The sequence below is a fragment of the Rana temporaria genome, chromosome 2 (genome assembly GCF_905171775.1).
Source record: "Rana temporaria chromosome 2, aRanTem1.1, whole genome shotgun sequence".
NCBI classification, from domain to species: Eukaryota; Metazoa; Chordata; class Amphibia; order Anura; family Ranidae; genus Rana; species Rana temporaria.
Genome location: NC_053490.1, coordinates 484,757,812 through 484,901,990, shown reverse-complemented (window position 1 = coordinate 484,901,990; position 144,179 = coordinate 484,757,812). Strand labels below are relative to the sequence as shown.

Genomic DNA, 144,179 nt, shown 5'->3' with positions numbered 1-144,179 from the left:
GCTGGATGGACAGAAATTAATTTGATTTTAAAGTTTTAAGTTTAGCCAATTTGGCCTTTTGTAATTTAATTTATTTATTGAGAAAATTTTTGTAACCCCGCCCCCACATTTTATGGATGACACCGTGGCCAATTTTACCAAAGTTAAATAAAAATGTTGTATCAAATTGTTGTCTGGTCTCCTTATTCAATACCTCTGTACTAGCCCATGTGAGGCTACGGCAGTATGCTGAGCCTGCATGGGATGGAGCAGAGGGAGAAGTGGGCTGCCGCGCTCTGGGGTAGTAACAGCCTCTGATTGGTCAGCTGCGGCAGCCCCCTTCTCTGATAGGTCCGTTCGCGTGAGGTAAAACCTGCACTGGACGAGCCTATATAAGGGAGAGGCTGAGGCGATTTGCTCAGTCACATCTCCTGACAAGCAGCATCGCCCGCCCGCCCACCCTTACCTGTCAGTTTGTCATAATAAGTCATGGGGTCGTCTGTATGGGGGGAGTAGTCGTCCAGCTTTTGCTGGATGGACAGAAATTAATTTGATTTTAAAGTTTTAAGTTTAGCCAATTTGGCCTTTTGTAATTTAATTTATTTATTGAGAACATTTTTGTAACCCCGCCCCCACATTTTATGGATGACACCGTGGCCAATTTTACCAAAGTTAAATAAAAATGTTGTATCAAATTGTTGTCTGGTCTCCTTATTCAATACCTCTGTACTAGCCCAAGTCAGATAACAGAAGCTTAAAAAAAAGGAATTTGGGGATTTGAAGGAGGCTAAGAGCAATAGAAGGGATTTTTTTAAGTTAAGACAACATATTTGAATATGATTTTCTTTAAAAAGCAAAAAAGCAGAGTTCATTGTCACTTTAACTTTTTTTATTTAGTTTTAGCAATAATATACACACATCTCCAGACTTCACAACATAATATAACATGGACAGTATGTATAAGCAAGTAATACACCAGGATATGCAAAAACGGTATAAGTGTCACTTTAACTTGAGGGAAACAGTGTAGGGATTATGGCAACCCAGAGACCAGCCTCCCTTGATTTCTGAGAATATCGGAAGGAAACTAGATGAATAAAACACAAAGGTCATGAAGTTTTAATATGAACACTTACGGGCCAATTAGCAATGAGTGATTTCCAGCTTTAGTACTGTTTATGCTTTCACAAGAGGCCATAGTAAAACTGGCCAGTTGAGATTCAAGGCTCCAAACAACAATACATAGTTCACTAATGTGTAATATATTGTGTGCCTTTTTTATTATTATTTTGTAATTAACTTATGTATTACCAAAACGCGCTCAACTGCATGCGACCAATCCCAGCCTCAGAATAGTCAACCTGTAAATCTAGGGATTTCTCTATGTTCCTACACCATGACCACAACTCCTGCCAAAACAGTTTTTTTTAGCTTTGTCTAGAGTGGAGAAGAGTTAGAACCCTTGTAAAATGTTTCTTGCCATTTCTGTAGCCATTCACAAGATTTTGGCTTTTGGTGTGGTTACCAAGTTAGGAAAGTAGAAAAATCTGTCCAAGAGGGACACAGGCAGTAATAAAATATTTTTCTAAAGTACGGTGGAGAAGGTCCAGAACCTCTGTCAGGTTTTAATTATTGTCCCACAGATGTAAACATTTTTTGTTTGGCTACCATTACAAAAAGTGAGGTGAAGACATAAAAAACAGTCACCAATTTTACCCCTTCCAATGGATAACCAAAACAACAAAAAAAGCTTTTGGCTGGAGCTGGGCTCTAAACCCCGGTAACTCTTGCAGAAGAATTGGAGGGGCAAGAGGCAGGAAGTTTGAAGATGCAGACACAGAGGTCAAGGTAAGGAAGGCTTATTATCAGGTTACAGGGAAAGTTAATGTGAGGGTTGTTGGGATGGTTACAGGGTGAGTTGTTTTGAGGGTTTGGTTTACAGAGAGGGTTAGTTTTATAGAGAATTGGTGTTAGGAATACGGGAAAGGTTTTTGTTAGAGATAAAGTCTAATTACAGCCATAAAATAGCAAGATACAACTGATTAGCATATTACAATATATAATAACAAAAACAGAAATATTCATAATTAATGCAGAGACATCCCCTGCAGTCCTTTTTTGTCTGCAGCTGGATGTCCTCAGTCTGATGGTCAGCATTATTCAACCCACTTGCTCAGAGCCTAGACCATACAGAACCCACCTCACCCTATGACTAGAGCAGCATTTCTCAACCTTTTTAACACAGAGGAACCCTAAGGCCCCGTACACACGAGGAGACATGTCCGATGAAAATGGTCCGCGGACCGTTTTCATCGGACATGTCTCCTGGGAGCTTTTGGTCTGATGTGTGTACACACCATCAGACCAAAATCCCCGCGGACAGAGAATGCAGTGACATACAGGACACCGACGTTCTCAAACACGGAAGTGCAATGCTTCCACGCATGCGCGGGATTTCGGGACACTGGTTACACATCATAACCAGCGGACATGTCCGATTAGGTGTACTAACCATCGGACATGTCCGACGGACATGTTTCCAGCAGACAAGTTTCTTAGCTTGCTAAGAAACTTTTGTCCGCTGGAAACCTGTCCGCTAGGCCGTACACACGGTCGGACATGTCCGCGGAAACTCTTAAAATAACTTGATGCTGTAATTAACAGCCAGTGAGCCAATCAGGAGGTGGAGGGGCCGAGCCACCACTTCATGTGTGAATGAATACACAGAGCCACGGCCCGGGAGCTCGCCTGCTTGGGTGCCCCCAGGGCAAGCTGCTTGCTGTAGGGGCACCCAGCAGGAGGGAGGAGCCAGAAGTGCCACGTGGGACCCGAGAAGAGGAGGACCCGGGCTGCTCTGTACAAAACCAGTGCACAGAGCAGGTAAGTATGACATGTTTGTTATTTAAAAAAAATATTAATTTAAAATGATTATGCTATCAAAATTGTGCTGTAAATTGCCTCCAGCATTACTCATGTTTCTGCTTGCTGGAGTCTGCCATTTGCTAAAGCCCCTGAGCAGCAGCAAATCTTTAGGCTGTCAGCAGATTGGCTTCCAGTGGCTCTGATTTTTAGCAAAATGCCAAAAATAGAGCGCAACTAAGCAGAGCAGCAGGATGAGACAATGTATTACTGGATTTTAAACAGTATAGGCACTTATTTTTAATGTTTTCCATAGATATACAGTAAAACCTTGGACTGCGAGCATAATTCATTACAGAAACATGCTTGTAATCCAAAGCACTTGTATATCAAAGGAAATTTCCCCATAGGAAATAATGGAAACTCAAATGATTCGTTCCAAAACCATTTATTCATAGGTCCTTCAGTTTATAGTCCATATAAAAAGATTATAGCAATGTGATAGGTTGTGTAACCATAAAATATCCATCCACAAATGGCAGCCTTCACAAGGGGATTAGAAACAAAATTCAGGAGCTACAGAGTATAAAAGAGAAGAGAGATGCCTCTAAAGCCCTGTACATGCGATCGGTCCATCCGATGAGAACGGTCTGGTGGACCGTTTTCATCGATTAACCGATGAAGCTGACTGATGGTCAGTCGTGCCTACACACCATCGGTTGAAAAACCGTTTGTGTCAGAACGCGGTGACGTAAAACACAACAACGTGCTGAAAAAAAATGAAGTTCAATGCTTTCAAGCATGCGTCGACTTGATTCTGAGCATGTGTGGATTTTTAACCGATGGACGTGCCTACAAACGATCATTTTTTTTCTATCGGTTAGGAATCCATAGGTTAAATTTAAAACAAGATTGCTTTTTTTTAACCTATGGATAAATAACTGATGGGGCCCACACACGATTGGTTTGGTCCGATGAAAACGGTCCATCAGACCGTTCTCATTGGTTTGACCGATCGTGTGTACGCGGCATAAGTGTAGCGATATGTTGCTAACTGTTGTACCTTCATTAAATGTAACCACATTGCTACACCTAGAGGCGCCTCTCTTCTTTATACTCAGTTGTGACATGACGCTACTTGTATATCAAGACATCGCTTGTATATCAAGTCAAGATTTATTAAAACATTTTGCTTGTCTTGCAAAACGCTCTCGAATCAAGTTACTCTCAAACCAAGGTTTTACTGTATCTGCAAAAGGGTCCAGCCTGAAGTAATCTAGCAGGACTTAATTTTCTGGCTAAAGTTCTACTTCAACAATGAAAGTTTGTGTGAGTGGGCTTTTGGCATTGCTCTCTGTCTCAATAGCTCTGTGCTGAAAACTAAATTTAGCAAACTGACATGTTCCTATTTGTCCTGCTTGCTGTACTTCAGTAGACATCCCAATTATATCTTGGCATTCCAAGCAGACATTTGTCTCCAATAGCACTTTCTTGTTTTAATTGTGTGATAATGATCAAATAATATTTTAGGTGTCTAAAGGAATGAAATCAGTATGAAAGGGCATCATTATTTATGAGTGCCTGGGGCAGCTTGATCACTAAATACAGCCCTGCACCAAAGAGATGTATAGTCCATCAATGACTTGAACACTACGCGAAGAGGCGCTCTGCAGATCCCGGGTACCGCACTAGACACCTGCGAAAAACATAAAATCAGGATTGAAGATGCCATAATGGCAAAGTTTTGTCTATAAACTTGTCTTTAGCTGCAGCATAAAGCCTCTCTGAAAGCCTAGATTCAGCATGAAATAAAAAAGAAGCCTTTAAATAAACTGCATTATGTTAAACACGGTCACAAATTATATGATTATAAGAAGAAGAAAAAAAAACTTGCGATTTGTTCACTTCTTCATAGCTCATTAAGAACTATTCACTGCAAGTGATTAAGATGATTTGAACAGTACATGACTACCTAAAAAAATCACACAAAATGTTATCTCGCTTCGGAAGGCGGCTCCGAAAATAAAAATAAAATAATTTGTTTTAATTACCAAGATAAATGGCTTTCAACTGTTCTAATTACAATATTTCTTCATAACAAGCAAAAGTGTACCAACAATTATTTTTAAAAGCAATTAATTTTCAGTGCAGCATTAAACCTTAGAAAGCAAATAATGTGTTCGCTTTTGTCATTTAATGAAGTGCAAGGCTTTTAAAAGGAGCAAATGGGAAACCCTTTCTACATAAAATGCAATGTTGCCACAAGGAATTGTATCACTCAAGTGTTATCTGATAATATAGAAATATCCATTGTATAGTTATATATAGTATTTTTGGTGGAAGGTTTCCCATGGAGTGGAAAGTCAATACAAAAAAAATGATCTGCTTCATTCTAAAACATTCTATTAATTTTTATTTTCTCAATAAAGAAGTGAGGACAAAAGCCTTCATCCCTGAAGGCAAACACAACCAATTTGCCTGTTACTGGCAGGGACAGTTTTCAGTGGTCTAAGGGCCAGATTCTCAGTCAGCGGCGTATCTTTGCCCGGGCGTAACGTATCCGATTTACGTTACGCCCCCGCAACTTAGACGGGCAAGTGCTGTATTCTTGCTACGTAAGTTACGGCGGCGTAGCATAAATCGGCCAGCGTAAGCCCGCCTATTTCAAATTTGGATCTGGGGGGCGTGTTTTATGTAAAACTACTGTGACCCGACGTGATTGACGTTTTTGCGGAACGGCGCATGCGGCGTTCGTGGAATTTCCCAGTGTGCATTGCTCCAAAGTACGCCGCAAAGGACGTCATTGGTTTCGACGTGAACGTAAATGACGTCCAGCCCCATTCACGGACGACCTACGGAAACGATGTAACTTTTTCATATTTCGACGCGGGAACGACGGCCATACTTAACATTGGTACGCTGCATTTATGCCTCATATAGCAGGGGCAACTTTACGCCGGGAAAAGCCTAACGTAAACGTCGTAACTTTACTGCATCGGCCGCGCGTACGTTCGGGAATTCGCGTATCTAGCTAATTTGCATACTCGACGAGGATTTTGACGGAAGTGCCACCTAGCGGTCAACAAAAAAATGCAGTTAAGAATGGATCTAATGGATATCTATGCCTAACTGATTCTAAGAATCTGGCGCATAGATACGACGGGTCGGATTAGGACTTACGACGGCGTACATGGCGCTACATGGCCGTCGTAAGTCCTTTCAGAATCTGTCCCTAAAAGTGCACAGCACAAAATGTGGCCCAGTGAAAAGTGGGTGTTGCCTTAAAGCGGAACTACACTGCATCTGCGTACCACAAGTAAAAGCACTATATAATTAATTTTTAATATTCAGAACAAACTCCCCCCATCCATCTGTGTCTTCATGCATTATTTTGTTGAGAAGTCACTTCCAAAAACACCCTCCTAGCATTTTTGGCCATGGCCATCTTGAGTAAGGGCAGCTCATTCATGTAGCATTTACTTCCTGGAATTCATCTGCCCTTAGCTCAGGCATGTAGGCAGGAGGGTGTGCTTAGCTGAGAAGATCCTCCTCCCTAGTGAAGACTCCTGGGTTGTATGACCTCATTCACCAAGGCCAGAACCCAAGAAGGAACTGAAGAAATGTAAAAAAAACCTTACAAATTAGTAACCTTACCTTATAAGTTAGTGCAAAGTCTGTAGAATAGTGTTCACAAATCCACCTTTGGTACCTTGACTGGGTAATCAACAAAGGGGAGCCCTCAAATTGTTGTTATAGAGTTACATGTGGCTGCAATCCCCCTTGTAAATCATCCATCAAAGAGCCCAGCTAGGTTGCCTCCCCTTGTATTTTAAGACTACTATAAGCTGGCAGAGCCATTAATATCCAGGAGTTGGCAGCATTAAAGGGTCAGTAAAGGAATTTTTTTTTTAGCTAAATAGCTTCCTTTACCTTACTGCAGTCCTGGTTTTATGTCCTTATTGTTCGTTTTTGCCCTGATGTTGCTGTAAATCTTCTCTGTTCTGGACACTTCCTGGTTGTCTGTTGCCTGATGACCACAGTACTGGGAGATTTCTCACGGTGGTGACTAATCAAGAAGGTGTGATTACTGTGTGTAAAACGAAACTGGATTGGTGCTGAGGAGTTTTAGACAAAGTATCACTGCTCTCTATTGGCTGACTGCCCTCTAGTGGCTCTCTGAACATCAGAAAACCAGCAAACAACAGCAAAAACTAAACTAAACTGCAGGCACATTATATGATTGGTTTTTATCTATTTTTAATCATTTTTAAAAGGAATCAGTTAACTATTATGTCTCTATACCCTGTAAACAGTCATTTCAGCTAAACAATTTTTTTCCTTTAGTGACCCTTTAACTCCTTCCTAACCTTCTGGCAGCCAAAATACTAAAAACAAATTTTTATATTTTACTTGGTATAAGACGTGCAGAATTCTAACATGAAGTAGAACCTGGTGAAGTATATACCCCCAAGTAGGCACTTGCTTACAACCAGGCAACAACTATGGTGTCTAGTTAGATAGAATCAGCAAAACAGTGCAGTCCTTACCTAATGAACTGAAGGTTTGATGAAGGTTCATAGTAGAAGTGGAAGTGTCAGGAAGTGTCAGTCCCGCCTCCCGTTCTCTCTGTTAACAGGTATTGACTAAGAGCAGAATGAGTCAATGGCTCTCAACCAAGTCTGTGAGAGTATTGAGTATTTAGGGGGGCTGCAGGGAAGCTACATGTAAACGTTTTTTTACCTTAACTACTTGCTGACCATAGGATGTCCATGGGTGTCCTTGGTTTGTAGTGGTTATACCAGGATGATGTCTGCAAGCAGGCATCATCTCACTATGAAATTTTTCAGGTGGTGATTCCCTGTAATGAACAGCCACTCGGTCACTTCTGCGTGTGTAACGGAAGGGAGTCCCACCCCCCCTCCCGCCTATGACTTTGCTGGGCTCTGTCATCTGATCACGATGCGACTGGTGGTGACGGCTGCACAGAACAGAGAGACAGGAATTGACGTTCTTCCTCCCTCTCTGTGACCCCAGAAACAGGAAGTGATGAATATGTCGTCACTTCTGGTTCCGCCTCTCCGTTTACCTGGCCGTTAGTGGCTGATCAGCTGCATTGGAGGCCAGAGGAAAGATTTGGGATAGACCCCAGACCCCAGATCTCTCCATAACGAAGACCTGGCATGGCTCATGCTGTCACAAGGGATGTTGTTCATCTACCCCTCTCTCCTCATTGGCTCACTGAATGTAATTGACAGTAGCGGGAGCCAATTGCTAACACTGCTGTCTAAACCAATGAGGAGGAAGAAACCCAGGAGAGCCGCTGCTCTCACGCACATCACTGGATCAAGATGGGGCTTGGGTAAGTATTAGGAGGAGCTGGGAGGGATGCTGCACACAGAAGGTTTTTTACATTCATGCATAGAATGTATGAAGGTAAAACAATTAATCCTTAACAACCACATTAATGCAAGGAATGCATTAAGGTATGAAAACGTTCACCTTTACAACCACTTAAAAGTGGTATTAAACCCAAAAGCAAACATTTTATATTGCAGCTTACCCATTCTTAGATGTGATTGTTGCATTAGTTTCCTTTTTTTGGCTTTCTTTACTTTATTTTCACCTGGTGATCTGGACAGTAAGTCTGTTTACCACCGACAGAGGTGCTTACAATGATTAGCTTTTATTTATTTATGTAATGACTGGCGGACCCTATCATAACGCCTGTGTGAGGAGGGCATTAGGTTTCTTTTATTCAGGCATCATCAGTTCAGTCATGTTTATTGGTAAGAAAAATTTGAGGAAAACGGATTCAGATTTACATATCCACTTACAGTTCAGTTCAGTTTACATCAATTTACACATCCATCTTCAGTTCAGTTCAGTTTACAGCCGCTTAAATTCGTATTTGCATCTGTTTTTTTTTCAGTTGTTATAGAAACCAATCGTAGGTGACAAAAATATAAGCAAAAAAATGTTATTGTCAAAAAACGGACATACTGCAAATGAAACAGTTGTAAATGATTCAAGAATCATTTTTTTTCTTAACATAGTGTAATAAATAAATTGTTAAATCAAATAAATAATGATATATATATATATATATATATATATATATATATATATATATATATATATATATAAATACAATAGACATATAAAAGGTATCCCTAAAAAAAAAAAAAGTAGGGATATAGCAAACAAATATAGCTGGATTCACGTAGGGCGGCGTATGTTTTGGCCGGCGTAGCGTAGCGTATTTACGCTATGCCGCCGTAAGATAGAGAGGCAAGTGCTGTATTCACAAAGCACTTGCGTCCTAAGTTACGGCGGCGTAGCGTAAATGTGCTGGTCTAAGAGCGGCTAATTCAAATTGTGATTGGGTGGGCGTGTTTTATGCAAATGATTCGTGACCCGACGTGATTGACGTTTTTTACGAACGGCGCATGTGCCGTCCGTGGACATATCCCAGTGCACATGCTCCAAATTACGCCGCAAAGACTTATTGTTTCGACGTGAACGTAAATTACGCCCAGCCCCATTCACGAACGACGTAAAAATTTCAAAATTCGACGCGGGACCGACGTCCATACTTAACATTGGCTAGGCCAGCTTTTTGTTGGACTAACTTTACGCCTGAAAATGCCTTACGTAAACGGCGTATCTTTACTGCGACGGGCAAGCGTACGTTCGTGAATAGGCGTATCTCGCTGATTCACGCATTCTAGGCGTAAATCAGAGTACATGCCCCTAGCGGCCGGCGTAAATAGTCAGCTAAGATACAACGGTGACCGCCGTCGTATCTTAGCTACATTTAAGTGTATCTCAATTTGAGAATACACTTAAATGTACGCTGGAGTAGATAGAGTTACGACGGCGTATCTACTGATACGCCGGCGTAACTCTCTCTGAATCTACCTAATAAGATACAAATAATTAATTAAGATGCTTAACAAAATGAATAATAATAATAATAATAATAATACATTTAATAATTAATTCTTATTTTATAGTACGTATTATTGTAATGATTTACTAAACAAATAAAAAGTGTTTTTAAAGATATTCATGTCAAAAGAAATATATGTAATAATAAAAAAAATTAAAAAAGGAATACAGAAGAAGAATGTGGGTAAGATAAGGGCATTTATTAAGGGTTATATTTCACAAATCGTTAGCACGCAAAGAAGAGTAATGTAACCAAGTTTGCCATGTATTTTCAAAAGTAGTCAGGTGTTTATTCAAAATGCAAGTAAATTTATCGTTGATCATAACCCAGTTCAACTTTTGTATAACATATTCAAATGTTATGCCAGGTTGATGCCAACAACATGCAATGGATATTCTAGCAGCTAAGATTATATAATAAATGTATCGTTTGGTGTGTTTAGGTAAACTCATATCACATTTTTGAAAAAGAGCAATGTCAGGGGATTTTATAATAATTTATCTTGGTAAGTCAAATATTTTTATCCGAAATGTACATATTTTAGGACATCGCCACCAGACGTGTACCATAGAGAAACGGTTGTAAATGGATGGCATCCATTATATTAGTTTGGTTCCGTCTAAACAGAAAAGGACACAGATGTGTTTTATTTAACAAAACAGACCTGAACGGGCTAGTTACCCGTTTACATGTCCCGCCTCTAGACATACATTGTGGTTCAGTCAGGATCCGTCTGAAAAATTGACAGACAGATGTAGATTGAATGCCCACGTGAATACAGAGGGGGAATTTCTCCAGACATCAATAAAAAAGCTGAAAGAGGATCAAACTCTTCCACACTCTGCCCAAAGCTTAAACCGGTTTTAGCTATACATACACATTAAAGCCCTATACAAGGTTTCCTTACTTACACATTCTTTTTTTTAATTTTTTGCTTTGTGGAATCATTTAATATTCCAGCCTATTTCAGCAATATCTTCTGTCTAGATGATATATCAGATGAGAAAAAGAAAGTCATGTCCCTTCGGGCTGCAGACTCGGAATATATCTTTCTCCCTGTGTGATTTACCATGCCAATAATTTTACTGGTAATCGTTTAGTAATTTGATTTTTTACTTTGCTGAGGTGGTAAATAAGCAGCATGTCACAGCTTTAATTATGATGAATAGGTACATTTAAAAAAGATGCCAGTGCACTATTAAAGTGATTTGACTGCTAGAGTATCTGCCAGAACATCTATCCCATACATGTACAGTGATAAGTATCTTAGTAAAACCTTTTCCTGCCTTTTCTTATAAATAAAATAAATTATTTAATTTTATATTGGTTTCTAGGGGAGTTTACGGCTGAACTTGCTGGGTCCTTTAAATCCAACATTGGCCTTACATTATTACTACATTTCTCATGAATTACTGGGTACGGTTTTACGTGGGTATACACTCCTCCGAGCTTTAACATGTACATGCATATGGACGTACACTCCTCAATGCAGACAGTCTGCATTGAGGGGCATACATTCGTATGTATACGTATGTTTATTTTTCTCAGCTGTGCATATCGGTGTGCAGCCATATCAATTTATACAGGTGGCTGTATGCAACACATATGGCCAGGGCTGGACTGGCACAAAAATGTTGCCCTGGACTTCAACCAGACCGGCCCACTTTAATTTTGCAAGCACACACAAAAACAATATATAAACTATACACAATTGCACCAAAAAAAATAATTAAAACATTCCACTATTGGGCATTGGACAGGGCATAACCACACCAGTGCCCATTAATGTAGCCACACCAGTGCCCATTAATGCAGCCTGATCAGTACCCATCAGCGCAGCCACACCAATGCCCATTCATGCAGCCTGATCAGTGCCCATCATTGCAGCCACACCAGTGCCCATTAATGCAGCCACACCAGTGCCAAATAATGCAGCCTGATCAGTGCCCATCAGCGCAGCCTCATAAGTGCCCATCAATGTTAGTCGCCCCCAGTACCTAGTCTGCACAGCTGCACAGCTTCTTTTACCTAGGTCCCGGGTGCAGGTGGTTCCTCTGGAGCTGGGAGCCCGGGACCAGCTGTACACTGCTCGAATATCTGGAATATCTGGTCCTCCCCCTTCCTCCTGGGCACCACAGAGCTGGGTAACTAGGGCTGGAGGAAACTGGAGGGGGGGTGGGGACACCCAAATCCTGTCCACCAATCAGCTAATCTCCCGACTCCAAATGTGTAGCTGTTTAGAAAAAAAAAACTGTGTTCAGTGGGGGCTGGGGGACAGAAAGTGGACTATTTCATCACTTTTGGCTTTTTAGGTGGATTAATCCCAGCCGGCTCCAGTGTACTAATATAGCACAGGCTGGCCTATAACTGTGTAGTGCACTGCTGTGGATTCATCTGCCCAAAGCCGAAAGTGATGAAATAGTCTGCTTTCTGTCCCCCCGGCCCCCACTGAACACAGGGGGCCCTTAGAAGTTTTTTTCTAAACAGCTGCACAGCAGGAGATTAGCTTATTGGTGGACAGGGTTTGGGAGTCCCCGCCAAGTCTACCTCTGCTGTCACTGAAACCAGCCCACTGAGTCATCGGCCCACCGGGAAACTCCAGGTAGTCCCGATGGCCTGGAGTACATGCCTGCATATGGCTCTTGGTACCAGAGTATGCCATATTTACATTATCTGCACCAATATGCCTGTGTGCATGAGGCCTCGAAAAATACCTTCTTCCTGCTGTACAGCATTTTTCTGACTTTGGTACAAGTCTCCCTATGGCAGTACTGGTTCAGCTTCACATGCCCTTATTTTACACTACCATATTTGCCGGCGTATAAGGCAGCTGGGCACATAAGATGACCCCCTAATATTCAGTTTAAAACGGTTGTTTTGTGCTCTACTCACCGTATAAGACAACCCCCTTGTGCGGTAATACCGTTCAAAAACGAAGAGGCGGGTGCTCTGTAAAGCTGTATGTAATTCAGTATATGCGCCTCTCAGCCAATCCCGGTGGGTGATGCAATCTGTTGATGACTAGAGCCTGCTAAGCCTGCTCGGATTGGAGTAACAACCTCTACATAATGTAGCCTGCTCGGATTGGCAGAAGTTGTTACTCTTATACTCCAGCTGCTTCACCCGGCGTATAAGATGACCCCCGGTTTTTGGCTCTGTAATTCCGATGTAAAAGGTTGTCTTATACACTGAAAATATGTTAGTTTGCCTGTTAATCCTAACAATGATCAGAATTAAATAACCTGATTTGCCCCAATAGACTTTGATGGAATTTTCAGCTAAATTCAGTTTTAAAGAATTACAAACAGGATTCACCAAAACCTTGCCGACTCCAACCCAGGCAGATTCATCCATCCCAACTGATTGTTTGCTTTACAGGGAGACCTTTCTTCATTTTGTTTAAATAACAACAGGATAGCTTTAAGGAATAGTGTTGAGCAGAATACGCCATATTCGATTTCGCGATATATCACGAATATATAGCCGAATATTCGAGAAATATTCGCTAAATTCGAATATTCGTGATATTTTATCGAAATGAAATGTTTGCGAAATTTCGCTATTGCGAATGCGAAAATAATTGCGAAATTTTGACAACTGCGGTAGGAGCACTCTGATTGGCTCAGAATATTCGTGATATTTTATCGAAATTTCGCAAAATGCGAATGCGATATTTATTGCGGAATTTCGACAACTGCGGTAGGAGCCCTCTGATTGGCTCAGAATATTCGTGATATTTTATCGAAATTTCGCAAAATGCGAATGCGATATTTATTGCGGAATTTCGACAACTGTGGTAGGAGAACTCTGATGCAAAAGAAGGGCGGAGAAAATAATCGCGCGATATTACGATTGCCGAATAATCGCATTGCGATTTTTCGGCAAGATAAAATGATCGCTTCAGCTACTCGGCCCAAGGTCTCTAATCATACCAGCAATGCTTTTAGACGTTGATGGAGATCTCTAGGATGTGATCTGTTCTAAAAATAAAATTGAAAAAATTTGAATATTCGGAATAGCGAATATTCACCGCGAAATTCGAAATATATCGCGAATACTCGAATATGCCATATTCGAGCCGAATATTCGCAATACGAATATTCGTGAGCAACACTATTAAGGAACAACTTAATCTTTAGTAAAGTTGTCCTTTACTTAATCACCACACCCCCTCCTGAGAGCAGCCCAATTTGAATACCTATTTTCCCCTAACCAATGACCTTTCCCTTGACAAGACCTTGGCTATCTCTTCTTATTACTGTGTTCATTTTTAGGGGTGAGCCATATTTTGAGGGACCATTGGAGGCTGCCATAGGAATGAATTGGGTCACAATGACGATGTGTAGTATGAAGAAGAGCTGGCCAGAATAATTTTGGAGGAAAGATAAGAAGGGGGAAGTAATTATTATTCCAGATGGGCTGCACTCATTGGGGCAAATGATTTATTTAACTTTGCTAAAGGTTTTTTAAAATCAAAAACATGTATCCATGGAGAATGCTTAGCCTGCTTCTTTTTCATTTTTAGGTAAGTGGCTTTACATCTGCTTAGAATCAAAGTCCTTTTTCACCGTCCAATGCTGCTGCATCAAATACAACAACAGTAAGTTAATTTTACTGGCAAACTCTCTTGGAAAGCATAACTACGTTGTTTGAAAATATGCCACACATACCACATTAAGAACAGAAATGTAATTTGATATTAATTTATATCTCCATCTGTCCACGTTCTCCTTGTCAGCTAAAAGCCAGCCATGTTTGACTGATGAAGATGTTTATGAGTCCAGAAAGCATTCCTAGTCAGTATCTTTCAATTACTGAGCATTGTTAATACCTGAGATTTTGAATTTGAGGGGAAAAAAAAAACAATACTGTCCATCTGCTACCTTCCTTTATGAAAGATGCCTTAATAAACATTTTCTAACCTGTAAAGAAATGATTTAAGCTCTATACAGTTGCTCACAATTAGAAGTCTATAAACTTGCAAAACAGCTAAGGGGTGAGATTCATATTTATAAAGTTTATGCATCAATTAGTCTTGAATTGTTTCTGGTATCAGGTGAAAACAATCATCATTATCCTCGTCATTTCGTTTGAAGACACAGAAGGAAATGATTGGAAATCTCTTCATCATAGATTGTTGTCACCCAAACAGGTGTCCCCATTGGAAGAATTGCCTTAAACATGTGTCCAAGTGACAAAGGTAATTCCCCATTATTTTCTGCCATGATAACAATGGTCACACTGACTAATGCAGATTTGAACCTCCACAATAGGAATGCAAACAAAAAAATGAAACATAACAGGGTTTTTTATTCTTTCCCATGATGACCATACCATCCATAGAAATTAGCATAGTACATGTTATACTGTATAAGTGAGCCTTAACTATATTCATTCAGATATTTGTCATATCTATTACCAATATACGCGTATGAAGAGTCTACTTTATCATCAAACAGAACAAAAGTTGATATATTTAATGCAATCCAGTATAGTTGAATCAAGTAGATAAGATGTCATTGTATATTATCCATGAAGCATTCATTGGAACTTTTTTAAATAACTTTCAAAAATAAACTAAAGGCAAGTTAAGTGGTCCTATAATTGGTGATGTTCAAAGTTAGTACATGCAGTTCCCGAGTTACGAACACCCTAGTTACGAATGACTCCAACTTATGAACAGGCCTCAATGCTGGCCGCTTGTGCTCCACGCTGGTCCTGGATACCTCTGAGCAGCTGTCTTGCAGCTCCGGACATTTCCCACACTGCAGTACTATATGTACTGCATGGCCAGAAGAGCCCCAGATAACATAAGTGAAGGCCCAGACGTGCCTGGAACATATCACATCCCCGCACAGGCTGAAGTTACACTTAGAAATGCACTGCTCCTACAGTCCCCATTGTATTTGTAACTCTGGGACTGCCTGTAAAGAAAGGGGAAGAAGGATAGGATGATGCTAAATATTAGGGAAGTAGAGTACAGGGTGTCTTGTAAGAGTATGGAGAAAAAGAGAAGAGATAGAACAATTATAAAAAAAGGCCACTGGGGGGTTAACTAATATCAGTGAAATAGGAGGGTTGTGTCAGTTGCTGCAATAGGCAATTCCTGCTTATTCTGTTCCAGCTACCAAATGTCTCCGTTCCTCTGAGTTTAGGGCATTCTCAGGAAATGTGAAGGAGAGATCTTTTTTCCCTTCCACATCACCAACAGTGTTTTGGTAAAGACAGTGTAAACTTGTGAAGCTGCGATTAAGTTCTGTACAACCTTGTTAGTATCTTATATTTGTATTTTTGGATCCTAGTACAGATTGATGATTTTAAGGTAGATATTGTTTCTGAATTTGTTTTGTTGTAAAGGTAGTGTTTAGGTTAATTTCCTATGTAGTAATTAATAATGGGTGACAATCTAGTTTCAAAATGATGAGGGGACTATATAAGTGATAGGGAGTGTCTGCACAATGTCTCAAATGCTGCTTACTGTACTAGTGGCGAAATGTGTTGGGTGGTTGTAAGGTAATCAGGAAGTGATGGATTTGGAGGGCATTAAAAAAGGTAAACAAAAAAGACCTCCATTGGACATCAGTTGATGATGGCCAGGTCATCCCTTCAGTAAATTAGCAGTGCAGGAAATACCCTCCTCCCTAAGTTTTAAGAAATTAGCATCAGAATTGCTTTTACAAAAAATATGGGTTTCCAAAAATGAAAAGAAGGGGTGATGGATATGGTGCTAGGGCATTTTTTGCAAAAGCTTTTTGGCAAGCAGTTGATGACTGGGTCATCCAAACATAGTTTCATCAACATAGAGTATTTACATCATGGCAAACCTTTTAAAGAGACCCTTGACACCCATTCAAGGTGTACCAATGCCTTATAGTCACCATGTCTGTGCCAATCAATTCGACATACTAGATAGCAGAAATTATGATACAAAGCTATACCAGGCATTGCAATTCCACCTGAAAGTTTTAGGTACTTGGGGCCAGATTCAGGTACATTTACGTTACGCTGCGGCGGCGTTACGCATCCCATTTACGTTACACCGCCGCAGGTTTACAGCGTAAGTGCCTGATTCACAAAGCTCTTACCTGTAAACTTGCGGCGCATGCTCCGTTAGGAAATTTCCCAACGTGCTTTGCGCGAAATTACGGCGCCCCAACGTTTTTTTTTGAACGGCGACGTGCGTTACAGCGTTTCTTATTCCCGGACGTCTTACGCAAAAAAATTTTTTTTAAATTCGACGCGGGAACGACGGCCATACTTTAACATGGCTGTTCTAAACATAAGCCATGTTAAAGCAGGCCTAACTTTGCGACGGGAAAAAACGACTAGCGACGACGTAAGAGATTGCGACGAACACGCGTATCTTCGTTGATCACGGTAAGTAGTCATTTGCATATTCTACGCCGACCGCAATGGAATCGCCACCTAGCGGCCGGCCTAGAATTGCATCTTAAGATCCGACGATGTAAGTCAATTACACCTGTCGGATCTTACGGCTATCTATGCGTAACTGATTCTATGAATCAGCCGCATAGTTAGGACGGGCGGATCACAGAGATACAACGGTGTATCAGGAGATACGCCGTCGTATCTCTTTTGTGAATCTGGCCCCTGGTGTTTTAGTTTGGGGCACCTGTGTCTCAGATAAACTGGGTAAAAAGTTTCAAGGCTGAACGAAAGTAGGATGGAGGGATGTGATCGTGTATGTTCGTCAGAAGAGGGACTAATTAAAGGGGTCAAGAAAATCCAATTCATGCCTGTGCTCAAAGAAATGTGCATGCGCACAGAACGGCCTGTGCTCAAAGAAATGTGCATGCGCACAGAACGGTCCACAGAATTGAGCACAGTTAGGGCCGTGCGCTTGTATACAAGCACATATATGTCCTTTTTTAAAGCACTGCAAGACTCAGAATCATTGTAGGGCCATGCATTTTGCTCCCCATATTGCTTTTAATACTTATGAATTGTGATCACCTTTTTTTAAAAATATTATATTTTATTATGTATATTGTTTTTTTCATTAAAACCTCTTTATGACCTACACCATTGGAGCCCCCATTGTTTTCTTCTCTTTACATGAATTTGTGGAAGATAAGGTTTTTCTGAGCCTTCTCCAGTTGGTTTCCAGTACCCATGCCAGGGTTCTCACTTACCTGAACCAGATTGTGCTTGGATGCTTGGAGGATCTTTTATGATTGCCATACCCAAGGTTTACTAGGATCTTTAGTATTGGAGTAGTCGGTGGCCGATGAACATCTGGTCTTCCTGCCCTTTCCTGGGTTGACGACATCTGACTACCTATGAGGTAGACTCCATTTCCTTCTGGACTTCCGGTGACATCTCTGTGGGACATTCCAAGCTCGATTGATCCACTGTCGTACGACATTTGGGTCAAACAGTTGCGGTAAGTGCATATGTATTCCACCTCATATTTGAAGATTTCTGTTGTGAAGTTCCTCACCATCTCATGACATCTTCATCGTTTTATTGTTTATGGACACTACATTACATTGTTGTTTATATTGATTTTAATTTCACATTTTGTTGTGGTGCAATTTTTACCATTACATCCTTTGTGTCACAATATATGGTCACACCCCATTAGGTGTATACAGCCATTGCTTTTTGGCTCACACGTAGCGCTACATTACCATCCACATTTGTCTGAGTTTTGTCACATTCCTGTGTAGCGGCTTCACTCCCGTTCAGGGTTCATTCTTTGTTACACTTATGTTTGTTTTTGGGTAGCGCACATATTTTTTCCCTTTACATTGTTGAATGGCCATCAGCTTCTGACCTGATCCTGTATTTATGTCTGTGTTCTGAACCGGCCTATTTGACTCCGCTTGCTCCTGTAACTCTGTTGCTGACAATGGCTTGCGACCTAACCTTGCCTCCTGCTGTTTCGGTACCTTTTTTGCTTGCTCAATACTGACCTTGTATTGTACAAACAATTGTAGCGCTATTGTGCAGCTCCCAACACACTTGCCAATCAGCAAATAAAGTGCAAATGTCCTCCTTAAGGTACATATCAAAACAAGTCCATAAAGTGTCAAGTCCAAAAAGTCCCCCAAAAGACAAAAAAGGGAGAAAAAGTCACTCACCAAAAAAACTAAAAAGACTCCTTGAATCAGTTCTACTGAGGATAACTGTGTGGGTCTCCAGAATAAGTGTTCTAATGATGATGAGTGCGTGCTTCTCTCTCTCTCTCCCCCATAGAATGAAAAAAATCTAATTGAAAACTCATAGTGTAGTGATTGGCAGGTGTGTTGGGAGCTGCACAAAGCGCTGCAATTTTTTTGTATATTTAATTTGAGGTTGTGTTTTCGTTTATTGCTTATTTTTGTTAACTTGCGCTGATCGTTTCTCTTTGTTTATTCAATACTGACCTTGGTCTGGCTTTTACTCTACTCCTGGTTCCTGATTATGTACATCTGCCGCCCGTTTTTTGCCAACTTTTGCCTGACCATGTGTCTGAGATCCTGTACCTGCCAGGTTGCCTGCTGCACAGTCCTCAGCTCCGCATCTCCTACAAGATCTCCTGGTCTAGATCTCATGCAGGCACCCTTGCCGCCTGTTTCCTGTTATACCCTGTCATCATCCCCAGGGGAAACGGGACAAGAGGCCAAGCCCTCTCGTCAGCTTGGCCTTAACCAGGTACATGACATAAGGTGTAGGTCTCTTGGAGGTTTTGGCATAAGGAGGGGATAGAGATTTGAGAGCACAAAAATCCCACGTGAATTTAAAGTTTAAGCGCAATATTCTGTTTTACCATCTTAATTTTGTGTTTTTGTAATCTCAACTCATAGCTTAGCCTGCTTCAGCTTTAAATATCCACATTCTGTCTTTGGTACTATTAGTCATTGCTCGGACAACCTGCCTTTGGTCTTTCTACCATTATAGCCTGTTTGTCTGTTGTCAATGCAGGGTCCACTGAAATTTGTTATAGTTTTTTCAGACCATTGACCCTGCTGATACTTAATTTCCTGACTCTTTGCAATCTCTGATTTGACAGCTCATGGAGCTACAGTGTTCCCTTAAATCCAATTTTCCTAGTAAATGGAAACTCTGTCTGCCCACCTGGGCCAGCCTATGCTGGGGGCTATTATAGGATCTGCTTCATGTGTTTCAGGGGTGCCTGATCTATCTCTCATAGCAAAAAAACTACTGTGGAAAACTGGTCTCTGATTTCCCCCACATTCATGCTTTAACGGAAATCCAAAATCGTGTTGGGAATTACTGAATCAGTGCCAAATCCAAATAGTACTCCAGCCTGGACTTTTTTCTTCTGTCCAAACTTAGTTAACCAAACAAAATTAACGTATGCTATTTCCCTGTTTGTTGGTGAAACTTTTTCAAAAAGAATAAACCATCTGTCTGATCTGCCTGATTTCTTGGGAAGTTTTGGAAAGTTCTTAATGAACCTGGTTGAGTCTTCTCTGCTTCTTTAGGGATGCTACAGTTGTGTCAAGGATTCGGTGGGTTTCCACACATTACCTTTAAAACCTACATGCAGTGATATTGCATTTGTAGCTAACTTCTTCCGGGCCAGTGGAGGAAGGCTAACGCTATTTTTCTATTGGAGGGCTGAATGGAAGAGCGCTATCTTCTGGTAGGAAGCACAGGTCGCTTTCATAACTACATGCCTGCTTTTTATATTTTACATGTGAGTGCACCCTTACACTATTTAAAATAAACCTTTGTTTAATGGGATGTCTGCGCAATGAGCTGTGTTTTTGTTTTCATTTCCTACACATGTGTTTATGCTATTGGAGCCTATTGGGTTATATGCCTTGCTTATCTCGAAGCTCACTTTGAAATTACTAGACAAGTGCATTAGTTTTCCTCCGAATGCATTTTCGTCCGAATTTCAGGTATTTTCGTTATTGTTTTAACAAACGATAACGAAAGCACAGAAACCGAAAACCGAAATATCCGACATAAACAAATGCTTTATTTTAATTTTCGTTGCGGTCGAATGTGCCTAACCTTAACTCTGTTAGTCCAATATTATTCTACATAAAGAGAAAAGATTCGACATAGAGAGAAAAGGTTAGACATTATAGAGACATGAAGAAGAGTCGACATAGAGAGAAAAGATTGGACATAGAGAGACATGAAGATTCGACATAGAGAGACATGAAGATTCGACATAGAGAGACATGAAGAGTCAAATTCTTTTTTATTTTTTTTAAAGATTCTGTTGAATCTTTTCTTTTTTTCTTCTTAGAACATTCGACAGACACCATAAGCCTTCAATGACAGATTCGACCTTAATTGTGCCTAACCTTAACTCTATTAGTCCAATATTATTCTACATATAGAGAAAAGATTCGACATAGAGAGAAAAGATTCGACATAGAGAGAAAAGATTCGACACAGAGAGACATGAAGATTCGACAAAGAGAGACATAAGAAGTCAAATATTTTATTTTTATTTTATTTCTGTCAAATTTTTTTTCTTCTTCTTCTTCTTCTTCTTCTTCTTCTTCTTCTTCTTCTTCTTAGAACATTCGACAGACACCATAAGCCTTCAATGACAGATTCAACCTTAATTTGGATTTTCGGACTAATGCATTTTTTTTTACGAAAAACAAAATAAATAAAAACGAATTTCGGGAGTAACTAAATAAATGTATTTTTCGGACGAAAACTAAATTACGAAACAAAATATCTCAGTGGCACATGTCTAGAAATTACAAGTCCATAGAAGGAGGAGTGGTGGATGTTTTTTCTTTGAATGATCTATTATCCTGTGAATCAAGAGTTCCATCTATTCCTTGGGTTGGAATATCCTACATGTGCATTTTATATGTACTGACGGTAAGGGTCAGTGTGTTTGGGTGTTGATGGAGGCTCGGCTATTATCCTTGCACTTGATTCCTCCTCTCTTCTGGATTTCTTTTGGATTGGATCCATATTTCAGATTGTCATCTATTGGAGTGATACATATGAACTTTGGATTGGATCCACATTCCAATTGTCATTTATTGGAATGTTACATATGAACTTTTTATTATTATTTTAGTGCTACACCACAACTTTCATTATCTTCTCCCAAGGCCTGTTGGAATGCAAGGTAATTTAACTTGGCATGGTATTATTTCTCTTCATGTTCCTATGCATTCAAGTAAACATTAATTCATCTGCAAACGAAAATCCTGTTTTTCAAATTTTCTTTTCACATGACAGGGCATTCTATTCAATTTTCGCCAAGCCTCACCTCATTTAGTTAGCTAAGTGAACATGCTTTAACTCATTTTGTAAACCCATTACATTTTTTTATTTTGATGCACTCTGAAATGAAGGATTCCATTTTATAAACAGTTTCAATTATTATTATTATTTTTTATCATTATACAGGATTTATATAGCGCCAACAGTTTGCGCAACGCTTAACAAAATGAAGGCAGACATTACAGTTACATTACAATTTGGTACAAGAGGAATCAGAGGGCCCTGCTCATTAGAGCTTACAATCTAAAAGGGAGGGTCAATTGATACAAAAGGTAATAGCTGTGGGGGATGAGCTGATGGATGATTCAATTGATCTCATATGCATAAAAAAAGCAAAAGAAATGACTATATAGTTTCCCTTGAAGCATTCAGGAATTATAGTGCAAACCGATGTCAGAATTAGTTGCTTCTTATTATCCATACTGCATAATTTTGATACAATTTCCCTTTAAAATGCATCTTACTTTATATGGTACTCACTCCCTGGATACATAATGGTGCTGTTTATATTTTTCTATAGTATTTCTTCTTCAGGTAAAATAATGCACAAGAAACACATTTTGATGGTGAATGTGTGAGCGTTTTAATAATTTAATATATAAATTGCCTTCTTTAAATTGTCCATATTAGAAGTCATTTGACATATGTGTTTGCATCACAGCACTAAGCAATCCCTCTCATTCCTTCTCTCTCTCACTCTCCTTCCGAAGCCAATATGGCTTTAGAAAATCGAAACCGTTAAAATAAAAAACGGAATGTGAAATTGGGCCATTTTTACTTCACACAGAGCAGATTTGCCAACAGCTGCCTGGCAGCAAATGAAATATTGACTGAATTATTATGTCATTTCATTTGTAATGATTTAAAAAATACTTCTAAAGTGCTAGATAGGAAATGTGATTCTATGCTATTTATTGTAGACTGGGAAAACAAGACAAATTGTGACACAGCTAACATGGAAAGGTTAATACACTCTTTGAAAACTTGCAAATAAATGTCATGTCGGAGTTTAAAGCCTGTTTTTGAGTTAGTGCGTATATATAGTTTTTTACATTTACACGAGTGGATGTGGTGACGGAAAGTGTAATGATGTATGACTTTGGATGCTGGGCTGAACTAGGCTTTCCTAGAACTTATTGGATATTTTACAGTATACTATTTTGCACCATTTACAAGATGCAACATGAGTGATGTATTATACCAACCATTTTGTTACATATTACTTTTGCTGAACCTGCTTTTTCCTCTCCAGCAAATATTGCTGATGTGCCATTAAGCTTTAAAAAGAGACTCTACTGGCTTAAAGTGCCTAAGTTGCTTACCAATAAAAAAATCCAAAAAAATGTTCCTTCAAATAAAAGGCTCTTAATACGTATTTCATCAAAGAGCAGCAAGTTCAAACTCTACTGTCTTAATTCTACAGCCTCTGGCAGAACCTTCATATCCAACAGTGTTGGATGCTTGGTCTCCCGTCAAACAGTTTCTCCCCATGGTCCCTACCTCACTACTGCTCTGTAGTGACATAGGGTTGGCAGGTGGTATCACTGCACCCAGCAGGGGAGAAGGCAGTTGGCATTCCTGAAAATACTAAATAAAGGAGATTCTTTTGGAGGCTGTACTGCTTAAACACAGCAGAGTTTGGTTTCACCGTTTACCGGAGAGGTAAGTAGAGTTCTGTATTACAAAAAACATTTTTTTTTGTTTTGTTTGGGAAGCAATTTAAAGTGATTGTAAAGGAAAAAATATATATTTATATATATATATAAAAAAAAAAACATTCCCATCCAATCCCATCAGTGCTCCGGACTCCTCCCTCCTTACAAGTGCTCCCGTAGCAAGCTGCTTGCTATGTGGGCACTCTTATGGGTTTGATCACGAGATGCGCTCTGTGTGTCCATTGTCACACAGAACGCAGCTCAGCCCCGCCCCTGCCCTCTCCTCACAGGCTGTGATTGAGAGCAGCAGGAGCCAATGGTTTCTACTGCTGCCTCCATACCCCGTGAGGAGGGAGAGAGCGCAGAGAGCCACTGGGCTGGATCAAGATCGGGCTCAGACAAGTATAAGGGGGGCTAGGGGGGAGCTGCAGAGAGAAGCATTTTTACCTTGAAGTTGAAGTAAACCCATCCATAAAACAGTTTCATTTACGGCACGTGCTAGAAATGTAACACTCCCATTGGTTGTGCTCTCAACCAAACTGTTAAACCATCCAATGGCTGGTGTCATAACTGATCACATGTGCAGCATGATGGCAGGTGTAGATTAAACAAGAGTAAGGATGGCAACCTTCTTTGGCTGAAAACAATAGGAGGGTTTACTTACACTGGCACATTTGGCACTTTTTTTGAGGGAGCGGGTACCTGATCACACTTCTCTTCAGATCGCCACAGTGGTCTGTACAGACGTTGGCCCCCCTTTCCCCCGTAGTTTTCTTGGACACATCACAAGTCCCACTGCGGGACCATACAGAAAGGGCAGCGTGGCTTGCACATGCACAGTAGAAGTCTGTAGAGCTGGAAGGTTTCACTGCCGGTTCCCCTTACATGCGATGCCATCGCCTACACCCAAAGCCATTTCAAGAATCGGCTTGGGTGAAAACAGCGTTGGATCCTTGGACAGGTGAGTGCTCTCATATTAAAAGTCAGCAGCTTCAGTATTTTTAGCTGCTGACTTTAATTTCTTTGGGGGGGGGGGGGAGACTGGATCTCCTCTTTGAGGTAAAAATAAGTCTGCCTTTAGAACTACTTTAAAGCAAACCTTTCTTTAGAGAATCATGGAGGATGCTAAAATCGCTGACCATTCCTTCTGAAAATGGTAGCTGTATGGATGTCATACCGTAGTAGTGCATTAGCTACAATTCTTTAGGTCACTGACCTGGAAAATGTATAAAGGATTCTGAAGCTCATGATACTTCTTTACAACATTTATGATTAAATCTGGGATTTTAAATGTATTGCTGCCAAAAATTAACTATTCAGGGGCAACCCCTATACTTCTCTCATGGCATGGTCATTAAAAAAAAAAAAAAATACAGGCATACCCCACTTTTAAATATGCAATGTTTTTTTTTTTTTACTAAAGCTGGAAAGCGCAAAATCAGGCTCACTTCTGCCTAGAAATCAATGAGCTTCCAGGTTTTATTACCAAAGCTTAATTGAATAAGCTGGGGTTGGAAACTCCATGCTTTCTATGCAGAAGTGAGCCTGATTTTTGCGCTTTACAGCTTTAGTAAATAAACCCCATTGATTCCTTCAAAGTGGGGTATGCCTGTATGCAGAGAGCAGCTGAGTTTCCTAGGTGTGCAATTTTTGACCCAAATTGCTCCAATAAAGTAGGTCACAGTCTCCAAATACAAACCTCAAATGTGGATTTCTGTTTTGGAATGCTTGCATCCTCATTGGCTCTCCCAGGCAAGGGCCCGGATGGGTGTAAATTGGTCAGGAACCTCATTGGCTTGTTGAGCATGGGAATGCGTGTGTGCTTTATCAAAGGAAAATTCTGCTTTACTTACGATTGGATTGAAAAGAAGTACCGTACATGGTATTTAACACTAGTGCATAGTATATTTTTCGGTTCCATTATTATTCAATAAAGGACCTTTTGTAAAAGTATAGGTGCTGCCATTTCTGACCTCGTACTGAAAATGCCAGTTGGCTTCATCTTTTATTTTAGCAAAACAGGGCTCATTCATATTTACATTTACTCATTTGAACCATGTCTGTTTAACTGTGTTGAATGCAGGCACAACACATTGGCTTATAGAGAAAACAAAGGTTTTTAAAGCGGAGTTCCGGCCACAATTTCACTTTTTAAATATAAATACCCCTGTAATACACAAGCTTAATGTATTCTAGTAAAGTTAGTCTGTAAACTAAGGTCCGTTTTGTTAGGTTGTTACAGCATTTAGACACTTTATAAAATATAAATTGACTGGGGCCATCTTAAGTGTGGGCATCATGAAGCCAGACTGTATGACTTCCTGGATTTCAGCCTTGCAAATCTCGCACATGCTCAGTGCTGCACAAGCAGTGTCAGATCAGGTTTCAGCACCTGTGCTGTCCAAGTCACATGATTCTTTAAAACTGGGGAATGCACAGACTCCTGGAAAGTTACACCCACTACATTCCCAGGAGTCTGTGCGGTGTAGGTTAGGAAGCATTAAGCACCTAGGTGCAGGAAGTGGGAAGATTAACTATTCTGCCTAGCAACAACACTTTGAAGGCATCTAAAAAAAAAAAAAAATTCGTAAAGGACTAATGACATTTTTTTAAAACTACTGATGTAATGTTATATTTATGGGTGGAACTCCACTTTAATGTGCCCTGTTCTCCCCATACATGTGCAGTGGTGTGGAACAGTATAACATGCTTACAGTTGAATAAAGTGTCATTTTGGAACAGATTAATAAAGTTACAATAAAAGGAAACAATGCCTTGTAACACCGTACCACACTGCCCTAACACAACATACACCAGTAGTGTGAATGAGCCCTAAGCTATTTTATTATTCAATTTATACCCCATGCACAGCTGCACCATATTTTTCTCTCTCCAGTAGGGATGAGCCGAACACCCCCCCCCCCCCCCCCCCGGTTTGGTTCACACCAGAACATGGGAACAGGCAAAAAAATTGTTCGAAAATGCGAACACCGTTAAAGTCTATGGGACACGAACATGGAAAATAAAAAGTGCTAATTTTAAAGGTTAATATGCAAGTTATTGTCATAAAAAGTGTTTGGGGACCCGGGTCCTGCCCCAGGAGACATGTATCAATGCAAAAAGAAGTTTTAAAAATGGCTGTTTTTTCGGGAACAGTTTTTTTAATAATGCACAATAAATGCTTTGTTTTGGTTCGGGGTTCCCCTTAATATTCATACCAGACCCAAAGGGCCTGGTAATGGACTGGGTGGGAACCCCTGACGTTTTTTTCAATGACTTTGATCTGTATTGCCAGGACCGACAATTCAATAATAGTGGCGAGTAGTTTTAGATTACTGTTTTTCCTTTAGAAATTGCATTTTGTGCAGGGACAGTTCTAAGCACGGGAAACATGCGCTACTTTACAGGCATACTATACACACCCCCCAGGTACGAAATTGTAAGTAATATTTCACTTTTATTGTTTCACTTTAAGCATTATTAAAATCACTGCTCCCAAAAAAACGTCAGTTTTTAAAACTTTTTTTTTACATTGATACATGTCCCCTTGGGCAGGACCGAGTTCCCCAAATACTTTTTATGACAATAACTTGCATATTAACCTTTAAAATTAACACTTTTGATTTTTCCCCATAGACTTTTAACAGTGTTCCGCGGCTTTTCGAATTTGCCACGAACACCCCAAATTGTTTGCCGAATGGGCGAACAGCCAATGTTCAAGTCGAACTCATGTTCGACCCGAAAATAAAGCTCATCCCTACTCTCCAGTTTTAGTAAATTACCCCCATACTGTTTACATAATGTGAATGCAGTGATTCATAACTCAATGGCCAGTCTCAGTGATCATAAGGTATAGAGCTGCTTGGATCGGCTCTGTACACAGTGTCTGTAAATGGAGCTGTCCAAGGACAGCTATATTTACAGACATTAGTGAGGACAGTGGCACCATTTAATGGTGTAGTTCTATAATGGTAGTGAAGCAGTTAATAGTTAAAGCATTTATTGAACATTTATAACTTGAGCTTTTATTTGGAAAACAGTCCTCTTTATGTTCATACTCAGGAGAATTATAAAAGCTTTTATATACCTTAAATATGCACAACAACTTCATGTAAAAAGGAGTAACTAAGATGGTAAATGACTGATATGCATTTGGATATTGGACATCCAGATCTATCTATGTGATTGAATTGCAGATGTCATGTCCTGTCTGAGAACTTGAGTGCTAGCTGTCTTGAAAGCAGAGTGTAGTAAAGTGTTTGCTTTATTTATATGACTCTGGCATATTCTCTAGTGCTGTTCACACCATGCAGATCAGTTTCTGTCCAGTAGCATTTAAAATGTAATATCCCTCTCACAGTCTTATGCCGCGTACACATGACTGTTTTTCGGGTTCTAAAAAATGTCATTTTTTTTAAATGGGATTAAAAACGATCGAGTGTGGGCTCCAGAGCATTTTTCACGATCTAAACAATTGGCAATTTTTTTTTCGAACATGCTCTATTTTTTAACAACATTTTTAACGTTGTCGTTTTTAAGGTTGTAAAAAATGGTCGTGTGTGGGCTTTAACGACGTAAAAAAAATGCGCATGCTCAGAAGCAAGTTATGAGATGGCAGCGCTCGTTCTGGTAAAACTACCGTTTGTAATGGAGTAAGCACATTCATCACGCTGTAACAGACAGAAAAGCGCAAATTGTCTTTTACTAACACGAAATCAGCTAAAGCAGCCCAAAGGGTGGCGCCATCCGAAAGGAACTTCCCCTTTATAGTGCTGTCGTACGTGTTGTACGTCACCGCGCTTTGCTAGAGCATTTTTTTTCACGATCGTGTGTAGGCAAGGCCGTTTTAATGATCGGGTTGAAAAAAACGTATTTTCTAGACCCTTAAAAACTTCATTTTTTAGATCCCGAAAAACGGTCGTGTGTACGCGGCATTACACATTTCAATGCAATCCACACACTCACACCATTATGTTTTGTTTTTTTCAACTGAGCAAACAAATCTACATAAAGAGAAAAACGCAAAAATATCAACTTGTGAAGTGTTCCTAGTGTTATTAAAGTCCTGGGTGCCTGCAACACAAGGTTAGACTACGCATTCCTCTATGTCCACAGTGCTCCCCTAATTTGTTTATGGGCTAAAGTCAATTTTTTTTTTTTTTTTTTTTTTACTAGGGCCCAGGGAAGCACAATACAGGGAGTGCAGAATTATTAGGCAAGTTGTATTTTTGAGGATTAATTTTATTATTGAACAACAACGTTCTCAATGAACCCAAAAAACTCATTAATATCAAAGCTGAATATTTTTGGAAGTCGTTTTTAGTTTGTTTTTAGTTTTAGCTATTTTAGGGGGATATCTGTGTGTGCAGGTGACTATTACTGTGCATAATTATTAGGCAACTTAACAAAAAACAAATATATACCCATTTCAATTATTTATTTTTACCAGTGAAACCAATATAACATCTCAACATTCACAAATATACATTTCTGACATTCAAAAATAAAACAAAAACAAATCAGTGACCAATATAGCCACCTTTCTTTGCAAGGACACTCAAAAGCCTGCCATCCATGGATTCTGTCAGTGTTTTGATCTGTTCACCATCAACATTGCGTGCAGCAGCAACCACAGCCTCCCAGACACTGTTCAGAGAGGTGTACTGTTTTCCCTCCTTGTAAATCTCACATTTGATGATGGACCACAGGTTCTCAATGGGGTTCAGATCAGGTGAACAAGGAGGCCATGTCATTAGTTTTTCTTCTTTTATACCCTTTCTTGCCAGCCACGCTGTGGAGTACATGGACGCGTGTGATGGAGCATTGTCCTGCATGAAAATCATGTTTTTCTTGAAGGATGCAGACTTCTTCCTGTACCACTGCTTGAAGAAGGTGTCTTCCAGAAACTGGCAGTAGGACTGGGAGTTGAGCTTGACTCCATCCTCAACCCGAAAAGGTCCCACAAGCTCATCTTTGATGATACCAGCCCAAACCAGTACTCCACCTCCACCTTGCTGGCGTCTGAGTCGGACTGGAGCTCTCTGCCCTTTACCAATCCAGCCACGGGCCCATCCATCTGGCCCATCAAGACTCACTCTCATTTCAGCAGTCCATAAAACCTTAGAAAATCAGTCTTGAGATATTTCTTGGCCCAGTCTTGACGTTTCAGCTTGTGTGTCTTGTTCAGTGGTGGTCGTCTTTCAGCCTTTCTTACCTTGGCCATGTCTCTGAGTATTGCACACCTTGTGCTTTTGGGCACTCCAGTGATGTTGCAGCTCTGAAATATGGCCAAACTGGTGACAAGTGGCATCTTGGCAGCTGCACGCTTGACTTTTCTCAGTTCATGGGCAGTTATTTTGCGCCTTGGTTTTTCCACACGCTTCTTGCGACCCTGTTGACTATTTTGAATGAAACGCTTGATTGTTCAATGATCACGCTTCAGAAGCTTTGCAATTTTAAGAGTGCTGCATCCCTCTGCAAGATATCTCACTATTTTTGACTTTTCTGAGCCTGTCAAGTCCTTCTTTTGACCCATTTTGTCAAAGGAAAGGAAGTTGACTAATAATTATGCACACCTGATATAGGGTGTTGATGTCATTAGACCACACACCTTCTCATTACAGAGATGCACATCACCTAATATGCTTAATTGGTAGTAGGCTTTCGAGCCTATACAGCTTGGAGTAAGACAACATGCATAAAGAGGATGATGTGGTCAAAATACTCATTTGCCTAATAATTCTGCACTCCCTGTAGAAGGACCTTAAAGTAGCTTTACAAATAAAATAATAAATAAAATACATTTCAGAAATGTCACCATGTACAGCAAAAGTCATTTTGCATAAAAGCCAAACGTTTCATCACTTTGAGACCATTTTTTTTTTAATGGCAATTTTTGTTTACAGGTTTAAATCAGTATTTTTTGATAGAAAATATCTTACAATCCCCCTAACATTATACATATTTTTTTAGCAGAGGCCATAGGGAATAAAATGGCGATTGTTGCAATTTTTTATGTCACATGGTATTTGCGCAGCGGTTTTGCAAAAACATTTTTTTTTAGAAAAAAAACAAAAACACTTTAATAATTATATTAATGTATATAATATATACTTTGTATAGTGTGAAAGAGGATGTTATGCAGAGTAAATAGATACTTAACATGCCATGTTTTAAAATTGTGCATGCACGCACCGCCAAACTATGGTACTTAAAAATCTCAATAGGCAACCCTTTAAACGCCTTTACAGGTTACCCGTTTAGAGTTACAGAGGAGGTCTGGTGCTAGAATTATTGCTCTCCCTCTAACATTCACTGGGATACTTCACGTGTGTGGTTCGAATACTGTTTAGATATGAGTGCGCGACTTACGCATGCTTCTGCGCGCGAGCATGGAGGGATGAGGCGCTTTCAAAAAATATATTATCATATATATTACTTTTTATTTTTACACTGTCCATCTAAATGTATTTTATTTTTTGATTACTTTTAATCCTAATGTAAACATCCCTTGCAATAGAAAGAAGGATGACATGTCCTCTTTATGGGGAGATCTAGGGTCAAAAAGACCCCAAATTATTTTTTTACCTTTAAAACAAAAGATTAAAACTATTTTTTTGATCCTTTGCTTTCATTTTTTTTTTTTCTTACAGCCTGGACCGGAAGTGACATCATGACATAGCTCTGGTCTTCCAAGGCCATAGCATTGATCAAAGTGTTAACACCTACTGTATGGGAGCAGATGGCCGCACTGCAAAATCTTTTCTCAGGCGTATCGGTGATGGTAAGTCCGAGAAGCACCGGCGAGCAACGGGATGAGGGAGAGTGGGGGTGGGGGGCGTCCAAACTCCAGCTCTCACTTTATAATCAGTTATAGAAAACAGTTGTTTTCCCTTTGGGATAAAGATTTTGCGTGAATAAATAAAAGCTGATCATAGTAATCACCCCTGGCAGTGTTAAGTGGTTTGACCCATCCATGTAAACTGATACATTCTGCTGGAGAGTTTGTGGTGTAAACACAACAGACTTGCTGGTTGAATCACCAGATACTGATTTAAATACAGTCCTTTAGAGTGATTGTAAACCCCTTAATTGATAAATGAACAAAGCATATCCTTTATCATGTGTACTTGCCTCAATCCAGAGCACCTAAGTATTCACAGCCTTTCCCATGACACTCAAAATTGAGCTCAGGTGATGATTGGAGTCCTCCTGTGGTAAATCCAGTTGATTGGACATGATTTGGCAAGGCACAGACCTGTCTATATAAGGTCCCACAGTTAACAGTGCATGTCAAAGCACACACCAAGCCATGAAGTCCAAGAAATTGTCTGTAGACCTCCGATACAGGATTGTATCAAAGCACAGATCTGGGGAAGGGTACAGAAACATTTCTGCAGCATTGAAGGTCTCAATAAGCACAGTGGCCTCCATCATCCGTAAATGGAAGAAGTTTGGAACCACCGGGACTCTTCCTAGAGTGGGCAGCCAAACTAAACTGAGCAATCAGGGGATAGAGATCTTAGTCAGGGAGGTGACCAAAAACCAGATGGTCACTCTGACAGAGCTGCAGAGTTTCTCTGTGGAGAGAGGAGAACCTTTCAGAAGAGCAACCTAAGCACACAGCCAAGATAACAAAGGAGTGGATATGGGGGAACTCTGTAAAAAGTCCTTGAGTGGCCCAGCCAGATACCAAACTTGAACCTGATTGAACATCTCTGGAGAGATCTGAAAATGGATGTGCACCAACTTTCCCCATTCAACCTGATGGAGCTTGGGAGGTCCTGCATTGAAATGGGAAGAACTGAACAAAAAAAGGTGTGCCAAGCTTGTAGCATCATACTGAAAAGACTTGAGACTGTAATTGGTGAAAAGGGGTGCTTTAACAAAGTATTGAGCAGAGGCTGTAAATAGTTATGTACACTTTATTTTTTTATTTTAAATACATTTTTAAAGATTTCAGCTGCTGGTTTGATTTGGGTGGCACGTTACCTCTGATGCTCCACCGTCTAGGGTACTGGATGAGAGATGTAATAAAGTCAATGTCCACACTGTAGATGTCTTTTCTGTGCTTTATTACTCAACGGGGTAGAAAAATGGTAAAAGTAGTAGCAGGTGAAAAGGGAGAAGAAGAGGTATTTAATGGATTCAGGCGTTCAGTCCTGCTTCCCACGTCAACTTACGTCGCCACTCTAGCCAGAGTGGGTATAGTGCATCCGCATAGGTCGCTCCCACCGGTCCAGCAGCCAGAGTGTCACTCGGAAATTTAGCAAAGTGTCTGTCACAGACCTTCCCAAAGGGCGGAGATGTTCTCAGTCCAAAATCCTTCTCAAACTGCATTAAGCACCCGGATCTCCCTTGAACAGCTTGTTAAATTTCAGATACTGATAGGTGACCTTTGTCCAGCCTCTCAGAAATGATGTGTCCTTCGATGAAGTAGCAGGCCTCTCCTGAGATACCAGCCTCGTGCTCGGTATTCCCTCAGACATTTTCTTCATGGGTCGGCTTCCTCCCACGGGATGGACAGCACAGGACCACTTGGCAAGTTGCAGACCCAGTCTACCCACTGAGCCGGCAAGGTAGATTGCTTTGCTCTGGACCAACGTGGTCCCGGAGCCAGGAACATGTGAGCACACGCATGGTGGTGGGACGACTGCCCAGGCGGAATGGCGGCAAAGACGAACCCCGAAAAATGGTGTCTGTCCCCTAAATACCTCTTCCCCATCATGTAAGGGCTTACCTTGAGTGGAGTCCATATTCCAGGTTTGTATGCTCACCCTTACAAATACACACAGCCCACAGTAATAAGGTAAGACACTACCTGGGCTGTGAGTCTGTGCACGGGGGCTTGATAGGTATTTGCCAAGGATAGTCGATGTGTAGCCGTGGTCCAGGATTCCAGAGAGAGTCAGGTAACTACTGACGGAAAGTTCAGGGTTTGCAGACAGGAACCAAAGACAAGTCTGGGGCACAAGCCGTGGGTCAAGGGCTGGAGAAGGCAGGGAAAATGCGTAAGTACAGGCCGGGGCCAAAGGGCAGGAGACAGCAGCATTCCAGGGTACATAAGCCAAAAAGTCAGAAGCCGGGGTCAGTCTTGTAGCTGAAGACAACCAGAGGAACACAGGAACCATTGGCACAGACAGGACCATCAGAGAACAATGAACTGACCAATCCCTCAGAGTGAGGCAGTGCTTTATACCCTGGTTGATTGGGTAACCTGCCTCAGCTGGACCAGGATAGGCAGGTGCAGATTGCAGGGAGATCCAAAGACAGGCAATCAGCACATAGTTCAGAACCAGGCTTTGATGGACAGCAAGCAGAATATCAACTTGAGAAGTGGCTCAGAGGCAAAGACCTGGAGCAGCAATGGAGAAGTCCTGGGTTCAATACCACCCAGAGCCACTTGGGGCATGACCACGCCTCGCTGTCTGTTTGGCACGGTAGCGATCGTGACACATCATGTGCAGGAAGGCGATCAACCCCCCTGATTGGCTGCCAAAGAGAAGTATCCACACTACCCTGACTCCACTGCTGCCACCTGTCGGTCCGTTGTGTGAGGCCCCCCAGAACGAAGGTGGACACACAGAACAGCCAAAGCTGTTACAGAGGCCCTAAAATGTAGTAAATTAACGCGGTCAGAGGCAACTAACTCTTTGTCCACCCTCTAAATTTACAGCAGCACCTGCTATGAAAGTAGCCAGTCGCTACACATATTTGACGTTGTCTTTATGGGTATTGTTTGTAGAATTTTGAGGAAAATAATGAATTTAATCCATTTTGGAATAAGGCTGTAACATAACATAATGTGGAAAATGTGAAGTGCTGTGAATACTTTCTGGATGCACTGTATATGACTGGGCATCAGTGTAGCCACCTAGGTTACAGAGGTGATATCTCTATTTCTTGGTGGAAATACTAACTTGATAAAGAAAAGTAGCCAGTCACATGACATGTGTTTTGAGTATTTTCTTTCTTATACGCATTTTCAGTTTTCCTAAATATTTGCTTGTTAAGCGGAATTCGCTATTAACCTCTCTGTGGTGGATTAGACATCTGTGCCAAATCCTCTTATTTCATTTCAACTGCTTCTTAATACAGAAATTTGATGCAGGAAGAAGTTTAAACTGCTGTAAAGCTTTCTAGCAGAAGCCTACAAACATGAGAATCTTTATTAAAGCTCCTATTAGCAATCAAAATCTTCATTCCGCCAGCCAGGAGCAGTCGTCAAGTAAATGGAAATAAATATTTGATTGTTCAATACAAATAATTTAAGGCATTTGCTTAAATGTCTTTGGTTTCGGTACATTAGAAAGCCTGAAAAGTTTGCTCACATCTTGTAATATATGTTTATTGCAGGAACTGAGGTTTAAAAACACTAAGTACGAAAAATAAAAAGGATAAAAGGTGATGTTCAGTGATTCAGATACAGCTTGTGTTTTGTATTCTGGAAAAAAGTTCACATTTTGCAATGGTCTAAATTCCTAATTTCTAAGGGCCCCCAGTCTCCAAAGAGTCTTGCAGCTATAAGAGGTTTAGATGCTAGCACTTGGGTACCCCCCCCCCCCACCCCCAACCCACATTTAGGGCTCATGCACGTTTTTTGTCATTTTTACAGCAGCTGTTTTTGGCTGTAGACGTTTTTTTTTCTACAGTCGTTTAACTCTCCGTCATGTTACCCTATGTGTCCATGCACACATATAGCTAGATTCAGAGAGACTTATGCCGCGTACACACCATCACTTTATGTGATGAAAAAAAATGACGTTTTTAAAAACGTCACTTTAATTGACTGTGTGTGGGGGAAAACGTCGTTTTATGTCTTGTAAAAAACGACCAAAAAAAATTGAAACATGCTTCAATTTTATGTGTCGTTTTTCAAAAGTGCACTTTTTACTTCACAGAAATTGACCGTGTGTAGCAAAAAACGTCGTTTTCTAAGACGTTTTTTCATCCACGCATGCCCAGAAGCTACTTATGAAGCAAGCTTCAATGGTAAAACGTGGTGGAACGTAACCTCACTTTGCAAGAACATTGTGAGAAAAACGATGGTGTGTAGGCAACTTCGTCTTTGAAAATTGAAGTTTCAAAAACGTCATTTTTTACTTCACAGAAAGTGTCGTTTTTTTTCATCACATAAAGTGATGGTGTGTATGCGGCATTAGGCTGGCGTATCAGTAGATGCGCCAGCCTAAGTCTGAATTTGCGTCAGCGCTAATTTAAGCGTATTCTGGTAACCAGATACGCGTAAATTAGGCTCAGATACGAGCGGCGTAAGTGTCTTACACCGTCGTATCCTAAAGTGTAATTTTTAGGCTGACCGATAGGTGGCGTTTCCATTGCGGTCGGCGTAGAATATGTAAATCACTAGATACGCCTATTCACGAATGTACGCCTGGCCGACGCTGTTTATGTAACGCATTATCAGGCCTAAAGTTATTCCATCAAATAGCTGGAATAGTAATGTTAAGTATGGCCACCGTTCCCGCATCGAAATTTGAACATTTTACATTGTTTGCGTAAGTCGTCCGTGAATAGGGTTTTACGTAATTTACGTCCACGTCGAAATCAATAGGACCGTGCGGCGTACTTTGCCGCAATGCACACTGGGATATGTACACGGATGGCGCATGCGCCGTTCGTAAAATATGTCAATCACGTCAGGTCAAGCGCCATTAACATAAAACACGCCCCCTCAGCCGAATTTGAATTAGCCGCCCTTACGCCCGCCCGATTTACGATACGCCGCCGTAACTTACCAGGCAAGTACTTTGTGAATCATGTACTTGCCTCGCTAACTTACGGCGGCGTAGTGTAAATGCCATACGCTACGCCGCCGCAACTATGCGCTCGCCATCCTGAATCTAGCTATTAGTCTGTTATCAGCAGTTTTGGGCAGTAGCGTTTTTGAGCAGTAAAAAAAAAACAAAAAAAAACAAGGGGGTTCTGAGAGACGTTTTTCAGCTGTAGAAAACGCTCTCTAACGCTGATAAACACTGATAAGCGCTGATAAACGTCAATAAACGCTAATAAACGCTCAAAAACTTCGCTTACCAGCGTTTTACATTTTTGATGCATTGAAAAAATTTAAAATACATTTCTTTCAAAAAAACACTGCAAAAAGTGCTAATAACCACTAAAAAACACTATTGCATTTAAAGCGGATGTGCCATGGGAAAATAATATTAAAAGCCAGCAGCTACAAATACTGCAGCTGCTGACTTTTAATATTAGGACACTTACCTGTCCTGGAGTCCAGCGCCGATCGCAGCAGAGGACGAGCGATCGCTCGTCTCTCTGCTGCTCCCCCCGCCATCCACGCTGAGGGAACCAGGAAGTGAAGCGCTGCGGCTTCACTGCCCGGTTCCCTACGGCGCATGCGCGAGTCGCGCCGCGCCCGCCGATTGGCTCCCGCTGTGTGCTGGGAGCCGAGTGTTCCCAGCACACAACGGGGGGGCGACGGGATGTGACGGAATGCCCGTCTTTTGCCGGGCCGGAAGTGGGTGCAAATACCTGTCTTTAGACAGGTATCTGCACCCCCCTCCCCCTGAAAGGTGTCAAATGTGACACCGGAGGGGGGGAGGGTTCCGATCAGCGGGACTCCACTTTAGGGTGGAGAACCGCTTTAAGTTGAAAAACTCACTGCAAAGCTACTGGCGTTTTTATAACATTATTTTAACGCTAAGTATGCATGAGGTCTATAATAAATAAAAGCTATTTAAAGCGGATGTGCCACTAAACAAATATATTAAAAGCCAGCAGCTACAAATACTGCAGCTGCTGACTTTTAATATAAGGACACTTACCTGTCTTGGAGTCCAGCGGTGATCGCAGCAGATGACGAGCCGATCGCTCGTCACCCTGCTGCTCCCCCCTCCATCCACGGTGAGGGAACCAGGAAGTGAAGCGCTCCGGCTTCACTGCCCGGTTCCCTACGGCGCATGCGCGAGTCGCGCTGCGCCCGCCGATTGGCTCCCGCTGTGTGCTGGGAGCCGAGTGTTCCCAGCATACAACGGGGGACGGACGGGAAGCGGAGAAAAAACCCGTCCTTTGCCCGTATCGTAGGGCCGGAAGTGGGTGCAGATACCTGTCTGTAGACAGGTATCTGCAACCCCCTCCCCCCTGAAAGGTGTCAAATGTGACACCGGAGGGGGGGAGGGTGCCAATCAGCGGGACTCCACTTTAGAGTGGAGATCCGCTTTAAGAATAAGCATATTGTGCTGATTTATGGATACACTCATCTTCTCCTGGCAATCTCTTAAGGCACTGATTGGCTCCACTCCTTAAAGCCACCCCCTCCCACCTCTTCTTCATTTTTTGGTGGCCTTAGATAAGTGCATTATTATATACAGCAGGGACTGTAGACAGAGCACACACAGACTGGAAGCAATGAGCTAATGGCAGCGATCTGCTCTGGTTCCAATTTTCAGAGCGTGGTATCCAGATATAATTTCAGGTCCTTCTTAAAATGTTACTAAACCCAGGACCTGCATTCACTATATCTGGCCTCCCACATTACACAGAACATGGAAATGCAATTGTTTTAGTAAATATAAACTGCTAAATACCTGTTTTCATCAGCATTTATAGCAGTCTTGTGACTTCTATCAGTGTCTGCCTAAAGCTTGCAGGAGGAGGTTTTATTCTGCTCTGACGGCCATATAAGGCTGCAGGACCCCTGATCCTCTGTCTTGACAGTGCTGATTGGCCCTGTGCTGATCATATGCACTCTCCCAGGAAGGAAAAAAGCTCTAGCAATACACACCAAACTGAGCATGTGCAGTTGTAAAGCTACCCCAAATTTGATACACTCCTAAATAAAGTGCATAAAAAACATTTAAAGTGCTTCAAATAAAGATTACTGTGCCCTACTTAGATGGGAATTGGGGTGGAAATTGGACAGAGAGAGCACAAAGTGGCAGCATATACCGATGATTTATTGTTCTTTCTCTCAAAACCAGAAGAATCAATATATGAGCTGATGCAGGAAGTGATAATATATGGAAAGATATCCAATTTCAAATTAAATACGGAGAAATCAGTAATATTGCCAAGCCATGTGCCATTGCCTGTAATTAAATCGTTACAGGATAGATACTCGTTTTTGTGGAATAGAGAATCACTGTGCTATTTGGGAGTGCACATAGCGGCTGATGAAAAGATATTATATGAACGTAACTATGGAGCATTAATTATAGAAATAATAAAAGATCTGAATAGATGGAAGGCAAACACACTAACGTGGTTCGGGAGAATTAATACTCTAAAAATGAATGTGGTACCCAGACTTCTATATGTTCTATATAGAGTCCCTATACAACTCCCCCAGATATTTTTTAAAAAGATACGGAAAGCATTCATATCATTTATATGGAAAGAAGGAAATGCTAGGATAGCATATGAAATCCTATGTAAAAGTAAGGGAGAAGGAGGAGTTGGGCTCCCAAATATTGCATCCTATTATAAAGCGATGGCTCTGGTGCGTATACTGCACTGGTGCCATGATGTAGGTAATAGAGCATGGGTACTAATAGAGGTAAATATGGCGGGGAGGAACCTGGCGGGGGCACAATGGATAACAACTAAGGCCAGGGGATTATCAAAATGGACATCCCTATTAACTCGGAACACACTGGCAGTATGGGATAGGATAAATCAATTTGGTAAATACGCCCCAAAAACATCATCATTGGCACCACTGGGGGGTTACCCATGGTTCCCTCCAGGAGAGGAAAAAGGAGCATTAGGCCCATGGGAATGGGAAGGTAATACAATGTGCCTGAGGTATGCACCACTGGGGGTCCTGATGCCGCAGGTAGATTTAATATCAAAACAAGGAGATATGGTAATGGCAGGATGGAGATATAGTCAGATGCAAAGTTTCTTTAGAAGATTAGACCCCCAAGTAAGAACTCTGAATTCTCTGACTATATTCGAAAAAACATGTAGAAAGATATCACAACCGGACCACTTACTGTCACAAATGTATAAAATAATATGTAGTGAACAGAATAAAACAACCCCTTACTTTATCAAAGAATGGGAACAAGAACTAGGATGCAGATTCCCCCCATCACAATTAAAACAAATAATTACAATTACACATGCCACATCCACAAGCTCAGCCATTCAGGAAATGGCATATAAGTTCTTGGTTAGATGGTACTGCACCCCGGTGCGATTAGCTCAAATATATCCAACAAGAGATGATCAATGTTAAAGGGGGTGTGGGGAGCAGGGAACATACCTCCATATCTGGTGGGCATGTCCAGGGATAAGAATCTTTTGGGAGGAAGTGGCGCCATGGATCAGGAAAATGTCTGAGGAAACAATGGAGTTTACAAGGTTACACTTCCTGTTCCGTGGAACCACAAGAGCCATAAAAACGTATAAAAATAGCATTGTACCGCATTTATTAAATGTGGCCAAAAGATTAATACCATGGTATTGGAAACAAGTAACATGTCCCACCCTTCAAAAATGGAAAAGGGAAGTAGTTATAATAATGGGAGCAGAAAAATGGATACATGACATCAGGCATAAACAGGAGAAATGTAAAAAAATCTGGGAAAAACATAACCAAGAAATAGATGGATAAAACCAAAAGCCTTCTTAAGTTTGAAAAAAAGAGATAGGAACAAAAAAAATAAGAAAGAAAGATGGGGAAAATCACCAGCTTTTATTTTTAATCTGTATTTTTGTGTATGTTTTGTTAATATGCCTAAGTAGAGATTGTGACACTAGAAGAAAATGGAAAGGTGGCTAACGACCCTCCCCACTCACATTTTTTTTTCTCTTTCCCCTCTTTTATTTTTTTTATCTCCTTTTTCCTTTCACTTCTTTTTCTTTTTTCCCTTGTTGGGGGGGGGGGGGGTGAGGGGGCAGAATTATAAATGAGAAGACACATACATATAAATATAACATTTCAAAACACAATTTATTTAAAAAAAAAAATGAGAAGACACATACATATAAATATAACATCTCAAACACAAGTTTATATAAAAAAATTATAAATATTCCCCCTTATCACAGATAAATAAATATAAAAAAGCACAGAGGAAATATAATAAATATAGCACTAGGAATACACATATAATAACACATTCTTTATAGTCACAAACACCTTTTTGCACCCACTTCTTCCCCGCCCCCCCCCCCCCCCCCCCCCAAGTCGATAGCCAGCGTTTCCTTGTTTACATGTGATCAGATGTGATTGGACACATCTGATCACATGGATAAAGAGCCTCGTCGTGGGCTCTTTAGCCAAAATTGAGGATGCACCGTGTCCCAGGGACACAGTGCGCCACCGATCGCCATGTTGTGTGCCCCCACGGGCGCGCAAGCACGGAGAGAGTGGGACGACATCTTATTGTCGTCATCCCAGAATAAGAGAGCACCCCCCTGCCGTCATTTGTCTATACAGCGGGCGGGAGGTGGTTAAAGTGGAGGTCGGCACAACAAGTGAAACCCGCTTTTCGGAACCCTCCCCTCCTCCGGTGTCACATTTGGCTCCTTTCAGGGGGGAGGGGGTGCAAATACCTGTATAATACAGATATTTGCACCCACTTCCGGGAATAGACTCCCGTGGGAGTCACGCCCCTCCCCCTGCTGTCTTCTGGGAAACACACAGGTCCCAGAACACAGCGCGGACCAGTGAGGACGCGCCACGTGACTCGCGCATGTGCAGTAGGGAACCGCGCAGTGAAGCTGCAACGCTTCACTTCCTGATTCCCTCACCAAGGATGACGGCGGGGGCAGCCGAGAGACAAGCAATTGCTCGGCTTCGGCTGCCGACATCGCGAGCACCCTGGACAGGTAAGTGTTCATTTATTAAAAGTTAGCAGCTGCAGTATTTGTAGCTGCTGGCTTTTAATATTTTTTTTTAGTTGGACCTCCGCTTTAACTAAAAGGAAGGTTAAAAATCCATTGAGTACTGGATTTCCCTATAGCTCTTCGCATATAACACACAATTGTCATGGATTCAAAGCAGTACTCCTCCCCTATGTCATGACACCATAAATCAGAAAAAAAAATAGATAGTGTATTACCATTTATTAAAAATAGTTAAAATTATGTACACAAGCTGCTTACATATAGGGTACCCTCTCTGGCACTGGAAATGTCAGCCTGTTATAATGGTATGATCGCTTCCCACCTTAAGCACACCAGCTCCAGGGCTTGAGAGGTGCAGCAGCAATCCTAACATGATAGCAGATGGACATTTCCAGTGCCAAAAAAGGCACCCCATACCTAAATCAAATTTTAGGGCTTATTACTCTGGAGTTATTCTGTATTGCCAAAGTTTATTCTGCAACTCTTCACTAGCATGATTTTGAAATTTTTAATTAAAACCTTTTCTCATTTTCATTACATTCTTTATCTTTGTCTCTGTGTGTTCTTTATGCAATGCAGGTGGATCATGGCTGGTGGGTTGGCCCAGAAGGGTGCGATAAAGAAAACATCACAGCACTCTGTCTCAATAGTCCTTTATAGAGTCCTCAGCCATGACACAAGCAGTAGGCTGTCTTTTGGGAGGAGTTGTGCAAATATCAAAATACCTTGAAGGCTGGATACCTTTGCATGCAGTCTGCCCTAGGCAATTTCCACATGTGATGCTGACCTCCATGACTGAAAGAATCAAAATCATATTAATGAAATGGGCAAGCCATGGACAGCTAGCTCATCCATGTCTTTATGGACTTTGCTTTGTGCACTGTTGCACAGTCATGATAGAACAGGAAGGGGCCACCGCCAAACTATTGTCACAAAGTTGGGAGCATGAAATTGTCCAAAATGTCTTGGTACGCCAACGCCTTAAGATTTCACTTCACTGGAACTAAGGGGCCAATCCCAACCCCTTGAAAAGAAACCCCACACCATAACCCCCCCTCCACAAAATGATTTGGAGGGGTGGCCCAATACTTTTAGCAATATAGTGTGGATGAGCGAGTTTTTGGGTGGAGGAACTTGACTGGCTTACAAACCGATAGAACGCGTTGGGATAATTTCGAGCGGAGACTGTGAGCCAGGCCTTCTCATCCAACATCAGTGCCTGACCTCACAAATGCACTTCTGGAAGAATGGTCAAACATTCCCATAGACACACTCCTAAACCTTGTGGACAGCCTTCCCAGAAGAGTTGAAGCTGTTATAGCTGCAAAAGGTAGGCCAATTCAATATTGAACCCTACGGACTAAGCAGTGTTGCTAAAAACGGGCATTTTTTCCCCCCCGTTCGTAAATGTCCGTGGTTGTGGAAATGTGCCAGTAAAAATAGCCGAGATTGGTTTGGCTTGGAACTGCACATGGAGATTGGAGGCAGGGGATGATTGGAGGCAGGGGGTGATTGGTGGCTGCGGTGGCACCGCAGAGGGGGATGGAGGCCCGGGTTGTTAGTGGTAGGGGGTTATTGGAGGCAGTAGGGTGATGGTGGCACCGCAGAGGGGGATGGTGGCACCACAGAGGGTGGGAGATGGAGACAGGGGTTGTTAGTGGCACTGCAGAGGGGGATGGAGGCAGGAGACGATGGAGGCAGGGGGCCTGGGGGTGATTGGAGGCAGGGGGAGATTGAAGGCAGGGGGTGTTAGTGGCAGGGGGAGATTGGAGGCATGGGGTGTTGGTGGCATCGCAGAGGGGGATGGTGGCATTACAGAGGGTGGGGATGAAGACAGGGGTTATTGGTGGCACCGCAGAGGGGGATGGAGGCAGGGGGTGATTGGAGGCAGGGGGCCTGGGGGAGATTGGAGGCAGGGGGTGTTAGTGGCACTGCAGTGGAGGATTGATTGATTGATTGATTTAATGGATTTATAATGCGCCAAATACTGACCCGTCAGGGCAGTGTCTAAGCGCAGAAAACATAACTGTAAATAGATAAATCAAGTCAGGGACGGAAAGAAATAGAAGGAAAAGAAAAAAGGAGAGCAAAAAAAAACAAACTAAAAAACAGATCACCAAGGAACAACAGGGAGAACTAACATGACTCAGCCTGCTTTGGTGGTGGCATCGCAGAGGGTGGGGATGGAGACAGGGGTTGTTGGTGGCACCACAGAGGGGGATGGAGGCAGGGGACGATGGAGGCAGTGGGTGATTGAAGGCAGGGGGCCTGGGGAAGATTAGAGGCAGGGGGATATTGGAGGCAGAGGAAGATTGTGGCACCGCAGAGGGGTGTGAAGGCAGGGGGTGTTGGTGGCAGAGGGGGATGGAGGCAGGGGGTGATGTGACTAAATAATTTGCCCTTATTATATTGAAAATAACAAAAATATGTTTTTTTACCTTAATATCTACCTTAAATCACATTGCTATTTGCCTAGTGTACTTGTTTGTAGACAAAATACTGAAATTTGCACCTAAAAATGTAATTTAGTAACTTTTGTGAAATGCCATTAAAAACGTGACTGCGCCAGTAAATTTCAGGTGTCGTGCCAGTAAATTTCAACCTGGTAGGTTGGCAACACTGGGACTAAGACTGTGATGCCATTAAAGTTCATGTGCGTGTAAAGGCAGGCGTCACAAGACTTTTGGTAATATAGTGTACATTATAAGCTGTACCATGCATATAACCCTGGGAGGAATGCTAGTGAAATAATTGTTGGCATTTACCAGGAGACATATTCAATTACTTGATTTCCATGGTAGGTTATGACCAGGCTGATATCCATGGTAAAATCCCACCTGCTGTATATATATGTCAAAAAAGAAAAGCAAGAATATATTTCACAACAACCATCATGCTACCAAATCATTACTTCTTTAAACAGGCCATCATGCAGGTCCTGTAAATTACATTGTATTACGAGAAATGTCCACCGCAATTCTCGTCAGTTTGACAAATGAAAGAGAAAAGGCGATTTTTTTTGTGTACATAAAATGTTCCCTCATTCCACGGGCTGATCCCACAAACATAATTGACAACATGCTTGGTAACAGTGTCGCAGAGTTGTAATAACTCTGAATATAAATTCACATTAGTCAAATACAGAACAATGCTTGGAGCGGCCTCCAAGTCTCATTACCTCAATGCACATCTGAAAAACTATGATAAATGAAATGCCACTGGCACAATTCATTAAGTGTTGCTACTTGTGAATGTAGAAATAAGCCTTGCACTTTACTGCTGAGGTTGACCTAAGCTTCTGCAATGAAAATAAAGGTATGGTGGAACATGATTGCATGGAGAGGTGGAGGTTACATCTTCTTCATTGGGGTTTAAAGTGTAAGTGAACACCCACAATCAGCTGATTTTATTTGTTCTCATTTGGCCTTTTAAATATACATTGAATGTGTCTGTTCAATGAGTGCAAAAACACTTTTAAATCCTACCAGAAAGCCTGTAGGCAGGTGCCAATTGCATTAAAGTGTCTGTAAAGGCTGAATGTTTTTTACCCTAATGCATCATATGCAAGAAGCTAAAAAATCTTCAGTATGCAGCTCCCCCCTCAGCCCCTTAAAGCGGAGTTCCGGCCACAATTTCACTTTTTAAATATAAATACCCCTGTAATACACAAGCTTAATGTATTCTAGTAAAGTTAGTCTGTAAACTAAGGTCCGTTTTGTTAGGTTGTTACAGCATTTAGACACTTTATAAAATAGAAATTGACTGGGGCCATCTTAAGTGTGGGCATCATGAAGCCAGACTGTATGACTTCCTGGATTTCAGCCTTGCAGATCTAGCACATGCTCAGTGCTGCACAAGCAGTGTCAGATCAGGTTTCAGCACCTGTGCTGTCCAAGTCACATGATTCTTTGAGACTGGGGAGTGCACATACTCCTGGAAAGTTACACCCACTACATTCCCAGGAGTCTGTGCGGTGTAGGTTAGGAAGCATTAAGCACCTAGGTGCAGGAAGTGGGAAGATTAACTATTCTGCCTAGCAACAACACTTTGAAGGCATCTAAAAAAAAAAAAAAAATTCGTAAAGGACTAATGACATTTTTTTAAAACTACTGATGTAATGTTATATTTATGGGTGGAACTCCACTTTAATATTTACCTAAACTTGATCTTGATCCAGCAATGTGCACAAGAGCCGAGGCTCTCCCGGGTCTCTCCCTCCTCATTGGCTGAGATGGAGTAGCAAGAGCCATTGGCTCCCGCTGCTGTCAATCAGAGCCAGTGAGGAGGGATTGGGGGCCAGGGCTAAGCTACTCTCTCTGTGTCTTATGGACACAGAGAGTGTGACTCACACGAGTGCCTCCATAGCAATCGGCTTGTTAAAGGGGCACTCAGCAGGGAGGAGGGGCAAGACCTGTGACGTGTCCCAAAAGATTGCAGGGAGGAAGAGGTGATCTTCCTTCTGGCGCTGCAGTGCCAGGGGAGGAAGTGGTAGCTGGGTGCTTGTAAAAACTGGGTACCCGCCCCCCCCCCCCCCAAAATATGACATGCCAAATGTGGCATGTCAGGGGGTCACCAGCACTTAAAGTCTAAGTTCCATTTTTGGGTGGAACCCCGCTTTGAGTTCAGAAGCTTGTACGCAGGCGTAGCCTATATTCTCCACAGCAGGTGACGCTTGACCACAGCGGCATTGCAGATTGAGGAGGAAGTTGAGAGGAACTTGGTTCCTCTATGGTTTCCTTGGTCACAGAGAGGCAGCTATCCGATTGGATGCTGGTGCCCCATGTGACTTTGGTGGCCATTTCTGGTCAGGCAGAGTCTATTTAAGACCCTGGCTCCCAGGCTTGGTGCACTTTATGTGAGAGGAGGGATACTAGGATTGATACAGATATGAATGTGTTGCTAATCAGAGCCAGGTTTACTACAAAGCAAGTTGTACAGAGCTAGGAGAATATTTTGAGACAAGAAAAAAACAACAGAAACAGACAAAACAGTGCAAATGGTTTAAGAAATTTGTGCCACTGGTAAATGGTAAAACATGTACAGTGATGGGCAGTACCTGGCTGGGAGTATCTGATCTTCAAAAAAGCCTCTATTAGGGAGAATGTTATTGCATTGCAAAGCACTTCAAAATGGTGGCCACTAGGGTTAGACTTATTTACAATGGCAACTGTCCAGATATACAGAATGAAACATTGTGTGGAAGACAGGATGCGGACAAAGGAGCAGCCTGAAGCAGCACCAGGCAAAGATATACAGTTACATTTATGTAAATGTTTTATTATATTTTTTCATGTGACAACACTGAAGAAATTACACTTTGCTACAATGTAAAGTAGTGAGTGAACAGCTTGTATAACAGTGTACATTTGTTGTCCCCTCAAAATAAATCATCACACAGCCCTTAATGTCTAAACCGCTGGCAACAAAAGTGAGTACACCCCTAAGTGAAAATGTCCAAATTTGGCCCAAAGAGTCAATATTTTGTGTGGCCACCATTATTTTCCAGCACTGCCTTAACCCTCTTGGGCATGGAGTTTTCCAGAGTTTCACAGGTTGCCACTGGAGTCCTCTTCCACTCCTCCATGATGACATCACAGAGCTGGTGCATGTTAGAGACCTTGCGCTCTTCCACCTTCCGTTGGAGGATGCCCCACAGATGCTCAGTAGGGTTTAGGTCTGGAGACCTGCTTGGCCAGTCCATCACTTTTACCTTCAGCTTCTTTAGCAAGGCAGTGTTTGCCTTGGAGGTGTATTTCGGGTCCTTATCGTGTTGGAATACTGCCCTGCGGCCCAGTCTTAGAAGGGAGGGGATCATGCTCTGCTTCAGTATGTCACAGTACATGCTGGCATTCATGGTTCCCTCAATGTACTGTAGCTCCCCAGTGCTGGCAGCACTCATGCAGCCCCAGACCATGACACTCCCACCACCATGACAAGATACACTTGTCTTTGTATTCCTTACCTGGTTGCCGCCACACACACTTGACACCATCTGAACCAAATAAGTTTATCTTGGTCTCATCAGACCACAGGACATGGTTCCAGTAATCCATGTCCTTAGTCTGCTTGTCTTCAGCAAACTGTTTGCAGGCTTTCTTGTGCATGACCTTTAGAAGAGGCTTCCTTCTGGGATGACAGCCATGCAGACCAATTTGATGCAGTGTGAAGTGTATGGTCTGAGCACTGACAGGCTGTCCCCCCCCACCCCTTCAACCTCTGCAGCAATGCTGGCAGCACTCATACAGTATGTATATTTCCGAAAAACCACCTCTGGATATGATTCTGAGCACGTGAACTCAACTTCTTTGGTCAACCATCCTCAGAGAATTCTTTGCCACGAGGTGCCATGTTGAACTTCCAGTGACCAGTATGAGAGAGTGAGAGAGATAACACCAAATTTAACACACCTGCTCCTGATGCTATGTACACACAAGCAAAATTTCCAACGTAAAAAGTCAGATGGAAGTTTTCATCAGATATTCCATCCATGTGTATGCCCATCGGACTTTTTCCATCGGAAATTCAGACAGAATTAGATAGAGAACATGTTTTCAATTTTTCCATTGAAAAAAATTGGAATTTCCAATCGTCTGGATGCAATTCCGACGGACTAAAAACCATGCATGCTCAGAATCAAGTTGAAGCATGCTCGGAAGCATTGAACTTAATTTTTCCCAGCTCATCATAGTGTTGTACGTCACCGTGTTCTTAACAGACGGAATTTGGTGTGACCATGTGTATGCAAGACAGCTTGAGCGGAACTCCGTCGGAAAAAACATCTGAGTTTATTCCAATGGGAAAACCGGTTGTGTGTACAGGGTATTAGACCCTGTAACACTAACGAATCACATGACATGGTGGGGAGGGAACATGGCTAATTGAGCCCAATTTGGGCATTTTCACTTAGGGGTGTACTCAGTTTTGTTGCCAGCAGTTTAGACATCAATGGTTGTGTATTATTTTGAGGGGACAGCAAATTTACACTTTGCGGTACACTCACTACTTAACATTGTAGCAAAGTGTCATTTCTTCAATGTTGTCACATGAAAAGATATAATAAAATATTTACAAAAATGTGAGGGGTGTACTCAATTTTGTGAGATACTGTACATAGTAACAAAGATACATGGTAACAAAGCCACACAGTAAAACTGTAAAAAAAAAAAAACTGTAAAAAGAAAAAACTGTAAAAAAAGGAAACAAGTAAAAAGTAATAATGCACAGGGCATAACTGTAGAGCAAATCTAGGGGCTGTGACGGCAGACTCAAGGCTGAACGCTTAAAACCCCCCTGGCGCTATTCCCGAGTCTGACTCGGGGTTAGATTTTTGTGCTAGGATCGGTAACCCCGAGTCAGACTCGGGCTCGCCTCGCAGCATCCATAGGCAGGGTTTACTTACCTTGTCCCTGGATCCAGCGATGCCACCGCGCTGTGTGAGCGAGCGGAACCTCGCTCGATTCACACAGCGTCCTCCTGTGCCGCCGATCTCCGTTCCCTGCGACGTTACGACGCACGGGAGCGGAGAACGGCGCCAAATTCAAAAATGTAAACAAACACTATACTGACAGTATACTGTAATCTTATAGATTACAGTACTGTATGTAAAAAATACACACCCCCCTTGTCCCTAGTGGTCTGCCCAGTGCCCTACATGTACTTTTATATAATAAAAACTGTTCTTTCTCCCTGCAAACTGTAGATTGTCCATAGCAACCAAAAGTGTCTCTTTATGTCAAAAATGGTTTTAGAGCAGCTAGAAAAAAGCGATAATAAATTATAATCACTTGCAGAATTGTGCGATAGCGATTTGTGGGGAAAATCGTCATAAAAAAATAAAAGTAATGACAGCGACAATTCTGTAACTGAGCAAATTTCAGTGATTTTGAATAATTTTTATTATAATTATATTATTATTTGTTAGAATTATTTAGAATGATTTATTATATTATAATTTATAATTTTGTTTTTAAAAAAAATTCACACCCGGGATGCCTATTAGACTCTTGTTTGGTCAGATTTAAGTGAGTTATTTCTAAGAATTACGGGGCAAATCCACAAAAGAGATACTCCGGCGTAAGCCGTCGTATCTCTGGTTCTAACTTTGGAACTGATCCTCAGAAGCAGTTTTCCTAAGTTAGGCAGAAGATCCGACATCTGTAAGGGACTTACACTGCCGGATCTTAGGATGCAGTACCGCATCCGCCACTGGGGGCATTTCGAGTCGAAATGCCTCTGTTAGTATGCAAATTAGCACTTAGGGCGATCCTCAAAGCTTTTGTACCTAGTTTTTTCGCCGTAAGTGTTAGTTTGCCTGGTGTAAAACTAGGGCTGCTTTTACAAGGTGTAAAGTTAGTCACACCTTGTAAAGGCCCATTCAAGCGACGGCATTTGGTATGCATTCCCGAGGGAGAACTCCATGCCAATTTTCAATGAAAAAAACGGCATGGGTTCCCCCTCAGGAGCATACCAGGCCCTTAGGTCTGTTATGGGTTGTAAGGAGACCCCCCTCCGCCGCAAAATTGACGTAGGGGGTCCCCCTACAATCCATACCAGACCCGTATCCAAAGCACGCTACCCGGCCAGCCAGGAAGGGAGTGGGGACGAGCGAGCGCCCCCCCCCCCTCCTGAGCCGTGCCAGGCCGCATGCCCTCAACATGGGGGGGTTGGGTGCTCTGGGGCAGGGGGGCGCACTGCGGGCCCCCCCACCCCAGAGCACCCTGTCCCCATGTTGATGAGGACAGGACCTCTTCCCGACAACCCTTGCCATTGGTTGTCGGGGTCTGCGGGCGGAGGCTTATCGGAATCTGGGAGTCCCCTTTAATAAGGGGGCCCCCAGATACCGGCCCCCCACCCTAAGTGAATGGATATGGGGTACATCGTACCCCTATCCATTCACCTGTAGGCAAAAAGTAAAAGTTAATAAACACACAACACAAGGCTTTTTAAAATATTTTATTATTCTGCTCCGGACGCCCCCCCTGTCTTCGTTATTAGCTCAATTACCAGGGGGGGCTTCTTCTTCCACTCTCCGGGGGTCTTCTCCGCTCTCCGGGGGTGTTCCGCTCTCCGGGGGGGGCTTCTCCGGACTCCGGGGGGCTTCTTCCATCTTCTCCCCTCTTCCGCTCTTGACTCGGCGAACCCCGGTTCTTCTGCAGATGTCCGGTGCCTTCTTCTTCAGCGCTGGCTGCCTGCTATGTTTGTGTGTTAGCTCGATTTCAAACAGGCAGCCGGCGCGGTCTTCTGTGACGTCAGGGTCTTCTGGTCTTCTGTTCTTCCTATGTTGCCTCGTCGCCTCTTGTCGCTGTAATGATGGAAGCGCGCCTTGCATCACATTTATATAGGCATCACCGTCCCATCATGCTCCGGCAGGTACCCACGTGGTGGGTGCACGTGGGTAGGCACCCACCACGTGGGTACCTACCGGAGCATGATGGGACGGTGATGCCTATATAAATGTGATGCAAGGCGCGCTTCCATCATTACAGCGACAACAGGCGACGAGGCAACATCGGAAGAGGGGAGAAGACCAGAAGACCCTGACGCCACAGAAGACCGCGCCGGCTGCCTGTTTGAAATCGAGCTAACACACAAACATAGCAGGCAGCCAGCGCTGAAGAAGAAGGCACCGGACAACTGCAGAAGAACCGGGGTTCGCCGAGTCAAGAGCGGAAGAGGGGAGAAGATGGAAGAAGCCCCCCGGAGTCCGGAGAAGCCCCCCCCGGAGAGCGGAACACCCCCGGAGAGCGGAGAAGACCCCCGGAGAGTGGAAGAAGAAGCCCCCCCTGGTAATTGAGCTAATAACGAAGACAGGGGGGGCGTCCGGAGCAGAATAATAAAATATTTTAAAAAGCCTTGTGTTGTGTGTTTATTAACTTTTACTTTTTGCCTACAGGTGAATGGATAGGGGTACGATGTACCCCATATCCATTCACTTAGGGTGGGGGGCCGGTATCTGGGGGCCCCCTTATTAAAGGGGACTCCCAGATTCCGATAAGCCTCCGCCCGCAGACCCCGACAACCAATGGCAAGGGTTGTCGGGAAGAGGTCCTGTCCTCATCAACATGGGGACAGGGTGCTCTGGGGTGGGGGGGCCCGCAGTGCGCCCCCCTGCCCCAGAGCACCCAACCCCCCCATGTTGAGGGCATGCGGCCTGGCACGGCTCAGGAGGGGGGGGGGGCGCTCGCTCGTCCCCACTCCCTTCCTGGCTGGCCGGGTAGCGTGCTTTGGATACGGGTCTGGTATGGATTGTAGGGGGACCCCCTACGTCAATTTTGCGGCGGAGGGGGGTCTCCTTACAACCCATAACAGACCTAAGGGCCTGGTATGCTCCTGAGGGGGAACCCATGCCGTTTTTTTCATTGAAAATTGGCATGGAGTTCTCCCTCAGGAATGCATGCCGAGCGACGCTGTCATTTTTTTTTAAAATTATTTGTTTTCCCGGCGCGTCTTTTTTTCACCCGTCGTAACTTTAGTGTCCCGTCGCAATCCACAAAGCCGCCCGGCGTCAATTACGTTCGCGCGATGCACGTCGGGAAAATGACGTCACACGCATGCGCAGTACGGCCGGCGCGGGAGCGCGCCTCATTTAAATTGTAAACGCCCCCCGGAGAGGAGGAACGCCTTACGACGGCGGCACTTAACTTACACTGCTTGAAATTTTTACGTAAGTGCTTTGAGGATCAGGCACTTAGGTAAAAACTTTAAGTCAGTGTAACTTAACTGCTGAAAGTTAAGTTACGCCGCCTGGCTGAGGATTTGGCCCTACAGGCCTAAAGTTCAAATCACCAAATTTCCTTGCAAATAATGGTACCGCTTTCAGCACCTTTTTTCTGAAAGAATCATACCGCCAGGGAGGTTAAAGCGGAGGTTCACCCAAATAACATTTATATCAGACCAACTTCTTTATACTTCTAACATGTACAGTCCGCAATTTTTTCTTTTTTAGGCTGTACATACCGTATAATCATTATTTGCAATCCGGCTTCCTGGTACTTCTCCCCGCGGGAGTAGGCATTTCTATGCTGAGGAGGCATGTCGTCGTTTCAGAAAAAGTTCTCCCCGGTGGATAAGGCCCCCACCCCTCGTATTGTGTAGGCGCGTCACGAGTCACAGCGTTTCCGAAATAAGCCGAACATGCAGAGCTGCGAGTCGGCTCTATGCGGCGCCTGCGCACCGACTAGGAGCCGTGTAGATCTGACTGCGCAGGCACCGTATAGAGCTTTTTCAGAATTGCCTTTGACTTGTGACGCGCCTACGCAATACGGGGGCAGGGCCTTATCCGCCGGGGAGAACTTTTTCTGAAACAACGTCAATCATCTGGGCGACCTCCCAGATGACATGCCTCCTCAGCATAGAAACGCCTACTCCCGCAGGGAGAAGTACCAGGAAGCCTGATTGCAAATATAGATTAGAAGGTATGTACAGCCTAAAAAAAAACCTCTGCTTTAATGTGAAAAGTATCCACTACCATCATGGTAAATCACCCATAGGAATACTTTAATTCTTCGGATTATTTCCTTTTTTTTCTATATGTTTGAAACTGCTTTTATTTATTTTTTTATAAGTATACAATTGTTGATTTACGAAATAAACATTTAATACATGACAACGAACTTCCAAAGTATTATGGGTTAGCTAATGTGACAATACAAAACAAGGCAAGATTTGTATGCCTGAAACCACAGACTGAGCTGTTTGATAAGGGTGGATTCACTGTGATAAGCTTTTTCTTGAGTATATACATCTCAGCATCAACTATTGAGATCTGTAAACCAGGAGCGTTTTTTTCTGTTACTTGCAAGGAGATAGAGGAAAATGTGTGAATATTTTCTGAGAACTGCACTTGCTAACTATAAAAAATAAATAAAATAAAATTAATTAAAACATATCAGGCAGTATTTTATATTTTCCAGCATAAAAATAGTTATATTATAGTTATAGTTATAGTTATAGTTTCAACTATAATAAATAAAGAAAATGCATTTTAACATGGACCCTGATCGATGTTATCATTCAAAGTAACATACTTTAGATATGCATTGCATGTAACGCATACCATTTTTTTTTTACTTTTATTGTCAGGGGTCCTGAAGTAAATATCACAATTCCAAAATGTGCTGGTGGTGGGCTGCTATTGCCTCCAGACCACCCACTTTATAAAAGAGAACCAGCAATCCTGTGTAACAGTTCACTGATTTAATGTGCAAGCCACCATCAGGACGCTAAGCCTGTAAAATGTCCACCATGTTCCATCTTCCAATGATTCCGTGTTTATGTGTGTAAAACATATAAGAGATTTTACAGAACCTGCCATCATACAGCCATGAGCAGTACTATTCAGAATCACTAACCAGCATGGATCTCTTTTTGTTTTTCTTTCTTCTTTTTTTTTTCTGTAAAAGTTTCAAAATGTTACCATAACATTGATAAGGTTCAATAAATTTGATCATTTGTGTGCAGGAACCATGTAGTATTTACAGTGGTTGTCTGAGATGAAAAATTAACAAAGCATATCCCTCTATAGTGTGTAGCAACCTCAATCCAAAGCACCTAGTGAGGTTCCTATCTGCTCTATCTTTCCTCATATCTGCATACATTGCATCTGACAGGTTGTGCTGACACCACAGAGTCCAAGGGGACGTCCCACCCCCTTCCCCCCTCCAGCACACAGCAGGTGATTGACAGCCTCAACTGTGCATGTTTACCTATGAGACTGTGTGGAGGGGGTTGTGTCTTTTCCCTCCACTCAGGATACAGATTACACTCAGCTCCCTGCTCTATGTTGTTCATACAGTATGCTCTGCACATACCCACCCCCTGCCTGATGCAGCTCAGAAATGTTATGTAAAATGTGTGCTTTAGAAAGCTGTAAAAGCGAGAGGACTACAGATAAACAGGTACAACTTATATAGGAGGAATATTTCAATATAGTATCATCTGAGGCCAGTTATTTCAGTGGGTATATGTAAGGGTTTACCACGACTTTAACCACTTGCCGCCCGCCTTATGCAAAAAGACGTTGGCAAAGTGGTTTCAATATCCTGAGTGGACGTCATATGACGTCCTCAGGATATTGAGCCGCTGCGCGCCCCCGGGGGCGCGCATCGCGGCGATCGTTGTTGCAGGGTGTCAGTCTGGCACCCCGCAACACCGATCTAGGTAAAGAGTCTCTGACGGAGACTCTTTACCACGTGATCAGCCGTGTCCAATCACGCCTGATCACGATGTAAACAGGAAAAGACGGTAATCGGCTTTTCCTCACTCGCATCTGTCAGACGCGAGTATAGGAGAGCCGATGGGCTGCTCCTCTGATAGGGGGAGTTTGTGCTGATCGATTATCAGCACAGCCCCCCCGAGGATGCCCACACTGGACCACCAGGGATGCCACTAGACGACCAGGGATGCAAAACACAGGTATGCCACCCTAGACCACCAGGGATGACAATGACAGAAATAATGGATGCCAATCAGTGCCCACAATGGATGCCAATCAGTGACCACAATGGGCATCACTGATTGGCAGGCATTGTTTGGCACTGATTGGCATCCATTAGTACAACACATATGTTAGTGCCACCTATCAGTGCCCATCTATGCCCATCCGTGCCGCCTATCCGTGCCCATCCACGTCGCCTATCCGTGCCCATTCGTGCCGCCTATCCGTGCCCATCCATGCCGTCTATCAGTGCCGCATATTAGTGCCCATCATCAGTGCCCATCAATGCCACCTCATCAGTGCCCATCAGTGAGGGAGAAAACGTACTTATTTACAATGTTTTATAACAGAAACAAAAAAAATACTTATTTTTTTCAAAATTTTCTGTAATTTTTTATTTTTTTTGCAGAAAATAAAAATCCCAAAGGTGATCAAATACCACCAAAAGAAAGCTCTATTTGTGGGTACAAAATGATAAAAATTTAGTTTGGGTACAGCGTAGCACGACCGTGCAATTGTCATTCAAAATGCAACAGCACTGAAAGCTAAAAATTGGTCTGGGCGGGAAGGTGTATAAGTGCCCTGTATGGAAGGGGTTAAACTTGTCATGACAAGACTGTAGCTGCTGAATTCTCCTGAAAGTGCATGGTACCTGACAATCATACAGATCCTCTAACAGTGGCCATACATGCTTTGATTTTTTTAAAACTGATTGTTGTGTTATTCAATCAACATTATTGTCTCTGCAAACAATCGTACAATGTCTATCAGCCAGGGCGAAGTATTATCGGTCATTTTTCATCGATCCGCAACACTGAGATACTTTAATAACGAATATGACTGTATTGAAATTGATCAGATTATACAGAGATTATATGAATAACTGGGTTATTTTAACTATGGCATGAAAACCACTTCCCTGTGTGCGTGTGTCGATGGAATGGGTTTTCGACTATAGATTGATTACTCCTATCAGAAAATATAATTTGGAAAAAGTATTGACAGTCAGCCTAAAGGGGCATACACATGGGCCGAATAACGGGCGGCATGGGCCGGTTAGATAGAAAACGGCTGACATTTGGCCCCTTGCGTACGGCAGCCTGTTCGACAGAAGCAAGCCATTCGACTAGCTTCTGTCAAAGGGGCATGGCCAAAGGTCTGCCAATCTGCATCCAGTGTGTTCTGGTGGGGGGGCCGTCCCCCTGTCAGAACACAACAGCTCAGCCGGGAGATCAATGTACTAACATCGCATAGTTAGTACAGCGGCTCCTCCCAAGCTCTTCACTTTGTTGTTCAACCCGCTGGGTTAGTGTGCACCAGGATTTACTGCCAGGCAAATAGCATATTTGAAAGGAGGTCAGCAACGGCTACAGGCAGGGCCCTTTCATGGCAGGTTTTCTTTGATGGCCCATTCAGAATACACATCGTGTAAAGTGATTCTACAGGCAAAACTTTTTTAACTTCATGTATAAAGGTTAAAAATGTTTTTACAGTTTGCTGTCCTCCCCCACCTACCTACATACTTACCAGAGTCCTCAATCAATCCAATGCTGTCCACAGCTGCATCTTGTCTCTCCTCTCTTCCTCTTCACACAGTTACATCTAGTGGCGGAAATGAATTACTGCAGGGGTCAGCTTCTGGCTGAAGGCAAGTATTGCAACACATTTTTTTTTTTTTATAATTTTTGATATTACTAGGCCATTATCTTTTAGCTGCAGTTCAGCATTGAATAGAGGTTTAGCTTACTACTCAGATGATTCATTTGGACACTGATACAAATGTCGGATCTCCCCATGCACATGAATGACTGAACACCTTCAGTGGGTATAGAAAATAATCAATCCCCTTTAAAATAATCACATTTTGTTGCTTTGCAGACTGAAAGCATGTATCCATCTTCTGATTTGTGCCTGACCACAACTTTATCCCAAAGATCCTGGTGACAGTGCCTTGCCACCCATAGTTGTTTATTTGCTTCAGTTGCCCTACCAGGGACAGAAATGCTCCAGGAAAGCTCTTTTCATGTGGAGCCAATCAAACTGACCACAGCTGATCACAGTTGAAAGTCAAAGACCCCATTCACACTGAGGCACTTTCCAGACGCTTTCACCCAAAAAAAAGGGCCTGAAAAGCTCACAAAACCAATTTCCAATAAAAACAATGACTTCTTTCACACTGGGTCAGTGTGCTGGCAGGGCGGTGAAAAAATGCCCCTCTCCATTGGAATGAATGGCAAGTTCTTCAAGAGCACCTGAAAAGCTCTTCAAAAGCACTCAGTGTTTTACTGGCAGTTTAGAAGCGCCTCAGTGTGAAAGGGGCCAAATGGCTTTGTGTGCCATTGAGATGGGGATTGGCTACACCCAATTGAGTTTTCAAGTAATTTTTAGGAGGGGGGGTGATCATTTTTCCAACTCAGCGATTCAGTTTTTTTTTTTTCTGACATGTTGTTGTTAAATCTTTCCCTTGGATGTTATAAGTTGCACTAAGTAAATACAGCTGGATAAAACAAGAAATGTGTCTGTCTTCATTTCAGGCTGCAAAGCAACAACATGGGATTATTTTAACCGCTTAAGGACCCCTTCACGCCGATATACGTCGGCAGAATGGCACGGCTGGGCACAAGAACGTACCTGTATGTCACCTTTAAGAGCCCAGCCGTGGGTCGCGAGCGTGCCGCCGCCGGCGAGCTCGCAACCTGGTCCTGTGCTCCGTGACCGCGCCCGCGGGATCCGCTGACCCGAACGCCGTTGGTGTCCCGCGACCGGGTCACAGAGCTGAAGAACAGGGAGAGGTAAATGTAAACAAACCTTCCCCGTTCTTCCTAGTGTGACTGCCACTGATCGCCTGTTCTCTGTCATAGGGAAAGACGATCAGTGATGTCACACGCAAAGCCATCCCCCCACACAGTAGTAATCACTCCCTAGGAAACACTTAACCCATTCAACGCCCCCTACAGGTTAACCCCTTCACAGTAATCAGTGCATTTTTATTGCACTTTTCGCTGTAAAAATAGTGTCAAAAGTGTCCAATGTGTCCGCCATAATGTCACAGTCACAATAAAAATCGCTGATCGCCCTCATAACTAGTAAAAAAAAAAAAATATTAATAAAAATGTCATAAAACTATTCCCTATTTTGTAGACGCTATAACTTTTGCGCAAACCAACCAATAAACGCTTATTGAGATTTTTTTTTACCAAAAATATGTAGAAGAATATGTATCGGCCTAAACTGAGGAAAAAAAATGTTTTTTTTATATATTTTTTTGGGGGGATATTTATTATAGCAAAAAGTAAAAAATAAAGAGACTGTCGCTCTATTTTTGTTTATAGCGCAAAAAAAAACCTGCAGAGGTGATCAAATACCACCAAAAGAAAGCTCTATTTGTGGGGGAAAAAAGGACGTCAATTTTGTATGGGAGCCACGTCGCACGACCGTGCAATTGTCCAGTTAAAGCGACGCAGTGCCGAATCGCAAAAAGGGCCCTGGTCCTTTAGCTGCATATTGGTTCAGGGCTGAAGTGGTTAAAGGGGGGCGAGTCCTTTCTATACCCAGTGTATCTGCTTCAGTGCCCTCTAGTGGTCATTTTACTATAATGTTGCTCTGTCTTTGTGCCCTAGAATAACAATCCTGTAATATAGAAACACAGTGAAATTAATTGTAATATACATCATGCAAAAAGTCTCGAGGAAACTGACAATCCTCTACACAGAATTATCCATGCATTTAATACCTACTTTCATTTTAACCTGTTAACGGCTTCCTCACAATAATAATAAAAAAAAAATCCCACTCATAAAACAGAACACAGGAGAAAATGTAAGAAGTGAACTTGATATAATTGGCACGAAAATAATTTCATAAAATGTTCAAGGTACACGGAGAATTGGAAAGTAATAAGAGCCGAATGAGTTAGTGATGGCTGTCATAAAACCAGGCAAGATATTCTATTTACTATATGTAATAAAAGTGTCATATACAGAATTTATCAAAGGATTTGCCCTTAGAAGCTAAATCTTTTTTTGCCAAGGGCAAGTTAATAACCTCTCCAGTTCATTTGAATGTATAGGCAGATTGATATTTAGGTTAATAGAGCATCGCAAGGTGAGCACCAGGCAATCTGCAAGGCATTGTGCTGTTGAAATCACCCAGACAGGAGATGATATAGAGCATGTGTTGGAAGATAATTAGAACATGTTTATTTTAAGGGAAAACTGTTTATTATGCGTTCATAAATCCCTTCTACAAGGCAGCATTATCTTTCGCAGAAGCTCCACCGAATGAGCTGATTGCCAGACATTGTACCAGGCCTGGTTCATTGGACCACGTTCTTTTAGTAACTGCATATGCCTCTGGGGACTTCATTGTTTTAAAGAAACCAGCGATAAGAAAAAGTGATAGTTGTTCAGTGCTTTAAAATGTAAAAAGGCGAAAAAATAAAAAAAATCAACACATCTCTCTTAGGCCGCGTACACACGGTCGAACATGTCAGCTGAAACTGGTCCGCGGACCAGTTTCCGCGGACATGTCCGACCGTGTGTACGGCCTAGCGGACAGGTTTCCAGCGGACAAAAGTTTCTTAGCAAGCTAAGAAACTTGTCCGCTGGAAACATGTCCGTTGGACATGTCCGATGGTTAGTACACCTAATCGGACATGTCCGCTGGTTATGACGTGTAACCAGCGTCCCGAAATCCCGCGCATGCGTCGAATTAATTCGACGCATGCGTGGAAGCATTGCACTTCCGTGTTTGAGAATGTCGGTGTCTTCTACGTCACCACGTTCTCTGTCCGCGGGGATTTTGGTCTGATGGTGTGTACACACATCAGACCAAAAGCTCCCAGGAGACATGTCCGATGAAAACGGTCCGCGGACCGTTTTCATCGGACATGTCTCCTCGTGTGTACGGGGCCTAATACATGCACATTTCCTCATGTTTTATTCTTTGAAGGATAGAAAAATACGCCATAATCTGCCAGAAACCCGGTATGCTCCTCACTTCCTGTTTGGGCTGACATTGCAGTGCCCGCTGCACTAAAAACCCAACCAGAGTTGTCTGCCCTGCCTGCTGGACTACAAATCTCTGCCTATTCGTGCTCTGACCTTCTGCGAAGCCATACATTTATTTTCCACAGAAAAGCAGCACTACTGCATTGACTCCCAAGAGCTTGCCCACACAATGGGGTTGATTTACTAAGGTTCAGTCCATGCCATAGAATCGCAGTCCGGGTGCGTTCCAGATGCTTTTCTGCATGCGCTTTTTTGACACGTTCCAGTGCAGGGGTTTGATGCAATCCAGTGCGTTTTTCCTCCTCTTTTTTCTTAATCGGAGCTCCGCCGTTTAAAAAATATTAAAAGCCAGCAGCTACAAATTCTGCAGCTGCTGACTTTTAATATATGGACACTTACCTGTCCTGGAGTCCAGCGACGTCTGCAGCAGAAGACGAGCAATCGCTCGTCACTCTGCTGCCCCCACCACCATCCTCGGTGAGGGAATCAGGAAGTGAAGTGTTCTGTTTCCCTGCTTGATTCCCTACGGTGCATGTGCGAGTCGCGCAGCGTCGTCCTCACTGATCCCCGCTGTGTTCTGGGAGCCGAGTGTTTCCCAGAACACAATGGGCGGGGGGCGGGAAATGACGAACTACCCACAGAATCCCCGCAGAGAGAACTCCCAGAAGTGGGTGCAAATACCTGTCTGAGGCCTCGTACACACGACCGAACATATCTGCTGAAACTGGTCAGCGGACCAGTTTCCGTGGAGATGTCCGACAGTGTGTAGGGCCTAGCGGACCGGATTCCTGGCCGAGCGGACAGGTTTCCAGCGGATAAAAGTTTCTTAGCATGCTAAGAAACTTGTCAGCTGGAACCATGTCCGTCGGACATGTCCGATGGTCAGTATGACTCATCGGACATGTCCGCTGGTTATGACGTATAACCAGCGGCCCGAAATCCCGCGCATGCGTCGAATTGATTCGACGCATGCGTGGAAGCATTGACCTTCCGCGTCAGAGAACGTCGGTGTCGTCTACGTCACCGCGTTCTCTGTCCGCTGGGAATTTGGTCTGATGGTGCGTGCCCCCTAGTGGCTGTGAAAGACGAGGACGTCATATGACATGCTGTCAGAACAATAGAGCTATCGTACCGCCGTCAATTGACGGCAGCCGGTAGTACAGTGGTTAAGGACATGTGAGTTCCAGTGCGTTTTTGGTGCTTTTAGGTGTGTTCCAGTACGGTCCAGTGCAGAAAAAATGCAGCATGTTCTACTTTTTTTTCTGAAACTGAAACGCACTGGAACTGACTGCACTTGTGTGAACTATGCCATTAACCATTTCAGCCCCGGAGGGTTTGGCTGCCCAATGACCGGGCTATTTTTTGCAATTTGGCACTGCATCGCTTTAACTGACAAATGCTTGGTCGTGCGGCGTGGCTCCCAAACAAAATTGACGTCCTTTTTTCCCCACAAATAAAGCCAGAGACCAATGTATCAACTGTTACCAAGTTTTAAAAGAAACCAGTGTAAGTTGTTCAGAAATAAATATAAAGGAAATATCAGTGATAAGAGTGATATTAGTCCCAAAAGCAGCTATTTAAAATAACGGGGTAAACCATTAAAAGTATAAAACAAAGTATCAAATATATAGGAAACTGTGGTTCAGATGATAAAACAGCGCTTATAAGTGTTTTTAAGAGTAGCCCCAAAAAGAGCTTAATCTAGCACATCACCACTTATTTTCCTATTAAGCTCTTTTTGGGGCTACTCTTAAAAACACTTATAAGCGCTGTTTTATCATCTGAACCACAGTTTCCTATATATTTGATACTTTGTTTTTTATATATATATATATATATATATATATATATATATATATATATATATATATATATATATATATATATATAAACAATTTTTTCCTCAGTTTAGGCCGATATGTATTCTTCTACATATTTTTGTTAAGTTAAGTTATAAGTTAAGTTAAGTTATAGTGGGGTAGTTTTATGACATTTTTATTATTATCATTATTTTACTAGTTATGGCAGCAATCTGCAATTTTTATTGGGACTGCGACATTATGGCGGACACATTTTACACTTTGACGCTATTTTGGGACCATTGTCATTTATACAGTTATCGGTGCTATAAAAATGCACTGATTACTTAGTGTAAATGACACTGGCAGGGAAGGGGTTAACCACTGGGGGCAAGGAAGGGGTTAAGTGTGTCCTAGGGAGTGCTTATAACTGTGTGGGGGCTGGGCTACCTGTGACATGACACTGATCACTGCTCCTGATGACAGGGAACAGACGATTAGTGGCCTGTCACTAGGCAGAACAGGGAGATGCCTTGTTTACACAGGCATCCCCCCATTCTGCCTCCCCGTGACATCGAGTTTGCGGGGCCTGCAGGCACGGTCACGGCTTCTAAAAGGGGACATACGGGTACGTCCATTTGCCTACGTATATCGGCGTGCAGCGGTCGGCAAGTAGTGAAAAACCATATAGCCTACTATCCAAGTATTTTTGTGGTATGTGATATGAACTGGCCCTAAAACTGGAGAGTGTAAAGTTGTGTATTGTTGTGCATGGAAACCAATCAGTTTCCAGGTTTTTATTTTTTGTCAAAGCTTAAAAAAGTGATTGTAAAGTCTTGTTTTTTTTTTAGTTAAAAATAACAAACATGTCATACTTACCTGTTCTCTGCAGTGGATTTGCACAGGGTAGTCTGGACCCTTCTCTTCCCAGGTCCCTCTCTGGAGCTCCTGGCCCCTCCCTCTTGTTGAGTGTTCCCACAGCAAGCAGCTTGCTATAGGGGCACTTGAGCCGAGTCACAGCTCCCTGTGTCCATTCAGACATCGTGCTGGGGCCCGACCCTGCCCCCTTTCTCTCTTCATTGGCTGACTGACTTTGATTGACAGCAGTGGGAGCCAATGGCACCACAATGCTGTGTCAGCCAATGAGGAGAGGAGTCCCAGGCAGACAAAACATTCCTGCAATATCTCTGGATCTAGAGGGACCTTGGGTAAATATTAGGCGGGCTGAGGGGGCCGGCTGCTGCAAACAGAAGGTTTTTTATCTTAATGCATACAATGCATTAAGATAAAAACAAACTTCTGCCTTTACAATCTCTGTACTGTACTTGAACAAGCTGAAGTTAGTAGTTGATTGGCTACTAAGGATGAGCCGAACACCCCCCTGTTCGGTTTGCATCAGAACTTGCGAACACACCAAATGTTCGTGTGAACTTTAGAACCCTGTTAAAGTCTAAGGGCCAAATCCTCAGCCAGGCGGCGTAACTTAACTTTCAGCAGTTAAGTTACACTGACATAAAGTTTCTACCTAAGTGCCAGATCCACAAAGCACTTACCTAGAAATTTCAGGCCGTGTAACTTAAGTGCCGCCGTCGTAAGGCGGTCCTCCTCTCCTGGGGGCGTTTATAATTTAAATGAGGCGCGCTCCCGCGCCGGCCGTACTGCGCATGCGTGTGACGTAATTTTCCCGACGTGCAGCGCGCGAACGTAATTGACGCCGGGCGGCTTTGTGGATTGCGACGGGACACTAAAGTTGCGACGGGTGAAAAAAAATATACACGCCGGGAAAACAAATAATTATAAAAAGAAATTACAGCGTCGCTCGGCATGCATTCCTGAGAGGGAGAACTCCATGCCAATTTTCAAAGAAAAAACCGGCATGGGTTCCCCCCCCCAGGAGCATACCAGGCCCTTAGGTCTGTTATGGGTTGTAAGGAGACCCCCCCTCCGCCGAAAAATCGACGTAGGGGGTCCCCCTACAATCCATACCAGACCCGTATCCAAAGCACGCTACCCGGCCGGTCAGGAAGGGAGTGGGGACGAGCGAGCGCCCCCCCCCCTCCTGAGCCGTGCCAGGCCGCATGCCCTCAACATGGGGGGTTGGGTGCTCTGGGGCAGGGGGGCGCACTGCGGGCCCCCCCACCCCAGAGCACCCTGTCCCCATGTTGATGAGGACAGGACCTCTTCCCGACAACCCTTGCCGTTGGTTGTCGGGGTCTGCGGGCGGGGGGCTTATCGGAATCTGGGAGTCCCCTCAAATAAGGGGGCCCCCAGATACCGGCCCCCCACCCTAAGTGAATGGATATGGGGTACATCGTACCCCTATCCATTCACCTGGAGGCAAAAAGTTAAAGTTAGTAAACACACAACACAAGGGTTTTTAAAATAATTTATTATTCTGCTCCGGATGCCCCCCTGTCTTCTTTATTAGCTCTATTACCAGGGGGGGCTTCTTCTTCCACTCTCCGGGGGTCTTCTTCCACTCTCCGGGGGTGGTTTCTTCTTCCGCTCTCCGGGGGGGGGGCTTCTCCGCTCTCCGGGGGGCTTCTCCGCTCTCCGGGGGTCTTCTTCCATCTTCTCCCCTCTTCCGCTGTTGACTCGGCGAACCCCGGTTCTTCTCCAGCTGTCCGGTGCCTTCTTCTTCAGCGCTGGCTGCCTGCTATGTTTGTGTGTTAGCTCAATTAGTAACAGGCAGCCAGCGCGGTCTTCTGTGACGTCATCTTCTTCTCTTCTGTTCTTCTCCCCTCTTCCGATGTTGCCTCGTCGCCTCTTGTCGCTGTAATGATGGAGGCGCGCCTTGCATCCCATTTATATAGGCATCACCGTCCCATCATGCTCCGGCAGGTACCCACGTGGTGGGTGCCTACCCACGTGCACCCACCACGTGGGTAACTACCGGAGCATGATGGGACGGTGATGCCTATATAAATGGGATGCAAGGCGCGCCTCCATCATTACAGCGACAAGAGGCGACGAGGCAACATCGGAAGAGGGGAGAAGAACAGAAGAGAAGAAGATGACATCACAGAAGACCGCGCTGGCTGCCTGTTACTAATTGAGCTAACACACAAACATAGCAGGCAGCCAGCGCTGAAGAAGAAGGCACCGGACAGCTGGAGAAGAACCGGGGTTCGCCGAGTCAACAGCGGAAGAGGGGAGAAGATGGAAGAAGACCCCCGGAGAGCGGAGAAGCCCCCCGGAGAGCGGAGAAGCCCCCCCCCCCGGAGAGCGGAAGAAGAAACCCCCCCCCGGAGAGTGGAAGAAGACCCCCGGAGAGTGGAAGAAGAAGCCCCCCTGGTAATAGAGCTAATAAAGAAGACAGGGGGGGCATCCGGAGCAGAATAATAAATTATTTTAAAAACCCTTGTGTTGTGTGTTTACTAACTTTAACTTTTTGCCTCCAGGTGAATGGATAGGGGTACGATGTACCCCATATCCATTCACTTAGGGTGGGGGGCCGGTATCTGGGGGCCCCCTTATTTGAGGGGACTCCCAGATTCCAATAAGCCCCCCGCCCGCAGACCCCGACAACCAACGGCAAGGGTTGTCGGGAAGAGGTCCTGTCCTCATCAACATGGGGACAGGGTGCTCTGGGGTGGGGGGGCCCGCAGTGCGCCCCCCTGCCCCAGAGCACCCAACCCCCCCATGTTGAGGGCATGTGGCCTGGCACGGCTCAGGAGGGGGGGGGGGCGCTCGCTCGTCCCCACTCCCTTCCTGACCGGCCGGGTAGCGTGCTTTGGATACGGGTCTGGTATGGATTGTAGGGGGACCCCCTACGTCGATTTTTCGGCGGAGGGGGGGTCTCCTTACAACCCATAACAGACCTAAGGGCCTGGTATGCTCCTGGGGGGGAACCCATGCCGGTTTGGATTTTACAAATTACCGTGGAGTTCTCCCTCGGGAATGCATACCAAATGCCGTCGCTTGAATGGGCCTTTACAAGGTGTGACTAACTTTACACTTTGTAAAAGCAGCCCTAGATTTACACCAGGCAAACTAACACTTACGGCGAAAAAACTAAGCACAAAAGCTTTGAGGATCACCCTAAGTGCTAATTTGCATACCAGAAGAGGCATTTCGACTCGAAATGCCCCCAGTGGCGGATGCGGTACTGCATCCTAAGATCCGGCAGTGTAAGTCCCTTACAGATGTCGGATCTTCTGCCTAACTTAGGAAAACTGCTTCTGAGGATCAGTTCCAAAGTTAGAACCAGAGATACGACGGCTTACGCCGGAGTATCTCTTTTGTGGATATGGCCCAATGGGACTCGAACATATGAAATCTAAAGTGTTAATTTTAAAGGCTAATATGCAAGTTATTGTCCTAAAAAGTGTTTGGCGACCTGGGTCCTGTCCCAGGAAACACGTATCAATGCAAAAAAAAGTTTTAAAAACGTCCGTTTTTTCAGGAGCAGTGAATTTAATATTGCTAAAAGTGAAACAATAAAAGTGTAATATTACTTTAAATTTCGTACCTAGGGGGGGTGTAAAGTCAGCATGTGAAAAAGCGCATGTTTCCCGTACATAGAACTGTCCCTGCACAAAGTGTCATTTCTGAAAGAAAAAAAGGCATTTAAAACCGGCTTTGCGGCTCTAATGAATTGTCGGCTCTGGCAATTCAGAGATGATCCATTCATAAAAAATAAAAATAAAAAGCCTGGGGGTCCCCCAAATTCCATTAACAGGCCCTTCAGGTCTGATATGGATATTAAGGGGAACCCCGCCGTCAATTTAAGAAAAAAATGAAGTGGGGTTCCCCCAAAATATCCATACCAGACCCTTCAGGTCTGATATGGATATTAAGGGGAACCCCGCCGTCAATTTAAAAAGAAATGGCGTGGAGTTCCCCCAAAAATCCACACCAGACCCTTATCCGAGCACGTTAACCTGGCCGGCCGCAGAAAAGAGGGGGGGACAGAGTGTGGCCCCCCCCTCTCCTGAACCGCACCAGGCCACATGCCCTCAACATGGGGAGGATGTCCCCATGTTGATGGGGACAAGGACCTCATCCCCACAACCCTTGCCCGGTGGTTGTGGGGGTCTGCGGGCGGGGGACTTATCAGAATCTGGAAGACCCCTTTAACAAAGGGGACCCCAGATCCTGGCCCCCCCTATGTGAATTGGTAATGGGGTACACTGTACCTCTACCATTTCACGAAGGAAGTGTAAATAGTTAAAAAAATATATACACAGACACCGTAGAAAAAATTCCTTTATTAATAAAAAAAAAAAAATCCAGCGGTGGTAATCCACTGTCGATGCGGCTCCCTGCTCCAACGTTGTCTTCTATCCAGCGACGGATGATCTCTCCAGCGACAGGTGATCAGCGGTCCGGTCCAGCGATGAGAAGATCCATCCGTCCAGAGCGCAGCAGGCGAGCTCCACTCTCCGCTGGACACAGCCCAGCGGAATGACGCGCTGGAGCTTTGACATTACTTATATAGGGGAAGCGGCCACCCGTCACGTGACCCCGCCCCCTCTGACGCACCCTCGTACGTCACTGGGAAAGACCATCGGGAAGTCGTTCGCGAATAGGGCTGTACGTAAGTTACGTTCACGTCTAAAGCATTGACGATTTGCGGCGTAATTTCGAGCATGCGCACTGGGATTCTTTCACGGACGGCGCATGCGCCGTTTGTAAAAAACTTCAAATACGTGGGGTCATAAGTAATTTGAATAAAACACGCCCACATCATCCACATTTGAATTAGGCAGGCTTACGCCGGACCACATACGCTACGCCTCCGTAACTTAGGGCGCAAGTTCTTTATGAATACGGAACTTGCGCCCTAAGTTACGGTGGCGTAACGTATCTGAGATACGTTACGCCTGCAGAAAATGACGCCGGGCTATCTGAATCTAGCCCTTGGACTGTAAAGACAGACTGACCTGGAGGAGTGATTTATTTTCTTTTCATATGGCATATTGACTAGGGAAATTCCAATACTAAATTATAAAGGCAGATTTACAAAAACCATTATGCACCTGCTAAGGCACAGGTGTCAAACACAAGGCCCGTGGGCCCAAACCGGCCCTCCAGGCCTTTTAATGTGGCCCTCGCACCTCTCATGCAGCCCTCCTCTGGTCCTACTCCAGACCCTTACTTTCTGCTTTCAAAAAATGCATCCAGCTTCTTCCCAGCAGCAGCATAAGGAAAGGGGGGTACACTGTGATGTAAGGGAGAGTGGAGGACTCAACTTCTGATGGTGGGGTGGCTCTTGACATCTAATGTAAGGGGAGGGGACGCGCTGGACATCTAATCTTACAGATACAACCGGCCCTTTTGAAAAAAATCATAATGCTGATGCGTCCCACAATGAAAGAGTTTGACACCCCTTTGCTAAGGGGTTAAAATAAAGTGTACAGGCACAGCATCAAACCATAGATTCATAGATTTATAGTTTTTATAGACTCATCATTTTTATAGACTTCTTGTGATAAGAAGGGGTTGTTATGCATAAACAGCTCTAGTGGGAAGCACAAAGATTTTCCATCATATATATGCCAGCTCAGACAATTACTACGATGCATAAAAGAATACAGTGGAACCTCAGATTGCAAGTAACACGGTTGACGAGCGTTTCGCAATACGAGCACTGTATTTTGAAAAATCCTAGTGTTGCCAGTGTTGTCTCACAAAACAAGCAGGATTCAGGCCAAAGTACGGAGCGGCGATGACATCACTCCCGCGCATGCCCGCAGGACCGGCAAATCCCTGTGCATGCGCGGGAATACGGCATTAACCCAAATTTTGCCATTCAGAAAAACGGCACGCTCAGTGCGCCTGTGCCATTATCTACGGCACGCATGCGCTGTAGACATCGGCGCCTGTCATTACTGTAAATATCTCCTAAATCGTACAGGTAAGCCTTAATGTAGGCTTACCTGTAGGTGCAAGTTGTGTGGTTGGGTTTACAACCACTTTAAGTCGAAAACATTGCCACTTGTCAAAGACTGCGACGATGTGGCAGATGTAGTTAATCAAATTCATGGTATATGTGCCTTGCAAAAATAGTCAGATGTTTCACAAATTCCCAGAAATTTTAGTAAGGAAAAATGCGAACAGGACACAAAAAACAGTTTCATCCTGTTTTGTTTAAAGCGTTTTTTGTTTTTTGCCTGTATGTCTGATTGGAGCACTGAAGCTTCTATTTTTATTTATTTAATAATAAATACACATATGGTTTGCGGATTCACGCTATGAGGACTTGTTTTTTATATTAAGCTCTATGTGGATACCCGGTCGTCTAGAAACTATACCACGGAGGTAGAAGGGAAGTGAAAGTCTCTACTGCATCCTGGCACTCGTGGAAGGGCTAGACTCTCGCTGAGATACCCGATTGTTTGTACCATGCCAGGGACAAGGAGAACATCACGGCTAGTGGGATATCGGGATCCAGACTTCTACTACGTAATTTCATAAGACGCAAGTTTTCCTATTCGGACCCGTTCGTATTTTTGTAACAGTTTTATTTTCGTTGATACTGAATGATTCGTAATTCTGTCTAATTTATTTTCTTTGATTCGAAATTCGTAATTTTGTTAGATAATAATTTTCGTTTATTTGGTACACTATTCGTAATTTAGTAATTGTTACTTATGTGAGATTGCCTTTTCCGTTAATTCGTAACATTGTTTTGTTTTCGTTGATTCGTGTCTATTACCGGGCTTCGAATGGATTAGTAATTTAGTACTTTCGTAAATACATCGCAGCGCGGTCATTCGCAATCTCGTATTTTCAACACGCGACTAATCCATATTAAGATAGACTTTCTCTTAAGCCCCGTACACACGGTCAGACTTTTTTCCAACAAACTTCAAAATGAGCAAATTTTCCAAAAAATCTGACCGTGTGTACGCTCCATCAGACAAACTTTTTAGTTTTTCATCGGACAAAAGTTCGCTCTGCAAACGGACAAACTTTTCGGCAACAAAAGTCCGATGGTGCAAAGTCCGACTATGTTTGCTCTGGGTGTGCCCAGCCAACTCCCTTCGGACAAAAATCAACAGGAAAAGTTTGTTTGAAGTGCGATCGTGTGTAAGAGGCTTTACACTGTCCAATGTGACTCAGCACAAAAGAGATAAGCTGATTGGCTAAGATATAAAGTAAGATACATCACTCACTAATTACACTGCCCAGTGCCCATTCGAAAGAACGATTCGAGTACACAAATTTACGAACAGACAGAAGAGGATTTCTAAAACACACAAATGAAAATACGAATATACGAATGAAAATACGAATATACAAACCTACAAACAAAGTATTTAAAATACGGAATGCAAATTGTTCGTTGTAGATGTCATTTTCGTTCTTTTGCTGTTTCGGTGTTTCGTATTTTAGTTTGTCCAATCGTACGTTCGTATTTTCGCTTGTTCGTTATTTTGCTTATTCGTAATTCCGTAATTTTCGTATTTTAGCACCTTTAGCTATTCGGATGTTCGAATTGATCCGAATGTACGAATACTAACAAATTCGTACGAAAATCCATTCGTTACGAACGGAATCGCACATGTCTAGTGCATACACGGGAGGGGAGCACTGGAAAGTCACATATCTTTGAAGCACGGAATCACCTGTATAGACTGTCACCATTTGGATTAGGCACATGTTACTTTTTGGAGTTTTTTTATGGACATTTATGAGTTTATGTTTTATTGTTGATGAATTGATGCACCCACTCTATATTTTTTTCTTTTTTACGTATGTATATTCATTTTTGCAGTTTTTTTGCTTGCACATGCCACTTAGTTATAATGTTTATAATGTTTATTACTCACTGCACTTTATAGAGTTTTACTATATAGCTCATTTCACTTAATCACTGTATTATTTACTATCTATCTTTACCCTTCTCTACCTTTCTTTTGAGTTTCTAATGTGGAAAGGTGGGAGTGGTTCCCAAGTGAAGAAGCTGGGAATTAGAGGAAATGCTGGGAAAAAGGGGGTCCTGCAGGCTTGGGTAGTATTATCATCCATTATAAGATACCCAGACTGGTCGGATGCAGGTTGGGAAGGGCATAGGACTTGTGTGGATGGACATATTATGGCTACACAACCTGGTCACATTGCTATAATCTTTTTATATGGACTATAAACTGAAGGACTTATGAATAAATGTTGGTGAAATAAATAATTTGAGCTTCCAATATTTCTTATGGGGAAATTTTCTTTGATATAAGAGTACTTTGGATTATAAGTATGTTTCTGGAACAAATTATGCTCGTAATCTAAGGGTTTACTGTAAATTGAAACATCAGCTATGGACCAGCACTTCTCATTTTATGTCAGTACAGTTGAAAATAATTTGTTCCACATTGACTTCAACGGGATGCAATACCGAATGCGGCCAGAGGTGGGGGGGGTGCCAGAGAGATTTATGTCCATTCTGAAAGGCAAAGTTCTGACATGGTCAAGTAGTGTAGGAGCTTGCTACTTCACGCACACATTCCCATTGGCTCATTACTATGAAGGATTGCTATTGTGACCAGGAAGACTACCCTGCAGTAGAGCGATCTGAAAGCAAGTCTTGAATCGCTTATGGAGCCCAGCATGGAATGGACGACGTTGATGTCGGTGAGGAGGATGGTCTATGTTGACAGCTTTACCCCGGATGCCTGCATACTTAGATGTGCCTGTTTTAATCATCAAGCATGTGAGTTGCTAAATGTTGTATCTTCATTAAATGTAACCATATTGCTACACTTAGATGCGTCTCTCTTCTCTTTTATACTCAGTTGTGACATGACGCTACTTGTATATCAAGAAAGGGAAGAGATCGCGCTAAATAAATGATGAGTGAACATAAATAGTGACAAAAGTTTAAATAAGTAGTCAGTCCCGCCACAAAGGCAAGTAAATCAATTCTCCCAAGTGATGAATAGTGTTGAGCAGAATACGCCATATTCGATTTCGCGATATATCTCGAATATATAGTCGAATATTCGAGATATATTCGCTAAATTCGAATATTCGTGATATTTTATCGAAATGAAATGATTGCGAATTTTCGCTATTGCGAATGCGAAAATAATTGCGAATTTTCGATAACTGCGGTAGGAGCACTCTGATTGGCTCAGAATATTCGTGATATTTTATCGAAATTTCGCAAAATGCGAATGCGATATTGATGGCGAAATTTCGACAACAGCGCAAGGAGCACTCTGATTGGCTCAGAATATTCGTGATATTTTACAATACAAAATAATTGCGAATATTCGGCAAATGCGGAAGGAGCACTCTGATTGGCTCAGAATATTCTTGATATTTTACAATACAAAATAATTGCGAATATTCGGCAAATGCGGAAGGAGCACTCTGATTGGCTCAGAATATTCTTGATATTTTACAATACAAAATAATTGCGAATATTCGGCAAATGCGGAAGGAGCACTCTGATTGGCTCAGAATATTCGTGATATTTTACAATAGAAAATAAAAAGTGTTTTGCATTGGTGGTGATTCTTTACTCTATCCATCTGTCACAGCCGTTTGTCAATCAAACACCTTGAAGATTGAACACGTTCATGCTGCATGCTTTGGACTTTTTTTCACTTCACATATCAAAGACATTTTTATGAAAGATTATTTTTCTATTATTGGGACTATATTTCTTTATATATTTGTTTCACTGTGTATTTCACAAGTTATTTGCGCTTGCTTATTTTATAATTTGCCCACATGTCTTGTCACTAGACATATTTTTTATTCTTGTAGAGCGACTCCATTTTCTGTCTTGTATTAATTTATGTTGTATAACATTTTTGAGTTGCTGCTGTATTCTCCCCTTTTTTTAAGGTATGCGCAATTTTTTCCTTCTTACAAAAAAAAATAATATCAAACATACAAATATTCATAACAGAAACATACACAAAGCCCCCCCCTTTTGCATCAGAGACAATCAGAGTTCTCCTACCACAGTTATCGAAAATTCGCAATCATTTTCGCATTCGCATTAGCGAAAATTCGCAATTTTTTTTTTTTATATTCGGCAACATAAAAGGATCGCCTCAGCTTAGCTACTCGGCCCAGGGTCTCTAATCATACCAGCAATGCTTTTAGACGTCGATAGGATGTGATCTGTTTTAAAAATAAAATTGAAAAAATGCGAATATTCGGAATTGCGAATATTCACCGCGAAATTCGAAATATATCGCGAATACTCGAATATGCCATATTCGAGCCAAATATTCGCAATACGAATATTCGTGAGCAACACTAGTGATGAACTCAATCCACAAAAGAAAGTGCTTGACAGAAAAGATCCTCCACCAACGATATAAAAGCCTCTTACCAGATGGAATTGATCTCCAAATTATAAGAGATCAGATGGCGCATGGAAAGAGACATGGATGGATACTATCCCATAAACAGCAACAGTGGACCAAGTCCTGTCGTGACGAAATGTAGGGAGGCGGCGTTCTGACGTCACCGCGCATCTTCTACCCGGATACGGGCTGTGTATCGAGCTGGCCAGCTTACCTTTACATGCTTCTTACCTGCTGTGCTATGTAAGTGCATTTTCGCTTTTATTCATCATTAAACAAGACAGTTTTACGCTGAGTCCTGTGAGTCCTTTCTGTCTTTATATACCCCCGGATGACATATCGAGAGCATATACCTGTAAAGACACAGTTACCAAGATTCCATCGCTGTTGCTGTTTATGGGATAGTATCCATCCATGTCTCTTACCATGCGCCATCTGATCTCTTATAATTTGGAGATCAATTCCATCTGGTAAGAGGCTTTTATATCGTTGGTGGAGGATCTTTTCTGTCAAGCACTTTCTTTTGTGGATTGAGTTCATCACTTGGGAGAATTGATTTACTTGCCTTTGTGGCGGGACTGACTACTTATTTGAACTTTTGTCACTATTTATGTTCACTCATCATTTATTTAGCGCGATCTCTTCCCTTTTTTGCATTATTGTTTGTGTGGTATAACACTTTTTGATCGCTGCTTTTTTTCACCTTAACAAGCGCAATATTTTCTCTTTTACTTGTATATCAAGACATCGCTTGTATATCAAGTCAAAATGTATTAAAAAATGTTGCTTGTCTTGCAAAACTCCCACAAACCAAATTACTCTCAAACCAAGGTTTTACTGTATCCAAAATATGTTCAGTAGGGTTGAGGTCAGATGCAGGCATTGGAAAGAAATCCTGGACTGCCACACTCTGCAAAACAACGTCCACAACATGTTTTGATTTAATTTTGTCCATCAGAGACGTCGTTTGGCGGAGTGCGGCAGTCCAGGATTTTTTTTCAATCCCATGCATTTGTGCAGAGCCAGCACCTGTCGGCCTCCATAGTGTGGGAGCCACTCAAGGGATCAGCAGCTTTTTCAGAGTGGTATCACCTTTTCAGATGCAGGCAACTTGAGTTCCTTCTTTATGAACCTGACTTTGTATGTAGTCATGCTGAAGAAGATAAGGGTCTTTCTCAAACTGTTGCCAGGACCAGTGGTGTATTTAGGTTTTGTGCTACCCTAGGCCTGACTAAACTTGTGCACCCCCTAATTTAAATATGGCCCACCCTTCCTGTCAAGGCCACATTCCTTTCTGTTTAAGACCCGCCCTGAAATATTCGAATTGGGACACTAGTTCTGAGGGCCTGGGGGGGGGGCAATAGATTCCCTTAATTTGCATAGATTTCCTCTTACTTCCTGTTTGGCTATGGGGCAGAAAGTGAAGGGAAATCTCTGCTATGGGACAGGGATGGTAACAAATTAACTGACAGGAGCTATAACCCTCCCTTACTCTATCCAAAATGAAAAGTATTGCCTATAGTTTTAAATTTCTGATAATTTTATGGAGAGGACTAAGGCCTCGTACACACGGTCAGTTTGGTCCGCTGAGAATGAACCGAAGTTCAGTTTCATCGGACCAAACCGACCGTGTGTATAGGCTAGCGGTCTGGTTTCCTTCGGTCCAAAATTTCTAAACATGCTTCAAAACCGAACCGCTGGACCGCTGGGCGATCGGACCAAACCGATGGTTAGTACAGAAAAGCATCGGTTCAAAACCCGCGCATGCTCAGAATCAAGTCGACGCATGCTTGGAAGCATTGAACTTCGTTTTATTCAGCACGTCGTGTGTTTTACGTCACCGCGTTCTGACCCGCTCGGATTTTGGACTGATGGTGTGTACACATATCAGGCCGTCAGGCCACTTCAGAGGTGAACCGCTGAAAACGAACCGACGGACCAGTCTAATCGGTTTGGTCTGACCGTGTGTACAAGGCCTTAGAAGATATAATCATGCCAATGGTGCAGTAGAAAACATATAGCCCAGTGAGGAAGGTTTGTGGTCCAGGATGATAGGGCAGTAAAAATTCAAAGCAGCACTGCTCCCCAACCGACCCCCCCCCCCCATACACACAGTTGCAGAATGTCGGCCGCCCGCATACCGGAAGCAGTGTGGTCGTTTTATGGGGCGCTCGACTAATTTGCCTCTTAGCCCAGTCCGCCCCTGGCCTAGGCCAGGATACAGCATTGGCCAGGACACAACTGTCTAAAATGTCTTTGCTTTTTGTAGCATTAAATGTGCAGAAACACCTAAACTGAATGATTTGATGGGGTGTCCTCCTGACCATTACTGTATGTCCACATAATCAAGTGTCAGCAAATTATTGTCCATATAGTGCATATACCTGCACCTCAAGGTGCCTTCACTTTACATCATAAGTAGTTTTTTTTATTTTAATGACAGAGTCTCCCAAAGGAAATCAGTGATTCAGCTCCTCGGCAGCTACAGTATACGGAAATAAATGTTGTGGGTGGACGTATTGTTACTGTGAACAAACTAGCAGCAATTATATGGACGTGAACTGATACAATGGAGTGATCTTTAGTATGCAGTAAGAAATTCTTCAGCTATAGGAAATAAAGCAGCTAGATAAGTTATCCTTTGAGGATTAATAGACAGGAGTAGAGAACAGAAGAGATATTATAGACAGGTGAAGATTAAACACTTCATGAGAATAGGAAAGTACAAGACAGATTACTGAGCAGTCACAGGTTACTATGAAGAAAGGCCGAGAATGAATCTTGGACTTCACAGATAATTGTTATAGTCTAGGACTGCACCTCCAGCACTCGTAGACTTAAAAGCAAACACTATAAATTGAACTGACATATCAGTGCGAAATAAATCTGTTATTATGGGTGATGTAAATATTTTCTGCTCTCTTTCTCCTCGTTTGCATATTTTCTGTCGTTTTCCTATTGTATTGTTTGATGCATGAACCCACACACAATGTGTTTGCTGGATTTTCATAGATACCGGATTACTAGGTGAGAATAAGACATATGTGAAAAACGTCTCTCTATTTTCCTGTGCCAGCTCCTGGGGTCCCAATGTCCAATGTCTAAACAATCAAGCAATGTGCATATGCATTTATAAAACATGAACCCACACACAATGGACCTACTAAAATATTGATGGCACACCACATTTTTGGAACACTAATTTATGGAATGTGCCAAAAAATTGTTCTAGTTAAAGGGAAATGTGAGGAAGCTACAGTGGACTTTCTTAGAACCCCATGAACAACAATTCAAAATGTAAATAAGTATAAATCCATGCTTAGGGCATGGAGTAGGTTGTAGCCTCCCCTAGTGTGCTCCCCAATGGGGATTCTAGAAAATAAAAATAGCAGGTGTGGGGCGTGTGATAAACAAATCACTCTTTAACCACTTGGCATCCCGGCTATTGTACATTGACGGCCACAAGGTGGCTCTACATTGCCGGGAGGACGTCACATGATGTCCTTGGGTCTCCCGGCTGCTGGTGGGCGCGCGCTTCACAGGTCACTCATGTGCCGATGCGCGTGCCAGGCACCCGCGATTGGCAGTTACAGAGCCCATGGACATGGATCTCTGTGTGTAAACACAGAGATCCACGTTCCTGCCAGGGAGAGGAGACCGATGGTGTGTCCCTTGTACTTAGGGACACCGATCAGTCACCTCCCCCAGTCAGTCCCCTCCCCCCACAGTAAGAATCACTCCCTACGAACACATTAACCCCTTGATCGCCCCCTGCCAGTCATATTTATACAGTAAACAGTGCATATTTATAGCACTGTTCGCTGTATAAATGTGAATGGTCCCAAAAATGTGTCAAAGGTGTCCGATGTGTCCGCCGTAATATCGCAGTCCTGAAAAAAACTGCCATTACTAGTAAACAAAAAATAATAACAAATTTCATAATTGTATCCCCTATTTTGTGCAAACCAATCACTATATGCTTATTTGCATTTTTTTTTTTACCAAAAATATATAGAAGAATACGTATTGGCCCAAACTGAGAAAAACATAATTTTTTTTTTATTTTGATATTTATTATAGCAAAAAGTGTTTTTTTTTTTCAAAATTGTCAGTCTTTTTTGTTTATAGCACAAAAAATGAAAACCGCAGAGATGATCAAATACCACCAAAAGAAAGCTCTATTTGTGGGAAAAATAGGACATCAATTTTGTTTGGGAGCCACGTTGCACGGTCGCGCAATTGTCAGTTAAAGCAACGCTGTGCTCAAATTTTGCCTGGGCAGGAATGGGGTATATGTGCCCAGTAAGCAAGTGGTTAAGGGTGGATAGTCATCCAGTGGTGTGAGGTGTGTGAGGGTATGGCGTATATTACCCTATACCAATACGGTTAAGCACAATCAAATGCACCCCCCATTAGCATAAATGAACACACAAAAAATGAAAAAACATAAACAATCATAAGCAAGTGGGTGCTTATGACCCAAGGTCTGCAATAAACCTAGGTATATGTGACAACTCTGTTAATGGGGATATATTGAATCCCAATCATCCAAGGTTAAATGTAACCTGTGTCATACATGAAACACAAGTGAAAATATAAATGGTATAAGTTAAGTGCCTAAGTTCATAAACCTAATATATGGAAAACAGCCCAAAATAACGTGCATATGTGCTGTAGCAGGTAAAAAAGTAAAAAGTGACCAGTGCTTGTGCTGTATAGATGTCCGATGAAAACGGTCCATCAGACCGTTCTCATCGGTTTGACCGATCGTGTGTGCGCGGCATCAGTTAAATCGGTTAAATCAATTAAACTAGTGATCTCCCCCAATGGCTTAATCAGAAGCAGGATCGTCAGTTGTCTATAAAACGGGGGGCAAATAACCAGCTGTACAGTATGAAATCCCAAGGAAAAAAGGAAGAAGAGTGTACACCGCTTCAAAGCTGTCTGCAAATTAAAGTCTGCCGAGATCCGCAACCTGGAAAATCCAGAGATGAAGAAAAATGTGTTGGTTTATTGTAGAGTCAATGGTTTAAAAACATGACACACGAGGGATCCACACTGTTCAGTAGATGCCAAGCAGTGGAGATCTGCAATATACAAGACACACACAGTGGCCCTTTTAGCATTTATAACAGCCACCGTATTAGAAAAAGTACCGTATTTGCCGGTGTATAAGACGACCCCCTAATTTTACATTTGTTTTTTAAGATTTCGTGCCTGTACTCACCGCATAAGACGACCCCCTTTTCCGAGGCTTCTGACGCTTCATATTTCTTCCTTCTGGAGCCATATTCTTCTTCCTTCTTGCTGGAGCTGGAGCCAATCACGGTGAGCGATGTATTCTATTAATGAATACAAAGCCTGCTTGGATTGGCAGAGGCTGTAACATCATCAGCCCACTCCTCTCTGACGCTCAAAGCCAATCCGAGCAGGCTACTGTATGTAGCCTGCTCAGATTGGTAGAGGTTGTTACTCCAATCCGAGCAGGCCCTTGTTTTCTTTTGAATACATTGCTCACCGGGATTGGCTAAGCGATATATACTGTATGTAGCCGAAGCTACATACAGTATTACCGCACATCCAGCAGGCATCCGAGCAGCTGACCCGGCATATAAGATGACCCCTGATTTTTGGCCAGTTTTTTAAGTCTAAAAGGTAGTCTTATACGTCAGCAAATACTTACATAGTTACATAGTTAGTCAGGTTGAAAAAAGACGCAAGTCCATCCAGTTCAACCACAAAAAAATAAACAAACACAGTACAATTCCATACACCCAACTCCATACTCACAGTTGATCCAGAGGAAGGCAAAAAACCCCAGCAGAGCATGATCCAATTTACTACAGCAGGGGAAGAAAATCCTTCCTGATCCCCCGAGAGGCAATCGGATTTACCCTGGATCAACTTTACCTACATATCTTAGTACTCAGTTATATTATGTACATTTAGGAAAGAATCCAGGCCTTTCTTAAAGCAATCTACTGAGCTGGCCAGAACCACGTCTGGAGGGAGTTTGTTCCACATTTTTACAGCTCTTGCTGTGAAGAAACCTTTCCGTATTTGGAGATGAAATCTCTTTTCCTCTAGACATAAAGAGTGCCCCTTGTCCTCAGTGTTGACGGTAAAGTGAATAACTTGACACCAAGTTCGCTATATGGACCCCTTATATATTTGTACATGTTGATCATATCCCCCCTTATTCTCCTCTTCTCAAGAGTAGAGTTGAGCGGACACCTGGATCTTCGGGTTCGGGTCCGAACCCGAACTTAACCACTTCCTTACTGGGCACTTAAACCCCTTCCTGACCAGAGGACTTTTTGCGATTCGGCACTGCGTCGCTTTAACTGACAATTGCGCGGTCGTGCGACGTGGCTCCCAAACAAAATTAACGTCCTCTTTTCCCCACAAATAGAGCTTTCTTTTGGTGGTATTTGATCACCTCTGCGGTTTTTATTTTTTGCGCTATAAACAAAAATAGAGCGACAATTTTGAAAAAAAAAAAACATTTTTTTACTTGTTGCTATAATAAATAGCTCAATTTTTTTATTACGGTTTTTTTTATCCTCAGTCTAGGCCGATACGTATTCTACATATTTTTAGTAAAAAAATAAAAAAAAATCGCAATAAGCGACTGGTTTGCGCAAAAGTTATAGCGCCTACAAAATAAGGGACAGAATTATTATTATTTTTTTTTTTTACTAGAAATGGCGGCGATCTGCGATTTTTATTGGGACTGCGACGTTATGGCAGACACATCGGACACTTTTGACACATTTTTGGCGCCATTCACATTTATACTGCAATCAGTGCTATAAATATGCACTAATTACTGTATAAATGTGACTGGCAGGGAAGGGGTTAACACTAGGGGGTGAGGAAGGGGTTAAATGTGTACCCTAATATTAGTGTTCTAACTGTGGGGGAAGGGGGGTGACTGGGGGGGTGACCGATCTGTGTCTATGTACAAGAGACACAGATCCGTCTCCTCTCTCCCCTGACAGCACCGCTGTCTGCGAGAGCCAGGAATGAGAGATGATCTCATATGCAAAGGGGCGGCCGTAAAAAGACGGCCTGTTAGAGATTGGGAGCCGCGCTGCGGCCGTACAAAGTCGTACGGCCGTCAGCTAGTGGATAAAAAAAAAGTTTGGGTTCGGGAACCCGAACCCGAACTCCGAACCCCATTGTAGTCAATGGGACACTTACTTTTAGAAAAAAAAATGCGCGGAGGTCCCCGCAAATTCAATAACCAGACCCTCTAGGTCTGGTATGGATATTAAGGGGAACCCCGCCGTCAATTTAAAAAAAAAATGATGTGCGGTTCCCCCTAAATATCTATAACCAGACCCTTCAGGTCTGGTATGGATATTAAGGGGAACCCTGCCATCAATTTAAAACAAAAATGACATGCGGTTCCCCCTAAATATCCATAACCAGACCCATTATCCGAGCACGTTGACCTGGCCGGCCGCAGAAAAGAGGGGGGGACAGAGTGCGGCCCCCCCTCTCCTGAACCGCACCAGGCCACATGCCCTCAACATGGGGAGGATGTCCCCATGTTGATGGGGACAAGGGTCTCATCCCCGCAACCCTTGCCTGGTGCTTGTGGGGGTATGCGGGCGGGAGGCTTATCAGAATCTGGAAGACCCCTTTAACAAAGGGGACCCCCAGATCCTGACCCCTCCCCTGTGTGAAATGGTAATGGGGTACACCGTACCCCTACCATTTCACGAAGGAAGTGTAAAGTCTTGTAAAAAAAAACACACAGTAGAATAAAGTCCTTTATTAATAAAAAAATAAAATAAAAAAACTCCAGCGGTGATAATCCACTCGTTCCCGGCTTCCTGCTTCAACGTTGTCCTGATCCTGCGACGGCTACGGGTGATCTCCAGCGATGAGAAGATCCTGCGACGGGTGATCTCCGCTCCAGCGATGAGAAGATACATTCATCCGGAGCGCAGCATCCCCGACCTCCTCTCACCGCTGGACACAGCACAGCGAATGATGCGCTGAAGCTGTGACATTACTTATATAGAGGAGGCAGGGCCACCCGTCACGTGACCCCGCACCCTCTGACGTACCCTCTGCTACGTCACTGGGGAAGCCCATAGTCTTCCCTTTTCCTGGGCTTCCCCAGTGACGTAGCAGAGGGTACGTCAGAGGGTGCGGGGTCACGTGACGGGTGGCCCTGCCTCCTCTATATAAGTAATGTCACAGCTTCAGCGCGTCATTCGCTGGGCTGTGTCCAGCGGTGAGAGGAGGTCGGGGATGCTGCGCTCCGGATGAATGGATCTTCTCATCGCTAGAGCGGAGATCACCCGTCGCAGGATCTTCTCATCGCTGGAGATCACCCGCAGCCGTCGCAGGATCAGGACAACGTTGAAGCAGGAAGTCGGGAACAAGTGGATTATCACCGCTGGAGTTTTTTTCTTTTTTTCTTTTTTTTATTAATAAAGGACTTTATTCTACGGTGTGTGTGTGTTTTTTTTACAAGACTTTACACTTCCTTCGTGAAATGGTAGGGGTACAGTGTACCCCATTACCATTTCACACAGGGGGGGGGCAGGATCTGGGGATCCCTTTTGTTAAAGGGGTCTTCCAGATTCTGATAAGCCTCCCGCCAGCATACCCCCACAACCACCGGGCAAGGGTTGTGGGGATGAGACCCTTGTCCCCATCAACATGGGGACATCCTCCCCATGTTGAGGGCATGTGGCCTGGTGCGGTTCAGGAGAGGGGGGGGCCGCACTCTGTCCCCCCCTCTTTTCTGCGGCCGGCCAGATCAACGTGCTCGGATAACGGGTCTGGTTATGGATATTTAGGGGGAACCGCACGTCATTTTTTTTTTAATTGACGGCGGGGTTCCCCTTAATATCCATACCAGACCTAAAGGGTCTGGTTATTGAATTTGCGGGGACCTCCGTGCATTTTTTTCCCCGAACTCCGATCCCGGACCCAAACTTTTTCCAATTATTCGGGTTCAGTTCCGGGTTCGGGAAAAACCCAAAGTCCGTACCGAACCCGAACTTTACAGTTCAGGTTCGCTCAACCCTACTCAAGAGTAAAAAAATGTAGTTCTTCTAATCTTTGCTCATAGCTGAGCTCCTCCATGCCTCCTATTAGTTTGGTTGCCCTTCTCTGCACTTTCTCCAGTTCTCCGATATCCTTCTTGAGAACTGGAGCCCAAAACTGAACTGCATATTCCAGATGAGGTCTTACTAATGATTTGTACAGGGGCAAAATCATATCTCTCTCTCTGGAGTCCATCCCTCTCTTAATACAAGAAAGGACTTTGCTCGTTTTGGAAACCGCAGCTTGGCATTGCGTGCCATTATTGAGCTTATGATCAACTAAAACCCCCAGATCCTTCTCCACTACAGATCCCCAGTTGTGCTCCCCTAGTATGTATGATGCATGCATATTCTTAGCCCTCAAGTGCAAAACTTCACATTTATCAATATTAAACCTCATCTGCTACTTAGTCGCCCAATTAGACAGAGCATTGACGTCGGCTTGTAAATTGGTGACATCCTGTAAGGACGTTATTCCACTACATAGCTTGGTGTCATCTGCAAAGACAGAAATGTTACTTTTGATGTCAGACCCGATATCATTTATAAAGATATTAAAAAGTAATGGTCCCAGCACTGAACCTTGGGGTACACCGCTGATAACCTTAGACCATTCAGAGTAAAAATCATTAACCACGACTCTCTGAATTCTGTTTTCTATCCATTTACAGACTGATATATCCAATCCTGTAGACCTTACCTTACACATGAGCCGTGTGTGCGGAGCTGTATCGAACGCCTCTGTCCAAGGTTTTACTTACCTCTTCATAAAAGGAAATCAGGTTTGTCTGTTTTTCATGAATCCATGCTGTCTGTTGCTTAAATAGTTTTTTTTCCAGCAAGAACGCATCCATGTGGTCTTTTATTAAATGTTCCAGTATCTTCCCAACTATATAAGTTAAACTAACAGGTCTATAGTTACTTGGTAAATACTTATGTACTATAAGTTGCAGAAAGAGGATTTCCACCACACACTCACCAGACACTGTTGGAACCTTGTCTGGACCCACGGCCCACAGGTGTCTGTATCCACGGCAGACTGCCCTTTAAATGGTTCGCTGCGGCACCTATATACCACAACACTCTCAGCACCCCAAAATGCCACCTAACTTCAAAAATGTACCTTGTGTCAAGATAACTAGCAGCTGTTTTCCAAAGCTGTTAACTTACAACTATAGTAAATGTTCGCCAACTTGAATATTTACTTCTTCTGTGTGTGGCTCAACTGTTTATTAGCAAATCCAATAAAAAAAAATAACCCATCTCACTGAGTGCCCTGTGCTCCGCTCTGTGTGGGCAGTGCCTTTAGGCCCTTTGATGTTGTGGAGGGTTGTAGCAGAAAGCATTAGGTAAGTGTTATATAAGTGTCATTGCTTGCCATATAAGATGATCTGCACTGCATGGAAAGGAAATAAAATTAACAAATTAAATTTTGTGTTTTCAGCGGCACATCATTTAAAACAATAGTCTCTGCTATTAAAGTTCTTTATTGGAAGTGAACTCAAATCAGGATTATAGCCAGATAATATTGGATTGTGTCTAGTTGGTGTTTTATTTTCTAACTGCAGCAACATCTGCAAAATTAATGTTGCAAGTCTGCTCACAGCGATTTAGAGCAAAGGAAATAGATGTGGAAGAATTCTGCATAGAATCAAAGCCACCTGCTTTATGCTGTCTATTTCGGTTTGGAGCGTGACGTAAACAATTATGATGGTAGCATGTTTTCTTTTCTGCCCTGCACTGCTAGTAGCGGAAACGGCTAGAAAGGCAGACCTTGCTATAGAAAATTGTAATAAAGTGTCACTTACATCTAAATAGGTCTAACGTGGCTGCCTCCCTAATGCACACATATGTAAATAATTTCCATTTAAATGTGTAGATTCATTTATTTTTAGTTTTGTGATTAGCAGTATTTTAAAGTGACACTATACTCTGTTTTTCAAAAACAAAACTATTTAAATACGTATTTGTAAGTCAGAGGAGTACTGTATATTTTGCTCCCAGACTCCTCCAAATCTCCAAGATAATTTTTTTTTTTGCTGGTGTGATCCAACTTTTCGTTAGAGCAGTGTTCTCCAAGCTATGGCCTGCGGGTCACATGTAGCCCCTTGTCAGCCTTTATCTGGACCTTGGGACGCTATTTCTCACATTGACTTCAAAAGTGTGGCATAGTTCCTGCCACTGACATCAATGATGGGCCATTATTCCTCCCACCAATACCAATAATGGGCCACTAATACTTCCATTTACACCAATGATTTGCTACTATTTCTCCCACTGATACCAATAATGAGCCACTCATCCTCCCACTGACACCAATAAGGGGTCACTATTCCTCCCACTGAAACCAGTGATGGAGCACTATTTTTCCCATTGACATCAATGATAGACCATTATTCCTCCCACTGACACCAACATTGAGGTACTATTCCTCCCACTAAAAACAATAATGGGGCACTATTCCTCCTCTTACTGACCACCAGTGCTATGTCATTTTTTTACTCCCACTGCCCACCAAGCCTAATGCCCCGTACACACGATCGCACCACTCCGATGGACTTCCGACAGAATTCCATCGGAGTAAAAGAGAACATGATCTCTAGCTAAACTCTGACGGAATTCCTCAGATGGGGCATAAACACGGTCGGACTTTCCGATGGAAAAAGTCAGTTGGCCTTTTTCTATCAGAAATTCCGATCGTGTGTACGGGGCATAACAATAGCCTTCTATATATGACTCACTATGGCTTTAAACAAATTAAAGGTAAACTCCAGGAAGCTATAAAAGACACATTTTTTTCAGATCTATAAATAATATTACATAATCAAATGTGCATTTCCACAAGTGCCTGAATTTGACATGGAATCGGTCTCTTGTAGTCCCTGTACAATCAGTACAACAGAGTTCGGAAATGGGGAGGGAGAAGCAGCACAAGAAGCCAATTAAATGTGCTGCATTGCAAAGAGCCATGTTGGCAGGAGGAGAAAGCAGAGTGATAGAGTGCTCATTAATGTGTTGCTACTTCTTTCACAATCTAGTCATGGAGTAGGGAGGGGACCTGTAAGTGAAAGCGAAACTGAAGCAGAGAAAGGATTAGTCCTTTCTCCAGCTAAAAGGGACTGGCAGAGCTGTATAAATCTCAGATGGGTAGAAATAAAGGGCTAGATTCAGATAGCCCTGTGTAATGTTGTGCGGGCGTAGCGTATGGTATTCACGCTACGCCGCCACAATTTAGAGAGGCAAGTGCAGTATTCACAAAGCACTTGCTCCATAAGTTGCGGCGGCGTAGTGTAAATCGGCCGGCGTAAGCGCGCCAAATTCAAATTCTGAAGAGGTGGGCATGTTTTATGTAAATAAAACATGACCCCACGTATTTGACGTTTTTTCCGAACGGCGCATGCGCCCTTCGTGAAAGAATCCCAGTGCGCATGCTCGAAATTACGCCGCAAATCGTCAATGCTTTAGACGTGAATGTACAGCCCTATTCGCGAACGACTTACGCAAACAATGTAAAAATTTCAAAATTAGAAGCGGGAACGACGTCCATACTTAACATTGCGTACGCCTCATATAGCAGGAGTAACTTTACGCCGGAAAAAGCCTAACGTAAATGACGTAAAAAAATGCGCCGGGGGTACGTACGTTTGTGAATCGACGTATATACCTAATTAGCATATTCCTCGCATAAATCGACAGAAGCGCCACCTAGCGGCCAGCGTAAAATTGCAACTAAGATACGACGGCGTAAGAGACTTATGCCAGTCGGATCTTAGTCAAATCTATGCGTAACTGATTCTAAGAATCAGGCGCATAGATACGACGCCGCAACTCAGAGATACGACGGCGTATCTGGAGATACGCCGTCGTATCTCGTACATGAATCTAGCCCAAAATCTTTTAGCAGGTAGAAAACTTATATGTATTACTTAGCTGTTTGCCTGGAGTTTAGATTTAAGATTTCTATAATCTCCTTTATTGATAGCTGAGTATGCACTGCATAATTGTAATAGTAGTAGTAGTATTAGTGGTCGCTGTCATTGTCATAGTAGTAGTAGTAGTAGCAATAGTCATCCTTGTCGTTGCCATAGTAGTAAGAGTAGTAGTTGTATTAGGAGTAGTAGTAATAGTAGTATTAGTAGCAGCACTACTAGTACTACTACATTTGAATGAGACTGCAGCCTTTTTCTACTTACTTCAGTGTAAGGAGAGCAGAGATAAATTCATTTTGGATGATCAGGGGTGTGCATAGTTATGCCTTGTACACACAAGTAGAATTTGTAAAGGAAAAAGTCAGACGGAAGCTTTTCATCGGATATTCCATCCATGTGTATGCCCCGTCTGGCTTTTTCCAACGGAATTAGATAGAAAACATGTCCGTCTGGATGCAATTCCGATGGACTAAAAACCATGCATGCTCATAATCAAGTCGACGCATGCTCGGAAGCATTGAACTTCATTTTTCTCGGCGCGTCGCAGTGTTGTACGTCACTGCGTTCTTGACAGTCGGAATTTGGTGTGACCCTGTGTATGCAAGACAGCTTGAGCAGAATTCCGTCGGAAAAACCGTCTGAGTTTATTCCGACGGGAAAACCGGTCGTGTGTACAGGGCATAAAGCTATACTAGATAATTACACTGCAAAGAGACTTTGATAGCCAGTAAAGAGAATATTTTTTCTTGTCAACGCACAGAATAGATACTACATGATTCTAAAAACAAAGTTACAGATATCAAGAGGATTTTTCAGTGACCTGTTTGCTGTGTGACTGTTGAGTTGTGAAGGTAAACATATAGCTCAGTTTTAAGAGCATTATTTATTCATTCCAATAAAGTTACACTTACTTTTCTAAAGTGATGGTGGGGTGTTAAGTTAAGTATGTTAATTTTAAAGTGCAGTAATCCATAACAACCAGGACTTCATTGAGTTGAAGTCAGCTTAGTTCAATATGAATGCAAATTAGGTGCTATTGAGTACTTAAAGTGATACTAAAGTCTTGTTTCTTTTTAGCTAAAACTAACAAACATGTTATACTTACCTACTATTGTGTCGTGATTTTGCACAGAACAACCCATATTCTCCTCTTCTCGGGTTCCATTTGGTGCTGCTTGCCCCTCCCTCCAGTTGAGTGCCCCCACAGCAAGCATCTTGCTATGGGGGCACCCATGCCGAGCCACAGCTCACTGTGTCCATTCAGACATGGAGCCACGACTCAGCCCTGCCCCCTTTCTCTTCTTATTGGCTGACTGACTTTTATTGACAGCCAATGGTGCTGCACTGCTATCTCAGCCAATGAGGAGGGGAGTCTAGGGCAGCCGAGACACTGCTGAAACATAGCTGGATCTAGATGGTCCTCGTGTAAGGATTGGGGGTGGGGGCTGAAGGGGGGCTGCTGCACACCCGAAGGCAATTTATCTTAATGTATAGCATGCATTAAAAAAAACATTCTGACATTACAACCTCTTTAAGGCTGGTTTATTTATACATTTTTTGGGAGATGCAGCCCAATACACATTACTTATGTGCAATGTTGTGTATCCCATAACCTGCAGGTTGCTGCTTCTGCTAAAAATCCTCCATGCACTGCCTCCTCACAGCCGCAGACACTGTCCGGAGCAGCTGTCTTCTGACACTGTGAAAGTTGACTGCAGCTGCTTTTACTGAGAATAGTTGCACTACACACCCTCTTCTGCCTTCTCCATCATTCATATTGATCATAATACCACATTCACACAATGCACTGTTTTGTGACTGGGTGGTAAAGTATTGGAAAGCCAGGATTCCACCTTCTAATCAAAGAATACAGTGCATTGTGGGAATGTAGAAATACAGATCACAGGAATGGCAGAGAGGGCAGAAGCAGGAGGGCTGGCAATGCAACTTTTCTCAGTAGCAGCGGCTGCAGTTAACTCTCCAGGGATGAAACAGCTACTCAGGGCATTATCTAGCAGCTGTGAGGTGACACTACAAGGAGAATTATATTTAAATAACAAAATTGTACAGAAATTGTTTGGTTGTGTACGTGTTAAAAATTGAATATGAATATTTTGCATGTGCAACCATGAAGTGGAGCTTTTGGTTCTTTTCTATATTGTTTTTCTTATCTGCTTTGATAAAATAATTCTGTTGTTTTCAGAGCTCAATAGCTCAAGCTGAAGGTAACACACACACATAATTTTAGTATCCCGGGCTGTTATGAGGGCCTCTGTATTTAGCACTTTCTGATTCACTGGCCTGTATACTTATAAGTAATTCAAATTAAAATCAGGAGTTTTTATCAACGTACTTGTTCTGTGTTAATCATTACAATTATTGAAGAATAAGGGTGAAAAAGGCAGCCAGACAATTAACGTTTGTAGAATCAACAATGACAATCTCTACCTTTCTCTCAGGAAAGGTTCCCTTTGAGCCCTGAGTTTTTTTTGGATGCCAGTCCCACATATGGTTACCTAGGTATTGTAAACTCATTATTTGTTGTTGTTTTTTTGCTCTTATGGTTTAGAAAATCTAATAGGCACAAATATTTCAGTTTAGTGCGCACCAACCAAAAATTATTTCTCCCTATGTATATCAATTCTTGTAATTTTATAAATTATTGGTAAACACATATTTGTAACTAGTAGAGCTTTTACATAATGTTGGTTTCCTTATGTTTTCATTTACTGGACTTATAACTTTTATTATATTTTTCTAAGTAGAATGATAAAGGGCACTCCAATCTGATTGAAAAATACTGCTCCAGGGAATTTTTGGGCTATCATTGCATTGTCACTCTTAGGGCATTGATTTTCATATAAATTTACACAGGTCTATGATCGTGCTTTGTGGCTCAGTGACTTTAAGCAGGAGTTCATTCATCTTAGGTGAAAATGTAATTTTACCTGAGCACACAGATTGTGCCACCGATTAGCAGTTCATCTATTCCTCAGACATCACAGGACAAATTTTTTCTTAGTGTAATCATTTATGATTTGAAAAACTAAGCGAATGAATGATGTGATATTTATATCTCATGAAAAATCCCAGAAATATACATGAAATGCGAACAGTCTAAGTTGGATGTGATGCAAAAGTGTACTTGCTGCCCTAAGGTCCAGCAGGTTTGAATTTTCTTTTCTGCATGTTGTTTTCTAGAGTTTCTTCTTTTTAATAACGTTCATGGACCTGAATTTGTGTGAGCATTTTTATTTAATGTTATATTTTTTCTGAATGAGTATGAGTCATTTACATGGGGGGGGGGGGGGGGTGCTATCTGGCTGCTCCCTTATTGTTAACGTGATATTAAAGTACTTTTTTTTTTTTTATAAAATAAAAAAAAACATGGTATACTTAAATGTTCAGCAGGCCTATGGACGGAATAATGCCAGAAACAGTCCACCATACAAGACTTAGGGGCATAAGCCACATGGACTGGTCTTGTGAAGGATTAGGAAGTAAATATCCATTCTACAATCCCCTAGACAAAAAAAAGCAGTTGACCTGTGCAGTACGGATACAGCCCCACTGCATGGGAAAACGTTTTTTTTTGCCTGGAGTTCAACTTTAAATTTTCAATTTGTAGTTCAGAAGATTGGAGGATTGGTAATTAAGGTCTCTTTCACACAGACAGGGGTGCACTCTGAATAGCTGGGGATCCGTGAGCTTATCCTCTGCTGATTTGGAGCCCAACGGAATGGTTGTCAGTTTTTGACATCCATGCCTATCAATCCGGTATAGACAAATGATAACTGTATGGGGCACAGTATGTAAATAGACTTCTCTGTCTGTCCTTTTACATCAGGCTACCTCTGATCCTTCCTGTTTAGGTCTGGAAAAATGGAAAAGGCCTTTTACATTTTTTTAACGGACCTGGATGGGCATGGAGGTAGGCGGGTGTAAATGTACGTTTGTGTCTGCCTGTCAATAGAGTTGCATTCAGCTTCCAATCAGGTCTGCCTGAAAAACAGCTAGTCGGACCAGATTGTAAAGCCTGTGTGAAAGAGCCCTAACATTATATGCTATTGTCACGTACCTGGTGGGTAGAGCCTGGTTTATGCAGAGGAAGACCTCTCTTACACCTCTGACTCTGAGCCCCTGGTAGAGTATGCAGGTGGTGCAGGAGTGCAGAGTCACACAAGTGCCGGTAGACGTGCAAGTTGTTGGGTGGCTGGATGAGGAAAGCGCCAGATGACAGCGGATGTCCCAAGGGCAGGAACAGGCTGGAACGTAGATGTAGTTATCCGAAAAGCAGGTCCCAGTGGCAGATGGGCAGGTGTTGGCAACTTGGTAGCTCCAAAGGGAATGGAACATAGGCAAAGTCAGACAAGCCCAGTCATACACAGAATGAACAGATCAGGTACAGATGCGGAGACAGGAGAATGATCACTGGACAAGCCAGGGTAAAAGCAGGCAGAGAGCAGGAACAGTCAGGAGCAAGCCGGGTCAGTATTTCAAGAGCAAATGCAGGGAATAGGATAATCACAGAATTCTGTAGATGAGACAGCACTGATCCTGGGTGCTGATCCAGCTTAAATAACCCATTTGGCGCCCTTATCTGTCACGGATGCACCGCACACATTTATGCACGCATGTGCATATTTGTTTGCATTCCGGCGCATATTGGTTGACCTGCGTGTACGCATATGCGTTCGCACATTATCACGCACTAATGAGCCTTTTCTTCCACAGATTCTGGGAGCAGGGATTTGTCTGCTGCTATTATTATGCCTTCCTGACAGTTATTCGTTTCTTGCTTGAGTATTTTATTGAAAGAAACAAAGGTTTCAGTACAAATGTACAAGTAAGAGCGCAAGAGGTACATATGTATAGTAAGTACAACATAACAAAAGCTAAAACCAGGAAAAGACCATGGCAGGTCAAAAGAGGGTACATAGCAAACATCAAGGGGGATAATCCATGAAGCTACACAATGATAGGCTGAAATTCTAGGTGTAAGCAACATATTAACAGTCAGGCCCCGTACACACGACCGAGTTTCTCGGCAGAATTAGCCAGAAACACGATCGGTGCCGTATTCTGCCAAGAAACCCGGTCGTGTGTACACATTTGGCCGAGGAAGCCGACGAGGATGTCGTCGGGCCAAATAGAGAACATGTTCTATATTTCCTCGTTGTTCAATGGGAAATTTCGGCTCGCCGAGATCCTCGGCGGCTTCACAAGGAACTCGACGAGCAAAACGATGTGTTTTGCCCGTCGAGTTTCTCGGACGTGTGTATGGGGCCTCAGGGGAAAAACGGGGGGGGGGGGGGGGTAAGGTGGGAAGTATTTACACAGGACTCTGCACCATGACAAAGTAATAACGGGGGCAGCTGTTTGGCATCCCAACTGGGGGACAATATCAAAAAGCACAAGAGTACTGGGAGACTCTAGGTCGGGAAGAACAGTGGGGTGTACTAAGGGAAATGCTTAGCTAGAAGCTCAAGCCAGGGTAAGAAGGCTGCGGGAGTAGAATAGAAAGGATAGAGATGAGAAAGAAGTGGGAAGGACAAGGGACAAACTCGGAAGGGGAGTAGAAAGGAGCAGGGGATAGGAAGGGGTAAGGGGAAGGCAAGTGGAAGGAGGAAGGTGGGCAAAGGGGGAGAGGGAGTAAGGGGGAGAGTAGGAGAGTGGTGTCAGACTCAAGGGTGGGGCAAAGAAAGTTGGCTGGAGATATTATGGGCATAGTAAGGTTTCATTATATGTTACACTTACAGTGGGGATCGAAAGTTTGGGCACCCCAGGTAAAAATTTGTATTAATGTGCATAACAAAGCCAAGGAAAGATGGAAAAATCTCCAAAAGGCATCAAATTACAGACTAGACAGTATCTCCATTATGAAAGGGTAATACTTTTTGGCCAGATGTTCTGGATTGTTGAGTACCGTATTTTCCGGCGTATAAGACGACTTTTTAACCCCTGAAATTCTTCTTAAAAGTCGGGGGTCGTCTTATACGCCGGTAACCTAACATGCAGACCGCAGCCGTCCATTTTTTAAAAGCCGCGCCTCCTTCTTCTGCTGTTCTGTGATAGGCGGAACACTCAGCTTCCCAGGAGACACTGGCCCGGATTCAGAGAGATCTGCCTATTTTTAGGTGGGCGTAGCGTATCTCAGATACACTATGCCGCTGTAACTTACAATGGCAGGTCCCGTATTCAGAAAGAAATTATGCTGTAAGTTACGGCGGCGTAGTGTAACTGTGCCGGCGTAAGCCCCTCTAATTCAAATCTGGAAGAGGTGGGCGTGTTTATGCTAATTACTCTTGACCCCACGTAAATGATGCTTTTTACGAACGGCGCATGCGCCGTCCATGAACGTTTTCCAGTGCGCATGCTCCAAATTACGCCACAAATAGTCAATGCTATCGACGTGAACGTAACTTACGCACAGCCCTATTCGCAAACGACTTACGCAAATGACGTTAAACGTAAAAAATTGGACGCTGGCCCGACGTCCATACTTAACATTGGCTACGCCTCATAGAGCAGGGGTAACTATACGCCAGAAAAAGCCTTACGTAAACGACGTAAAAAAAATGCGCCGGGCGCACGTACGTTTCTGAATCGGCGTATCTACCTAATTTGCATATTCAACGCGGAAATATATGGAAGCGCCACCTAGAATCCAGCGTAAATATGCAACTAAGATACGACGACGTAAGAGACTTACGCCGGTCGGATCTTAGATAAAATCTATGCGTAACTCATTCTAAGAATCAGGCTCATAGATACGACGCCGCACACTCAGAGTTACGACGGCGTATCTGGAGATACGCCGTCGTAACTCGTACCTGAATCTGGCCCACTGTGTTCAGTGTTCCGCCTATAACGGAGGCCCTCTTGTCCGAGACCAAGGACGAGAGGGCCTCCGTGATAGGCGAACACTGAACACAGTGTCTCCTGGGAAGCTGAGTGTTCCGCCTATCACGGAACAGCAGAAGGAGGAGGCGTGGCTTTTGAAAAAATGGACGGCCGTGGTCTGACAGATACTGCATGTCTTAGGATAAGGTACGGGATCGTCAAGACATGCAGTGACACAGTAAGGCATGTAATGGGGCACAGTGAGTCTGACATGTAGTGGCACAGTGAGGCATGTAATGGGGCACAGTGAGTCTGGCATGTAATGGCACAGTGAGGCATGTAGTGGCACAGTGAGGCATGTAATGGGGTACAGTGAGTCTGGCATGTAATGGCACAGTGAGGCATGTAGTGGCACAGTCTGGCATGTAATGGTGGCACAGTCTGGCATGTAATGCCACAGTGAGGCATGTAGTGGCACAGTCTGGCATGTAATGGTGGCACAGTCTGGCATGTAATGGCACAGTGAGGCATGTAGTGGCACAGTCTGGCATGTAATGGCACAGTGAGGCATGTAGTGGCACAGTCTGGCATGTAATGGTGGCACAGTCTGGCATGTAATGGTGGCACAGTGAGGCATGTAATGGCACAGTGAGGCAAGGCATGACTAGTAGGAAGGGGGTCATCTTATACAGCGAGTATATCCCAAAACCAACATTTTAGCTGGAAAATTAGGGGGTCGTCTTATACGCCCAGTCGTCTTATACGCCAGCAAATACGGTAAGTCAATTTATTTTAACATTGTTCGTACCCAGATTTATTTTTTGCCATTTTTCATAGGAAAAACATCTTTTATACTTATGATTTGCTCAGACTTATTGACAAGAAAGTGAATTAAGTTAGTCGGATCACATTAATGTTATTGATTCTTCTAATTTCTTCTTATTTGCCTAAATGCATTTAAAAACATAATTCCATACAGTGGTCACCTTTATGTTATTCATATTCAGTTTAATTGTGCATTGTTTAAATTCTAAAGTGGATTAGATATTCATGCTGCTTGTTCCTCTTGGTAGTGCTGAATGCATTTATAAATAGCAATTAGGCCTTTTCTCTTCTTTGTGACAAGTCCAAAAAGAACAATTCTTGTGGGATAATAGATGAGCACTGTACTTTTAGAGATCTTCTAAAAATAGCAATTTATACTAGAGTTGTGACCACGGTAGATGTACATAATAGAGAGCAATTATGCTGTTTCCATCTGTCAAAAACTTTTTTGTGTCAGTCAGGGTTTAGTAGCTAAGCCTCCAGATGCAGAAAGCCTACAAGGCCCCGTGGATTGGCATGTTGGAATCTTTAGTTTCTTCAAAACTGTAGCCCTAGTTTATACTTGCTTGGGTATATTTGCCTATCTCCTACTGTACTCATAACATCAGTGCCTCACCTGTAAATACGCCAATTCTTAATTAGAAGAGTAAGGATATATAAGGGGTAAAAGAAACTAAATATTAGGTGTATCATTAATGATTGACTACAATATTATGTGCAAAATTAAGGAAAAACTTTCTGGACAGCCGCACTCCAAAAATAAATTGCTTTTATTTTTAAATCAAAAAGCACACAAAAAGCATGCCGCCAATTAGAGCTTTATTTTGGCGGTACGGTATTTGACTACCACTAGGTTTTTAGTTTTATTTCTATATAAGTGAAATTAGAAAAAAATTAGAAAATTCGGAGAAAAAAAAACACAATATTTTTTACTTTCTGATTTCTTCTATAAAAATATCCAATAAAAATAAAAATCTATATACAATATATAACATTTTGCTCTCATTGTCAAAAAATAAATATCATCATAAATTTTCGACAAAATGTATTCTGCTACATGTTTTTGATATATATATATATATATACACAGACCAAAAGTTTGGACACACCTTCTCATTCAAAGAGTTTTCTTTATTTTCATGACTATGAAAATTGTAGATTCACACTGAAGGCATCAAAACTATGAATTAACACATGTGGAATTATACATAACAAAAAAGTGTGAAACAACTGAAAATATATTTTATATTCTAGGTCAGGGCTCAAAATTTCAAGTCCTGAGCTACTAGCCAGGCCTCAAGAGTTACTCGCCACCAGTTGCCCCACCTAATTCATACACTGCCCTGCGCCTAATTGCACCCGTAAACATGCCCTCGTAGATTATCTCATGGAATGACAATGTTTTATGCAGAATCAAGTTACAAAATTAAATATTACCAACAACAACTTTAACAAAATGGGACAGGGCACTGGGGGCAGACCAGAGGGACAGGGCACTAGAACTGGGTCTCTTCCCCATTCTCTTGCTGTCTCCTCTGCAACTCCCATCCATCCTCTCTCTCTCTCCCATTCATCTCATCATCAGGAGCCTGTGTGTGCGGCTCCGCGCTTGCATGTCCCCACTTCCCCCTTTTATTCAGGCTGGCAGAGAGGAGAGGAGCTGCAGCACAGCGGGAGGGAGTACAATCCAGCGCTGAGATCCACACAACTGCACAGCCATTGACACCATAGCACAGCGCACAGCACACATTGAGACCAGTCTGTTCACAGTGCTCAGGCTAAACTGTTGGACACTTACATAGAGCACAAGGAGAAGAAAACTGCACAAACTGGAAGGCTGCCGCTGTCATGTCAGGGCAACTTTCAGTGAGCACTGCACCGGAGTGGTAATTTTTGCAATCCTCCACCTCACTCATTACTTTCTGCTCTCCATCTACATTGGTCAGGCCAGGGGGAGGGGGGCAGGCTCAGAGAGGTCATACTTTTGGGTCCCATGTCTTAATGAGAATTGTAAGGAGAGCACCTGTGTACTGCTCTGCCTGTGCGCGGCTCACCAGACTACTTTTCCCGAGCATGCACCTTTCCTCTTCGGCCGCCAATCTCATCGGGACTCTAAGTGTAGGCACAGATTGGAGGGAGATTGGTCATGCAGCCCTGTCATCACTCGCCCCCAGCTTAAATCCACTCGCCAAATGCTAGTAGGCGAGTGGAAATTTTGAGGGCTGTTCTAGGTTCTTCAAAGTAGCCACCTTTTGCTGCAGACACATCTCTAGAACTGTTAAGAGGAGACTGTGTGAATCAGGCCTTCATGGTAGAATATCTGCTAGGAAACCACTGCTAAAGAAAGGCAACAAGCAGAAGAGACTTGTTTGGGATAAAGAACACAAGGAATGGACATTAGACCAGTGGAAATCTGTGCTTTGGTCTGATGAGTCCAAACTTGAGATCTTTGGTTCCAACCCCCGTGTCTTTGTGCGATGCAGAAAAGGTGAACGGATGGACTCTACATGCCTGGTTCCCACCGTGAAGCATGGAGGAGGAGGTGTGATGGTGTGGGGGTGCTTTGCTGGTGACACTGTTTGGAATTTAATCAAAATTGAAGGCATACTGAACCAGCATGGCTACCACAGCATCTTGCAGCGGCATGCTATTCCATCCGGTTTGCGTTTAGTTGGACCATCATTTATTTTTCAACAGGACAATGACCCCAAACACACCTCCAGGCCGTGTAAGGGCTATTTGACCAAGAAGGAGAGTGATGGGGTGCTGCCAGTGGCGGCTGGTGCTCAAAATTTTTGGGGGGGCGCAAACGGAAAAAAAAAAATTGCAGCCTCACTGTGCCCATCACATGCAGCCACTGTGCCATCAAACGCAGCCACTGTGCCATGCCACCAAATGCAGCCACTGTGCTATCAATTGTCACCACTGTGCCATGCCATCAAACAGCAACTGTGCCATCAATTGTCACCACTGTGCCATGCCATCAAACGCAGCCACTGTGCCATCAATTGTCACCACTGTGCCATGCCATCAAACGCAACCACTGTGCCATCAATTGTCACCACTGTGCCATGCCATCAAACGCAACCACTGTGCCATCAATTGTCACCACTGTGCCATGCCATCAAACGCAGCCACTGTGCCATCAATTGTCACCACTGTGCCATGCAACACAGCAACTGTGCCATCAATTGTCACCACTGTGCCATGCCATCAAATGCAGCCACTGTGCCATCAATTGTCACCACTGTGCCATACCATCAAACGCAGTCACTGTGCCATCAATTGTCACCACTGTGCCATGCCATCAAACGCAGCCACTGTGCCCCTCAACTGTTGCCACTGTGCCAATTGTCACCACTGTGCCCTTTAATTGTCACCACTGTGCCCCATGATGCCACTGTGCCCATTGTCACCACTGTGCCCCACGATGCCACTGTGCCCATTGTCACCACTGTGCCCCATGATGCCACTGTGCCCATTGTCACATCTGTGCCCTTTGTCACCACTGTGCCCCATGATGCCACTGTGCCAATTGTCACCTCTGTGCCCTTTGTCACCACTGTGCCCCATGATGTCACTGTGCCCCTTTCCCTGTAAAAAGCACTTACCTGAGGATTCCATGTGCTCCCTCGATGTCTTCTGCCGCTGTGGTGAAGCTTCAGCCAATCAGGTTCCTGATAACCAGAATCCGGGAACCTGATTGGCTGAAACGGCCGTTTGTCTTATACAATGAGCGCAGATTGCCTGCGCTCAGAGTATAGACAGCTGAGAGCCGGAGAAAAGCCTATCAGAGCCGCTGGCTTTGATAGGCAGTTCCCCTCAGCCAACCAGCTGCCGCTATTCGGGTAACAGGCGTCCCGCATCCGGTTATCTGAATAGACCAGGCAGCTGGCAACCAACAATAACATACATTTGTGCATTTATGCACGAATGTGTGTTATTTGCGAGAGGGGGTGGCGCTGCAGCGCCCTCTATAGACGGCCGCCAGAACTGCGGCTAAAATGTCAAAATGACATTTTAGCCGAATAAAAGTTCTTAAAGGGCCCGTTTTTTTTTTGTGACTGTGGGAGGGGGGGGCGGCGCCCATGCGTCCCTATGGATGGGCCGCCACTGGGTGCTGCGCTAGGTGACTACCTCTTGAAGCTCATCAAGAGAATGCCAAGAGTGTGCCAAGCAGTAATCAAAGCAAAAGGTGGCTACTTTGAACAACCTAGAATATGAAATATATTTTCAGTTGTTTCACACTTTTTTGTTATGTAAAATTCTGCATGTGTTAATTCATAGTTTTGATGCCTTCAGTGTGAATCTACAATTTTCATAGTCATGAAAATAAAGAAAACTCTTTGAATGAGGTGTGTCCAAACTTTTGGTCTGTACTGTATATATATATATATATATATATATATATATATATATATATATATATATATATATATATATATATATATATATATAAAATATCACAATAAGTCTTTATTGATTGGTTTGTGTGAAAGTTATAGTGCCTACAAACTATAACATATTATTATTATGGAAATGTACTTTTTTTTTATATACTACTAATGGCGGCGATCAGCGACTTATAATGGGACTGTGATACTGCAACGGTAAATCTGACAGCAACTGGCGCTGGGGGGAACTGACTAACTGCTGCTGACATCACCAGTGACATTAATATAGTAATCAATGATAATACTATACACTGTCACTGCACTAATGACACTGGCTGGGAAGGGGTTAACATCTAGGTCAATCAAGGTGTTAAATACGTGCCTAAGTATGTTTAATATGTGTACAGTGTGCTGCTTTTACTAACTGATCTCTCAGATTCTTATCCCTGCTTTAAGGGATTAAGAAGAAAAAAGAAACTAGGCCCATTTATGCCATTTATGTTATAAGTGTCACATTTATGTTCTGGCCTGAACTCCCATGTTTTACAGCACATTTATAAAAGATCAAATAGCTAACTGACATAAAACAGGTGATCTAATATATGCCTTACTTTTGGTAAGAAAAAAAAAAAAGACAAACATCGCTTCTGAACTGAAGCAAGCCCTTGGAACTAAGAGGAAATGGATGTGCTACAAATAATTACGCTTACCAATGTTAAAGCGGTAGTTCCCCCTCAAAAAAAATGTTACCCTTAGATTGATGCTCATTTTGTCTAGGGGAATCGGCTAGTTGTTTTAAAATCGAAGCTGTACTTACTGTTGTAGAGAACGATCTTCTCCGCCGCTTCCGGGTATGGTCTTCGGGACTGGGCGTTCCTATTTTGATTGACAGTCTTCCGACAGACTTTCGACGGTCGCATCCATCGTGTCACGAGTAGCCGAAAGAAGCCGAACGTCGGCGCGGCTCTATACGGCGCCTGCGCACAGACGTTCCGCTACTTTCGGAAAATCGTGACACGATAGATGTGACCGTCGGAAGCCTGTCAATCAAGAAGGAACGCCCAGACCCGAAGACCATACCCGGAAGCGGCGGAGAAGATCGGTCTCTACAACGGTAAGTTCAGCTTCGATTTTAAAACAACTAGCCGATTCCCCTAGACAAAATGAGCATCAATCTAAGGGTAACATTTTTTTTGAGGAGGAACTACCGCTTTAAAATCCTGTACTGATCATAAATAAAATAATTTCATTCTCATTCTAAAATACAGCAAAAATAGATAAAAACTTTTAAAATTGTCAGTAAGGCAAAAAGGCACAAACTGAGAAATGTATGTGGTGAGCCAAATGAGCTGTTAAAGAACAAATTTTGTTTAAAAAATGTTTCCGGGAGGCGTGGCTTCCGAGCTCTCGTGATAGCAGCTTAAGCCCAGAGCTCTCCTCTGCCATCCAGAGATCCACAGCTTCAGCGCTGGAATCCTGCACATCCCAACTACCCAGAGCCTCCCTTAACACCCATAGACCCCTTCTAGCAATGTCCCACAAGAGGAAAGATGAGCAGGCCCGCTCTGGGTTAGAGAGGATACAAGATAGGGCCACTGGAGTGGCCTTGCACGGCTCCTCTGCATACACAGATCTGCCTGATGCAGATCAGGGAGAATTAGCAGATGGACCATCCTTATCTCCTCACAAATCTCCTCCATATAGCCATTTTACACAGAGACCAGGATGAGGATGAATTCTCCCCACCAGGCCGCAACCGCAGTACAACCATCCAAGTAAATTACACAGATATTAACTTGCAAACATCCATAGCAGCTTTTCCCACATCAGAACAGCCTGTCTTTGATATCACTTTTAAAGACATGCTTTTATCTCCCCAGTCCTCCCTTATGGCAAACGTCTACTCCCTCATTCAGAAATTCACTTCTGACATGCAGCATATGGAAGAGAGAGTACACTATATGGAGAACAAGATGGATGAATACACTAAAACAGTGAATAATCTGGTTCATGCTTATGTACAACAGAGGGATGATCTTGAAGACCACTCTTGCCGCAATAATATTAAGCTGGGGGTCATCCCTGAAGCTATTCTTCCTTCAGATCTTCACAAATACACCAGAGACCTGATTTCCACTATGCTATCTGATCTGACACCAATAGAGCTCATGATTGACAGAATTCCCAAGCCTAGTCATCTTGAGGACTCCGTTCCCAGAGATGTCCTCATGAGGATTCACTTCTAAGCGGTAAAGGAGCAACTAATATCGAAGGTGAGATCGATCCATAATCTCCCTGCACGATATGCAGAAATTCAAATGTACGCAGACCTATCACAATACACTCTGCAGATGCAGAGACAATGGCAAATGGTGACCAAAGCACTTATCAACCACAAGCAGACCTACAAGTGGCGCCACCCTATATTGGTCATCCAAAATAAGGTATTTCACGCAATCTCCTTAATTGCTGAAGGCATGAAGCTTCTGCAATCTTGGGGCATAATACCAGAGCTCCCCAGAGATAGCAGACACGACTCCGGAAGGAGCCACTCCATGATGAGCAACGTCGCCAGGAGCATTACAAAAACAAATATAAATGAATACTTTTACATAGCCATGGTACTAATCTCCGTTCAGGCAATACACTCGACTACACTTTCTGTTTGAACTTTACCCCCAAGTTGATCAGCACTTCCCAGAAGTCTGGGCTGTTTGTGTTTTTTCTTTTACATTTTTTTTGTTTTATAGCTCTTCTACAATCCCATTGCCTATGATACACAGTTGCATTATGGCTCTCCACCTCCTCACATCTCAGGAACAAACTCCTTAATTTCTTGATATAGATCTAGAAGAAAACATTTCCTACCACATCTTTCCTTTCGAAACGCCGAAGCAGAAGGTCAATCCACCGAACCCTCCGGTGCCTTGCTGGAGTTACTCCACCTACAACACTCAACAATGAGTACCTGCTAATTACACATGCTCAATCATACACTCAACATGTCCTTTACCATCCTGTCTCTAAATGTAAAGGGTTTGAACCACCTGGCAAAGAGAACGTCTCTGTGGAAAACAGCCTTGTAGCACAACTGTGACGTATTATGCATACAGGAAACCGAATTTGCCCTGGATTCAACTCCACCTTGCAATTACAGGAAATTTTCATACATATTTAAAGCCTGCTACCCTCAGAAACAAAGGGGAGTGATGATAGCTATTTGAGACACTATTCCTTTCCAACTACACAACTCTATCCTACTCCCAGAAGGCAGTTTTGTCATTTTGATATGCACCATTGACAATACACAGTACACGCTGGATTCTCTTTATTCACCAAACCAACGCCAGATGCCCTTCCTAAAAAAAAACAAAGAAAGTGAAGAAAATACCTTTATAGCTTCTAACGACCTGTATGATGTTTGGAAGTGTTGTCATGCTAGTGAACCTGATTACACCTTCCTATGAATGTGTCACAACATCTACTCATATATTGATCTTTTCCTAACAGATAAATGGTTACTTCATTTCATCCTCAACTATCCACAATATAAAGCGAATAGAAGAAAGAAAGTCACCGCTCCAGGTGGGTCTACTATATGGTCATACACTGGTACAGGATTCCAAGGGTGCTGCTAAATAAGCACTGATTTTGTGTGAAACATCGGTTGTCCCCTGTTTCTGTTGCTGTGATCTGGTAATGCTTTTGCTGTTTGTTTAATAAAAGACAACCTGTACGGTTTTTGGAGTGCGGCCATCCATCCTTCATTCAACCTTTACGCTTATCCACAATATAACCTGGTGCTCACAGGTGCCCCTGTGAGCACCACAATATCCAACAAACCCCCGAGCCCACACACTTATGTGTGGTGTACCAACAACTACAGGGACTACAACATACAGGAATATACAATGTAATACTGACATAAAATCACACACATAGGTTGGACTTGATTAACTTTTTTCAACCTTGCCTACTATGTAACTACCTTCTTTAAGATAAAACAAGTGCTACAATCCTTAACCAGCACCTTGAGGAATTCTTCTCCCTCTATTTGGATTCAGTGAGCGACATGGCGACAGTGTGGAATACTTGTTATAGGAATCTTAATTCAATTAGGATCCTGTGCAAAGAAAAAAGAGGCTTTAATATTAAGATGAGCTGACAGTAGACATTAGAGATGCCCAAAACAATTAAAAACCTCAGAATCTCTCCAATCTAAACTATTCACTTTACACCAGGAGCTATGCTCCCAACTCCAGGACCATGTCAAAAGTATACTGCAAATCAATGGCTCACAGCACTCACTTCCACCTAAAAAGCAACCTGTTGTTTCACGTAATGGGAACTCTCCAAAAAACGTACACAACGTTGGTGCATGACCCCTGCCAAACTAGCTAGATTCTCACCCTTTCAGAAGAACCAGTGCTGGATGAACTGCGGCCAAAAGGGGGATATATGAAAATCTGTATTTGACCTTTTATCAGCCATAGCCCCAACGTCCCTCACCCCGACTCCAAGCGTGGAGTGTGTATATATTTCCTGTAAAAAAAACATACAGTCTCCAATCTATTGACATTTTTTTTTTAAGTTGGTCAATAACTTGTGATGAAACACTGATAACAGGTAGGAATTTATTGCATAAACAATCCTGTAATGCCTGCCAGTAATGTATCTTGTGAATGTACACTGGGCAGTCGATATACAGCTTAGTTCACATTTTTGACATGCTGTGGAGTCAGTATTGACTCCTGTGAGAATTCTTGGAGCTGCAATATCTCGGACTGGCCAGTCAAGATGGCCAAAGATTCTGAATCTGTTAGAAGACCAGTCAAAGATAGCAACATGGTTACAGAGTGATTAGGATAATCGGAGCTGTTGCTTCACTGTTAACAGGTAATTTTGCCATAATGCCTCTGTGGCAGTATTACTTAACTCCTGTGCAAATGCACAGAGCTGCAACATTTCAGATTGGCTTCTTAAAGTGTTAGTAAATGCCTTTTGTTTATGAGATATTGTTTGTCCGAGCACTAATGGAATCACCGTTTAAACAAGGCACCTAATCCCAAAAAAAGATATTGAATTTTGGAACAGGAGGGAGGAAAAGGGATAATTTACGGTGCATAGGGTGTAGTGGAAATGATGAGAAAGATTTTTTTTTACAAAAATACAAAATGTTTTTAAACATTTTGTATTTTTGTAAAAAAAAACGTTCTCATCATCAATCCCGGAGCTATACTGCCGGGATTGCCGCCGGATTAACCCCCGCTAGCGGCCGATAAAGGGTTAATACCACCCGCAATGCGCCTCTGCAGCGGCGCATTGCGGGCGGTATTGCCGCGGTTTCCCATTGTTTTAAATGGTAAGGAGCAGTGAAGGAGCGGTATAAATGCCGCTCCTCTCACCGCTCCAAAGATGCTGCTGACAGGAGATTTTTTTCTCTCCCGCCAGCGATGCGATGCGCCTTTCACATTGAGTAGTCAGTGAAGGAGTTTTTCAGGCAGTATAGCAGCGCTATTTTTAGCGCTGTACCGCCTGAAAACTCCTTAGTGTGAAAGGGGTCTTAGGCTTACCTGTAGGTACTGTAAATATCTCCTAAATGTGCATGCCATTAACCTCCCTAGTGGTATGATTATTTCCGACTTTAGGTGCTGAAAGCGGTACCATTATTTGCAAGGAAATTTGGCGTTTTATACTGTAGGCCTCTAATTTTTAGGAATAACTCACTTAAATCTGACCAAACAGGAGTCTAGTAGGTATGAAATTTTTTAAAAAACAAAATTATAAATTATAATATAATACATAATTATAAATAATTCTAACAAATAATAATATAATTATAATAAAAATTATTCAATAATGTAATCAACTCAAAATCACTGAAATTTCATTGTCATTACTTTTATTTTTTTATGACGAATTTCCCCACAAATCGCTATCGCACAGTTCTGCAAGTGATTATAATTTATTTTCTAGCTGCTCTAAAACCATTTTTGACATAAAGGGACACTTTTGGTTGCTATGGACAATCTACAGTTTGCAGGCAGAAAGAACAGTTTTTATTATATAAAAGAACATGTAGGACACTGGGAAGACCACTAGGGACAAGGAGGGTGTGTATTTTTTACATACGGCACTGTAATCTATAAGATTACAGTATACTGTATGTAAGGTGTTTGTTTACCTTTTTAAATTTGGCGCCGTTCTTCGCTCCCGTGCATCGTAACGTCACAGGGAACGGAGATCGGCGGCACACAGAGGCACTGTGTGAATCGAGCGAGCACCCACTCGCTCACACAGCGAGGTGGCATCGCTGGATCCAGGGACAAGGTAAGTAAACTCTGCCTATGGATGCTGCGAGGCGAGCCCAAGTCTGACTCGGGGTTACCGATCACAGCAAAAAAATGTAACCAAGAGTCAGACTCGGGAATACCGCCAGGGGGGTTAATAAGCTTATGATCTACCAAAACCCCCAGATCCTTCTCCACCTCTCCATTGATTTCCCCAGTTGTACTCCCCCTAGTATGTATGATGCATGCATACAGTAGTCTTATGCCGCGTACACACGGTCGTTTTTTGTGATGAAAGAAAAACACAATTTTTAAAAACGTCATTTAAAATGACCGTGTGTGGGGAAAACGTTGTTTTATGTCTTCTGAAAAACGACCAAAAAAAATTCGAACATGCTTCAATTTTTTATGTAGTTTTTCAGAATGTCATTTTTTGTGTCATAAAAAATGATCGTGTGTACGCTAAAATGACGTTTTAAACCTGCGCATGCTCAGAAGCAAGTTAGGAGACGGGAGCGCTAGTTCTGGTTCAGAATGGAGTAAGCACATTTGTTAGGTTTCAAATTATAGAAGAAAGGAATGTGCTGCATTACACAATGCTTTTAAATGCTACACTAAAGTCCTCGTTTGTTGCGGCTGATCTTGTTACATAGTTATGACAAGCTTTTTACTTTATTATTTTTTGTTATATAATGTTGTGTTTTGTGTTGTGTTTTTTAGGCAGATCTCCATCTCCAAAAAAGCAAAATATATTTTAATTTTTCTTTTTTTTTTTTGGGTGAATTTATTTTGCTAAATATATTTTTTGGGTTGATTTTGGAGTGTGTGAAGTGACCACAACAACATCATTATTTATTTGAATTTACCCACAAGGAAGTTGTTGTCCCTTGTTAATGTAAAACATTTTTTTTTAAATGTGTCTGCCTACTCACTAACGATCTCTCTTTTTTTTTTAAAATACACATGGTCAAATTTTGCACGCAAAACAAAAAGCCATTTATTCAGGCCGAATCAAAAAATTAAAATTATACACTGCTGGCAAACAAAAATCAAAACTTAACAAAGATGACAAGGAAGGCAGCACTTGAGAGCGTGCTTACATTTATAAAGTAAAGGGTCCACCAGGCCAACAATCAAGGCTGTGAGCCCCAAAAAAATTCCATTAGGGGCACCATCTCATTGCTTGGACTTCTTCCCTGCAGTCTTCCCTGCATTCTTCCCTGCAGCCCGAGTCCTCGGGGGCTGGGTTCCTGGAGCCAAGGTTGTGCCAGGAGCCAGAGCAGCCTCAGGAAGAGGAGGAGCAGGAGAAGTAGCAGGAGCAGGAGGAGCAGCAAGGACAGGAGGAGCAATCATGTCGATGTTGTCATCGAGCTGCCCCAGTGTGGCCATGTTTATGGCCTTGAAGATGAGGGTTTCACAGCGCACACGCTGGCCCAGCTTCAGATTACGGAGCTTGGCTGCGATGAGCGCTGCAAAACCCTCTTCTTCTGTGGGTGGCTCTCGGATGGCGGCAGGGTCTCCTCCTCCATTTGATGAATCCTCCTGGCCCTTTTTGCGGGATTGTGGAGAGGAGGCATCTGGGAGATTGTATCACGCCGGCGTGCCTCCTGTCTCCCACTGGGGCCTGCCACCTCCTGGCTCCCAGTGGGTTCTGCCACCTCCTGCCTTGCAGTTGGACCTGCCTCCCCCTGGCTCCCTGTGGGGCCTGGCTCCTCCTGGCTTTGCTCTGTCTGTGTAAAAAAAAAGGGACATCGTTTATTTGTTGTCTTCATTAATCACACACATTTTTAAAATCATGACATATGCAAATTGCATGCTAATATATATTACACAAAGGGCCACCATCCATAATTATGTGGCCCCTTACACAGCTTCAAACATGGCCCCCTGGAGCTGAGGGGGTTGGTAACGGCTGAAATAGAGAAGTAGGGGGACTTTACCCAAAATAGAAATGTATTTTTTTTGTGGACAAAATGATTATTCACAAAAAGGGGGTTGTCATCCGGGACCCCTTCCAGGTGTATTGTGTGTACCCCCCTAATGGCGTAACAGAAAATTACACACAATCATTATGACCCCTGCATTTTTCTATCTTGTCCCCATCATGTTTTGCCACTACTGTCTATTGATATTTTCAACACTTTTTGTTCAATCCTTTGAAATTTGGAACACTAGTAACATAAATTTGACATCATTATTATACTTTGATTTAACTACATTTTTAGCAAAATGCAATACCTGGCTCCATGGGTCACAATCAGGGTCCTCCAGGAACTCTTGCTTTTCCTCCGAGGTTGCCTGCTCTTGCCTGCAGGGAAGACTGGAGGATTGACTGCAGGGAAGATGGGAGCGATCTCTTGGGGGAATTGTAGACAGGGATGGTCTGGCCTCAATGTGGTCGTCCAGGAACTGCAGCTGACCATAGTACCACAGGTGAGGCTTGTAGATGCTGTCAGCTGCAGCCCCAGATCTCATTCAGGCCAGGACTTGTACCCGTTGGGTCCTGTAGGTGCCCCTAATGGAATTGATTTTCTGCTTCACAGTGTCGGTTGTGGTGTTGGGGACCCTTGTCTTTACAAATGCAAGCAGGGTCTCCTTTGCTTTCTTCCTGGCATCTTTGTTTTTATTTAGTTTGTTTTTAGTTTGCCACAGTACAGGAAGTTCCTTCCATCTCTGTATAAATTCAGTGAGGAATTCTGGCTCTTTGAAGGCCTCCATTATTTCTGCAAGTCAAAATTTAAATAAAAAACCTAATGTCAGTCAAGCCACTACTACTAATAAGCTTTAACACCATATCTAGCCCACAAACTCATCCACTGTTCATTAGTAATGTCAAAAATACAGTTACGTACTGTCGTATGACACGATCGTGACTTCCGCCTTCTTCCACAGACTGTGAACGCCACTTTCAATCACGTCGGATCCCTTTTTACACTGCGCATGCGTGCCGCTCCGCACGATACCCCGCCCCTGACGTTCGGTCTCGTCCCCTCCCCGCTCCTTCTCTATCGTTTTGTGAGGAAGAATTATGGAGGAGATGCAGGACATTCAGACCAATATGGCTAACTCGAGCCAGGAGGCAGGCCAGGCCCAAGCAACCAGAAGAACCAGGCGGAGGTACAAGGCCTCAAACATGTCCTTCCAGGAAATGGTTGAGATGATCAGCATCTTAAGGAGGGAGGACTATGATGCCAAACATGGCCCGCACATGCATCCCAACAAAGCGAAGGCCGCAATAATGGAGAAAGTGGTCAGGAGGCTCCAGGAGAAATTTGGGGAACGCAGGAGTAAAGAACAACTCAGAAAAGGATGGTCAGACCTGAAGTTGAGAGAGCCCGAGCAACTGGAGAGGATAAAAAGAGTCATTAGAAGAAGTAAGTAATTTTCCTGTGTAATCATTATTTGTGGCATGTGGTTTTTCTTTCAGGTTGAACTGAATTTTGTTATGTTTGTGGGCACAATATTTTGTCATCGGAGTTGTCGTTCATCCGATGACTTTAAATAATAAAAGTAGATCTTTGTGAGAAATGGCATCATGCCTAGTTCGCATGGGCAAATGGGAGTTGAAACACTGTATCAGACAAAAAGATTGTCTTTTTATTATTTCTGATCAAACGAACGACGACTCCTACGACCAATTATTGGACCCACAAACATGAAAGTTGCGACATATTTGGGGTTTTAGGTGACATCAATTGTGGAATTGATATAGATGTGTTCCTAACTAGATTTTAATAATAAATAATAACTAAATATACAGAAAACGGAGAGTCTGCTCAGCAGTTGGTTACACATGTGGACGCACAATTGTTAGCCACACGAACAACCTATGTAGGGTGTCACACAGAGGTGAGCTGATCCAGTGGATACTTGGTTAGCTTCCATGTAGAAAACTAGACCAAATCTCCAAAGAATTTAAAGTGCATTGGGAATGCCTACAATCCTGTGTTCTGCTTTTGGAAGGGTTGTTAAAACCAAAAATAGTTTCATTTACTGTATATAGTTTCAATATATCATTTGCAGAAAAAAAAATGTAATTTTTCTTTCAGGCCTCTAATCTTTTAAAATCATGTTTACCTTTTCTTAAATCTCATAGGGCGCAATGAGGCAGCAAGGCAGGAGGACGAAAACACACAAGCCACACTCCCGAGGGATGTTGACGAAGGGGAACCTGCCACCACATCCGGTAAAGTATCATATACCACAGCTTCAGGTCATCTAGATGTAGGCCTACATAATTTTAATACATGGTTTGGTCCCACATTTCAGGAACAAGTCGTGCTGGTGAGGGACTTGACACATATAGTGCCCAGCTCTTGATTGCAGAAGTGTTGTCGTGCAGGGCACAGATAGAAGACATCCGTCTTGCATCAAGAGAGATTCGTGAGAAATCAAAAAGGGTGGAACTCCAGCTCAAAAATTTGATGGATGTTCTGGGGAGGGTTTGATTTTTTTTATTGAACGTTTGATTTTTGTTTGATTATGTTTTAAAAAAAACTTGATTGTATATTTGTAAATGAAAAAAAAAATATTAAAAACCTTGATTGTATATTTGTAAATGAAAAAAAAATATTAAAAACCTTGATTGTATATTTGTAAATGAAAAACAATGTTAAAAACCTTGATTGTATATTTGTAAATGAAAACAAAAATAAAAACCTTGATTGTATATTTGTAAATGAAAAAAAAATATTAAAAACCTTGATTGTATATTTGTAAATGAAAAAAAAAATATTAAAAACCTTGATTGTATCTATGTTAAACAATAAACTTATTTGTAAGATCAAAAAGGTGTGGCTAGTTCTTATATCAATGCTGACTAATAAAATAACTCATGTCGATTTGGGGTGGTAACATTGACAATGATGGGTATTTAGTATATCCAAAACACATGGCACTATGAGAACCTAGGAAAAAGCTAAAATACACAAAAATCATAATTTTGTAAATTAACAAACAAATTAGACTGTTTATTGCGGAAAAGAAAAGATTTTATTCAGCCAAGATCTGGCATTGGAATGGCCCCCCTCCCCATAAAATAATCAACATATGCTTGCCGCACTGCACGTGCGCTTTGGGTGGCCAAGCCTGTATGGCTAGCCTCACGGGCCGCCTCCGGAGCAAGATCAACTGCCTCATCAGGCAATACTGTTAAGTAGGTTGAGCAATGTCTTTTCAGAAAGTTATGCAAAATACAGCAACATAGGATTATACGGTTCCACTTGTATTCTGCCATGTTTATGGCGGTCAAAAACAAACGAAATCGGCTGGCCATGATGCCAAATGCATTCTCAACCACCCGTCTGGCTCTGGCCAGCCTATATTTAAAAACCCTCCTCTCAGGGGTGAGGGTGCGTTGGGGAAATGGCCTCATGAGGTGGGGACCCAAGCTAAACGCCTCATCTGCGATAAATACGAAGGGCAGCCCCTCTTCGTTCTCCGCAGGTGGCAATCCAAGGTCCTCCGACTGAAGCCGTTGGGCGAACTCGGTCTGAGCAAAGACCCCGCCGTCCGACATCCGGCCCTTTTTCCCAACATCCAGGTACATAAACTCATAATTGGCAGACACCACCGCCATCAGAACCCCTTGTAGTTAAAATAATGGGATCCGGAATGGGGTAGGGGCACAATGCGGACGTGCTTGCTATCAATGGCTCCTCCGCAGTTCGGAAAGTTCCAATGCTGCGAGAAGTCCACTGCCAAAGTCTGCCATTCCTGTGGGTGGTGTGGAACTGTAGAGAAAAAGAAACAAAAAATAAATTCAAACAAACATTGCTAACAGAATATCACAAAACATTCTGGGATCCTAAAAAAAGGAGATCATTAATTTCAAGTATTATTTTAAGAGACATAAATAATAAGGGATCACTAAGCAGATTAATCACCACCTCTGATGGCCAAAAAAAAAAGCTTAGGGGGAGGGGGGGCCTGAGAAGAGTTGGTGACCTCAAAAACCACACCAAAAAATAAAAAAGGGGAATTATACAGGTAAAAAAAAAATAGGGGGGGGGGGGGGGGTTGGGCGTGGACTACAACGGAGGCCAAAAATAAAGGGGGATATAAGGACACACAAAATGCAGCACTACAATGGAGGTCAAAAATAAAGGGGGATATAGGGACACACAAAATGCAGCACTACAATGGAGGCCAAAAATAAAGGGGGATATAGGGACACACAAAATGCAGCACTGCAATGGAGGCAAAAAATAAAGGGGGATATAGGGACTAGGCTAGGTGTGTTTGGCCCCAAAATAGAATGCTGGACAGGTTGGCTATAGAAAAGATGCATGTAGGCCCAAAAATAAAATAAAAAGTACAGCATGCATGGAGACAAAGGGAACATTCACAGCATATTACAAACAGGTTAATTTGGGACTGTTTGAACCAAAAAAAAAGAAAGGCATGCAATAAATACATAGTTTGTGCATTTAAAGGACACCACTTACCTTAACATAGTCCTCCTGCAGAACCTGAATTATGGCAGAACAGGTATCCGGGATTATGAGGCCCAGAGCCTGGGGGGAGATGCCCCGTCAAAAACTTCAAGTCCTGCAGACTTCTCCCTGTTGCAAGGTACCGCAACATAGCAACTAGCCGCTGCTCAGCAGTGATGGCTTCCTGCATAACAGTGTCCTGCCTGGTGATATATAGCGACACCGAAGCCAAAAGCTGCTGAAATACGGGGTCAGACATCCTCCGAAAATTCCTGAAATCATCAGGGTTGTTTTATTGGATCTCCCGCAGCAGAGGCATATGAGAAAACTGGTCCCTGTGAAGAAACCAGTTCTTGGTCCACAACCTCCTCCTCACCCTGTTCATGGACCGGAGCCGGGATACAGCACACATCCGAACAACAAGCACAGCACGATCTCGGCGACGAGAACGTACCCGCAACATGGCTAGAAAACGGTCGTCAAATAAGATCGGACTAAAAAAAATGCCCTGAAGAACAGAAAGGCCTCTGAAGAACGACCTGCAAAACAGGAACGTGCAGACAAGAATGCACTGCCAAAACAGATACGAACTGAATACAAGCACTTTAAGACAGATACGAACCCAAAAGCACAAACTGTAAGACAGAAAATGAAATTTAAAGCACGAATACTGAAAAGCGCGAATCGTCTCTATCCAAACTTTTACTAACACGCAGCAACACGATATCAGCAAAAGAGGCCATCTTCCGCATGGAAATTACCCTTTATAGTGCCGTCGTACGTGCTTGACGTAACCGCGCTTTGTTAGAGCTTTTTGAAAAAACGATGGTGTGTAGGCAACGTTGTTTTTTAAAATGAAGTTTGAAAAATTTTGTTTTTTTTCATGCTAAAAAACGACGTTTTTTTACAAGACAAAAAACGACCGTGTGTACGCGGCATTAGCCCCCAAGTGCATAACTTTACATTTATGAACATTAAACATCATCTGCCACATAATTGGCCAATTAAACAGTGCATTGAGGTTGGCTTGTAAGTTGGAGACACCCTGTAAGGATGGTATTCCACTGCATACTGTAGCTTGGTGTCATCTGCAAAGACAGACATGGTACTTTTAATCCCAGACCCAATATAATTTATAAATATATTAAAACGTAAGGGTCCCAAACCTGGACCTTGGGGTACACCACTGATAACCTTAGACCATTCAGAGCAAGTATTCTATCCATTTACAAAGTTACATGTTATATCTTCTAACAGATTTATCATTCGATTACAGCAACGCCTCCGAGAGTATCTTATCCTAATGATAAATAATTATCCAAAAGGCATATTTCACTATCTCCCACTGGAAATAAGGATATTCCATAACTTTCATAAAAGGTCAAAATCATATACAAGTCCAAAGACATATCTGAAATCAATGTAAACATTAACAATTTCATTTCTGCCATTTCACAGACTATAACATTCAGGGCTTTTTTCTCAGAGTATAGGTACAGGTACTGCCCACTTCCGAGCCACTGCGTGTTTTTGCCCTCTACCCACCTCCGAGCACCATCCTTGGCTCTCCCCCTACCCACCTCCCAGGACCAGCCCTATGAGAATACAAAATTAAGTATCATTTTGTGGTGCTAACAAATTTATACAGAATTTGTTACTGATAAAAAAATCTGTAAAATACATCCCCCCAACAAAAGACCCACCAGCAGCAATATATCCCCCAGCAACAACAATAGATCTCCCAGCAGCCATAATTAATAAACCCCCCAGCCACCAGCAGCATTAGACCTCTCCCTCAACAGTAGATCTCTCCCAGCAACAATTGACCTCCCAGCAACAATTGACACCCCAGCAGTATAAGACCCCAAGCAACAATATATCCCCAATCAGCAACAATAGACCTTTCCAGCAACAAAAGATCTCCCCCACCCTTGCAAAAATGAATCCCCCAGTACACTCCAAAACCCCTTGCCATTACATAAAACAGACTTCCAGATAAAGAGCAAAGTCCTTGCTTGAGTGACAAGGTTATTTACATATCTCGTGCACTAGCTTGAAGACATGCACAGCTTCTTGTCTATGTATATTCTGATGGCTGTTTACACTGAACTGTGGATCACCCCATATTTTGAAAACATTTAATCAAAACACAGGAAAGGCAGCCAATCATGGGAAAGCTGGATGGGGGAGGAGAGGGGAGGGGGATGTGAATTGTGCACTTTACAGAAGCTGTGCATGTCTGCAAGCTAGTGCACAAGATATGTAAATAACCTGTCACTCAAGCAAGGACTTTGGTCTTTATCTGGAAGTCTGTTTTATTTCACTGAACAATAAAAAGAGGATTGCTCAGCGCTGGATAAAGAGGGCACAGTGAGGAGGGGGCACAGTGATGAGGAGAAACAGTGATGAGGGGGTACAGTGAGGAGGGGACACAATAAGGAGAGGAACAGTGATGAAGGGACACAGTGATGAGTGGGCACTGTGATGAGGGGGCACAGGGAGGAGGAGCACAGTGACAGGGGGAGCACACAGATGGAGATACAGTGATAGGGGACCATACAGTTGGGGACAAAGTGACAGGGGGAGCACAGTGATGGGGATACAGTGAAAGAAGGAGCACAGTGAGGGGGACACAGTGATGCGGAGCACAGTGATGGGAGCACAGTGATTGGGACACAGTGATGGGAAAACCGTGTCAGGGTGAGCACAGTGATAGGGACACAGTGACAGGGTGCACAGTGACAGGGGGAGCACAGTGATGGGGACATAGTGACAGTCGGTACAGTGGGAGGCTTAGCACATTGATGCAGGCATAATGGCCAAATGGAACAATAATGCTTTATCACAGTGACAGTAAAGATTTTATTTTTTGAATGATTATTCTGAGGTTTATATGTGTCTAAGAGACTCTTGCTTGTGTCACAGCAACCAAAGCATATTGTATAGGTCCAGGGAAGCCCGGTTTTGTTTAACAGCGCCTTCCACTGTTTGGCCACACCCCCGTTTTGCTGACACGTGCTACATGTACTGCAGGTCACTGTCCCCTTGAGGTTTCCCTCATTCTCAAGTTCTAAAATTAGGAAGTATGGAACTGTGCAAAGCTAAGAGGAGGGCCAGCATGACTGGAGTTTGCAGTAGAGGCGGAGAAGTACAGTGGGGTTGGATGTTTACCCAAGAGAATTATGAGAATTATGCTTACCTGATTGGAAGTTTAATGGGTTGGGGAGTGGTCCCCGGGATAAGCAGAGGAGGCTGGACTTTTTGGGCTCCAGTCGGAGTTTGTGACAGCACTCAAGAGATTTCCCAAGTCCTCTCTCCCTCATCCTATGGGTTTGGGCTTTTGTTGGTAAGTTTGTGCTTTTTTTGTCATTTGTGTTTTTGTTTTTGGTGTTTTTTGTGTGGTTTTTTTTTTTACGTCTTTTGTTCTCATGTCATGGCAGTGGTCAGGGGTCTCTGGGTCTTTGAAGCCGGTGCTGTATTAACACTTTTGGAGGATTATTGGTTTGGGCCCATCTTAGGTATGTGTGTCCCTTCCCAACAGTAAGGTTACATTGGTAAATTTATCTTTATTGGCTGTGTCTGGGAGTACATAGGTTGGCCATTGTCCCAGAGTCAGTTTAACAGTGACTGTGGTCCTTCTCACTGAGTGACAAATAGAGCAAGGTTTTGCTGGGATTACCAGTACCTTCAAAGGTCTTGGGCCTGGTAAGAATCATTGCTGTCATGTTAAAACAATATTTGTTTTTTATGCATTGATTCTATAGCAATTGTATGTCATTTGGTTTGTAATGTTAAAAATAAAGGGCTGCTATGGCGATTTGACACCAAAATGGAGTGTTGTCCTTTGGTTATGTATGCATGGGGGGACAAGTAATGTTTTTTTAGTTAGGTTGCTAGGTCAGTGGTTTTGGAGCCTCTGCATTCTGCAAGTCCCTCAGTCATGACTGAGTCTTCCTCATTTGCCACAGAATCATACTAGCTGCTTCTCTTTCTGAGGTCTTGAGCTCTACATCTCTATGCTGAATCCCAGGCCATTGTGGTGGTGAGGGCTGAGAGGAATCCAACTGGGAAAGCAGCAGTGATTGCAATTGGTGGGCAAGGGTGATGTATCATTAGAGATGGTAGACAGGGGTGGCTACAGAGTTGATTTTGTGAGGCTTGGGTCGATACTCCAGGTTACAGGGTGCAAGGCTCAGGCCTCCCTGCTGGCCCAATAGGGCCCAAACTGCAAGAACAGGTGGAAGAGAACACAGCCTGCACTTCCTCCCTTCCCTTTCCTCCTTCCTAGCTTGGTTCTCTGTTCCTAGTGACACTGCCGGTGCTGTAACAGATTGGCAAGTAGATTACTGGGCCAGGAACTGCAAGTTTCCAAAGGGACTACTGTACCAAGCCAGCGATTCATTTTTTTAAATGGAGAAATATCCAGAGACACTTTTTTTCCAGAGACAGACTCCTAAAATTGAGGACTGTCCACAGAAATTAGGCATAATTGGTCAGCCTACTTATGTTCACTTTAAAATGTGTATATCCAGGGCGCTCCAAGCATTTGAATCCTGACAGATAAAGTCTGTGTTGGAGAGGGTAGAAAATCTTCACACACTTAAAGCGGGGTTCCAACCACAATTAGCATTTTTTAAATGTATGTCCTTTCATCATACGTTTTTATAATATAAATCCGGTCACTTACTATTTTACAATCCGCCGCTGCTCCACATAGTTATTTGCTTGAGGGCATTGTGAAGCCCACAAGCACTTACTTCCTGCATGTCTTGGATGGGGAGTGATAATTGGGTAGCGCACTGCATCCTGGGAAATTATGACACACATTTCCCAGGAGTATTAGAGGGAGATGATGTCAGGATCCTAGGTAATTCCAAAGGCAGATTTTGTGGGACTGCATAGCAACAGGCATTTCCAGTTGAGTAAAAACATTTTTTTTCTTTTTTAGGTCTAATGAGCACAATAATGACAAAAAAATTTGGGATGGAAACTCCACTTTAAGGCAGGACTCAGGGAGACAAGCAATCTAATGGAAACAGAAAAACAAACAAGGCGCCCCTAAGTGCAGAAGTATAAAACTTTTACAAGATGGTGGATGAAACAGACAGCAGGTAAGTGCGTCCAGGAGATGTCTCTATACCCTGTAAACCAGGGATCCTCAAACTACGGCCCTCCAGCTGTTGCGGAACTACACATCCCATGAGGCATTGCAAAGCTCTGACATTCACAGACATGACTAGGCATGATGGGAATTGTAGTTCCTGAACAACTGGAGGGCCATAGTTTGAGGACCTATGCTGTAAACAGTCATTTCAGCAAAAAAAAATTTTTTATTACAACTCCTTTAACAGAGTTGTGCATTCAAAAAGACATTCAGGTGCTACCTTATTCAGCTATGAATTACAAAAAATGTATAAAAGTAATAATACAACACTTAATGCATATAATCCATTATAAGTTCAGGCAACATTTGTCTGTTCATATAAACATATACCATGATGTTAAGTGGGACATTTCTACTTTAATAGCCATTTATCTTACTTAAAACTTAAGGGCCATACAGTTAATTGCTTTTCAGATAAATCAAAGTTTTCTCCTGTTTACTGAAGTACTTGCTGCAGTATATTTTGGAACCCATTGCATATCAGTATTGCTGTTCTTTCCAAGCAACCCTCTTAAGAGATGGATCTAGAACAAGTGTGCCTGTGTGATAAAAAAAACAACTCCAATGCTACTTATTAAAACTGGATAGTTAATTAAGATAAGCTTTTAGTTCCAAAATCATAATTCTGTAGTCTATAGGAAATGGGAAAACTAGGAGATTGGTCCCCAGCCGGTCAAAGAGACAAGGGAAAAATCTTCTATTTTAATCAGCATAAATTCATATTATATAATAAGTAAATAAATAGTTTTATTAATACAAAATGAATACAGAAAAAAAGAACACATTGTCGGATACATTCTAAAATGCAGGATAACAATCCATGTATATCACCAGCATAATAGTCCCTTGAGAGAGAGGATCACATTGGGATAGTTGTTCACAGATAACATGTCTCAACTAGTTTTGCGACCTGAAAACAGCTTCTTCAGGAGAATATCTGCAATTTGATTAACAAGCAGTAAATGTCATAACATTTACGAAAAATATACAGAGTTTATTTAGATAACTAGCAAAGAAAAATACATAAACAGGAGAAAAAGAGAAACGGTCCAATCAGAACAAAAGCGCCGCTGGAGGTTACCCCCGTGGCGGCTAGAGGGGACATGCAATTTACCACTTCAGCCTCGGAAGAATTTACCCCCTTCCTGACCGGAGCATTTTTTGCGATTCGGTACTCTGTCGCTTTAGCTGACAATTGCGCGGTTGTGCGACATTGTACCCAAACAAAATTAACATATTTTCGGGTGGTATTTAATCACCTCTGCGGTTTTTATTTTTTGCGCTTTAAACAAAAAAGGAGCGACGGTTTTGGAAAAAAAACAATATTTTTTACTTTTTTCTATAATAAATATCCCCCCCAAAAAAAAAAAAAAAAATATATATATATATATATATATATATATATATATATATATATATATATATATATATATATATATATATATAAAAAAATCCTCAGTTTAGACTGATATGTATTCTTCTACATATTTTTGGTAAAAAAATCCCACAATAAGCGTATATTGATTGTTTTTTTCACAAAAGTTAAAGCGTCTACAAAATATAGATAGATAGATTCATGGCATTATTAATATATATATATATATATATATATATATATATATATATATATATATATATATATATATATATATATATATATATATATTTTTTTAGTAATGGCAGGGACACATTGGACACTTTTGACACTATTTTGGGACCATTGCCAGTTATACAGCGATCAGTGCTATAAAAAGCCACTGATTACTGTATAAATGACGGGCGCGCTCACGCCCGCTAGGCGGCAAATTCTAAGGGACGTACAGGTACGCCCATTTGCCTGCCCATGCCATTCTGCCTACATATATCAGCATGCGGCAGTTGGGAAGGGGTTAATATATGTGTCTCTAGGCTAGATAATGGTAATATATAGATGGATGTACAAACTACACACGAAAGGAGACAGTAGGCAAGAAATAAGTGAAGGGAGGAAAAGAGGAGAAGAAAGGGGGGGCAGAAAAAAAAGAAGGAAAAAATGAAGGAAGGAAGTGAAGAGGGGAGGAGGGGTATGGGGAAAGTGGTGAGAGGGTAAACAAAGGAAAAGAAAGGGAGAAAAGGAGAGGGGTTGGGGAAAAGGAAGGGAAGGGAAAGAGAGGGGGGAAGGGGAAAGGGGAGACAAATATAAAGAACAGAAGAAGAAGAGGGAAGAAATTAAAAGTGAAGATAGAGAGGGGGAAAGTGGAAAAAGAAGAGGAGGGGAGAAGAGAAGGAAAACAGGAGGGAGAAGAGAAGGAGGGAAGGTGGGAAGAAAGAAAAGCCAAAGGAGAAACAGAAGGGGGAGTGTGTAAGGTAACTGACCTTAGATGAGGTACAGATAGTACTTGGGTCCGGGGCAGGGCAGAGGATCTCCGTGCATAATATCTTCTTGACTCTAATAATTTATTATGTAATAGTATTCCCAAGTGAACTTCACCTTTAGGAATAAGATATTTATTATGATTTTTTTATTCATTTAAGTGTATTCTTTTTCAAAAAAATTGCGTTCGAAAAAATGCTGCACAAATACAGTGTGACATAAAATATTGCAATGATTGCCATTTTATTGTCTAGTGTCTCTGGTAAAATAATATATAATGTGTGTGGCAAAAAATACTAATTTAAACTTTTTTTTAACCACTTCCCGACCGCCGCATGTATATGTAGGTCCACAGAATGGCACGTACAGGCAAATGGGCGTACATGTACGTCCTTGCCTTTCCGTGGGTCGGGTGTCCGATCGGGACCCCCCCGCTACATGCGGCGGTCGGGTTCCCTCGGGGAGCGATCTGGGACGACGGCGCGGCTATTCGTTTATAGACACTCCGTCACGATCGCTCCCCGGAGCTGAAGAACGGGGAGAGCCGTATGTAAACACGGCTTCCCCGTGCTTCACTATGGCGCTGCATCGATCGTGTCATCCCCTTTATAGGGGAGACACAATCGATGACGTCAGTCCTACAGCCACACCCCCCTACAGTGTCCTCCATAATGTCGCAGTCACGAAAAAAATCGCTGATCGCCGCCATTAGTAGTAAAAAAATAATAATTAATAAAAATGCAGTAAAACTATCCCCTATTTTGTAAACGCTATAAATTTTGCGCAAACCAAGCGATAAACGCTTATTGCAATTTTTTTTTACCAAAAATAGGTAGAAGAATACTTATCGGCCTAAACTGAGGAAAAAAAATGTATATATGTTTTTGGGGGCTATTTATTACAGCAAAAATTAAAAAATATTGAATTTTTTTCAAAATTGTCGCTCTATTTTTGTTTATAGCGCAAAAAATAAAAACCGCAGAGGTGATCAAATACCACCAAAAGAAATCTCTATTTGTGGGGAAAAAAGGACGCCAATTGTGTTTGGGAGCCACATCGCACGACCGCGCAATTGTCTGTTAAAGCGATGCAGTGCCGAATCGCAAAACATGGCCTGGGCATTTAGCTGCCTAAAGGTCCGGGGCTTAAGTGGTTAAAAAAAAGGCCTGGTCAGCAAGTGGATAGATAAAGTAACACTAAACAATATCCATATTTTCCAAAAATAATCCATACATATGAATTATACTTAATGGATGCTCTGTAATCAATTTTTCTTGAAATTCTTTCTTACTGTGTTTTTCTGCCTCATTGTAAGGTCCTCTGTGAGAATTCTCGTTTCCCCTCTCTTACATTCTGCTACATTCAAACATACAGTGGGACTAGGGATGAGCTTCAAGTTCGAGTCGAACTCATGTTCGACTCGAACATTGCCTCTTCGCCTGTTCGGCGAACAACGAACAATTAGGAGTGTTAGCGGCAAATTCGAAAAGCTGCGGAACACCCTGTTAAAGTCTATGGGAGAAATCTAAAGTGCTAATTTTAAAGGCTAATATGCAATTTATTGTCCTAAAAAGTGTTTGAGGACCTGGGTCCTGTCCCAGGGGACATGTATCAATGCAAAAAAGTGAATTTAATAATGCTAAAAGTGAAACAATAAAAGTGAAATATTACTTTAAATGTTGTACCTGGGGGGGGGTGTAAAGTTAGCATGTGAAATAGCACATGTTTCCCGTACATAGAACTGTCCCTGCACTAAGTGTCATTTCTGAAAGGAAAAAAAGTATTTTAAAACCAGACTTGCGGCTATAAAGAATTGTCGGCTATGGCAATTCAGAGCGAATTCATTCATAAAAAAAAAAAAATAGCTTGGGGGTCCCCCCAAATTCCATTACCAGGCCCTTCAGGTCTGGAATGGATATTAAGGGGAACCCCGCCGGCTTCCTGCTCCAACGTTGTCTGTATTCAGCAACGGGTGCGGGTGATCTCCGGTCCAGCGATGAGAAGATCCATCCATCCAGAGCGCAGCATCGCCAACCTCCTCTCACAGCCCAGCGAATGATGCGCTGAAGCTTTGACATTTCTTATATAGGGGAGGCGGGGCCACCCGTCACATGACCTCGCCCTATCTGACGCAGCCTCTGCTATGCCACAGGGTAAGCCCAGTCTTCCCCCTTCCTGGGCTTCCCCAGTGACGTAGGAGAGGGTGCGTCAGAGGGTGAGGGGTCACGTGACGGGTGGCCCCGCCTCCCCTATATAAGAAATGTCACAGCTTCAGCCACGTCATTCGCTGGGCTGTGTCCAGCGGTGAGAGGAGGTCAGCGATGCTGCGCTCTGGATGGATGGATCTTCTCATTGCTGGACCGGAGATCACCCGCACCCGTCGCTGGATACAGACAACGTTCGAGCAGGAAGCCGGGACCGAGAGTGGATTATCACCGCTGGATTTTTTTAATTTATTTTTTATTAATAAAGGACCTTTTTCTACGTGTGTGTGTTTTTCCCAACTATTTACACTTCCTTTGTGAAATGGTAGGGGTACAATGTACCCCATTACCAATTCACATAGGGGGTGCCAGGATTTGGGGGTCTCCTTTGTTAAAGGGGTCTTCCAGATTCTGATAAGCCCCCCGCCCGCAGACCCCCACAACCACCGGGCAAGGGTTTTGGGGATGAGGCCCTTGTCCCCATGGGGACATCCTCCCCATGTTGAGGGCATGTGGCCTGGTACGGTTCAGGAGAGGGGGGAGCCGCACTCTGTCCCCAGCTCTTTTCTGCGGCCGGCCAGGTTAACGTGCTCGGATAAGGGGTCTGGTGTGAATTTTTGGGGGAACTCCATGCCATTTTTTTTTTATTTGGGATGGAGTTCCCCTTAAAATCCACACCAGACCTGAAGGGTCTGGAATGGATATTTGGGGGGAACCCCACGTAATTTTTTTTTTAATTGACGGCGGGGTTCCCCTTAATATCCATTCCAGACCTGAAGGGCCTGGTAATGGAATTTGGGGGGACCCCAACGCTATTTTTTTATTTTTTATGAATGAATTCTCTCTGAATTGCCAGAGCCAACAATTCATTATAGCCGCAAGTCCGGTTTTAAAAGACTTTTTTTCCTTTCAGAAATGACACTTTGTGCAGGGACAGTTCTATGTACTGGAAACATGCGCTATTTCACATGCTAACTTTACACCCCCCCTAGGTACGAAATTTAAAGTAATATTTCACTTTTATTGTTTCACTTTTAGCATTATTAAATTCACTACTCCCGAAAAAAATGCCTTTTTAAAACTTATTTTTGCATTGATACATGTCCCCTGGGACAGGACCCAGTTCCCCAAACACTTTTTTGGACAATAACTTGCATATTAGCCTTTAAAATTAGCACTTTCAAATGTTCGAGTCCCATAGACTTTAACAGGGTTCTAAAGTTCACATGAACATTTGGTGTGTTCGCAAGTTCTGGTGCGAACCGAACAGGGGGGTGTTCGGCTCATCCCTAAGTGGGACAATGGAGAATGAATGTAACCACCTTTTAACAGAAAGTTACATTGCAGCAGCATAAAAAATAAAACAATAACATTAAAGAGATTCCTAGGAGGCTGAGAGCAATACTTGACATCCAGAAGGTTTTACCCCTTCACGACCAGGGCGTTTTTTTGCTATACAGCACTGTGCTATTTTAACTGTCAATTGCTCGGTCATGCAATACTGTACACAAATTTTTTTTTCATTTGTTTCACACAAATAGAGATTTATTTTGGTGTTATGTGATCACCACTGGGTTTTTATTTGCTGCTGTATAAACAAAAAAATACTGAAAAGTTTGAAAAAAAAACTACGCAAGGTCCATAAAGACATGGGTGAGCAAGTTTGGGGTGGAAGAACTTGACTGGCCAGCACAGAGTCCTGGCTACAGCACGATAGAACACTTTTGGGATGAATTAGAGAGTGGAGAATGTGAGCCAGGTCTTGTCCATATTAGTGCCTGACCTCACAACTGCGCTTCTTGAAGAATGGTCAACGTTCCCATAGACACCCTCCTAAACCTTGTGGACAGCCTTCCCAGAAGACTTGAAGCTGTTATAGCTGCAAAGGGTGGGCCAACTCAATATAGAACCCTACGGACTAAGGCTGGAATGCCATAAAATGTATGTGCGTGTAAAGGCAGGTGTCCCAATACTTTTGCACTATAGATAGATAGAGCTAGATAGGAACAGATAGAGTAGAAAGACTGCCTTGCTATGAAAAATTTCCACTTTAGTGTCCCTCTGTCAAACATTTCTATATAAGAGGTTCAGGCAATAGACATGAAATAAAAGCTCTGCTCTCAGAATTGCCAATCCTTGCCACGAGTGCCTTAAAAAGTTATATTTATTGACACACATTTATCGCTTGATGTACAATAAAGTCCTGGTGGTACACTTACAGAAGAAGGACACAAATCTTTTTTACCTTCTCACATTTATGGTGCGTCTAACCTGTGAATTGGAGAGATTTGAATTTTAATTTAAACATTCATCAGAGACCTATAACTACATTTACAGTAGGATATGGTCCATCACTTTGATAGAACTGTTGGAAGAGTGAGGATTTGTATGTTGTGGAGTTCGCTTGTCTCTGGGTTGCTGAGTACACATAAAGGAAAGAAAAATTCTCACACCTGCACATTTAGCTGATTCTCCACATTTCAGGATAGCAGATATCAATACCAACAGAAGAGATCTCAAATGCACAAGAGGGTTTAGCAGTCACTTGGTGTTACCATGGCAACCTGGATACCTTCCTTTAAATGCAAAGGTGCAAGTGGCATCAGTAGGATCCTTCAAAGGGAGTGATTGTATAGTCACAATGCAGTTCATCAAGGTGAACTATTATTATTATGTTGTATTATGTTTCATGGTAGACCTATCAACCCATATGATCCCATTCCATATCCTTCTTTCTGACAGTGATAAAATATAGTAGTGGCCTGGAAATAAATAACTTTCATCAGTCTTGCCTACACACCATCAGTCAAAAATCTGACTGTGCCAAAACGCGGTGGCGTACAATACTATGACGAGCCGAAAAAATTAAGTTCAATGCTTCCGAGCATGCGTCGACTTGATTCTGAGCATGCATGGATTTTTCTACGATGAAGTTCCACACAGACGATCAGATTTTTCAATTGGTGTGTTATCCATAGGAAAAATTTAAAACATGTTCTATTTTTTTTTCATTGATGGAAAAAAGACAGATGGGGCTCACACACGATCGGTTTGTCCGATGAAAACAGTCTATCGGTCTGTTTTCATTGGACAAACCGATCATGTGTACATGGCTCAACAGTGATGAACACCATACACAGTTTAAGGTAAACCGCTTCTCCTCCAGTCTCATTGTGTGGCCCTGTGTCCTTTTACACTCCCTAGGACTGAATAGTTTATTTCCTATGCTGAGTTCCCACTTGAGATTTTTGTAGATCGCTATTATGTCCCATCTCAAGCATCTTTTCTCCAGCAAGAATAAATTGAGTGTTTCCATCCGTTTCTCGTAATTAAGTTCCTCCAGTCCCCTTATAAGTTTTGTTGCCCTTCTTTGGACTCTCTCTAGCTCCAGCACATCCCTTAGGAGGACTGATGACCAGAACTGAACAGAAAACTCCAGATGAGGTCTGACCAGAGCTTTATAAAGTGGCAGAATTATAGTTTTATCCCTGGAGTATATTCCCTTTTTTATGTATGCTAATATTCTGCCTGCTTTGGTAACTGCAGCTTGGCGCTGCATGCTGTTGCTCAATCTGTCATCTATTAGCACCCCTAGATCCTTCTCCATCCTTGATTCTCCCAGCTGTTCTCCACCTAGTGAATCATTTTCATCAATGTTTTTTGACCCCAAGTGCATTACTTTACATTTCTCCACATTAAACCCTATTTGCCATTTGTCTGCCCATTCTTTTATTACTGTAGGTGACCGCAATATTGTGTCAATCTCGCTCCCTTTCTCAGCGAAATAGACCACCTACGAGCCCCGTTGCGGGAGCCAGCGCAGAGCCATCATAGAAGCGTCGGGAATCTGACTTGGATTCCCGCCAATTCCTGCCGCAGCGTTTGGTATGAATCATGAGGGGGAACTCCACGCCAAATTTTAAATAAAAAAACAGGCATGGGTCCCCCCCAGGGGAATACCAGGCCCTTAGGTCTGGTATGGATTGTATGGAGAACCCCCTACACCAAAAAAATGGCGTGGGGGTCCCCCCACAATCCATACCAGACCTGTATCCAAGCACGCCGCCCGGCCGGTCAGGAAAGGAGTGGGGACGAGCGAGCGCCCCCCCTCCTGATCCGTACCAGGCCGCATGCCCTCAACATGGGGGGGTTGGGTGCTCTGGGGCAGGGGGCGCCCCTGCGGCCCCCCCCACCCCAAAGTACGCTGTCCCCATGTTCATAAGGACAGGGCCTCTTCCCGACAACCCTGACCATTGGTTGTCGGGGTCTGCGGGCGGGGGGCTTATCGGAATCTGGGAGCCCCCTTTAATAAGGGGGCCCCCAGATACCGGTCCCCCACCCTAGGTGAATGAATATTGGGTACATCGTACCCCTACCCATTCACCTGGAGGCAAAGTGTCAATAAAATAAACACACCACACAGGGTTTTAAAATAATTTATTAGTCAGCTCCGGGGGGTCTTCTCTGCTCTCCAGGGGGGTCTTCTGTGAGAATTCTCGTTTCCCCTCTCTTACATTCTGCTACATTCAAACATACAGTGGGACTAGGGATGAGCTTCAAGTTCGAGTCGAACTCATGTTCGACTCGAACATTGCCTCTTCGCCTGTTCGGTGAACAACGAACAATTAGGAGTGTTAGCGGCAAATTCGAAAAGCTGCGGAACACCCTGTTAAAGTCTATGGGAGAAATCTAAAGTGCTAATTTTAAAGGCTAATATGCAATTTATTGTCCTAAAAAGTGTTTGAGGACCTGGGTCCTGTCCCAGGGGACATGTATCAATGCAAAAAAGTGAATTTAATAATGCTAAAAGTGAAACAATAAAAGTGAAATATTACTTTAAATGTTGTACCTGGGGGGGGGGTGTAAAGTTAGCATGTGAAATAGCACATGTTTCCCGTACATAGAACTGTCCCTGCACTAAGTGTCATTTCTGAAAGGAAAAAAAGTATTTTAAAACCAGACTTGCGGCTATAAAGAATTGTCGGCTATGGCAATTCAGAGCGAATTCATTCATAAAAAAAATAAAATAGCTTGGGGGTCCCCCCAAATTCCATTACCAGGCCCTTCAGGTCTGGAATGGATATTAAGGGGAACCCCGCCGGCTTCCTGCTCCAACGTTGTCTGTATTCAGCAACGGGTGCGGGTGATCTCCGGTCCAGCGATGAGAAGATCCATCCATCCAGAGCGCAGCATCGCCAACCTGGATACCTTCCTTTAAATGCAAAGGTGCAAGTGGCATCAGTAGGATCCTTCAAAGGGAGTGATTGTATAGTCACAATGCAGTTCATCAAGGTGAACTATTATTATTATGTTTCATGGTAGACCTATCAACCCATATGATCCCATTCCATATCCTTCTTTCTGACAGTGATAAAATATAGTAGTGGCCTGGAAATAAATAACTTTCATCAGTCTTGCCTACACACCATCAGTCAAAAATCTGACTGTGCCAAAACGCGGTGGCGTACAATACTATGACGAGCCGAAAAAATTAAGTTCAATGCTTCCGAGCATGCGTCGACTTGATTCTGAGCATGCATGGATTTTTCTACGATGAAGTTCCACACAGACGATCAGATTTTTCAATTGGTGTGTTATCCATAGGAAAAATTTAAAACATGTTCTATTTTTTTTCATTGATGGAAAAAAGACAGATTGGTTTGTCCGATGAAAACAGTCTATCGGTCTGTTTTCATTGGACAAACCGATCATGTGTACATGGCTCAACAGTGATGAACACCATACACAGTTTAAGGTAAACCGCTTCTCCTCCAGTCTCATTGTGTGGCCCTGTGTCCTTTTACACTCCCTAGGACTGAATAGTTTATTTCCTATGCTGAGTTCCCACTTGAGATTTTTGTAGATCGCTATTATGTCCCATCTCAAGCATCTTTTCTCCAGCAAGAATAAATTGAGTGTTTCCATCCGTTTCTCGTAATTAAGTTCCTCCAGTCCCCTTATAAGTTTTGTTGCCCTTCTTTGGACTCTCTCTAGCTCCAGCACATCCCTTAGGAGGACTGATGACCAGAACTGAACAGAAAACTCCAGATGAGGTCTGACCAGAGCTTTATAAAGTGGCAGAATTATAGTTTTATCCCTGGAGTATATTCCCTTTTTTATGTATGCTAATATTCTGCCTGCTTTGGTAACTGCAGCTTGGCGCTGCATGCTGTTGCTCAATCTGTCATCTATTAGCACCCCTAGATCCTTCTCCATCCTTGATTCTCCCAGCTGTTCTCCACCTAGTGAATCATTTTCATCAATGTTTTTTGACCCCAAGTGCATTACTTTACATTTCTCCACATTAAACCCTATTTGCCATTTGTCTGCCCATTCTTTTATTACTGTAGGTGACCGCAATATTGTGTCAATCTCGCTCCCTTTCTCAGCGAAATAGACCACCTACGAGCCCCGTTGCGGGAGCCAGCGCAGAGCCATCATAGAAGCGTCGGGAATCTGACTTGGATTCCCGCCAATTCCTGCCGCAGCGTTTGGTATGAATCATGAGGGGGAACTCCACGCCAAATTTTAAATAAAAAAACAGGCATGGGTCCCCCCCAGGGGAATACCAGGCCCTTAGGTCTGGTATGGATTGTATGGAGAACCCCCTACACCAAAAAAATGGCGTGGGGGTCCCCCCACAATCCATACCAGACCTGTATCCAAGCACGCCGCCCAGCCGGTCAGGAAAGGAGTGGGGACGAGCGAGCGCCCCCCCCCCTCCTGATCCGTACCAGGCCGCATGCCCTCAACATGGGGGGGTTGGGTGCTCTGGGGCAGGGGGCGCCCCTGCGGCCCCCCCACCCCAAAGTACGCTGTCCCCATGTTCATAAGGACAGGGCCTCTTCCCGACAACCCTGACCATTGGTTGTCGGGGTCTGCGGGCGGGGGGCTTATCGGAATCTGGGAGCCCCCTTTAATAAGGGGGCCCCCAGATACCGGTCCCCCACCCTAGGTGAATGAATATTGGGTACATCGTACCCCTACCCATTCACCTGGAGGCAAAGTGTCAATAAAATAAACACACCACACAGGGTTTTAAAATAATTTATTAGTCAGCTCCGGGGGGTCTTCTCTGCTCTCCAGGGGGGTCTTCTCCGCTTTCCGGCGGGGTCTTCTCCACTCTCCGGGGGTCTTCTTCCATCCTCTCCGCTGTCGTCTCGGCGCTCCCCGGTTCTTCTCCCGCTCGCTCTCTGGTGCCTTCTTCGGGGCTGGCCGCCGCTATGTTCTTTTTTGCCCTCTTACTAGCGGCGGCGCAGCCGGCTCTTTATTGCCGTCTTCTGCCTTGTTCTTCTCTTCTTATGTGGACGCGACGCTTCAGCTTGTAAATGAAGCATTTATGGGGGACTGTATAAAATGCTTTTGAAAAGTCTAGATACACCACACCCACAGGCCTCCTTCTATCTAGATGGCTGCTTACTTCCTCGTAGAATGTTAGCAGATTGGTCTTGCAGGAACGTCCTCTCATAAACCCATGCTGATTACCACTAATAATATTCTTCTCTTCAGTAAAGCTTTGGATATAACCCCTAATCATCCCCTCCAATAATTTACCCACTATTGATGTTAGGCTGACTGGCCTATAATTCCCAGTGTTAGGATTAAGTTCACCTGCTGGTGGCACTATCCTGCTCTGGGCTGTTTGCTGCAGTTCCAGTGTTCACCAGCAGGTGTCTCCCAGAAGCCAGCAGGTTCTGATCAGCCACACCTGGCTCCAGCTGCCAGGTGGATATTTAAGGCTGCTCCTCCCTTCCCCCAGTGCGTCACGATTCTGGTCCTTTCCTGTCTGCCTGCTACCAGCTTGTCCCTGATAACCTGTCCTTGTCCTGATCCATCCTGCACCCTTCTTGCCTTGTTCTATGCTCTTGTCCCCAGCCATGTCCCTTTCCTTGCATCCCTGTTGCCTTTTCCCTTATGTTGTAGATATTGTATATAGATAGCTGTTAGGTTTATTAGTTATTCTTGTTTGCTGGAGTGGTTTATGTTTTCACTGGTTGCTGTGTTTGTTTATTGGTGTATGTTCACTGTAAATAAATATCACTTAATACATATATCCTTTGTTTGGTCTCGGTTCCCTTGTGTAGCTACGTGTCTGGTCACCTTAGCCGCTGATCCTGACACCCAGGAATATGTCTCTGCCCTTTTTTGAATATTGGTACCGTGTTGGCTTTTCTCCAATCAGCTGGTACCAATCCTGTTAGTATGCTGTCCACAAAGATTAGGAACAATGGCCTGGCTATAACTTGACTGAGTTCTCTGAGGACTCGTGGATGTAATCCATCTGGTCCTGGTGATTTATTTGTGTTAAGTTTATTGAGTCTTTTTTGACTCTGGCCTCTGTTAGCCACATGGGTATGTCACATGTTGTGCCACTAACACTACAAGCGCTGTCGGTAAACACTTATTTTTCCTGTGTAAAAACTGTGGAGAAGAAGGTATTTAGTACAGTTGCGATTTTACATATCTTATTGCATTCCTTGTAGTGCAGGAATGCTGGTGGTGACCCTTTCCCTTTATATTTTTTAAAGGCCATACTTTTTTCCTTGATGAGGCTACTCACATTATGGTTTAACCACCCAGGTCTAATTGTCGCTTTACTATATTTATTGCACAATGGAATGCACTGTTTGATACAATTTTTTTTTAAATATGTCCCTAAAGCATTCCCATTTCTCTTCTGTGTTCAATGAATCCAGAATTTGGTCCCAATTAATATGTAGCTCAGGAAAATTGGCTTGTTTGAAATTTGGTGTTTTTGTACTATCCATATGCTTCTTTTTCCTGTGATTTATGGTAGACTAATTAATTCTATGATCGCTAGATTCCAAGTTATCGCATATCTCCACATCTGAGATTAGACTTGGATCATTCACAATTAATAGATTTAACGGGCATTCTTTCTAGTTGGGGAATCCACCATTTGCGACATTAAGTTGTCCTGTAAAACATACATAAAGTGATGGGCCTTTAGTGTGTGAGCTTGTAGGAGAAGAAACCCAAACTGTGTGCAGAGAATATGAGAGTTCTATTGAAGACCATGCCACCCACATTTTCCCTATAATAAGGTCCAGATTATGTATTTTTCACTTTTAAAACCTTTTATTTTACTTTTGCTTTAGTTTTGGCTGAAGTATATTACATGTTTGTTCTTGTATTTAGATATGCTTTAGGATTAGATAATAAAAAGTTATTAAAAGGAGAAAATAACTTCCTTATTTGAGACCAGTGCTATTTGAATCATTATTTGATGGTTCTCCTCATAGAAAGTTTGTTTGATCCCTGCCCTTAAATGCACCCTACCTGGTACTTGTGGTTATTTAGTAATGCTCCTTAGACACTAAAATGTTATTTACCATGAGAAATCAGAACATTTAATTAACAGCACACTCAAGATTATTTATGATATCACATTAAAAAAATGGATGACATGAAGAATTGTTAACCCATAGCTTTTAAAAGTTTTGCATTAACTCTTGGATATTAGAAATCAAAAGCATCTTGGATTTGGAAGTACGGATCATCATGCATGCTTACCAAGTTGAGTAATTTAGTATGGACATTCTTTGGTTGATTTATATTTTTAAACGTACAAGAGTATAACTTAAAATCCTGAAGATATTTAAACCTTTTAGTGGATCAGCAATGAACCCAGTACGATATTCTTATCAGAAACGTTAAATTATTTTATTAATCTCAGTGCTTTAAAAACGTACAGTACTCCATGATTATTTTGTGTATATCAAAGTATTTTATGGTACTTTCTAAAGCTTTCTAAAGACTCCACCTATTAGGCAAAAATGGCATTACCTCAAAATCTCATTGCTTACTCTTAAAAAAGGTGTTCCCAGAGAACAAAAAAAATATTTTACATGTTTATTGTGTAAAAAATCTAAAGCGGTATAAAACCCAAACCAAAAAAAAATCTATAATGCAGCTTACTATTCATTAGATGTAGACACTAGTTTTATTTGTTAGGCTTTTTTCCTTCTGTTTTCATCTGGTGATCTGACCAGTAACACACCTTCCTTATTAGAGTGCCCCCACTCATAATGAAGAAGCAACAGAGATACTTATGGACAGCAACATTGTCAGTCTGGAGGGAGGGAAGGGTTAGATGTACTAGTAGATTTAGAGGCTCTAACCATTGAAGCCAAACTCCACTAACATGTTTTAACTATTAAAATAGCAAACATCTTATAGTGCCTGCTCTGTGTAATTGGTTTTGCACAGAGCAGCGAAGATCCTCCTCTTCTCAGCAAGCAGCTTCCTATGAGGGCACTTGTGCATGCTCGCTCCTGAGCCCAGCCCCCCGTTCCCTCGTCACTGGCTGTGATTGACAGCAGCAGGAGCCATTGGCTCCCCTTGCTGTATCTGAACTGATGTGGAGGGAGAGAACCAAAAGTGCCTCGGCTCTCGTGCACACCGTTGGATCAAGATCAGGTATGTATTTAGGGAATGCTTTGGGAAAAGCTGCAAGCAGAAGTTTTTTTTTTTTTTTCCTTACTGCATAAAATGCACTTAAGTAAAAAAAGAAAACAATCTGCCTTTACAACCACTTTAAGCAGTTACAACAGCAGTTTTTGTTATTTTGGGATAAAGGTTTTCCTACATAAATAAAAACTGATCAGTTTAAGCACTGGGGGAGATTTACTAAAACTGGTGCACTTACAATCTAGTGCACCTGTGCATGGTAGCCAATCCTCTTCTAACTTCAGCCTGCTTATTTAAGCTCTGACAATAAAACCTGGAAGCTAATTGGTTTCTATTCAGAGCTGCACCAGATTTTGCACTCTCCAGTTTTAGTAAATAACCCTCACTGTTTCATTTACATGGTCCCTTCTATTTCTGTATATGCATGATAGCACTGTAATTATTTAAAAAATAGGATGTGCCCTTACCAAAAAGCGTTGACCACCTAATACAGGGGGTCAACATAGGTTTGTATGTCTGAAAAACTCTGTAAAGATGTCCACTCAACAGAAACTTCAAGCCATCTTCGGGGGGGAGACATCAGGTTTCTTTTACTCCAACCCTGACATCAGGTCATATACTCCAAATGAGAGACAAATGCCACAATAGTGTAAAACCTTTTTTACCAGGATTTAATAATGGAAATGCACTTACATGAAAAGACCATTAAAACAGCATGTACTGGAAACGTGGTTTCAGAGGTAGATTCTCCAAACACGATGACAGGAAATTATGCTATCACTATTTAAGCGCAGCATACTTGTTCAACTATTAATACAGTTGCAGGAAAAAGTATGTGACCCCTTTTGGAATGACATGGATTTCTGCACAAATTGGTCATAAAATGTGTTCTGATCTTCAACTAAGTCACAAAACTAGACAATCACAGTCTGCTTAAACTAATAACACACAAAGAATTAAATGTTACCATGTTTTTATTGAACACACCATTCACAGTGCAGGTGGAAAAAGTATGTGAACCCCTAGACTAATGACATTTCCAAGAGCTAATTGGAGTGAGGTGTCAGCCAACTGGAGTCCAATCAATGAGATGAGATTGGAGGTGTTGGTTACAGCTGCCCTGCCCTATAAAAAAACACACACCAGTTCTGGATTTGCTTTTCACAAGAAGCATTGCCTGATGTGAATGATGCCTCGCACAAAAGAGCTCTCAGAAGACCTACTATTAAGAATTGTTGACTTGCATAAAGCTGGAAAGGGTTATAAAAGTATCTCCAAAAGCCTTGCTGTTCATCAGTCCACAGTAAGACAAATTGTCTATAAATGGAGAAAGTTCAGCACTGCTGCTACTCTCCCTAGGAGTGGCCGTCCTGTAAAGATGACTGCAAGAGCACAGCACAGACTGCTCAATGAGGTGAAGAAGAATCCTCAGCGACCAACCTTTTTGTTTAATAGTAGGAATTGGTCTCATCACTCCAAATAACTTTGTGCCAGAAGGTTTGAGGCTTGTCTCTGTGCTGTTTGGCATGTTGTAAGTGGGATACTTTATGGCATTTGCGTAGTAATGGCTTTCTTCTGGCGACTCAACCATGCAGCCCATCTTTCTTCAAGTGCCTCCTTATTCTGCATCTTGAAACAGCCACGCCACATGTTTTCAGTCCTGTATTTCACCTGAATTTATTTGTGGGTTTTTCTTTGCATCCTCAACAATTTTCTAGGCAGTTGTGGCTGAGCACTGAACCCCAGTGCAAAACGTGTCAGCTATATACCCCACTGCTTGCTGTTTTTTGTAGTGCCTTCTTTCCTTTACCATTAAAAGGCTACCTTTTTAAGGTTTTTTTGGTGTGCGGCTGTCCATATCTTCTTTTCAAAGTTTTGGCTGAAATTTTAGTTGGTCTTCCTGACGGTGGTTTGGTTTCAACAGAACCCCTAATTTCCACTTCTTAATTAGAGTTTGAACCCTGCTGATTGGATATCTTGGATATCTTTTTATATATTTTCTTATCCTTTTTCTGTTTTTTACAGTTCAATTACCTTTTCCTGCAGATCCTTTGACAATTCTTTTGCTTTCCCCATGACTCAGAATCCAGAAACGTCAGTGCAGCACTGGATGAAAGATGCAAGGGTCTGTCAAGAGTCCAGAAACTCATTGACCTTTTATACACACACACACACACACACACACACTAATTACAAGCAAACAGATCACAGGTGAGGATGATTACCTTTAATAGCCATTCAAACCCCTTTGTGACAACTTGTGTGCAAGTTATCAGGCCAAAATCATCAGCGTATATAAACTTTTGATGAGCGTTATTTAGTTTCTGTTGTCATTATGATATAAAAAGAGTAAACACAGTTGATTGATAATAAATGGCTTCAGCCAAACACTAACCATGAGTGGAAGAAAAGTTTTTGTGATCATTCATATTCTCTGAAAAATGGCCAAGAAATCATAAATTCTGCTAGGGTATGTAAACTTAAGAGCACAACTGTATTAGTTTAATTCAGCCTTTCTCAACTTTCTCAACATAGAAGAACCCTTGAATTAACTTTCCAGGGAACTTCTGCTAAAAATTACCATATCTACAACTCGTTATACATTAGTGTGATGGTCGGTGGGAAGAATGTCCCTGAGATGTCTCGTACACACGACCGAGGAACTCGTTGGGCGAGACACATCGTTTTCCTCGTCGAGTTCCTTGTTAGGCTTGTAGAGGAACTCCACAAGCTTGCTTTGTGTACACACTGTCAAGACAAAATCTCCTCGTTCTCAAACGCGGTGATGTACAACACGTACAACGGGGCTGCTTTTGCTAATATCATGTGTTTGCGTGTTAAGTAAAAGTTTGGTAGGAGACGATTTGCACTTTTCAGTCTGTTATAGCTTGAAAAATGTGTTATCTCCATTACAAATGCTATTTTTACTCCCGTTTCATACTTTAATCTGAGCAAGCGCGGGTTTCTTAGCAAAAACACGCTTGAGTTTCTCGTCAAAAACCAGCCCGACGAGGAACACAATGAGCAAATTCAGACTCCCGTCGAGGAAAAAGAGAACTTGCTCTCTTTTTTGTTTCCTCGATGAAAAACGTACGCACGACCGGTTTCCTCGGCAAAAAAGCTCTCCCACCAAGTTTCTTGACGGATTCTGCCGAGGAAACCGGTCGTGTGTACGAGGCCTGACACGTGTGGTTATTGACAAGAATTTACCCCCTTACAGATAGCTAAAAAGATCAATGGTGTTGATGGGAACTTATCTGAGAAGCATAAATTGCTCACTGTTCAAGGGAGCCCTAACCAGGGCCATCTTAATGCAGGGGCATCCCTGGGCACTGCCTAGGAGCCCAGGTTTCGGGGGGGCCCCATGATATTATCGCACTACATCAATCACACTTGCCAACAGTCCCGCATTTGCTAGGACGATCACAGATTTTACTAAGCTATCCAGGATGGCCATGTCCCGAAAGCATCCAGTAACCTGTACTGTGTCCTCCTCAATTCAGGCCTGTGCCCTTTGTGTTGTTTGGTTTTCTTATTGTTTAAAATCAATTTTATTGAAAGTACAAATAAATATGTTTATTTCTATCAACTATTTATACTTTATTGAGAGTAGGTGCGTAAATTGGGGCAGGCTGATAGGGGCCCCAGCACATTATTTTGCCCAGGGGCCATGATGCTATTAAGAAGTCTCTGCCCCCAACAACCAGTGGAGGAATCCTGGTTTAATTTGTACACAAACATAGTACTATGACATAAGTGCAGAAAAAAACCTATGTGAATCAACAGCCCTCCGTCATAAAAGGAAACTAACATCATGTCAGTTTTTTTAAAGTTCAATATCCTATGACGTTTTAATGGAAGACACAGTGCTTATGCATAATTCATGCATACAGCTATACATTAAAATCCACAAGCAGCATAAAGGTAATCATAATGCAAAAAAAAGTCTTCTAATATCATCTATCGACTTTTATAATTGACCATGTTCAGCTTTGATTAGTACTAGTCGCTAGACATAAATTTGCCAAACATTAAACATTCACGACCTCTCATTAAACGTTCGGCACGTGCCCTAAGCACTGCCAAAGCCCGTACTCCATTCACAAACACTTGTACATGACTCCCTCAATCCAACGGCGTAGAGGCCCCCTTTAACCCCTTCACTGCCTGCTCACCTGCAAGCAGTTAAACTCTCACAACTCTAATATTCACGACGTTCCCTGTGAGAAAAAAAAAAGCCTGAGATATGTAGCGGAAGCCTTTCGAGAACATTACGACTGCAGATGACTCTTATCTGGTCGCTTTTCATGCAATATAAAGCAGAACAAGCTTGTACTTTCCTTCTGAAGAATAAATAATTGAAGAGGAGGCATCAATAATTACTGCATGGGAGATACATAAAATCTATTTTTATATCACCAAATAATCCGAAGAACTAATACAATGGAGCAGAGTTGGAAACCTGAACATTTGCATGTTATAATGAAGCAAGCATCCACCTCCACCTATTAGGAAAGGCAATGGAAACCCTGAATGTTGCTTATATGTTTAGACCTGAGCATTTGCAACCTGGTCTGCATTGATTTCATTCAGGATTTGTAGAAAACCTGCACTTTCCACCCAAGTGCCAGTGACACCAGCTTTTACCGAAGCCCTATTACTCTTAAAAGAGCAATTTAGTTGCTTGCACGGCTATTAGGATCAGGATCAGCCAAGCTTTGAGCTGTCAGGACAACCGCCTCTCTCGTCGGTTTTGGACCAAGCCTGGCAATATTTTCTCTCTATCCTCCTTGCTGGACACAGTCATTACAGTTTTTATATTTGTCAATCAATCTCTCGGTGGAAACAATAGCAGGATATTCTTCTGAACATAAGCAAAGTGGAGAGACACAGAGAGAGAGAGAGAGTGTGTGAGAGAGAGAGGGGGATATGTGCATTTGCCTGCGTGAACTAGCAGCACAGTGCTCTCAGCATCCTTGCTCTGTATGTTGATGAAGCAGGAGGATTGAAGAAATGTGCCTTTTCCTTAGGGCTACATCTCTGAGATATTGCTTCTACATCCAGCTATGGCAAAGCCACTGTGTGCTCTGATTCTTCAGTGATTAATGACTTCTTGCTGAGAAAGAACAGAGGGGGGAACATAAAGGTATACTGTAGAGTCAAAGGAGTCGTTGGCAATGGTGTGAAATGATCATCCGGACATGTTATCTTCATTGAGAAGCAGGAATATCACCCCTGAACTTATTCTCCTCTTCACCTTGCTCTTCCATGGTGGATCTCTAAGCAAGGTTAGCAGAACCAAAGGCAAAAACTGGAAAGGAGGTAAGTCACCAAAACTTTCCTACTTCCCGTCCTGGTACATGGATGTTGCTACGTTCTACTGATGGCCATTTCCAGGCATCACTGGAGTTCTGGAACTTTTTTTTAAGTGGTTAGCTCGGTGTGTTGAAATTTTTTGGCTTAACTCTCAAGAAGACGACTCTTCGGAGTTCACAAGTGCATGCGAAGTGTAAGCCTCACTGTTTGTGTCCTATGCCTGCCGTTTTTTAATGGCATTAAGGAGATTTGAGGCCCGCCGCGCAGATTGATTCGCATTGCGTTGCTTTTTTAGCTGCCCTTTAAATGTTAACAAATAAAAAGTTGGCCGTGAATTAGAACTCCTTTTTTTTTTTCTTCAAAATTTTGTGTATTGTCATTTAGGAAAGCTGTGAATTGCAAATGCCGACAGCAAGATTAATATTCTGCCGCTGATGTGATTATAGAGGTAAATTAAATTGACCTTATTAAAATAATTGCTTATAGAGAAGGGGGTGGCAAATGCTTTGTAATATTAGGATCACAGTCAGCTTAAGTTTGGCTTAAATGAGAAGTAGCTGAAGGATGACATTAGATGGCTAGCGAATGGCAGATCACAAAGTTTTGTTTGTCCAGCTTAACCTGTTGTGGTACCATTGCCATGGTTTACCAACGTGATGGATTTGTAATGATATTTACATTTTTTGGAGATTTGTACCTGGAAAACTTTTGTCCCTCGAAATCCTCAATTTGCATTATTTAATTTTTTTATCTGTCCCTGTTATTTTATTTGTATGCTTACGTATTACTGTCTATTATTTGAATTTTTAACCTTTAAAGTGCAATTAAGCTCAAAACCAAACATGTAATATATTGCAGTTTACCAATCCTTAGATATGATGACTGCATAGGTGTGCAAGGGTGTGTGCCAGGTGTGCCTGGGCATACCCTAATCACTTTGTGTGTTTCCGATTTCCCCTACTTCCCAGGCTCCCCCCCTTGTGGCCCCCCACCCTGCAGTGCTGCTGGCTTCCCTTCTCTTCCCTCCTGCTGTGAGCGATGTTTCAGGATGGTGAGCAGGGAAGGGGCTAGTAAATAGATAATTTTCTAAATGAACACAGTGAACTCACTCACTCTCTTTGTTCATTCATAACTGAAGCATAGTAAACTGTGTTTACTATGCTTCAGTTTGTGAATGAACAGGAAGCCTCTCAGCACAGAACACTTTCCTTTCATTCACTGCCCCATGCAGCTGAGGCTGTAGAAAAAGGCATGTGTGTTTGAGCTTTGGGGTGCACACCTTAATGCAATAGGCTGCACACACCTATGGATAGCTGCATGCAATTTTTTTTTTAGGCAGTTTTTTCCACCTGGTGATTTGGCCAATAACACACTTCCTGTATTAGAGTGCCCCACACTCTGGATGAAGGATCACAGTGGGCACCTTGGGACAGCAGCATTGCCAGTTCTGGGGGAGTGTTGGATGCAGAAGCAGATTTAGATACACTAAACAAATTGAAGCCAAGGTCCAGCTCACAATTTATAAGCTGTTACAGCAGTTTTATTTCCTATTGGGATAAATATTTTGCATAAACAAATACAAGCTGATCATTGTAAGTGCCACTGTCACAGTTAAATGGTTTGTATCAGCTCTTTACCTGCTACATCTGCAAGATAGCTTGTTCTGTTTGAAAAACAACAGATCTACTGGCCAGAGCATCAGGTGAAAATAAGACCTGGTTCACACTGGGGCGAAACGACAGGCAGCTCAGCCGCCTGACGTGTCGCGTCCCATTCAATGCAATGGAACCGTTCTAATAGGAGCGACGCAAGTCGCTCCGACTTAGAAAAAGGTTCCTGTACGACTTTGGGGGCGGCTCGGGGCGACCTGCATTGACTTCTATAAAGAAGTCGTTTTGCAAATCGCCTCTGAAGTCGTCCTCAGTCGTGTCGCTGCTGTGTGAACCGACTTTAAAGGAAAAAAAAAGTAAAAACAACAAAACAAATGCAGACTTCATATCTAAGGATTGGTAAGCTGCAATATAATAGATGTTTGCTTTTGGATTTAATACCCCTTAAAATATGTAATAACCAATGCAATTGATTTACTAAAACTGGAGAGTGCAAAATCTGGTGAAGCTCTGCATAAAAACCAATCAGCTTCCAGCTCAACTAAAAAAGATGAAGTTAGAAGCTGATTGGCTACCGTGCACAGCTGCACCATATGTTGCACTCTTCAATTTTAGTAAATCAGCCCCTATGTCTATGATCAACAAATAACATTTGGGCAACAAGCAGTTGGATAATAAAGATAAGCTTCTACCAGTCAGCCAGTGATTGGAATTATTTTAAAAGGTGCACACAGAATCTGGTGCAGCTGTGCATGGTGGCCAATCAGCTTCTATTTGAGCTTGTTCAATGAAGCTTTGGCAATAAAACCCGGAAGCTGATTGGTTTCTATGCAGAGCCGCAGCAGATTTTGCACATTCCAGTTTTAGTAAATAACTCCCATTGTGTTCTTGCGGTGGCCATTTTGAATAATTGGCAGCAGTGTCAATGAATAGAAATAATGTAAAGATCCAGACTCGCAGGGTTCATTTACTAAAACTGGCGAGTGCAAAATCTGGTGCAGCTCTGCATGGTAGCCACTCAGCTTCTAACTTCAGCTTGTTCAATTAATAAAAAAAAACAAAAAACTGATTGGTTTCTATGCAGAGCTGCAGCATCAGATTTTGCACATCCAAAGAGTCAAATATGCTGATTTTCTACTGTTGATTGCTTGGCAATGGAAGAGATTTCTATATTGATTCAGTCTGCTACACAAAAGTGTAATCTAGCATCCCGGGTGACAGGTTCACTTTAAGAGGCATATTAAAAATTCAGAAAGGAGCATTTTCTAATTGAGTTTTGTAAATACGCCTAGATAGAATGAATGCCCTGCTGTTCTGTGAGACACCAGTGTCCACTTTTTTTTATTAGCAAAGGATCCCTTAAAACGATTTTCTGCTGTTGGCAGCAATACAAGCATTGGCATCCACTGGGGTTAAAGGGGATATGGATTAATTCCTGGTGCCCAAGTGGCAACCTTTATTGTACAATAGAATCACCGACGGTGTGTTTTCTTTATTATATTCCTGCAGATAATCAAAGTCATTTGGTAGTAATGTCCTTTTGTCAGCGAGAGGCATTTTAATCACAGCTGTTATCGTGGTGTGTGCTGTTTTCTTCTTCCCACTGCTCTGTGTTGTGATATGAGGTTAACGAGAAGCATCGACATAAAAAAAAAAGAAGTTTAAATAATTTATAGTAACATCCCAGCGGCAGCAGCAGCCACTCAGCTCATCCTTGCTGGGTTTTCTTTGTTGCATTAGGGCTCTGCAAATCTTTTTACCTACAGTACTTGCGTGGAAAACTTCCAAGAGCCACTTAGCCTGTGCTGCCAGGGCAAAGGGATAATAAGTGCAATAAAATGTCAGACCTGAGAGTGGCTTGATAGGCTGGAAAGTTCCACTTTTACAACAGTACATAAACAAATGGACACATTATGTGTGAAGCTGTACAGGGTTTATGTGTGCTTTATATTTTGGTTTAAACGCCTGCCTAAGCTACGATTGTTTAGATGGTATTGTTTGATGTGATGGGTTACCTGTTCGGTGTAGAGCGGGGAGGAATCCTGAGCAGGCAAAAATAATAAAGGAGCACCTGTTGCTCATACATGATGGAGTCCTTCATACTGCAGGCAAACTGAAACTTCATAGTAACTGTACAAACTCACATTTATTTTCAAGTGTTTCTATGATCAAAATGAAATATCATACACTATGTTACCAAAAGTATTGGGACACCGGCTTTTACACGCACTTGAACAAACTTTAATGGCACCCCTGTCTTAAGCCTTGTACACACAATCTGATTTTTCGACGGGAATTGTGTGATGACAGGCTGTTGTTGGAAAATCCAACCGTTTGTATGCTCCATCAGACAATTGTTGTCGGATTTTCCGTGGACAAATGTGGGATAGCGTGCTTTAAAATTTTCTGACAACAAATGTGTGTTGACAGACTATCCGATCGTGTGTACACAAGTGCCTCGGAAAAAACTCCAAGTACAAACACACATGCTCAGAAGCAATGCTCACCATAACACAACATTAGCAGAAGTTGCCACATAGTTTTGTGTTTATTTGACAAAAGTCTTACGCTTTGTACACGGAAAATCCGATCCTGTGTATGAGACTTTAGTTTGTAGGGTTGAGCATAAAACACTGGCGCAACTCTAAGTGCAGTATAAAAGTAAATTAAATTCACAAACGGGTATAGGTACTCCCAAGAGTAAGATAGTAACAGGCATTAGGCACAAATTGCAGAGTGTCTATGAAGGGAGTACATCCATGGAGCTGCTTGCTGGTGACTCAGAGCAGGCTGCGCCGGTGGTTACCGACACTTCCTGGATCTGGAACACATAGGGAGCCAAGGGATGACATCACTTCCAGATTGTGAAGAACCAATACGTGACGAGTTTAAGGAGCATGAGCTCCTTCTTCAGCCATGCACATAGGGGAGGTTTCTTGTCCAGTGTCACAGCTAGTGTTACAGGGCACCTAGAAAATGGGACAAAGTACAACAAACACTAAGGGCCAGATTCACAGAAGAGATACGACGGCGTATCTCCTGATACGCCGTCGTATCTCTGTGATCCGGCCGTCCTAACTATGCGGCTGATTCATAGAATCAGTTACGCATAGATAGCCAAAAGATCCGACAGGTGTAATTGACTTACACTGTCGAACCTTAGGAATGCAATTCTATGCCGGCCGCTAGGTGGCGAGGTCATTGCGGTCGGCGTAGAATATGCAAATGACTAGTTACAGCGATCCACGAAGATCCGCGCGTTCGTCGCTATCCCGTACATCGTCGCTAGTCGTTTTTACCCGTCGCAAAGTTACACCTGCTTTAACATGGCTTATCTTTAGATCAGCCATGTTAAAGTATGGGCGTCGTTCCCGCGTCGAATTTCGAATTTTCTTTTTTTTGCGTAAGACGTCCGGGAATACAAAACGCCGTAACGCACGTTGCATTTAAAAAAAACGTTGAGGCGCTGTAATTCCGCGCAATGCACGTCGGGAAATTTCCTAACGGAACATGCGCAGAACGTTTGGCGCGGGAACGCGCCTAATTTAAATGGTACCCACCCCATTTGAATTAGGCGGGCTTGCGCCGATCGCATTTACGTTACACCGCCGCAAGTTTACTGGTAAGAGCTTTGTGAATAAGGCACTTACGCTGTACACCTGCGGCGGTGTAACGTAAATGGAAAACGTTACGCTGCAGGGGAGCAATGTATTTCTTTGTGAATCTGGCCCAATATTTCCAAAAGTATTGCGACGCCTGCCTTTACACTTACACTTTAATGGCACCCTACTTAGTCCGTAGGGTTCAATATTGAGTTGACCCACCCTTTGCAGCTATAACAGCTTTAACTCCTCTGGGAAGGCTGTCCACAAGGTTTAGGAGTGTCTATGGGAATGTTTGACCATTCTTCCAGAAGCACATTTGTGAGGTCAGGCACTGTTTTTGACTAGAATGCCTGGTTCGCAGTCTTCACTTCAATTCATCCCAAAGGTGTTTTATTGGGTTTAGGTCAGGCCAGTCAAGTTCCTTCACCCCAAACTCGATCAACCATGTCTTTGTGGACCTTGTTTGTGCACTGGGGCGCAGTCATGTTGGAACTGGAAGGGGGCGCCCCCAAACTGTTCCCACAAAGTTGGGAGCATGAAAATGTTCAAAATGTTTTGGTATGCTGATGCCTTAAGAGTTCCCTTCATTGTAACTAAGGAGCCAAGCCCATCCCCTGAAAAACAACCCCACACCATAATCCCCTCTCCACCAAATGATTTGGACTGGTGAACAAAGCAAGGTCCATAAAGACAGACTAATGCCGTGTACACACGATAATTTTTCGGCATTAAAAAACATTGTTTTAAAAAAAAAATTTAATGAATCGTGTGTGGGTTTCACATCATTTTTCGAGTTCTAACAAACACCAAATTTTTTTTTCGAACATGCTGCATTTTTTAACAACGTTTTAAACTATGTCGTTTTTCAGGTTCTAAAAAATGATCGTATGTGGGCTAAAACGACGTTAAAAACCCACACATGCTCAGAAGCAAGTTATGAGATGGGATCGCTTGTTCTAGTAAAACTACTGTTCATAATGGAGTAAGCACATTCATCTCGCTGTAACAGACAGAAAAGCGTGAATCGTCTTTTACTTACATGGAATCAGCTAAAGCAGCCCCAAGGGTGGCGTCATCCGCATTGAACTTCCCCTTTATAGTGCCGTCGTACGTGTTGTACGTCACCGCGCTTTGCTAGAGCATTTTTAAAAAACGATGGTGTGTGGGCAACGTCGTTTTAATGATGAAGTTGGAAAACGTCGTTTTTTCTACATGCCGAAAAAGGAAGTTTTTTTTTAATGCCGAAAAATGATCGTGTGTACGCGGCATAAGACTACGGACTAAGACTGGGGTGGCATTAAAGTTCATGTGCGTGTAAAGGCAGGCATCCCAAAACTTTTGGTAATATTAATTTCCACATATCAATTGTTTCTAGCCTACACCTATTTATCGATATTGAAGTCTCACACATTTCCTTTTTTTACTTATTTACACATTGTTAATTTTCTCACTTGTCATTACTGACACGTAGTTTCTAATATTAATTATTTTCTTTGATTTGTTTTCACTCATTGATCCTTAGCGCTGCACTACAGTTACGCTATTTTATTTGATTTTTTGTATCTGGACTCTTAGTGCTAAAGCTTTTTAACTACTTTTCTGAGCGCAGAGTATTTCTTCATTCATGCTATATTTATTTACTATGCAATGTGCATAGGCACTGCTTTATCAAACATGTCATAGGGCTTTCCTTTTGAACTACAGAACTACAGGTGCTGAGAGGAGGCAGAGTCAGTACAGGAATCACAGAGGGGGTGGGGGTACAAAAGCTGCAGAGAATGATTTGATGGGGGTGGGATATGGGATTGTTAAAGATAACTATTTTTTGTATTGTATTACAATACTATTGAGAAAGACGTAATGACGAAACACATCTAGAGGGCTTGATTGGAAGTGTCAGCTGTTAACCTCCACCTAGGAATCACCAAGGATGAGCGCTCCTTCGGCTGGTGAGCGAGTATTGTTATAATGCTACAAATGACACGAATATTTTGAGATGCTATTTTACTTTTTATCTGATGTAAACATATTTCTTAAATGGGGGATTGCTCATAATAATAAAAAAAACTGTTTTACGCTCAGGGGATTCCTCTATTTCCTTATAGTTGGTGATAAATGAGACAACTAATGAACACCCCGGTAAGACTGAGTAATCCTTGTTGTATGCTGACTGAAGACGTGGACTTGCTACAGGCTAATGATACATCATTATAACAAGGCGTCTTTCTAACATTGTTCTGGTGAGTGCGTTTTTTGAGGGGAGCTGTCTCACGTGGTGAGGGGAAGGTTGCTTATGCTTTGGATAAACACCATATGAATACCTTTAGGGTCACCTGATGCACTTTGGACTCGCTCTTCAGAGGGCATATTATCATCATTGAACTTTGTTGTTTTATCTCAATTTTAGAGCGGTGCTATAGCTTGTGAATTACATTTATGGACTTCTAGAGCTTTGTGTTTAGTGTATTACAATGCTGATATGATAATATGAAAGTGTATGCTGTGATCATGGAACTCCTCCTCTAAGCCTATGGTGAAAAGTTACATTGCATTTCCAGCAAGGGTGTAAGTATAACCCATGCAACTGCTAAAGGGGCCTGAGGACAAGGTGTTCAGTCAGATCACAATGTGCATTGTAAAAGGGGGAATGTTGTCTCCTCCAGGACAGTCTCTCCCTCCAGAATAGTTTCTCGCC

General features: G+C 42.7%; 1 protein-coding gene across 20 annotated transcripts in view; it reads left to right on the top strand.

Annotated features, from left to right (window-relative positions):
- Positions 1 to 135,631: 135,631 nt before the first annotated feature.
- Positions 135,632 to 144,179, top strand: part of ROBO2 (roundabout guidance receptor 2) — a 1,260,761-nt gene continuing 1,252,213 nt past the window's right edge. For 4 of the 20 annotated variants that reach the window (XM_040338792.1, XM_040338772.1, XM_040338791.1 and 1 more), the window contains exon 1: positions 135,641 to 136,275. In XM_040338792.1, coding sequence (XP_040194726.1) covers positions 136,155 to 136,275 — 121 coding nt within the window. In that variant the 5' untranslated portion in view covers positions 135,641 to 136,154. Of the gene's footprint in view, positions 136,276 to 144,179 lie in introns of all 20 variants that reach the window. The other 16 variants (XM_040338786.1, XM_040338782.1, XM_040338781.1 and 13 more) reach the window with 12 other exon arrangements.